General features: G+C 44.5%; 4 protein-coding genes across 9 annotated transcripts; 2 read left to right on the top strand and 2 right to left on the bottom strand.

Annotated features, from left to right (window-relative positions):
• Positions 1 to 1584: 1584 nt before the first annotated feature.
• SNX1 (sorting nexin 1) lies at positions 1585 to 37753 on the top strand. Its single transcript, XM_061595307.1, has 15 exons — positions 1585 to 1797; positions 6185 to 6287; positions 7541 to 7677; positions 12894 to 12960; positions 21222 to 21265; positions 24491 to 24632; positions 25299 to 25377; positions 27167 to 27242; positions 29931 to 30044; positions 30199 to 30292; positions 31476 to 31681; positions 32225 to 32368; positions 35463 to 35543; positions 36729 to 36800; positions 37313 to 37753. The coding sequence occupies exons 1-15, from the start codon at positions 1678 to 1680 to the stop codon at positions 37361 to 37363; spliced, it is 1530 nt and encodes a 509-aa protein (XP_061451291.1). The 5' UTR covers positions 1585 to 1677; the 3' UTR covers positions 37364 to 37753.
• A 1998-nt stretch (positions 37754 to 39751) lies between these two features.
• On the top strand, positions 39752 to 51793 carry LOC133369684 (sorting nexin-24-like). 2 transcript variants are annotated; one of them, XM_061595123.1, is made up of 8 exons: positions 39752 to 39889; positions 45952 to 46035; positions 46818 to 46922; positions 47184 to 47278; positions 48433 to 48465; positions 49343 to 49416; positions 49604 to 49697; positions 50107 to 50188. In XM_061595123.1, exons 1-7 carry the CDS (start codon positions 39812 to 39814, stop codon positions 49693 to 49695), a joined length of 561 nt encoding a protein of 186 aa, XP_061451107.1. In that variant the 5' UTR covers positions 39752 to 39811; the 3' UTR covers positions 49696 to 49697; positions 50107 to 50188. The 2 variants fall into 2 exon arrangements, with proteins under 2 accessions (XP_061451107.1, XP_061451106.1); XM_061595122.1 differs by lacking the exon at positions 49604 to 49697 and having other exon boundaries at positions 50107 to 51793.
• A 1200-nt stretch (positions 51794 to 52993) lies between these two features.
• On the bottom strand, positions 52994 to 62988 carry PPIB (peptidylprolyl isomerase B). The gene is made up of 5 exons (XM_061595329.1): positions 62791 to 62988; positions 58700 to 58813; positions 57052 to 57145; positions 54849 to 55033; positions 52994 to 53441 (listed from the first exon to the last, which is right to left on the bottom strand). Exons 1-5 carry the CDS (start codon positions 62965 to 62967, stop codon positions 53319 to 53321), a joined length of 693 nt encoding a protein of 230 aa, XP_061451313.1. The 5' UTR covers positions 62968 to 62988; the 3' UTR covers positions 52994 to 53318.
• A 2838-nt stretch (positions 62989 to 65826) lies between these two features.
• CERS3 (ceramide synthase 3) lies at positions 65827 to 136091 on the bottom strand. 5 transcript variants are annotated; one of them, XM_061595319.1, is made up of 12 exons: positions 129648 to 129714; positions 119967 to 120129; positions 104525 to 104707; positions 102871 to 102988; positions 98885 to 99003; positions 97911 to 97968; positions 95828 to 95878; positions 93675 to 93767; positions 92301 to 92429; positions 89178 to 89284; positions 86897 to 87053; positions 65827 to 70326 (listed from the first exon to the last, which is right to left on the bottom strand). In XM_061595319.1, exons 3-12 carry the CDS (start codon positions 104704 to 104706, stop codon positions 70198 to 70200), a joined length of 1143 nt encoding a protein of 380 aa, XP_061451303.1. In that variant the 5' UTR covers position 104707; positions 119967 to 120129; positions 129648 to 129714; the 3' UTR covers positions 65827 to 70197. The 5 variants fall into 5 exon arrangements, with proteins under 5 accessions (XP_061451303.1, XP_061451300.1, XP_061451302.1 ...); XM_061595316.1 differs by lacking the exons at positions 119967 to 120129; positions 129648 to 129714 and adding an exon at positions 135711 to 136091; XM_061595318.1 differs by lacking the exon at positions 119967 to 120129 and having other exon boundaries at positions 129648 to 129748.
• Between the last annotated feature and the right edge of the window lie 3422 nt (positions 136092 to 139513).

The following is a 139513-nucleotide window of genomic DNA, read 5'->3' as shown; positions in this document are numbered from 1 at the left end:
CTCCTGTGCAGTTTTAACAAGGATGTGAAATGTGATTTGGTAGCTGTATAGTCAGTCTGCTGTCAAGAGAAGTTCAGCTGCTATTCCTCCATTTCTTTGTCCTTTTGCTGTTTTGTTATGCTCGTTTCCCTGATTCATGTATTGAATCCACTGTTACATGATGGCTATTAGTATAGACAGCTTTGGAAGAATTATATTCATGGAAGCTAGATCTACTAATGCGCTATAGTTAAATAGAGCCTCTCTCTGCAGTATACCTCTAAAAGAGCAGCTGCTGGGGGAATACAGTGAGAGAGAGAGGGAAAAAGCTTGTGCTTTTCAGGGAAATACCAGGTTGAGCACCCACATGGATAGCCTTGAGTCTGACTGAGCAAGGCTCTTTTTATGTCACCTATTATTTCCTACCTCCCCATGATGTCCCATCTCTCTTCCCTAGCCCCACATGGAGCCAGTGTGTTGTATTCAACTAAGTCCTACTATGACAAGACTGACTGAAATTAACAAGTTATGTCAATTTTAATGGGTCTAATCTGAGTAGAACTAGCATTGAATACTACCCATTGTCATATAGTGGTTTAGTGCAAACATAAGAGCCTGCTGGATCAGGTCAATGGCCCATCTAATCCAGTGTCCTGTTCTCACAGTGGCCAACCAGTTGCCTATGGGAAATAGGCATGTGTCTGACTCTGACTAGGAAAATGCCATTTCTAGGGTAGCCACTTAGCAACACACACACACACACACACGAGGAAATACTTGCATATGCTAATTTATGTGTATAATTACAAATGTAGAAATAAATTTAAAATGAAATACAATCCATTGTGCCCTAGTGGGGAAGACTGACCAGTAGGCTTGTTTAGTCTGCTGTGTAGGTGCGAACTGTTAATGACCCCCGTTTCCATTCTTTTTTATCGGACCACACGGCCATTTATACACAGGCTCCTTTAAAAAGAGGTGTGCCCTCAGTAATGTAAGACAGTGACATGACCACCCTACCAGGCTCCCGTTCAGCACTGGAAACCACTGAGCGAGCTTAGAGCCGGCATTATTTATCGGCTCATCTACCCCACAGGCTTGTTGTGAAGCTCAAATCTTCAACGTGTTTAAACGCGAATCAAGAACAGGGAAGCTAAAATTGAGCGAGTGGGGACAATATATGTCTTGAGTTCCTTGGAAGAAAGGCGGGACATAAATGTAACAAACCGCGCAGGAAGTGGCATTACAATCGCCTTTCCAGTGCTGACAGCGCAATCCTATGCGTCCGTCTACTCGAGAGTAAGTCCAGTGTTAGGCTGAAATCCAATTCAATGTTAGACTGAAATCCAATACATACTTACCTGGAAGCAAGTCCCATTGAGCCCAATGGCGCTTACTTCTGAGTAGACGTGTTTGGATTGCACTGTTAAACCCCAAGGAGAAGCACGCCCGCAAGTCCAGCGGGGGCGGAACCTCTCCTTTTCCTCCCAACGCTGATTGGTTGTTCACCTTAGTTCTCCCCACCCACTCCCCATCTTTCTCGGGGCGGCTCCTGGCTCCGCCCCTCAACTCATTACACCCCGCCTCTTCTGCTCTGGCGGCGCTGTGGGCTCTTTCCATAAATCGCCTGTTGCTGCTTCCGGCTGGGCTGTGTGGGAGCCGGAAGTGGCTTCCTCGGTGGCGAGCGGAGTGGGGAAGATGGCATCGGGAGGCTCCCCAGTGGACCGCCTGCCCCCGCCCTTCCCTGTGGCAGAGGCGGCGGACGCTCCCTCAGGGGACAGCGACTCGGATGGGGAGGACATTTTCACCGGCAGCTCCGTGAGTGGCTTCAGGGTGATCTTTAATTCCTTTTCGCTCCTTTTTTAAATTTTGCCGGCTTGTCAGTCGTTCTTCTTTCTCCCCTTCTCAGAAAGGGAAAAGCACCGGAGGGGAAGCGGCCGCGCTTTCTCTGTGTCCGCACCCTGAGGTGGCTGTCCTGATTCTGCCCGCTTCTCTTGAGGGGGAGCGTGGAGGAACGCAGCTTCCATCATCGCCACATCGTTGCATGTCCTCTTTAAAATAGCCAAGGAGTTTTGTAACACTGCTACAAAAGTTTTTTTTTTAACAGACTTACTTAACGGTGCAAGTCTGTGCGTGTCTCCTCGGAAGCAAGCCTCGCTGAGTTCATTGGGGCTTACTTCCCGGAAAGTGTGTGTGTGTAGGATGGCAGCCTTATTGTAGCGTGAGCTTTTGTGGGCTAGTGTCCACTTTTTCTTAGCGACATAGGAAGCTGCCTTGCACCGACCCTAGTGGGGAAGACTGACCAGCAGGCCTGTTTAGTCTGCTGTCTAGGTCCAGTATTGCCTACACTGACTGGCAGCAGCTCTCCAAGGTTTCAGGCAAGGGTCTGGCCCAGCCCTACGTGGGAGATGCCGGGGATTGAACCTGGGACCTTCGGCGAGTAAAGCAAGTGCTCTTCTGCTGAGCTATGGCTATTTCTTTTTTTCAGATTCATGAAGTGTTAACTCCATTTTTTAAGTGGGTTGTGTGTGTCTCCGTGTATGCATGCGTGTGGGGATGGAAGGGGCCAAATGGCAACTTTTACTCCTAGCATTTCACTGTTGTTTGGTATCATTTTCATCTCTCTTTATGTATCTGTGTACACACACCCACACCCCGCCACCTGAGGGCAGTCCTTTAGGCTTCTGAAGTGGTCTCTGTTCCTTGAAAACCTATACTACAATAAACCTGTTAGCCTTCAAGGTACCATAAGGCTTGTTCTTCCTGCAACAGATTGACATGGTTTTGTGTTGTATAAACCGTAACATTTGGTTGTAAGGCTGCAGTGATGGGAAACTGGGTCCTAGAGTTATGTTACGAGTCTGTTGCAGAACTGAAGCTTGAAAACAGCTGGGGTATGAAACTCCAGTTTGAATCTAAAATGTAAAGTAACCTTTATCCTTTCTTATGAGCAAGCTGCAGCCACCAGTGTTACCTGTGAGATAAGAGTTTGGACTTGTATTGTGTCCAGATCTAGGTTTCAAATCCCAGTTTTGTCTGTTGTAGCAAAGCAAGAGGCTATCATGGTACCTCTTCATACCTACTTACCTTTTTCTTTAGCATCTCTTTGCTAGTAGTGCTTCACAGGAGACTCTCAATCTCTTAAGAGTAGGTAATATTTTTTATTCCTTGTGCTTTCTTCCCCAGAACTGCTGCTACTCCATCTTTCAGGGAGTTCTGTTTGGTTGAGGCTTATTTTGTGTTACACCTCTTATGCACTGATTGGTCTTTAACCTCTCCTCTGTCACTTCTTCACGTTTCTGAGCCAGTGAGATATTTTCTACTGAACTGTTATTCTTTCTGTTAGTCTGAAAAGACATATCTTGCACTTTATAGTAAACAGGCAAGTTTTTACTAGCAACTTTGTGTTCTTATGGTTGCTGATATCAGGCTACAGACACTGATATGGCAATGTTGTTGTCCAACAATGTCTTGAAAAGCCTGTCTTACTGCATACAAAATGCTGTGTGCCCATGTTCATTAAACCATCCTGTGACTGGTCTTGGGAGTGTTCACCATGTAATTGAATACAATTTCTGTGGTGGGTAGATCTTGATGCAATTTAAGTTTTCAGCAAAATTGTCCTATTTTGTTCATTCTTGGACAATTACTGCTGCCAAATGTAGTCATGTGCATATCAAGGGGAGGAAAGTAGAGACCTTATCTTGTAAAATGTGCAAATAGGCTATAGAATTTTGCTTCCGGTGTTCTTTTATTTATTTATTTTTGCAGTGGATGCCCTATCTAGTCTAGAGGCAGTTAATCAGCTAAGAGCCATAGTGAGCCCATGTTTTACTAGGCTGTGCTTTTTCTAGAAAGAAATGCTCCTTTTAGTAACAATCTGTGTGATATCTGTGTGATAAACTGTAAAAAATAAAGTGATTAGTTTTCAGATACCTACATAAAAGGAGCTACACGTGAATTTCAGATTCCTGGCAGGGAGGGAAGAAGAATTCTATGGCAACATTACAATTGACATGGGAAAAAATCAGTAACTGTGGTGCAGGAAGTTGCTCAATTTCTGTAGAAATCATGCAGACCTTACAAAACATCTCCAGTTATGACCAGAGCTAGAAAAAAGGCTGCCTTGATTCTGTTCGGTGTTGGTAACTCTTCAAGAGCTCTGCACACTCTAACTCTGATCTGATCATCTTTAAAGTACAATCCTGTATTTCTAGCTCTTACAGCTGCAGAAATACAGATATAGAAGCAGGCATACAAGATCATATTTTGGGACATTGTAACCTCATTTTGCTATAGGGTTGCATGTTGCCATGAGCTGTGTGCATTTTTGTATGTAACAAAAGAGTTTGGTAATTGCAGCTTCAGACTTACAATAAAGTTACCACAGCTTAAAACGTCAAGGAGTATATAAAACCAAAGAACTTCTGAAGCAGTATGGCTCTTGCAGAACTGCAGGGGACTGAAGCCTTCCAAGGTTTTGTCAGCAAGGCTTGCTCCTGCAGTTCATTGCTCTGGCAACAAAGAGTCTGACTTCTCGCACTGGCCCCTCTGTCCATGGTGCCTCTTGGGTCTGTGACCCTGTTCATGCTGCTTTTTTTAAAAAAACTTGCTAACTCAGCCATGCAGACAAAGTCAACACTGTCTCTAGATAGCAGAGCATTGTGTCTTCAGAAAGCTGTTGGAGAAACAGTGGGCCTTTATAAGCCAACACTACAATGGTAGAATAGTGTGAAAAGCACCGCTGCCTGCATTGTTAATTCTGCCTCAAAGAGGTGTGTTTAACTTTTGTTCTCTATATTATTTATTATTTATTTAAAATATTTATACCCCGCCCTTTTTCCAAAGAACCCAGGGCGGCTTACAAAAATAATCATGAAGAGTTAAAACAGTAAATATACAGAATCAAAATAGTTAAAATGAATTAAATCAAATACAAGGTAAGAGTTAATTACCAATTCAATTAAAAGCCCGTCTGAATAGGATCGTCTTCACCTTAGCACGGAAGGAAAGAAGTGAGGAAGCTAATCGTACTTCACTGGGGAGGGAATTCCACAATCTGGGGGCAGCCAGCGAAAAAGCCATATTTTGTGTCTTTACAAGAGAAACTTGTGAAAAAGAAGGAGTAGAAAGTAAGGCCTCACCGGATGATCTCAGAGTCTGGGCAGGATCATAGGGGGAGATACGATCTAGCAGATAACCTGGACCTAAGCCGTATAAGGCTTTATAGGTCAAAACCAGCACTTTGAATTGTGCCCGGAAACATATTGGCAGCCAGTGGAGCTGGTACAACAAAGGGGTTGTGTGTTCCCTGAGCCCAGCTCCAGTTAACATTCTGGCTGCAGCTCTTTGTACCAATTTAAGTTTCCGAGCAGTCTTCAAAGGCAGCCCTACGTAGAGCACGTTACAGTAGTCTAATCGGGATGTAACTAAGGCATGTGTCACCATAGTCAAGTCAGACAGGTCAAGGAACGGGCGCAGTTGGCAAACCAATCTTAATTGAGCAAAGGCATTCCCGGCAACAGCAGAAACCTGGGCCTCCAGGCTCAAAGCTGAGTCCAGGAGTACCCCCAAACTGCGCACCTGTGATTTCAGGGGGAGTGTAACCCCATCCAGCACAAGTTGAATCCCTATCCCCTGATCCGCCTTACGACTGACAAGGAGCACTTCTGTCTTGTCAGGATTTAATTTCAGCTTGTTCATCCCCATCCAGTCCACCACTGATACCAGGCATCGGTTTAGAACCTGGACAGCTTCCTTGGCATCATTAGGTGGAAAAGAGGAGTAGAGTTGGGTGTCATCCGCATATTGGTGGCACCGAACCCCAAAACTCCTGATGACCTCTCCCAGCGGTTTCATGTCGATGTTAAATAACATGGGGGATAGAATTGAACCCTGATAGAATTGAACCCTGATAGAATTGAACCCTGATAGAATTGAACCCTGATAGAATTGAACCCTATAGCTGCTGGGAAGAAGCATACTCAATGGGCTGAAATGGGAATGTCTTTAATAAGACATTTTAAAAGCGTGGGTTCACAAAATAAGTGTACGTTTGTGTAGGACAGGTTTGAAACCAATGGTGTCCCTGTGATTGGAGAATATAGTCAAAGGCATGGAGGATATTTTATTGGGGTCTGGGTGTATACTTCAGTAACGGATTGAATTCTGCAACATGTGTAATGCTTATTGCCTGTATTTTTAGAAAAAACCGATGTCCCCCAAGAAAGAGTCCCCTGTACCAGTAAGAAGCATCTCCACAGAAAATGGTGTTCAGGAAGAACAGGAGGATCAGGACCTATTTGCAGGTATGTCTTGCCAGGTGCATTGGTATAAGAACTGAAGAATACTAAGACCCATGAAGAGCAGTTACTAACCCTTTGTAAAAATGGAGCTTTTGATAGCTGTTGTATAGAAAAGGTCTGGACACAAGCTTGAGGATTGTTATCGTGTAGTGGCTAAGAGTAAGCTACAAATCAAGAAGTCTCCAGTTTGAATTTTGCTTTTGCCACAAGCACACTAGGTGGTCTTAAATTCTCTGTGTCAGTCCCCCCCCCCATCTGCAACATGGGAAATAACAATTTCAAGGCACCTTACAATGTTGTAAGAATTACAACAAGATGATACATGTGAAGCGCTTGGAACATTTGAAAGTGTTATAAGAATGTTAAGTCGACAACAACATTAGATGATGTTGGATATATAAACATAATATTTAATTGAACCAAAGAGGATCCTTGGAGAATTAAAACTGGGTAGAGGACTTAATTGTGTTTAATATGGCTGAAACCTAATTAGAACAAATGTATGATATTCCTGATTCTGGCAAGAGCACTTACACATGTTCATATTAATTGCATGTGGATGATTCATTTTCCAAGAGTGCTTGTGCTCAGACTTCTAGCTGTTCTGTGTTTAGGTTGGTTTTCGAGAAGTGAAATCAATAGGCCCTCAAGTCCTTGTACTAAACCATCTTTGAACATGAAAGTTCCCAAACAGGAAGCCCAGTCACCCGACCTGCAGCACGTGCCTAGATTTGTTTCTAGGTTCAGACATCAACTTTTGTATGCTTTCTTGTTTTTTTTAAAAGCAGATAACTATCCGGTTGTTTTAAGAGAGCTTGGGGAACTAATGGAACCTAGTTGCTAACAAAGTGAAGTTTATGCATAAACTGAATGCCAGGTTTGAGATAGCTGCTCAAAGTGTAATTTGGTGTATGATGCAATGTGGCTTAGGCAATTATTTCACTATGAAATCTTTCATGAAAGACAAGGGATTTGTGTTGTGGTCTAGTACAAGGGGAAGTATAGCAGCATGATAGCTGCATTTTTATATTCCTGGATCTGATTTGATTGTCAGTTGTTAAAGATTTAAAAGAGGGGAATTGTTCACTTGTTCATCTAATTAAAGCCAGTCTCTAACTTGAATGCCCTCCATACTTGCTGGAATGGAGGAAGATAATGTTGAGTAGCTTATCTTGATACAGTTCTTGTGACCTAGAAAAGCCTTTCTTGAGGAAGTTAGGTTGTCTGCCCCAGTTATAAATCTTGTCCTCTTGCAGATGCCACTGTAGAATTGTCTCTGGATAGCACGCAAAACAACCAGAAGAAAGAGAAGGCTTCTGTGTTCAGTCCTGTCCCTTCTTTAGAGAAAACACCAAATTCCTCTTCTAAGCACCAGTCAAAAACTTATGAGGAGGTATGTATCTCTGTATTGGCTAGTCATATATTCAGTTATGGGCTGAACAACAACCTGGGAAGGGTGTATGGTGGTGAATACTGAGAATAGCCTGTCAAATCCCTGAGCTAATTTCAATTTTAGCTATACCCATATTTAGCAGATAATATTGACTCTGGTCTTTGGTATGTCTCTGTCTGGCGTGAAATATGTATATCCTGCCTTACAACTTTAAAGCATACAACTTTTAATATTTTGTTAATTTATATTTAAACAATAATTCAGACAGTCCCTATCAAACCCAGTAAGTAGCAGTGACAATAAGAGAAAGCTTGCAAGAATAAAAAGTTCTTAACCTGGTTTATAAAGGCTAACAGTAGATTCCATACAAAATATCTTTGGGAAGGGTATTCCAGAACCATAATGCTGTCATAGAAAATATGTTTTCTCAAGTGGCCACCTGCATAACCTGTGGAAATGGGTTTTGTATGGGAGCAGGCAATTGTTCAGAGGTTAAAGGAAGAATCATAGAGTTGGAAGGAGCCTATAAGGCCTTCGAGTCCAACCCCCTGCTCAATGCAGGAGTCCGAATTAAAGCATACCCAACAGGTGCCTGTCCACCTACCTCTTGAATGTCTCCAGTGTTGGCGAGTCCACCACCTCCCTAGGTAATTGGGTCCATTGTTGTACCGCTCTAAGAGTTAGGAAGTTTTTCCTGATGTTCAGTTGAAATCTGGCTGCCTCTTACTTGAGCCCATTATTCTATGTCCTGCACTCTGGGATGATTGAGAAAATATCCTGCCCTCCTTTGTGTGGCAACCTTTCAAGTAGTTGAACAATGCTGTCATATCTTCCCTCAGTCTTCCCTTCTCAAGTCTAAATATGCCCAATTCTTTCAGTCTCTCCTCATAGGGCTTTGTTTCTAGGCCCCTGAACCCGTTCCGCTTTGTCTGCATCCTTCTTAAAGTGTGGAGTCTAGAACTGGACACAGCACTCAAGATGAGGCCTAACCAGTGCCAAATAGAGGGGAATCAATACTTCACGTGATTTGGAACTATACTTCTGTTAATGCAGCCTAAGATAGCATTTGCCTTTTTTGCAGCCACATAACACCATTGGCTCATATTCATCTTGTGATCAACAACAATTCCAAGATCCTTCTCGCGTGTAGTATTGCTGAGCCACGTATCCCTCATCTTATGACTGTGTATTTGGTTTATTTTTTTCCTAGCTGTAGAACTTTGCACTTATCCCTGTTAAATTCCATTCTGTTGCTTTCAGCCCAATGCTCTAGCCTATCAATATCTCTTTGAATTTTGTTTGTCTTCCAAGGTATTAGTTATCCCTTTTGTATCATCTGCTATTTTGTATCATCTGCCAATTTTATAAGCATTCCCTGCACCTCATCCAAGTCATTAATAAAAATGTTGAAGAGCACTGGGCCCAGGACCGAACCCTGCAGTACCGCGCTCATTACCTCTCCCAAGTGTGAGAAGGAACCATTGATAAGCACTCTTTGAGTACAATTCTATAGCCAACTGTGGATCCACCTGATAGCACTTTGTCAAAAGCTTTGCTGAAGTCGAGATATATTATCTCCACAGCATTCCCACAGTGTACCATGGAGGTTACCCAATCAAAAAATTAGATTAGTATGGCAGGATTTGCTCTTAATAATCTATGTTGGCTTTTAGTAATCACTGCATTGCTTTCAAGGTGCTTACAGATTGACCGCTTTATAAACTGCTCCAGAAATCTCCCAGGGATTGACGTCAGGCTGACCGGTCTATAGTTTCCAGGTTCTTCTTTTTTGCCCTTTTTGAAGATAGGGACAACATTAGTCCTTTTCCAGTCATCTGGCACTTTACCCATCCTCCACGATTTCACAAAGATAATAGATGGTGGTTCTGAGAGCTCTTCAGCCAGTTCCTTCAATGTTCTAGATTACAGTTCATCGGGTCCTGCAGATTTGAACTCGTTCAAAGTGATTAGGTATTCCTTGACCATTTGTCTCTCAATCTCAAGCTGCAATCCTGCCCCTTCAACTTTGCATTTGCCAGGAGGGTCATAGACCCTCTTTTGGGAGAAGACTGAGCCGAAGTAGGAATTGAGCTACCTTTTCTTTGTCATCTGTTATCATTTTGCCATCCTCATTGAGCAGCTGTACCACCATTTCTTTTCTCTGGCTTTTACTATGGATGTACCCGAAGAAAGCTTTTTTGTTGCGTTTGGCATCTCCTGCTAACTTCAGCTCGTTCTCAGCTTTAGCTTTCCTGACGCCATCCCTGCAATTCTGTGCTTCCTGTCTGTATTCTTCCTTTGTGGTCTTGCCTTCCTTCCACTTTCTCTATGTGTCCTCTTTTGTTTTCAGGTCATCTCTAAGCTTTCTGTGAAGCCACATTGGCTTCTTCTGCTATCTTCCCCCTTTTTTCCTTGACGGAATTGTTTGCCATTGTGCCTTTTGAATTTCTTCTTTTAGAAACTCCCACCCATCTTGGACTCCTTTTCTCATTAGGGTCACTTGCCATGGAACCTTACTTATCGTTGTTCTGAGTTTATTATAAAATTGGCTTTCCTGAAGTCCAGGGTACACATATGGCTACTCGCAGCTTTTGCTTCCTTTACAATCAAGAACTCAAGTGTAGCATGGTCACTTTCCCCTAGAGTTCCTGTGACTACCACTTCATCCACCAAGTCATCTCTATTGGTTAGAATCAAGTCAAGGATAACTGATCCTCTAGTTGCTTCCTCCACTTTCTGTAGAAGCAAGTTATCTCCAACACAAGTCAGGAATTTCCTGGAGGGGCCGTGTTTGGCAGAATTTGTCTCCCAACAGATATCATGTAATTGAAGTCCTCCATTACTACTACATCATGCCTCTTTAAAACATTGGCAATTTGCTTTACAAAAGTTTCATCCTTGTCTTCTCCTTGATCCTTGTCTTCTCCTCCTTGTAGACTCCAACTACTATGTTCCTTTTATTCCTTGCCCCATTTTTTAAATCCAGATACTGTGCATTTCTGTGCACAGATACATGTTTCTAATATATAGCATGACTCTGCTTCCCTTTCTATTCCTTCTTTTTCAACAAGTTATATCTTTCAGTTGCTGTATTCCAGTCATGGGAGTCATTCCACCAAGTTTCAGTTATATCTATTAAGTCGTATTTACTGTCCTGAATTAAGAGTTCAAGTTCGTCCTGTTTGTTTCCCATACTCTGTGCATTAGTATACAGACATCGAAGACCATGTGACTTACTGTCTGACTTCCTACATTTTTATGAAGATTGTTACTGTACCCCATTAGAGCTGTTCCCTCAGTTCCTCTTACTGTGCACAAGCCTTTGTTAGTAATTGCCTCCAAGTTAACGTCTCCCTCCCCCTTAGGATTCAGTTTAAAGCTCTCCTGATGAATTTCTTCATGCTGTGACCAAACACATTCTTCCCAGTTCTTGTGAGGTACAACCCATCACTTGCCAGTAGTCCATCTTCCAGGAAGTGTAGCCTGCGGTCCCAGAATCCGAATCTCTCATGTGGGCACCATCTTTGTAGCCAGTCATTCACCCAGAGTATTTTTCTTTCCCTCTCTACTCCTTTAAGTACACGAAGGATGGAAAACTATCTGGGCCCCAAAGTCCTTGAGTTTTCTTCCCAGAACTTCAAAGTCTGACGTGATTTCTTCGTAGCTTCACTTGGCAGTATCATTTGTTCCCGCATGGATGAGAAGGAAGGGAGATCTGTCAGTGGGCTTCATGAGTGATGGCAACCCTTCCGTCACATCTCAAATCTGTCCTCCAGGGACAAGTCCGTGGATCTTCTTGGCATACTTGGGTTTCAATCCCATGCAGTAAGGAGTCTCCCACTACTGCTAACCTTCTCTTCTTGTTGTGGGGCATGGTTTCATTGTCTCTGCTTGACTGAGCTTCAGCCTCCCACTTGTGGGGTCTCCTGTAATTCTTTCCCTGCAGACTAGTTTCATCCTCAGATGCCTGGAAGCGGTTCCATAGTTCCACCGATGAAGGTCGTCTTCTAGGTCTTTTGCTCCTGTCAGCCTTTTCCGTGGAGCTTCGTCCACTTTGTTGTTGCTCTCCACAACAGTCTCCTCTTCTGCTTTAACATGCTGTTGTTCTTCCACCTCCTGTACTTCTCTTTGCTGCTGCTGTTCCAGCATTCAGTCTAAGAACTCCTCATCTTCTCTTACACCGTTCAGTGTGGCCACCCGCTGTTCTAGGCCCCTCCCTTTTTCTTCCAACAGTGCCACCAGCTTGCACTTGTTGCATGTGTATGCCATGTTGTTCACAGGCAAGAAAACAAACTTTACACACACGTTGCAGGTCACCACCGCTGGAGTGGCCTTCGCATCCATAGTCTCTACTGCCTTTTGTTTCTTTCTTTCTACTTGTGTTGGAATGGCCTGTGCTTTGTCCTTTCCTCCTGCTGAGTAAATAGGAGAGTCTCACTGCTATGTGGTGCACCATACAAGGGAAATATTTTTAGGGACCTCTCCTTTGCCCTCCTCTGCCAAACTCCTGTTAGCTCTCTCTGTTTGCTTGCTCTCTGAGAGCTGGCTCAATTGTATCTCCTCTGGACCAGCTGACACACCTCCCTCTGCTCTGCTCAGTTAGAAGTCAGGAAACAGAATGAAAACTCCCATTTCCCAGAATGAAAACTGCACGATGCATCATTTAGGCAGAAGCAGATACTCCTCAGCACACAGGAGTTGACATCAGCATGTTAATCTCTTTTTTTAAGGGAAACTATCATTGCATATATCACCACCAGTTAATTTACCTCTGTAAAGAACAAACACTATATTTGGAGTCAAATGGTGCAAACCTAACACTTTTTCAGTGGTATCTGCCTAATTTCTAGTGGGATAAGGTCAGCTAAAATCAAATTTAAGCTATTGGTCTTTGAATTTGTTTTTCACACTGTTGATATTTTGAGTGCTATGGTCTAGGAAAGTAGGCAGAGAATCTGCTGAGTTATTTCAGTGGAACTTTGTATAACCAATTCCTAACCTTTTCTCCAGCACTTCTTTCTACAGTCTTCTCATAGTCTTTTAAGTGTCAGCTTTTACATGTTGAACATGAATAGGCAACTCTCCATGCTATATCCTTATGTCTGACACCTCAATCTTGTAAGCACAAATATGAATATTATGTAGTGTCTGATATGAGGCTTGATTGAAGTCTTTGGAATAACTTACTTGAATATATTCCTCTGTTTCTCTTATAGTTGGAAGAAGAGGAACAGGAAGACAGATTTGAACTTTCAGTGGGAGTGAGTGATCCTGAGAAAATCGGTGAGTCACTATGAAATGGAAGTGATTTGACATAATTGAAGGGGAAGGCTGCATGGAGTCCTGGCTTTCAGACTGAAGCAAGCCTGATAATAAAGAGCTGCTTTTGCTTATGGTGCTCAGATCTGCATACGTTACAGAAGGAATGTGGGACTTTGTTCAGATCTGTCAGTCCCAGCTCACTGATGGATCAGCTTTAATACTTCCTGTTTTCTGGGCAGAAAGGCAGCACAAAGATTTTGTAAAGGCTTCCTTTTTCTGCAGTTTTTACTGCCAGGAAAAGAAATGTGATCCTTGAGTACTGTCAAGGCAAGAACTGCATGAATTATTGTAATACCAAGTGGAGTGGTTGTTATACCAAGTGATAGGGCTACGTTAACTTCTAAAGACCCCTTGTGTGTCTTTGTGGATGATAGTCTGCTAATAACAGCAGAAATAATCTGGGTCTTTTAACTTGTATATGATCTGTAGAAAAAGGTGTCTGGCAGCAAAGGAGACAGACATTCAAGCTTCAGAATGAGTAATACATGATGATCTTGACAGGAAGCAAGGCTGTTGTGTCCCTTCTAGATACTATTGTGTTATGTTCCCTCAAATGCTGAAATTGTTGTTTTGAACTTGTCTTCCCAGCAGCAAATGATCCTTTTCTGTTATACTTTGTCTGTTAAGTAATTAAGAACCTGAATATTTCTCTGTTTAGATTTTAATCTGAGGCTTTTGACCGATTCTAACTGCGCTGTCCTATAGAGGGATTAAAGCAGCATTTCAATGATTTGTTCGGTGCCATTCCTCTCTCTCGGGAATCTCTACATTGCTCTTTAAACTGTTCAACATTTCTAAAAGGCTCCATGTTTTAAAATGATGTTTGGGCTTTGAGTATGAGAACCTACCTAAAATAACATCTTCACTGAAGGCTTCCTTCAGCTGCTTTTGTGCTCAATCCCCAAACTGCTTCTTAAGCTAGAGACAGAGGTTTTCTGTTCAGAGAGCTGATGTACAGGTACTCTGAAACTCCAGTGTACTTGTGGAAGGTGTGTTTGCTTGCATCTTTCTTCCAGACATTGGGTGAATATATATAACCATTCTTTTAAGTGGCAACTTACCACTGTTTGTCACAATATAGTGAGCTAGTCCTTTGTAACAACATTTTGCTAAGAGATGAGAACGTCACTTCTGCATCTGATTAGAAGGTTGCGGGGGGTATTGAATGTAGAGTAGAATCACAGAATAATAGAGTTGGAAGGGGCCTATAAGGCCATCAAGTGCAACCCCTGCTCAATGCAGAAATCCAAGTTAAAGCATACCCAACAGGTAGCTGTCCAGCTACCTCTTGAATGCCTCCAGTGTTGGATTGCTCACCATCTCCCTAGGTAATTTGTTCCATTGTCATACAGGAAGTTTTTCCTGTTCAGCCAAAATCTGGCTTCCTGTAACTTGAGCCCGTTATTCTGTGTCCTGCACTCTGGGATGATTGAGAAGAGATCCTGGCCCTCCTCTGTGTGACAACCTTTCAAGTACTTGAAAAGTGCTGTCATATCTCCCTCTGTTTTCTGCTCTCAAGTAGTAGTAATTTTTTTGCCACAGTTTGCAAGATGGTAGAAAAGTCTTACTTTGTTGTTACGCACACACTTTAGTAAGTTAAAACTTGGAGCTGTATCCCGTGTAAGGACTACTCGGAGTAGACCCACTGAAATTAACAGACATGCCTGTTATGTGCCTTCAAGTTGATTTCGATTTATGGCAACCCTATGAATCAGCAACCTCCAATAGCATCTGTCATGAACCACCCTGTTCAGATCTTGTAAGTTCAGGTCTGGGGCTTCCTGTATGGAATCAATCCATCTCTTGTTTGGTCTTCCTCTTTTTCTACTCCCTTCTGTTTTTCCCAGCGTTATTGTCTTTTCTAGTGAATCATGTCTTCTCATTATGTGTCCGAAGTATGATAACCTCAGTTTCATCATTTGGGCTTCTAGTGACAGTTCTGGTTTAATTTGTTCTAACACCCAATTATTGCATAAATTTTCAGTTGACATTAGTTTTTTTGCCGTTGAGCTGTAGTCCTGCTTTTGTGCTTTCCTCTTCAACTTTCATGAGCATTTGTTTTAAATCATTACTGGTTTCTGCTAGTAGTATGGTATCGTCTGCATATCTTAAATTACTGATGTTTCCCTCCAATTTTCACACCTCCTTCATCTTGGTCCAATCCCGCGTTCTGTATGATACGTTCTGCATATAGATTAAATAAATAGGGTGATAAAATACAACCCTGTCTCACACCCTTTCTGATGGGGAACCAATCGGTTTCTCCATATTCTGTCCTTACAGTAGCCTCTTGTGCAGAGTATAGGTTGCGCATCAGGACAATAGGATGCTGTGGCACCCCCATTTCTTTTAAAGCATTCCATAGCTTTTCATGATCTACACAGTCAAAGACTTTGCTGTAATCTATAAAGCACAGGGTGATTTTCTTTAAAATTCCTTAGTCCATTCCATTATCCAAAGTATGTTTGCAATATGATCTCTGGTGCCTCTTCCCTTTCTAAATCCAGCTTGGACGTCTGGCATTTCTCGCTCCATATATGATAAGAGCCTTTGTTGTAGAATCTTGAGCATTACTTTACTTGCATGGGATAGTAAGGCAATCGTTCGATAATCACTGCATTCCCTGGGATCCCCTTTCTTTGGAATTGGGATGTATATTGAATGCTTCCAGTCTGTGGGTCATTGTTTTCTTTTCTATATTTGTTGACAAATTTTTGTCAAAATTTGGACATAGTCTCCGTAGCTTGTAGCAACTCTGTTGGTAAACCCTCTGTTCCTGCTGATTAGTTTCTTCCAAGTATTTTAAGAGCAGCTTTCACCTCATGGTTCCTCCATGAATGAATCTGTCACCCTGGTATCTCTTTTATAGAGTTCTTCAGTGTATTGCTTCCATCTTCTTTTTGTTTTATCTCGGTCAGTCAGTGTGTTCCCCTGTTGATTATTCAACATCCCTGCTCTTGGTTTAAATTTCCCTATAATTTCTCTAATCTTTTGGAATAGGGCCCTTGTTCTACCTTTTTTGTTGTCCTTTTCTGTTTCTTTACAATAACTATTGTAATCGTTCTCTTTGTCCCTACATACTAGTTGCTGTATTATTGCATTTAGGGTTCTGACCATGTTTCTGTCTTTTTTTGCTTTTGCTTTCCTTCTTCCTTTAACCATTTTAAGAGTTTTGTCACTCATCCATCGAGATCTTTCTCTGTTTTTAACTAGAGGTATTGTGGGGGGTTTTGCATTCTTTCCTGATAATGTCTCTGACTTCAGTCCATAGTTCTTCGGGTTCTCTATCAACTAAGTTTAAAGCCTCATATCTGTTCCTTATTTGATCTTTATATTCTTCTGGGATGTTATTTAAATTGTGTTTTGGCCTTATAATTGCCTTGTTCTTTAGCTTTACTGTGATTTTCAATATTACCAGTTCATGATCTGTACCAAAGTCTGCTCCTGGTCTTTTTTTCACAGAGAGTATGGAACTTCTCCATCTTCTGCTACCAGTTATATAATCAATTTGATTCCTATATTGACCATTTGGTGATGTCCACGTGTACAGTCGTCTTTTTGGTTGCTCAACAAATGTGTTTGCAAGGAACAAATTATTGGCTTCACAGAATTCAATAAGTCTTTCTCCTGCTTCATTTCGATCTCCTAAGCCCCATTTTCCCACAATTTCTAGTTCTTCTCTGTTCCATACTTTTGCATTCCAGTCCCTCACGATTATCAGCACATTTTGTTTTGGTGTGTGATCAATTTCTTCCTGTACTTCTGCATGAAATCATAAGAACATAAGAGCCTGCTGGATCAGGCCAGTGGCCCATCTAGTCCAGCATCCTGTTCTCACAGTGGCCAACCAGGTGCCTGGAGGAAGCCCACAAGCAGGACCCAAGTGCAAGAACACTCTCCCCTCCTGAGGCTTCCGGCAACTGGTTTTCAGAAGCATGCTGCCTCTGACTAGGGTGGCACAGCACAGCCATCACGGCTAGTAGCCATTGATAGCCCTGTCCTCCATGAATTTGTCTAAACTTCTTTTACAGCCATCCAAGCTGGTGGCCATTACTGCATCTTGTGGGAGCAAATTCCATAGTTTGACTATGCGCTGAGTAAAGAAGTACTTCCTTTTGTCCGTCCTGAATCTTCCAACATTCAGCTTCTTTGAATGTCCACGAGTTCTAGTATTATGAGAGAGGGAGAAGAACTTTTCTCTATCCACTTTCTCAATCCATGCATAATTTTATACACTTCTATCATGTCTCCTCTGACCCGCCTTTTCTCTAAATTAAAAAGCCCCAAATGCTGCAACCTTTCCTCATAAGGGAGTCGCTCCATCGCCTTGATCATTCAGGTTGCCCTCTTCTGAACCTTTTCCAACTCTATAATATCCTTTTTGAGATGAGGCGACCAGAACTGTACACAGTATTCCAAATGCGGCCGCACCATAGATTTATACAACGGCATGATGATATCGGCTGTTTTATTTTCAATACCTTTCCTAATTATCGCTAGCATGGAATTTGCCTTTTTCACAGCTGCTGCACACTGGGTCGACATTTTCATCGTGCTGTCCACTACAACCCCGAGGTCTCTCCCCTGGTCGGTCACCCCCAGTTCAGACCCCATAAGCGTATATGTGAAATTCAGATTTTTTGCTCCAATATGCATAATTTTACACTTGTTTATATTGAATTGCATTTGCCATTTTTCTGCCCATTCACTCAGTTTGGAGAAGTCTTTTTGGAGCTCTTCGCAATCCCTTTTTGTTTTAACAACCCTGAACAATTTAGTATCGTCAGCAAACTTGGCCGCTTCACTGCTCACTCCTAATTCTAGGTCATTAATGAACAAGTTGAAAAGTACAGGTCCCAATACTGATCCTTGAGGGACTCCACTTTCTACAGCCCTCCATTGGGAGAACTGTCCATTTATTCCTACTCTCTGCTTTCTGCTTCTTAACCAATTCCTTATCCACAAGAGGACCTCTCCTCTTATTCCATGACTGCTAAGCTTCCTCAGAAGCCTTTGGTGAGGTACCTTGTCAAAAGCTTTTTAAAAGTCTAAGTACACTATGTCTACTGGATCACCTCTATCTGTATGCTTGTTGACATTCTCTTCTCTACCATTGGATAATGGTTATGTTAATGTTTCCTGTTAAATCTCATTGATATCACTCACTCAGACCTTGCGTTATAGCCCCTAATTGCTTACACTACATGCCTAACTTAGGTTTCTTATTTTCAGTGTGTCTACTCTGAGTAGGACTAGCATTAGTCCTGGGCTCCTACTGGGAGGAAAGGTGGGATATAAATAAAATAAATAATAAATAAACCCTTGATAAATGGCTGCCTGTATTTACCTGCTGTCCTTAGGTTCATTTTAGGTGAATTTTTTCAGCAGATGGGAGCCCTTGATATCTGTATGCTAGCTATAATGTTTTTATCCTGTCTTCAGATGGCGCACATGGTATTCATTCTTTTATCCTCGCAACAATCCTATGAATTAGGTTAGCCTGAGAGATGGCGATGGACCCAGGTCATCCACTGTGAATGAACAAGGATTTTATTTTCTCCAAATCCCATGCCCTAGGTGCTATGCCATGTTTTGGAATTTGTTATGCCTTTCCACTATGCAGTGCAGAATGTGGTCTTTGGTGCAGAAAACAATAGCTGTGGCATACACCTGAGAATTAGCTTTATTCTAAGAAAACCACATTTTGCAGGCAGATCTTGTTCAACCAGAGGCCTGGTCTACTAGGAAAATGACGTGGAATGTTGAATATATTGAACCATGTGTGTGGCTGATCTTCTATGCATATTGTAGTTTTACAGAAATGTAGTAGAGGTGGGGATTGCCATGTACTAAGTAACAGTTCCCTAAATGCAAGATCTACCTGCTTGTGTAGTCGGTTCAGTCTTAGTAGACTACCATAACCTGGCAACATCAAGAATTGACTTCTTGGAGAAAAATACTTTAAGAACAGCTGAGATGCAGCTATTTTGCACAGTTTGAAGTGCTATCTATTCTCCTTGGAACACTGCAGAGCATTATTTTGCTTCATCAAATAATTTGTCATGCATTTTTAATTGCAGCTGCACAAATGGAGTAGATTTTAACATGGGAAAGGATTCTGCAAAAGGAATTCTGTATCTGATATATTTATGCTACTTGCCTTTTAGGATTTCTGTGCTCCAAAATGTAAGCGATGGGCAGTGAAGTGATGCTTTGACTAACTTCCTGTATGTGTGTGGGTTTTTTTAGCTGCCTTTAGTGCCATAACAGCCACTTAATTGTTCAGCCTGGGGCAGATGTGCAGAGCTCTCCAAGAGCCTAGCAGTATAACAAGTCACTAATTATTATGTTAGGCTCATCTTTGTAGGAAGTACTGACTGGACTTGGCACCACTGAGAAGCTACTATTGTAAACTACAGCTCTTAGTATCCTGTAGGTTGTGTGATAGCTGGAGGAGATCTCCTAGGCCATCTAGACCAGCTCCCTACATAGGGGAAGGTTATCTAAACAGAAAAATAGCCTAACTAGGATTTATCAGCTAATTGGCTTGGTCAGCCTCCCAATTTATTATGTAAAATTGGACATTTTCAGAATAGATTTGCACCACTTACCATCCTAGATCTGTTAAAATTTTTAGTTCTTCTCTATCACCCTGTTGTTGTAAACCTTAGTTACAGCATTACAAAACTGTAATGCTTGCTTTTTAATCTTTATTGTATACTTGTTTCTGGAGTCTTCTAGTTTGGTTCACTTTTTTTCTCTCCAACAAAATCAACTGAAATGCATGCTAATGTTCCAGCAGAAGCGTATTGAATTCCAAATGTTTTTCATACAGGAAACATGAGATAAAGCCCAAAATTCTGCATGCCTTTGTTACAACATCGCACAGCTGAGCTTGTGATTCGCTGTGCTGCTTGGAATCTTTTTAACAGAGTTGCTGTTTAACTACCTCATTTTTAAATCGATTCATTGTTTAGCATAGATAATATTTCAACTTGCTGCCCTTCTGACTTCACACCCCATTTTCTATACTTAAGAACATAAGAACATAAGAAGAGCCTGCTGGATCAGGCCAGTGGCCCATCTAGTCCAGCATCCTGTTCTCACAGTGGCCAACCAGGTGCCTGGGGGAAGCCCGCAAGCAGGACCCGAGTGCAAGAACACTCTCCCCTCCTGAGGCTTCCGGCAACTGGTTTTCAGAAGCATGCTGCCTCTGACTAGGGTGGCACAGCACAGCCATCACAGCTAGTAGCCATTGATAGCCCTGTCCTCCATGAATTTGTCTAATCTTCTTTTAAAGCCATCCAAGCTGGTGGCCATTACTGCATCTTGTGGGAGCAAATTCCATAGTTTAACTATGCGCTGAGTAAAGAAGTACTTCCTTTTGTCTGTCCTGAATCTTCCAACATTCAGCTTCTTTGAATGTCCACGAGTTCTAGTATTATGAGAGAGGGAGAAGAACTTTTCTCTATCCACTTTCTCAGTGCCATGCATAATTTTATACACTTCTATCATGTCTCCTCTGACCCGCCTTTTCTCTAAACTAAAAAGCCCCAAATGCTGCAACCTTGCAAATTCAGTAAATTTGCTTTCAACTTCCGATAAATTATGTCAACTATTTAGGATGAGATGCATTTGCCTGGCCGTTATGCAAGTTTGAGGTTTTGCAACTAACATGGAATTCAGCACCTGAGGATTGTCTTGCTGATAGTTTTTTAAAAGGCAAGATTGAAGCCCTTAGGTTTGTATCTAGATGAAACATGTGGGTTGCACCCTGTGGAACTGCTGAAGCCATTTAGGAGCTAAATGGGACTTCCGGAGAGCAGGAAGCTGGGATGGCAGGGTGGGCTCTCCAACACTGAAGGCATTCAAGAGGCAGCTGGACAGCCACCTCTCAGGTATGCTTTAAGTTGGATTCCTGCATTGAGCAGGAGGTTGGACTCAGTGGCCTTATAGGCCCCTTCCAACTCTATGATTCAGTACCTGTTACAGCTTTCTTCTTGTTTCTGTTCCTCCCTCGAACAGTATGCTAACATCTCAGGGTCACTTCATGCCTTGAAATGATGTGGAACTGTCGGCAGAGGCATGTCTGCAGCTCTTCTAGGCATCTAATCAGTTTACTTATATCAAGAGTCCACTAGGAGGAAGCATTCCCACAGCTTCAGTGGAGCAGTGTGCTAGAGACTACTGAATTTTTCCTTGTGTTCTCCTTCTTTCCACAGGGGATGGTATGAATGCCTATGTAGCCTACAAGGTGTCAACACAGGTATGTCTTACTGACTTCCTTGGCATTACCAAGTTAGCAGGTCCAATTAAAAGTATTTATATGCCACCCTGTCATAAATTCTGGGAAGTTACAGCAACGTAAAAACATTTAAAAGCAACAGAAAACAATAATTAAAATGTCTGGCTACTCAGAAAACGTTTTTAAACTGCTGCATAGGCCTGTTGGCACAAACAAGTCTTCAGGAGACAGCTGAAAGTAGAAAGCGAGGGTGTTTAATGTGAAGTAACTGTCCTTACATTTCCTTTAAATTGGCTTTCTACTTACAGTACCTATGGAAGGGCAATTTATTGCACTGTAAACCTACTATACTGTGTTGCACTGTAAACCTTGGGTACTCATGGCGTGTTTGACTTGGCTGTCTGCTATAAAGCTTACATTTCTATACACCTCTAGGTTTCAGTCTGCCAGTAATTGAGGATTAAACTTGGTCTCTCAGTTTTCTCCAGCTCCAGTGAATGCACTCCTGCTGCAGAGAAATGTATTATTAAGAAATGCTTAAAATGTACGGAACACTGTAGGGTGATTTTAAGAAGACAGTTTGTCTGCATGCTGACAGAGACATGACACAAGGATAGACAACCTGAAAGACACGACACAAGGAAAAAATGATGGGAGGGAAGAAGAAAATGAGCAATCTTGGGCACCGATCCTTAAGTCATGTCGCAGTAGTTATAATGACCAGGCTGAAATTGAAACATCTGAGGGGGGGGGGGCGAAGGTCAGCTGGCTTCTCAGCTGAGCCAATGGAGCAGACCCTGCTGTCCGTTCTCTTCCTCTGCTGCAACCAAGTTCTGTTTTCTAAGCATCTCTCTTTCTCCCACCCTTAAGTCCCTAGCCTGATAGTAGAAGCTTTTTCACCTTTTCTCTCCTTAACCAAACAAGGTAGCTCTTTGCATATGACTGGAAAAATGGTCACACCTGAGCCTGGAATAAATGGAGAAATTCTGTCTCTGGCATTTCTGAACAAGAGCGGGCCGCTCCCTACAGAATCAGACCACTTTGAGGATGAGCAGTGGTGTTTCTAAAAGGTCTATGGCAGGGGTGGGGAACCTTTTTGTTTGTCAAAAGGCCGCATTCTCTTGGGGGGTAATCTTGCATGTTGCTGGGGGGTGGGGCCAGAGCCCAAAAGGGGTGGGGCCACTTTTTTTTCTCTCTCCCTTCCTCCTTGCACTGCAGAGGGAGGGACAGATCACTGTTGCCAGAGATCAGAGCAAATAGCTTGCCTAAGGAGCATCTGATCAGTGGTGCCTGCAAGCCCTGCTTTTGGCAGGGATCTGCATCTTTACCTGCCCCTCCACCTGACACCATATAAGAAGTTGGGTATAGGACAGATGGTGTGGCTTGGGGAAAACTGTCTTGTGGGCTAAATTAGGACCTTGCTGGGACAGGTTAGCCCTGCCGGCCAGAGGTTCTCCACTGCTGCTGTAGAGAGAGCTCTTATCTTTCACTGCTACTGTCTGTCCTCTTTATAACACTTTCACTTCCAAACAGCTTTACATTCCCTGTTTTACTTGCCCTCTGAGGCCACTACTACAAAAGCACTGTTGTAACATCTGCAGGCCACTCCAATGGCCATCTAGGAAACTTCATATGCCAAATAAAGAGCTTGTTGGCTCCGGATTTATGGCTGTTTTGCATCTCGTCTTGGTCTATGCGTGTGGTGTCTGGTGAGGCTTTTCATTAGACGGCATGCTGTTCTGGAAAAAATTGCCTCTCTTTCCTCTTGAAGGGATGCCAGTCATGTTCACAGAACTACAAGCTGTTCCTAATAGTCTCTTAGCAATGCTCCATCATGCATACTCTTGGACAGAATTGATCAACGCATCAGCTTCTTGGGGTAGCACACTCAGTCATTTCCCTTTCTGTATTGATTGGTGCTGACCTAATAGAAAGAAGCAGAGACGTCAGGCTCTTTTAGCTTCCAGAGAGTACATTCTGAAGGAAAATACGGTTCTACAGGCAAGTTACAATGGCAGCGTTATACATCTAGTAAGATGCAAAGACCTGGGGGGGAGCGGGAACAGAAAAAGTCCTCCCCTGCAAAAAAAAACTTGATACAGGAAAACTGAACTTCTCAATAAAATATTTTGTCTTTGAATAATTGGTGGAAACTGTTTTAATAGGGATGTGCAAACTCTTACATGAGTTTCTTCAGCTTGATATTTTGAGTCTAATGGCTCAGGTATAGTATGTAACAAGGTCTTCAAACTAACAGATAGACTGCTCAACTACAGCGTTGGTTTGCTCAGCTGAGGCCAAATTTAACTGCTAGGGATGAGAGATTTTTCTTTTTAGGCTTACTTGGTTCTAGTAAATCTCAGTAATGTGGAACTTTTTAACAGAAAGCTTTTGTTAAACTTTCTCATGAATATCTCAAAGCATCAGTATTAGATTTAGTCACATGCACATCTTATTTACGCAGTTTAATTGGCTGGTTAAAAGGCAAGTGATTGGTAAATCTTTCATTTACAGCCCTGCCACAGTGCTGATAGTTTCTATTGCCAACCTGTGTGTTTCCTGTTTGCAAATCGGTAAATAAATATTGGCCAGGATCCAAAGAATTTCATGAGTGTCTTGGATTCTGTTTCATGGACAATACTCCTCCATGCTACATGACAAACCATGTTTTCAGTTGGGGGGAGGTAGGTCTCAAAAGCAGTTTGATATGGCATGGGGGTCTTTTGTTCAAAGGAAGCCAAGTAGCACATGGTATAAAGCCCATGGCCTTGTGTCAGTAGCCTTCCTGAATCCTGACTATATTTGGTTGCCTTCTAGAGTGCAGCAGCTTTCTCATCCATCATTGGTTGTGTTATCTTGTTTGAATAAAAAAATCAAGAAATATGTAATTCATAAATAATACTATTCAGTGGCTAGTTGGTTACCTTTACCATGTGTAGTGCCTTTCATGTTCTAATAGTACAATCCTAAGTATGTTTTATTCAGAGATGAGTACCCCCCCACATGTTCAAAGTGGTTTTCACCCAGATAAGATTGCAAAGGATTGCAGCCTTAAAATGGTAAACGTCGTGTTTGCCAGTATTGCATACATCTGAATTCTTCCCAACAAGTGTGTTGCAGGAAGAGTTTCTTCTTATGGCTTCAATACTTCTGCAAATATAACATCTTTGTATCTATATGCACATGTCCTTAAGGTATAACTTGATATAGAATACTCCTGACACTTGCTTATTGTGTTCTCCTCAGACTACTTTGCCAATGTTCAGGAATAAACAATTCTCGGTGAAGAGGAGATTTAGTGATTTCTTGGGCTTGTATGAGAAGTTATCGGAGAAACATGCACAAAATGGATTCATTGTCCCCCCACCTCCTGAGAAGAGTTTAATAGGTGAGGTTGATCAGTAACTCTGCTAGCAATATCACTACAAACACACTCCCTTTTCAACATATTGACTCTTTGTACCTCTGTAACAGAAGTGCCCTGGATAGCATTCTTTATAGTAGTTAGTTCTGTTAGAAGCCAAAGGGTTGGCCTCTGCTACTTAGGGTGAATCCTAAAGGTTATTGACACTTAAAACATACCAATGGATTTCTCTTTTAAAAGCATAATGCTGTCCGGAAAAACCATTCCTGTGTGTCACCTTGTGCATTTAATTATTGTCTGTTAATTGTTAGGCAGCAGTAAATGCTTTCTTACCTATGTTGCATCTCATATACTGGTGAAATGTTACTACTAGCTTCTGCCTGGAATTGTCTAGTTCTCTGTTGTAGTACTCCATGTGCCTGTTCCAGCTTTTGTAGCACTTCTTCCTCTGGGCCCTGTGCTGAGTATTGTGGCTTTCTATAGCGAGTGGTGCCCTTCTGGATGTACGGTGTCCACTTGACCTGCACTGTTGACATAATGCCTTTCTGGCTTTTTGGCTTGCTATAGGCAGAGTGGTTTTCTTTGCATGGGTGCTCATGTGCTGCATCAAGAACATGTCCTACTAAAGCCAAAGCAAACTTTAGGCGCAGCACAAATACAGCTAACCGTATTTCTTCACTCTTGCTCCAGGAATGACCAAAGTTAAAGTTGGGAAAGAAGATTCTTCCTCCACAGAATTCCTAGAAAAACGGCGAGCTGCCTTAGAAAGGTAATTACTTCATTCATACCAGTGGACAGCAAAAGAGATTTAAAGATGTTCTCAACGCTAATCTAAAAAAATGTAACATGAGCATCGAGAACTGGGAAGCCTTGGCCCATGAGCGTCTCAATTGGAGGTCAGCCATTATCAAAGGTGCTATAGACTTTGAAGAAGCACCAGTACAGGGCAAAAGGGACAAATGAGCTAAGCGGAAGGCACGTCAAGCAAATCCTCATTGCGACCATCTTCCATCTGGAAACCGATGTCCTCACTTTGGGAGGCTGTGTGGATCCAGAATTGGCCTCCACAGTCACTTATGGACCCACTGTTAGATCTTACCCTGGAAGACAATCTTACTCGCCCACGAGTGATTGGCAGTGATGACTTCCTACCACACATCTGTGTCTGCTGCAGATGATGGTTGCAAGAGACCATGTAAAATGGTTCAGTGAGCCTGCCTTGCTATTTAAATCTATTCACATACAAAGCAATTCTTCTAAATAGAGTCCATTCATTTGCCCAACTTTGACTAGCAGCAGCTCTCCCAAACCTCAAGCAGAGATCTCTCCAAGCCTTCCTAGCCAAGATTCTTCTTAGCCATGGATGCAGGATTAAAACCTGCAAGCTGGTTGGGGGTGATGGGAGTTGAATCCAAAACATCTGGGTGGCACTAGATTGGAGAAAGCTGCCACGGAGCTTTAACCCTTAACCTGTGTGTTGTAAGAAGAGCAAGTATCGAAAGCTTCAGAAGAAGTGCCTGAAATAATTCATAATACAAAACGCAGTCCCTTTTTTTGTTCTTGGCAACTGACCCTTGGTATCTCATTTGCTTTAAAGCTGACTTTAGTGAAGGATGCTTTTTAGGATTAAGGATTTTTTATTTACGGTCATAGACCAAACTGGGATGCTTTTTCTTATAGCTCCTCAGGGTTTGAACATCAGCTTCTTCTTTTTTCCCTATCAGTTATCAAGCATTCTCTGACAGGTATTCTCTGTAATATTACATTAAAAAAAAACTTCAGCATGATCTACTGGCTGGAGTTAAACTGTGGTAAAAACAGGGGATGGTGAAGATAACTAAAACTAGTAGCAGCTTCAGGTATCTCTCTCTGAATGGGGAAGTGAGAGGGGAAGCGGGCACCGTTCCAGTTCTTGTTCTGCATTCTTACGCTTTCACTCTCAGTGACGCAGATTGCAAAAGGATCACCTTCCTTTGATACATCACAGTTAAGCTCCAGTGCCTTCCTTATCTAAGAGCATGCCTCGCAAATTAGTTGGAGAGCAAATATGCTTGCCAGTAGTTCCTTATGGGACTCACCCACAATCTTTCCCTGAATAGTTACCTATAGGGCAGGGGTGGGAGAGGGGTTAATGCTTGGCTTCTAGCATCAACCTCCAAAGTGTCCCCCTTGCACATTTTGGCTGACACAGTTCCTTCACCAACATCTCTGCTGCCCCTAATCTCTACCTCCCTCAGCAGTCATGCAGTTCAACTCCCCATCATTAATTCTAAGCTACTTAGAATTCTACGACTTGCTCTCCAGAAAGCCTTTCTCAAGCTAAAACGGCAGTCTCGCCCATCCTGCCAACCTAAACATCCCTGTCATTCAAGTCTGTTAGCAGCTGCCACCACACATTCCACACCCTCCTCCCTTGGTGGTGAATCCTTGCAAAACCACACATTCTGCCCCCCCCTTTTTTTTACTGTTATGATGTCAATGTGCATTGTTTTCTTTCCTTTTTAAAATCAGGAATCCTAAATGGTGGGAGTCTGACCTCACACTTTCCTCTTCCACAGGTATCTTCAAAGAACTCTCAGTCATCCAACCATGCTGCAGGACCCAGATGTCAGGGAGTTCTTGGAAAAAGATGAGGTTGGTTTGCTGCTGTACCTGAGTGTGCACTCTTGTCCGCAAAGTGTTACTGCACTTGTGGCCCAGTCATCTCTAACATAGTTTATTTGGAGAAAAACTCTGAGGAATTCGTTTTTTGATGTGCTTGATCATAACAATCTTGTACTCTCAGAAGCTTTTGTGAACTGTAGAAGAAATGGAAAAGCACAAAACTCTTGCCACGGCTTCTGTCAAAACAGAAGAGCCACTTGTCTGTTCTTCCTGTAGTCAGTTGTTCTTGGGCCACTCCATGTTGCAGCAATTTGCTGCATGGTGGGCTACATGTACACAGTGAATGTTTGTGCAGATTGACCAGAATTTATTCCATGCCACTTCCACCCATTCCTCTTAGGGTGGGACAGAAATGTTTCCGACAGCATAGAGGATTGGTGGATGTGTGTGAAGCCAAGGGCAGTTAAAAACTGGTCTTGCGCTCAAGTCCTGAGCTCTTGCAGGCCAGCGTGAGGTCCTTCCTTGTGCCTTCTGCCTAGGAGCCCGGGTAGAAGCCTTGTGCTTCTTGCTTTCAAATTGGATTGAGGGAGAGACAATACACTTTCTGTTTTTGCAGTTGTGTGTGTGGCTACCCTAGCCACACACTTGCAGAGCGTGGCCATGGAGTTTCCTTTCCTACCGATCTCTGTAGTTGTAACAAAGGGGTAGCTTCACACGGAGGCGTAATGGCACACTTCTGCTTTCCGGTGACTAGTTCTGGTGTGAAATTAAACTTTCCAATCTATGTGTGGTTTTGTGGTGAATTCTTACTGGGAAGAAAGCTGCCTAGCTGTATCATGTTGATCTCATTTTTTAGTGCAAGCTCCTAGTCTACACACAGTTCAGGAGCCATAAGCCATGGATGCTGAAGGAACACTTGCTCACTGCAATTTGAGGATAAATAATGATGCATACTTGCCAATACATGAAGAGCAGGATAGCCTGCATTCTCATACATATTCCATCATAACTTTCAGATCAGCATTTGGTAAAATCTGGAAAGGGTGAACGATATTCTAGATCAGGGGTAAGCAAAAGGAGTTAAGCAACTCTTAATAGTTTAACAGCAAAGGATAAATAAGTAACAGCAGAAACAACAAGAAGTCCTCTTTCCTTCATTTAGGGGAGAAAACTAGAAGAAGAGGTCAGTTCTGGTACTGAAAACAAATTCCCGTGCTAAGCATGTGCTTGGAGGTGCCTCTCCCGCTCCCTGTTCCTTAATTCTAAGGCTTGCATCCAATGTGCTAAGGCACTTGTTCAATTAGCACAAGGGTTGATCCTTGTGCTTAGGAACTTTCCTCTTCTCCCCCCCCCCACATGCCCCTAAATCTGTTCCAGGGGTTCCCCCCAACCCTGCAGAGATGATTTGAGGTGGATATGGAGCACGATGGGGGAGGAGTGTGGAGAAGTTATGTTAGGCAAGCATAAACCTGTGTGCAAATGAAACTAATGCACTAATCTAACACTAGTGCGTTAGATACCACCCTAAGTATATATCTGTCCCCTTGAGCCACTGTTTTGCATCTGGCCCTGACCAGTGGTTCTAAGTGTTCTTGTAATAAACAAGGCATATTTTACAATCCTGACATCTGCCCACTCCTGTTCTAGAGGTGTACCATTCTCCTACTGCAATATAGAGTTCATGCTAACGGATGCTACTAAAGCTTAGAGCTGAATGGATTCAATTTCTTGTTTGTATGTTTTATGCAGGGACTCGGTGTACTAAAGAAAAATCCAGATCAGAAAATCCTAATTCTCGAAATAGAACTATAACAATATCCCTCCATTGTTGCCAAGTCATGGGCTTGGGCACACTAGTCACGTATTCCTAGCAACACTACAAACATTCTTTATAATTGGGTCCTGTAGTTTTACTAGCTTCCCAAAGATTTTTGGACTACTCAGGGTTTTCTGATGCTTTTCTTTCCTATGTAGTTTGTGGTTTTGCTGGCTTGCTTGAGTAATCCAGAACTGGCTACACTGCAGGCACTTTACTACAATCTTCCTCTCAGGTGATTGGATTGCATAGGTTGTTCACTGACCACCCTCATCAGAAGAGGGCACTGATCGATAGCAGGTGATTGGATCAGCTGGCCTCTTGACACATTCCTATTCCATTGCACCTTGTTTTACCACATGACCAATTCTGGTCTCTGAGGGATCACCCCATAAGTGCTTTCTCAGCTGTTAGACCCAGCCATCGTGAAAATGGAAAAAAAGCAACATTATGGCCAGATTTCATAAGAAGCTATTCCAGTGTTTTAGCACAATATGACTTGGTTGTTGCTGCACAATAAATCTCTTTATCTACTTGGTGGTCCATTCCAGTTGGCTAATGAAACAGCGAGGTCAGTCAGTTTCCCTCCAAAGCAGGAGTTCAGTGACTAGGAGCCAGTTTCTATATAGAAAGCAATGCCGTTCAAAATTCATGGGCATAGGAACCCCTCTGCTAGTTCACAAGAGGCTAAGCTAAACAGCAAAGGGTGACCCCATTTTTAAGCTTTAAATATAAGGGCTGTGTGGAACTCAGGATTATTTTCTGCCAAACATTATTGCCTGCCTCTATTTGGAGTATTTCTAATACATACTTATACTTTTCATCCTTCTTTGTGTGATGTTTGCATTCAAGTAGCTCAGTTTGTTAGCGTTGTAGATGATCGGACTTCGATCTTCCTACAGCTTCCACGAGCGGTTGGCACCCAAACATTAAGTGGAGCTGGGCTTCTGAAGATGTTCAACAGAGCTACTGATGCCGTCAGCAAAATGACTATCAAGATGAATGAGTCGGACATTGTAAGTGTTCAACAGTTTTGAGCAGCTCCTGCGTGTATTAGACAGATACGTATGGCTTTGGGGCAGCGTTTCTGGAAGTGATCTATGATTTTTATGTCAACTTCCCTTTAAAGGAAGTTAAATTCACTGGTGTCTTTACATGTCTCCCTTCCAGTGGTTTGAAGAGAAGCTTCAGGAGGTGGAATGCGAGGAGCAGCGCCTGCGGAAGCTACATGCTGTTGTAGAAATGCTAGTTAATCACAGAAAAGGTAACTTGGTTCAGCTGAAAAACGATTGTCCGCATCCCTTGATCATGCAAGACTTCTGTAGATCTGCTTATAGATCTTGGACATGTTGAAAAGCAGGGCTGGGGGACCTTTTGCAGTCGACGAGTCATATTCCCTTCTGGGGGCCACGTGCCAGTGGTGGGCAGGGCAAGAAGCAAAAGTGGGTGAAGCAACAAATGCGAAGTTTACCTTTTGTACAGTCGGTTAGTTACTACACACACGCACACCCCTCTCTAGCCTCCATTCAGACAAGCAAGAGGCAATGTCAGAGTTCAAGGACACATTCCAGCCAGGCAAAAGCCCCAAAGGAGGGTGGCTGGGGAAGAGGGTGTGGCCTGGAGAGAGTCCAATTGGAACCACTTTCCTAGAGAGGTAGTGGGCTCTCCAACACTGGAGGCATTCAAGAGGCAGCTGGACAGCCATCTGTTGGGAATGCTTTGATTTGGATTCCTGCATTGCGCAGGGGGTTGGACTTGATGGTCTTATAGGCCCCTTCCAACTCTACTATTCTATGATTCTATGAGTCCTGAGGGCCAGATAGAGAGGCCTAGAGGACCACATTTGGCCCCCGGGCCTCACGTTCCCCACCCCTATTATAAAGTGGTGGTGCTGCTTACATCTTAAGGCCAAGAGGAAATAACTGTTGTGGCTCTGAACAGGAGGAAGGGGAAATGCTTCCAGTGGTATAGGAGACCACCACGTGGCAAATATCTAAATGCAATTGTTGGTACAAGTCGGATAAACTATAATCCTGGTCCTGACTTTGTGTAGCATCTTTGGCCTCTAGTTGCAGCATATCCAAAAATACAAGATGTACAAGCCGGTTAGTGGATTGTGTAGGTAGTACAGCTAGCAAGGGGTTGAATTATGTTAAGCAGGCCTGTCTGAACTGCTGCACTTCCAGCAGCGGCTCTTGAGTAGCTTAGTTTGTCAACTATTCCATTCTGGTGCTGTCTGTTGCTGTGCTTTACCTCTTTTCAAATTTCCCAAGCATTCACATGTTCAAGTAAAACTGATCATAAGAGTAGCTACCAGGAAGGTATTGTGTGGTGGGTTCCACTAGTCTCTCCTTATGATCCTTCCCACCACCACTACCTGCAGCCCACAATACTCTCCCTTCACATGGTTTCCTGCTGCACTGAATGCTCTCCATTCCGCCCGCCAGAACTGTCGCTGAATACAGGTCAATTTGCAAAGAGTTTAGCCATGCTGGGGAGTTCAGAGGACAACTCCGCCCTGTCCCGGGCACTCTCCCAGCTGGCTGAGGTGGAAGAGAAGATTGAACAGCTGCATCAGGAACAGGCCAACAATGACTTCTTCCTGCTGGCTGAGCTCCTGAGTGACTACATTCGCCTTCTTTCTGTTGTAAGGGTAAGAATGCCCTGGCAAGAAACTTGGGTAAACAAGAGGCCCATACGGCTGTTAAAGATGTTAACACGTTCAGCCTGTGTTCCTGGTATCCAGTCATGAGCATGAGATCCTGTTGGCCTGCTGCATCCTGAATGCTTTCAGGTCCAGTGTCCTGACATGTGAATAAGTCTTGTGATCTCAGTAAACCCCAGTGTGTGGTTCTCTGCACAAACCAGGATCTGCTCTTGACTGGGCTGTTTGGCTTGCCAATCTTTAAGCAAGGGCACTTTCTATTTTCTCTAACCATTCCTGTGATCCCTTCAGTCATATTCCAGAAAAGCATTAAATTGTGTGTGTGTGTGTGTGTATGTGCGCACATATGCTGTTCTGGCATCACCTACAAGCAGCTGATGGCTGTAGAACACCCAAGTCTGGCCCCACCATCCCACTGTCCTCAACCTCTGCATTTCATGTTGTTGCTGCTCTGATATATCATTAGCTGTGTGTAATATTACCTGGTGGAGAAGAAACTGCTTCTGAAGGTGTGCCCTTCCCTACCAACAGGGTGCCTTTGACCAGCGAATGAAGACCTGGCAGCGTTGGCAGGACGCCCAGATCATGTTGCAAAAGAAACGAGAAGCGGAGGCTAGGCTCCTGTGGGCCAACAAACCAGACAAACTCCAGCAAGCCAAAGAGGAGATCTCGGAGGTGAGAGGAGCACTTACACCTGATAGGTCTTTTCTTCTCCTTCCCCATTGGTGTAAGTGGCTGGGCTAGCCAAGCTGTAGCCTTTTGTAATATGCTTTCTTGCCTGGCCATCCGATAACCAGAGCTCTGCTGCATCAGGCTAGTGGCCCATCTAGTCCCGCATCCCAGTGGCCAACCTAAGCACAAGAGCACTGTCTCCTTCCAGCAGCTGGTATTCAGAGGCATACTACCTCTGACAGTGGAGGTAGAATATATCAGGGTTTGCTGCTATTGATAGATGCAAGCCACTGCTGCCAAGGCATGAACTTCTCCTGACCTATATACCAACTGGTTGGCCACTGTGCCTTTGTTTGTCTAATGGGCAATAGGTGTCACATAGCCTTGGAAAACAGTATGCACTGCCAAAACGACTCCCCACGATGATAACCTAAGAGAGTCAATGGGCTTTAGTAAAAAAATCTAAACTTCGGCCAAAGGAACTGTAGCAGTGAAAAGGACAAATAACGTGAGCAGGAAGGAGGTGGCATGCCTCTGTTTAAAATGGCTGCGTATCAGCAAGGACATGGTAGAGCCTCGGAAGGTAAAAGGGACATGAACAACCAGAGGGTGAAGTTAACTACCAGTGCTGTGGAGTGTCTTGAAACCAGAACTGGGGTCATACAGGGAGAAACTGGTCAGTCCAGGATAAACAAAGTGGTACTCGTAAGCAATGCTCAAGGAATAGAATTATCAGAAAATGTAATGGTGGCCACTAGTTCTGTTGGCATTTCAAAAAGGATTAGACAAAATCATGACGGGATAGTTCTGACAAGGCTAGGAGCTGTGGCAGCTAAATAAAGCAAACCTAAAAAGTGAAGTAGTGTTCCTGGGAAGGCAGATGAGTGATGGCAGTGCCTTCAAGTCTTCTTCTTTGCAGACACCCAATGGCATCCAGACCGCCGTCGTGCAGACTGAATGTTGGGCCTGATGGGCTCCTAATCTTGATCCAGCAATGCAGTTCTTAATTTACATCCATACCTTGTTTGGAGTTGGCTGGATGCTTTTAGAGAATTTTGAAGGTTGAACTAAGTGGTTTTTGGAGGAATGGGGAGACTACATGAGGGTCATTGGAAAAATTCGATAGGAAGGAAGGCACGAGTAAGGGTTTAGAGTTAGTCCAGGGGTGGCTGATGGAGAACTAAGGGTCAGACTAGGTGTAACTGGGCATCTGCTTTAAGCAGTTTCAACCACATGCTGGAAGTGAGCAAAGCTGGGAGAAGACAAGGGATGGTGACCCTGGGGGCTTCCGGATGTTGTGGGACTGCACTTCCCTTTAGTCCTGGCCAGTATGGCCATTGATCAGGGATATTGGGACTTGTAGACCAACAATATCTGCAGAGGCACAGGTGACCCATCTGTGATGTAAAGGATAGGTCCCCACCTCCACACTTTATATGTGGAATAAAAAGGGACTCATGACTTTGTACCTTGATGTTTATGTGTACATGTAAAAACTTTTGTGAGCATGTGTGCAACAAATATATGTATACCATCTCATCTGTCTTGCACGTACAAGTGCCAGGGAGCTGGGATTAGCCACAGTCTCCACTGTGCATGTGTACAAGTTGGAGAAGGGAGCATCAGATAGCTTATACAGACCTTGGAAAAGCCAAACTGATTTATAATCTTAAAGAAAATTTTTATAAAATGATGTACCGTTGGTACATGACTCCAGAAAAGTTGTCAAAAATGTATAGTAATGTTTCTAATGTTTGTTGGAAATGTAAACAACAAGAAGGATCATTTTATCATATGTGGTGGTTGTGTAAAAAGGCAAAATCATTTTGGGCACAGATAGGTAGGAAGATGCAAAAAATTCTAAAGATAAATATTCAGTCAAAACCAGAATTTTTTTTATTGGGTTTTATGGATAAACAAATAGAAAAGAAATATGGAAGAATAATATTGTATATGATTACGGCAGCAAGATTATTATATGCACAAAAGTGGAAAATGGAATCAACACCAACAATGGAAGAATGGCTATTGAAATTAATGGACTTAGTAGAAATGGATAAATTGACATGTTTACTTAGAGAAAAATTGACAGATACATTTCTTAAGGAATGGAAGCCTCTCTTAGACTTTTTGTTGAAAGATCAAAATAAAATGATGATACTGGGATTTGACGATTAATTAAGACAGCTTATGGAGAAAAGGGATTCTGTATGTATACATTAAGGGACAGGTTTGATGTATATTATATACTTATAGCTGATCTGCGACAAATCGGAAGTCAACTATTTTATTTTTATTTTTTGTTGTTGTATTGTTATGTCTTTTCGACTTTGTTTTGTTTGTTTTTGGAAAAATTTGAATAAAAATTATTAAAAAAAAAAAAGAAAAGCCAAACTGATTTAAGCCTCGTGTGAGATCAGGTGGGCTCTGAGCCCCATTCCAAGCTGGAATTCCATCCATATCGGTCTGCCTGATCACTTCCAAGGCTCTCTTCCGGGTGCCCCCAACTTCTCGGAACTAGAGAGAGAGCCATAGTAGTTATGGCACTCTACCCCGGCACACACCCTCCCCTGGCAGACCTAATTTTCTCTGACATGAAGCTCTGGCATTTAGATGCTTCACTGTAATACTTCTGGGCTTCCTGCTTAAAAAGGACATGGATGTCTATGGGGTTCTTCTGCTTCATCGGAAGATGCCATATATAATTCTTTGCAACATGACAATGGTCTCGCAGATTTGCCAGAGTGCCGTGTGCCTACCTGCCTCCTTGTTCCCCACAGAATTAAAGTAGTTCCCCTGTCTGCTGTGTGTTTGTGTAAGCGCTGGTGTGTTGTTGGCTATTGTGATAAGTTCTGAAGAGCCCAGAAGGGTTTGCTGAGCCAAGTCTTCATCTGTTGAGTAGGGAGAGTTGCCATGTTTCTTCCTCTGAAGAGAGGCTCTCCTTCAGTTACTTAAGTGGGAGAACCTGCCAGTTCGTTATAAGCCTCTTCTGGCTTTATAGCTCCCTACATGTCTGTCTGTCCTAGGGCTTTTGTGTATAGAAGACTGTGTGACTAGGTGATGCTGCCCTCTTTACACATTGTTTCTGTTTCTGCAGTGGGAGTCTCGGGTGACACAATACCAGCGGGACTTTGAATGGGTATCTGCTGTTCTCCGCAAAGAGGTGTTACGTTTTGAGGTACAGCAGAACTTGTGCATTAAGCATATCGGCACCCTTTTAGTCTGGCAGTTTAACACAGCCCTGGCAAACCAGACAGACCTGGGTAATGGACACCTGGGAAGGGGAAGAGTCTCTTCAACCAAGCTTCGACTTGGATACCACTTTTTAATGGCCCCTACTTAGGAACACAGGAAGCTGCTGTATACTGAGTGAGACCATTGGTCCAGCTAGCTCAGTATTGTCTACTTGGCTGGCAGCAGCTCTCCAGGATTTTAGGCAGGTGTCTCTCCCAGCCCTACCTGGAGATGCCAGGGATTGAACCTGGGACCTTCTGCAGCCAAAGCAGGTGCTCTCCCACTGAGCTAAGGCTCTTTCCTGCTTGATAAATTGTATACTAAAACAAACAGTACTTGGTAGTCTCTGTGTGTTGCAGATTTCAAAGCAGAGCTGCATCCTTCACAGCGTAAAGATTTGGAGAGGACTGAATACTTTAACGTGGAAATTTCAGCCTCCCCTGCAAACCAACACCATGAAATTTTGGCCTGTTTTCCTGGGGCAGTTTATTAGACTGAGGCACAGATATCTAGCTGGCTTTAGAGTTTAGTCTGAAATGGTCCTGTTGGCTGGACTTAGTGGACGAAAGCTAGATTGGAATCTGTTATTAGATCTCTAGGTGATCTTGTAGTAGATGAGTTAGGATTTCTGGCTACAGTTTAACAAGAGCAAGAGCAAAAGGTTTTTTTAAATTGAGCTGCTAAAAGAACAACACTGCTGGGGAAACAGGAATGGATATTTGGGTGAAAGCCTGAGGCTTCATACTAGCACTGAAAACAAATTCCGGTGTTAAGCATATGTTTTGGGGGCTATTCTAAATGTATGTGCCCCCTTATTTGATTGGACCTCAAGATTCTGATAAAATACAGCAGATCTGCAAAGCTAACACCTGTCCATCCTTGCTGCTCAAAAAACATTACCGCTGTTCTGTTACAGTAGGATACGTGCTCTGGCATCTTGGGGTTGACTGGTTTTCTGGCATCAACAGTCAATCCCCCTTTTTTAATTGAGTAAATGGAACTAATTGTATACAAAGAAGAATGCCTTGGGTGTCGAGCCAAATCCCAGCAGCTGATGTCTTCTAAGAGGCTTGGTGTAGCCTTCTGTTGAGAGGGTTAAGTTTTTCTTTTTTACATCCTCTGTCTACAGAAAGAGAAAACAAAAGATTTCAGAACTCATGTGACCAAATACCTGGAGATGCTGTTACATTCACAACAGCAGGTGAGTGAGCAATCAGCAGGGCCACATTTTCCCTTTCAGCATTAGCTGTTTATCCCAGGAGACACCTTGCAAAACACATCCCAGTGAAATGCTTGTTTGTCTCATAAGAAGAGCCTTGCTGGGTCAGATCAAGGGCCAGTCTTGTCCAGCATTCTGTTTTTGCGCCTTTCCAGTGCATAATGCAAGTGGGATCCTGTATCTTGACAAAATTCAGGGCCCCACAACGTATAGGTGCTGTGCTTAGAGACCATCTCCATTGCATTACACAAGGCCGAGCACAGTGGTACGTTCTTGCCTATGGAAAGATGTCCCCCAGCTTGCAAGGCCATGTTGCTTGCCCACTCTTTTAAAAGAACGAGTAAAGCAGGACTTCCCCTTGGTGGAAGCACGTGTAGTCTTAGCCCTAATCCTCAGCAGGTGGTGGTAAAGAGGAATTTACTAGAGGCTATTTTGTATGAGCAGCTCATGTTCTAGTTGATGACATTTCCTCCTCTTTCTTGTGCCCCGTGCAGCTTGTGAAGTCCTGGGAAGCATTCCTACCGGAGGCAAAGGCTATCTCCTAACCAGGCCAAGCCAACTCATGCCCCTGGACTGACTTTGCCTTTACTACGTTATACCTCTTGGCCTTGCACATGGATCCTGCAGAGCTGAGACTCCACACCCAAAGGAGCAGCTTCTCCAGCTAGTAACTCTTCTTCTAACTGTATATTTTTTCGTTTAGGTTCATATACACACACACAAGCACACACACACACATATATATATATATATATATTTTCCTATTGAAGAGACTAGTTCCCTGCTTAAAAAGTCAAGGCCCGCGGTAGGTAGACGACTGTGGGCGCAGGGGTTAATGTGTATTCTTTTGGACTTTGGTATTGGGCCCAGGAATGTTTCCTGCGACTCCTGTGGTACCATGACAACTATGTAATAAAACTTACAATCAGGGCAAAGTGGCTGATCTGTTCTTATTTCTGTATTGTGGTAACTTCTGGCAAGGAGGTGTGATGGAACAAATGTGGCTGTCGACGGAATAGCTGTGTTCTGGGGAAAGCGAGCATCTGCCAGAGAGTCTGCCTGTTCCTCCGTGCTGTAGCCATGCAGGCAAACCCCTGTCACTCTGCAGCCGGAGCTGGCAGTGTCCTTCATATGGCCCAAACCTTATTGATGAGGTCTTGGGGGGTGTGTGTGTGCAGGTGGGGGTGTTGTGAATATTCAGCCATTGAACAGGAGAGAATCTCTTCCACATCTGCCAGCCTACACTTCCCCATTCTGTATCCATCAGCCTCATTTTATCCCAAGTTGCAAACTCTGAAGACCTGCATACATTTCTAGCACAGGGAGCTGATTCTGCCTAAGAGGCTTGCTGCTTCGTTCAACCCTGTCCCTTTGGCAAACGGCCATAGCTCAGTGGCAGAGTATCTGCTTTGCATGCATTAGGACCCAGGTTCAGTCCCTGCCAACTCCAGGTAGGGCTGGGTATGTCCCCTGTCTGAAGCCCTGGAATGCCACTGCCAGTCAGTGTAGACAACACTGAGCTAGATGGACCCAATGGTCTGACTCGGTATAAAACAGCTTCCTCTGTTCCCTTGGTTTGCGGGCAGGGGAGAGAAGATGTTTGCTGCCCACTCTCTAAATCAGACTCTTCCAGGGATGTTAAAAGACACGCAGCCAGACATTCTCTGACACTTGTTCAGGCTCTGTTGTATGGTTTTTAATATGAAAGATTCCTTGTGTGTTTGGCACCTTTGGCTTGATTTCTTTCTCTCCCCTCCCCTAGCCGCTGATGTGACTTGGAAAAACCAGGGCTAAATTTTCCAAATCAGTTCAACCCTAACCATTCCCTTAAAAGTCCTGTGTACTTTTTTATTGCCTTCTGCTGTCAGTTCTAATGAGCTAGAGCCAGAAGTCTCTATGTACTAAAAGTCTTGTTATAAAAGAAGAACCTGTAAGTTGTGTGCTGCTGTGCTATCCCACTATAACTTGGGCTGCTCAGATCTTCTGCCCTCAATCCCTTGGCAATCAGGTAACCTGGCAAAATCTGTAGCCTGCAGAGCACCACTACTTGGTGTGGGTACCTTTTCCTTCTTGCTGGCCTAGGTTAGGATTGGGGAGGGTGGTTATAAACCCCACAGATGTTCTGTATACTCAGCTCAAGGAAACACGAGGTAATGTCATGTAAGCCAAAAGGATGGGTTGTGGATGGGGGGGGGAGAGGCTGTGTGTTAAGCCCCCAAGGTGTTTGTTGCAGACTGCTGCACCTAAAATAGAAGATGGGGCAAGGATTGGGTTTCCCAAAAGTCCTTCTGTCCATTCAGCCACTGACCCTCTGATCCATTTGTAGACTGTCCATAGCAAGCAGATAAAACTGATGCTGTCCCTGTGCTCGTGGGGGATCTTAAAAACTGGACCAGAGATGCCATTGAGGGCACTTGCCAAGTGTACTGCATCGGGTTGGTTGCTCATTATTATGGTTGGTAGACCAAAGTTGAAGGCATTACAGATTCAGATACAGTTTGGTATATAAAAGAAGAGAAGCCAGCAACAATACTAGGATATAAGAGCATCGGCTCCTCTCCCCTGCAAAGGCTTGAATTTGAAACTTTCTTTTTTTGTAAAAAGCGACCACCAGATGTAATACATAATAACTAACTGCACATGGTCAGAGGTATAGCAGGGCAAGCGTAAGGGGGTTCAAAGCGGGGAGGGGAATACTCTAGCTAAGTGCCAGGGGTATCTGAGCTTTAGCTGGTGAATTTCACGCTGGAAAGCGACTTAAAACTGTTGACGGGTTGTAATTCAAGTCAGCGGAGGAGAGTGGAGTTGCCATCGAGGCGGCGTTTAGCAGCTCCGCGGCGCCCCCTGCTGGTGCGAGTGAAGAGAGCGAGATGCGACGGGGCGGATCTCGACGGAACAGGGCGGAGCAGCTGTGGCCAAGCAATGAATGAGCCCACTCGGGGGGGGGGGCTTGGGCCGGAGCGAGTATCGGCTCTGACTGCGAGGGCGACGGGATGAAGCTGGAGGTGGCGGTGCCCTCGGTGGGGCTGCGGATGTCCGAGCGCGACCGGAGTCCAGAGAAAGCGCGCACGGTGAGTGGTTAGCGGCAGCTAGCCATCCTAAGAGCACAAGGAGGGGGGCGAAAGCTTTGTAGTTCTGGCAGGGTGAGAAGGGATAGTCCCCACCCCACCCCGGTATCTCTGGAGGGGCTTTGAAGCTAGCCTGGGCGCGCCTGCCGTCTGGCGGAAAGGTCGCCGCCTTCTGTGTGAGCTGGAAGAGAGATCTCTGCAAGTCCCGAGGCAGCAACATTTACAAGTCCCTCGAGCAATAGGAAAAGGTGTTGAAGTTGCTGGCGGAACTTCGCAGAGGCGAAGCGAGGACTTCTCAGTCGTGCCCATGAAGAAAATTTTAATTAGTATATGTTGGTACTGTTTTAATCTTAACATTTTTAAATTTTAATGTTTTATATTGTTGTATGTATATTGTATTTCTGATGCTGTTCTTGTTCTTGTAAACCGCCCAGAGAGCTTCGGCTATGGGGCGGTCTATAAGTTTAATGAAATAAGTAAATAATAAATAAATAAAAAGGCGAGTGAAAAGAAGCAGCTCGGTAAGGAATGGACTTGTAGACTTGTGTAGCCTGGGACGCCTTCAGACGTGAAAAGGCGTGCAAAGCGGTCGGCGTTTTGCGAGACGCAAGACGCGATTTTAGATTCGATTGGAATTGTTTCTCTCTCTCTCTTTAAGTGATGCGAAAACGAGTTAGACTGTGTCTCCATCAAAAGAGGTGCTTGGAGAAATGATGGTCGTTCTCCGGACTCTCCTTCAGTGACACCGTGTGTCACACGGTCCCCCAACACGCAGGCCCAAAAATGTCATCTTAGATGATTAACGGATTTAGTATAGCATCAACTCCTGCACCAACGTAGGGACATAGCAAAATGCCTTCTAGTGAGGCCATATAACATAGTATTGTCTACCCTGACTGGCAGCAGCTCTCCAAGGTTTCAGACGGGTCTCTCCCAGCCCTACCAGGAGACACCAGAAATTAAACCTGGGACCTTCTGCATGCAAGGCAGATGCTCTGCCACTGAGCCACAGCCCTTCTCTAGGGCTGTACCAGAGATGTGTGAAATGTTGTCCCAAATTGGCAGGTACGCACTTGGTTGCAGAGCGAGAAAAATGTTGGCTGTGAGGTTGGAGAGAAATTCAATGCGGAGTGTGATATTTGTATTAAAGCTTAAACATATAATTACAGTGACCCTTCATATGTCGGAATTCTCTATAGAGATGCGTAGCAGAGTTGCGTAGCGCTGCGGAATGGAGAGTATTGAGCAAGCTTAGTTTGTGTGTGTTTGATTCTTTGCTTAGATTCTACCTTCCCTGCAAATTAGTCAGGCAGAGACTTTAAGCTTTAAAATAAGAAACAACTACTTTATTCTGGAAGTACATGCTTGATAGGAAAGAGTCCTATATCTAGCTAACTGGCTATGCTGGACCAGCCTGCACTGGTCCTAGTGCTGGCCCTCATCCTGGTTGAGAGGAGAGACAAAGAGAAGATGTCTGCTCCCCTCTGGAGAGAAAGAGAACACTGAGAAAGGAACTGGGATCAACATTCCTTTGCTTATCAGCCTAGCAGGAAGGGGAGAGACAGCAGAGGATCAAAGGGATAGGTATAGCCTCAACCAGCAAGAGGTCTAGCTCTCTAGCTACCCCCTTATTAACCCCATGCAGCCTCAACCGACCAAGTTGGAGTTGAACCTTGTACATTCCAACATCATATGGCAGTGTTGGTGATAGTAACAATCGTAGTGGGATACAAACCCATTATCTCTATTCAGGCCACAGGTGATAGAACTGAACTTCTTGATGTGTTAATTCAGCTTAGTTACTGAAGTTGTCACTATGGAAGGCACCTGGTTTTTTAAAAAATCCTAGTTTCATCGCATATGTTGAGTGTTAGTTGATTAATCCACTGAAGTTACCGATGAACAGAAATAATCCTGAAGCAAAAAATTGTTTTTTGTGTTAAGACAATTCCTGTGTTTCAGAAGAGGCATATTTCCCTGGGTAAAAGGAATGAGGAACAACTCCCATCATCTCTGACCGTAGACCATGCTGGCCGGGGCTGATGGAAGATGGAGTCTTCCAGATTGTTAATCTGGTGGGGCAAAGATTCCATACTACTCTTATAAGGCTTTCAAAGGCAGGGAATGAGGTAGCTGTTAACACAACCATACCATGGTGATATTCACGATCCCCCTTCTGTTAAAAGATTAGAGCTGGGCTGAGAAACCTGTGGCTCTCCAGATAATGGTGGAGTCCCATCATTATCTGGAGGTCTGCAGGTTTCTACCCCAGCTCCAATCTTTCAACTCCCACCATCCCTGACTAGGTGGGGCTGACAGGAGTTGGAGTCAACAAACATCTGGAGGGCCAGAGGTTCTTCACCCCTGGCTTGGAGAGATGTTTATGCTGATTGATAATGTTCAGAGGAAAGCACCAATGCTTGCAACAAGTAACATGAACCAGCGGGGGGTGGGAGAGATAGCAAGGCCATTTTTTCTTTCCTTGCTGATTCCTTCTTTAAAAACAATTTGTCGATAGATTGTTTTTCTCAAGCTTTACTTCCTTCCTCCTCCATCTTGTGAGCTGTGTGTGAGTGTTAACCTCATGACTCCGTAATTGCCACAAGTATGTCTGTACTCAGAATGGCTTTATTTCCCAGTTGTAATGAGCTTTAAGTTTCTTTATTCTTTCAACCACCTGTCCGACCAGACTATTCATTTCTGCCCTCTGCGGCAATACATTCCAAACTTCAATAGATAATAGATATTTTGAGACAACAATATAGAGAGTCCAACAATACATATTAAAAATAATACATATTTTTCCTGTTGCTTGTGCTCTCCAGTGTATGGCCTGCGAGAGGGAAGAGGATGGAACATCTACCCTCCAGTTGCCATAATAAAACACCTACATATGCACCCTGCAGGAACTTATTTTTGTTTTGGGAAGAAACCATGTTGCCCTTGCATGTGGCAGGACTCGCTAACATAGGAACAGAGGGAGCTGCCTTATGCTGAATCAGACCATTGGCCCATCTAGCTCAGTAATGTCTACACTGACTGGCAGTGGCTCTCCAGGGTTTCAGGCAGGAGTCTCTCCCAAGCCTACCTGGAGATGCCGGGGATTGAACCTGCAGCCTTCTACACGCCCAGCGGGTGCTCTACCACTGACCTGCAGCTCTTCCCAGGGGACAAGAGGCTGGCAGAGTGGCATTGACCTGCCCCTGCTCCTTGTAGAACTCTAAACCTGGAAGGTTGTTGAAATCTGTAAGGCAGGATTTATCCGCCACACGCACATACATGATTAAGCTACGTAACCCAGGCTACAAGGAGCCAGGGGGCACAGAGTGGCCACAGTGCTTGGAGATGACAGGTTTTCACGTGGCACCTACTATAGGCCATCTTGGGACACTAGGGTCAGGAAGCCTGTTAACTCTAAAACTAGTAATGTGTAGTGGTTAGAGCATCGGGTAAGGACCTGTGAGACCAGGGTTCAAATCCCCACTCCGCCGTGAAGCTTGTCAGTCACAGTCTCTCATCCTGGCCTACCTCACAGCGTTGTTCTGAGGATAAAATCAGGAAGAACCATGTACACCACCTTGAGCTTCGTGGAGGAAAAGTGGTATATAAATGCAGTAATAAATTTAAAAGTGGTATGGATTGACCTGGACCTTTGGAACCATCTAGGTCAGTACGGTGTACTCTGACTGGCAGCAGCTCTCTGGACTCTTGGGCAGAAGGAATTTCTTGTCCTAAACCCAGGACCCTTTTAAGCTGGGGATATCAAGGGTTGAACCTGGGACCTTCTGCATGCAAAGCATGTGGCCTTCCACGGAGCTACAGGAAATCGGAGATGCCCATTTAGCAGACTGTGGATCAGCTTTCTGCGATGCATCTAGCAGGGCTAATGCAAACATGCACAGGCCAAATGAAGACCAGACACTTAGAAAAGTTTGTGGTGAAATTGAGACGTCATCTGTGAAATGACCGGTCTTGTTTTCAGGGAGGGAAGTGTACATTGAAAAGCTCGTCTGCATCAAACTTTCAGTGAGCTCAGCATAAACAATGATGATTCCTCTCTCCTGGTTTCCTTATAGGTGGCATATAATCTCTGTTTAGTTAAACTGGGCGTGGTGATGGTGGCTCTGTGCTCCAGCTGAAAGGAGCTTTCTTTCTTTTTCCCTTTAAGGAAAAACAGTGCCTAAGTTACTGGACCATATAATGTTGTATGTGGCACATTTGGCATAGGAACCTGTGGAGCTGTCTTATGCCATTGGTTTTTCTAGCTCAGTATTGTTTACATGGGCAGCGACTCTCCAGGCTTCCAGCCAGGGGTCTCTTAGTGATGCCAGAGGCCAGGGCCGGCACCAGGCATGATTGGGCCCTTGGGGACCAGCCTGCCCAAGCCTGCAGAGCTGTACCCCAACAGCCCTTCATACAGGCAGCTTAGGCTAATAAGCCTGCCCGTGTGCCCCACCTAACTCTCTTGTCATGTGAATGATGTGTGCGCATAGCGTTCATGCCTGCTGTCAATCAAGATGGTGTTGGGGGCATCAGCCCCTTAGGGAAGACCCCGCTGCCATCTGCCGCAGATCATGGAACGGGAGCACCATCCTCCCACCCTAAGGAGGAGTCCTTCAGGGGGAGCCCTGGGCTGCAGGGGCCCTCAGCCAGGGCCCAACCTGGCTGCCCTCTGGTGCCAGCCCTGCCAGGGGCTGAACGTGGAAGCTCCTGCATGCAAAGCGCATATTCTACCACAATGCTATGGCTTTTCTATTTTGAATCTGGTGTTTTGTTTTAAAAAGCAAGTTTCATGACCTCATGGGAACAATAATAGGCTTGATCAGGACTTGGGAAAATCTCAGAAAACAGAGTAAGAGTGATACAGGGATTCCACAAGTCAGAGGGTTAGACTTCAGTGCTCTGCATATATTCTTGCCTGTCCAACTCAATGTGGGTTGCTTCACCAGCAGGTGACAGAAGTGGAATAAAAATTAAAATGAGGTTATATATGCACATTTGTTTAACGTGAATCACAGCGTGGTTTTCTTTGTGGCTCTCCGTTGCTGGTCAAATGAAGGTTCTTGTATAGGTAGCCTAGATGAAGAAGAAAGAGCTGTGTGCGTTAAACATAGTGGGATATATTTATTAAATAACCTGTTGCTGCTGCCACACTAGCTTTCTGTGAGCGGGGAGCTTTTGACATGACATTGGAGCACTGGTGCAATGGTTAGAGTGTTGGACTAGGATCTGGGAGACTAGGGTTCAAATCCTCACTCAGCCATGAAGCTCACTGGGTGGCCTCAGGGCAATCGCTACCTCTCAGCCTAACCTACTTTACAGGGTTGTTGTGAGGATAAAATGAAGAGGGGGAGAACATGTATGCCACTTTGAGCTTCTTGGAGAAAAAAATGGGATATAAATGCAATAATAAATAAATGAAAATGGGGGAATGCTCAGACTGATTTTTTTTTCATTTTCTTTTGCCCTTATCTCAAAATTTAATGTATCACATCTTTTTACATTGCTGACCACAACAGTTTACAACCCAAAGAGAGGACTGTACGATATGCTTCCCCCTCCCCCAAACACTTGAATCTGCCGAGTGGAGGTGGGTCTGCTTCCATAATAATTTATGGTGGCCAGCAGTGAGTGCTGGGTGAGTGGATAGCTGCTTCGGCTGTAGATAAACTAAGGCTTGGGGCCAGGGGCTTTCTTTTTGCTAAGGGGCCGAACCTGTTGGTTTTCTTCTTAACTGCGTGGCACCTTAGCTATGTCTGCACAGCTCCTGGGCCCAGAGCCTCTGAGAGGGAGATGAGCCTTGCATAATCACCTGTGCTATGCCCGAGGAGCAGAGCCAAAACCTGGCTTCAGAAAGGCGTTTGCGAAGTGCCATTTGATTAGGAGAGAGACCCAGCCATGGTGCATGGCGGGGGAAGAAAGCAAAAGGACTGCCCTACTGCTGCTGAAAGTGAACACAGATCTCATCTGTCTGGCAGTAGCGGCACTGCTTGGAGGTGTGGGCGAGTGGGGGGCAGTGGGAAGGAGTCTGGGTGAATTTGACATACCCGTATCTAATCTTTCAGGTGTTCAAGGTAGAGGTCTTGTGCAACGGGAGGAAGCATTGCCTAGAGAAGCGCTACAGCGAGTTCCATGCCCTCCATAAAAAGGTGAGGAGTGGGGAATGTGCAGCCCTTTGCAAGTTGTTGGAGTGCAACTCCCATCTGCTCAAACCAGCATGGCTGGTTGTCCGGGATGATGGCTGCTGGACTCCAACAAAATCTGGAGGGGACCATGTTGACTGCCCCTGATTTAGAGCATTGGATATTTGTGTGTGTGTGTGGGGGGGGGATTCTAGATTAAATATTTTCTTGAAAGCCCACGTTGGTGGTCTTCAGCCAAGATCTCCAGCCTCATCGGGGCTGACCCAAACCTTTCTGCCCCCTGAGGCCAAGGACAAGATGGCACCCCCTTCATTCCACAGAAGCAAACCAGCCTAGCAGTTGAATCTTACGTTGAACTTTGCAGCATCCTTCACCATTCCAGAGGGCAGCCAGCTAGTGTAGCAGATGAAGAGCAGAGCACATCGTACACATAGCTCTGTTCTCCCACTACTTCCCCACCCGATGGCTTCCGCTGCTTGAAGCAGCCGCTTCTTTGCCTAATGGTAGGGCCAGGCCAGAATATGAGGTCACGTACATCCCATGCTCTTCTACCGCTTTTAACAGTTGTGGAGAATCCTGGGAGCTGTAGTTTGTTCAGGGTACTGGGAAGTAAAGGTGCTGTGAGGTCAGCACCCTGAACAAACTACAGTTCCCAGGATTCTCCACGACTGTTAAAGTGGTATTAAGAGGGCTTTAAAGGCATGGAGTGGATGTGACCTGATGGCTCCTGGAGCTCCTTTGATGCCAGCGTAGTGACGGGAGGCTTCTGCTCTCTGCTTTCCCCCTAGATCAAGAAGAGATGCAGAGTCCCAGATTTCCCACCCAAGCACGTGCCCAACTGGATGATGAAGGTTCTGGAGCAGCGGCGGCAGGGCCTGGAAACTTACCTTCAGGTAGGTTGCACAGCTGGCAGCCCCCGGGGTTTGTGAAGATGAGTCGGGAACAGCCTCCCTAGTGCATATCCCTGGGAGCAATGGTGGCTCCCCGTCAGTGGAATCCGTGCCGGATTTCAGTCTGAACTTTCAAGAAGCTGTCTAAGGTGCCGAGAGTTTGGACTGAAACCCAGAGCGGATTCCACTGCCCCACTGACATGGAGCCACCAGCCAGCCCTGCCTGGGAGTGCTTACTGGGCCTGGTTGCTTTGTTTGCTGCAGGGTGTCCTATTGTACAACCGGGAGCTTCCCAAGGAACTGTTGGACTTCTTGAAACTCTGGCAGTTTGAGCAGGACCACAAGGCCGGCAGTCTCGGGTGAGTGTTCCACAGAAGCCAGACGGAGAAGGAGGAGCAACACTTGCCCTTTGCAGCAGCAAGCAGTTCAAGACCTAGGGGGAGACCCACAGCTCAGTAGGACAGCATCTGCTTTGCAGGCAGAAGGTCCCCCCAGCGGCATCTCCAGGTAGGGCTGGGAGAGACTCCTGTCTCAAATCCTGGAGAGCCACTGCCAGTCAGTGTAGACAGTACTGAGCTAGCTGGACTAATGATCTGACTCAGTATAGGCAGCTTCCTCTGTTCCTAAGATTGATCGAGGATCTGTCTTGTTGTGGCACTTCCAGGCCCACCCTGCTTTTTCCTTTATATTTTCCCATGTTTCCTTTTTTTGTTATTGTACTTATACTCCTCCTTTCCCCTGCTGAGTTTGGCTCCCAAACGGCTTTGCACAACTCCAGCAAAAATCCGACCCAAGAGGAATGCTCTATTAGGGATGGATGGATAGCCGTCTCCTCTGGACGCCGTCTGTCCAGGCTCTTCCCTGCAGAAGGAGCTGCACTCAAAATGCCCATCCGCAGACGCCTGCCCTTGTGCTGATCTAAAACCATCCCTGGGCATTTGACGACTAAGTGTAATGGGGTATCCATCTAACTAGTTCGTCAGCGTAAGGATTTCTGCTTGTGCAATGGAACTCCCCCTCCTGCAAAAAAAAAAAATGCTCTGGAGGGTAGAGGGAACCCCCAGGACAGATTTAGGGGACACACGTGGGAAGGAGACAAACGGAATTTCCGTTGCGCAAGCATGCAGCCTTCTGCTGGCAGAACTGTCTTAGAGCTTAACCCTAACCCTGAGTCGATCCAGGCATATGGGCAGCCATCTCTTGGTTTTCCATCTCTTCCAGGCTCCCAGAGTAAATTAGGCATTTAGCAAAAGGGGTGGGGAGCCTGACCCTCCAGATCTTGTTGGACTTCAGCTTCTATCAGCTGCAGGCAGCATGCTCAAGGATGATGGGAAATGGGCGTCTGGCAACAACCTGATGGCCACAGGCTTCTCATCCCTGCCTTAGAAGCTTCCACACTCTCTCCTCTCTCCAGCAGCAAGCGTTTTGTATGGCTAGGGTGCTTTTGTTCCTGCTGACATTTGTGAACATCTTGTCAAGGAATTCCGGGCTCACCCGATGTCCTTCTTTGTAGGTCCCTCGGTGAGATTTCCTTGCAGGACACAAGGCAAGTGGTTCTCTGTCCCAGCGTTTTGCTTCCACTGGTGGGAGTCAACCAAAGAAGGGAAGGGCCTTTGTCTCCGTGCAGGGCGGGTTCTAAAGGGCGGCCAGGTTGGGCACTGGCCCGAGGGCCCTGGTGCTACAGGAGCCCCTGAGGGGCCCTCAGCTCCCCTTCTGCAATCCGTGCCCCCCCACGCCCCCCCTAACCTGTCAGCCGGATTTTTAGCATTGCCCTTAATGAAGATGGCAGCCGCAGCTTCCCTAAGGTACTGAAGCTGCCGCCGCCATCTTAGTTGATGGCAGAGATGTGCACGTGTAGCACGCACGTGTGCCATCAACAAAGATGGCGGTGGAGGCTTCATTCCCCTTAGGGAAACTGCGGCCGCCATCTTCATTAAGGGCAATGGTAGGGGGGCCTTCTACAGGAAGGTGGATGTCCGACGACTCTTCCCCAGATTCCTCCTCCTTGCACCCTGCCTTTCTTCCACGGAACTTGCAGGTGGTATCTATGGATGGGGTTAGTCACCTGGTCTCCTAACAGTCCTGTGGGGGAGGAGCTTAGGCTGAGAGTGATCAGGCTAAGGTCACCCAATGAGACTCATTGCCTGAATGGGGACGAACTCAGGGCCTCTCCAAGTCCCCCCTCCCTGAAGTACAACACACATGGGGTGTGTTTGGGTGTGTTTTCAGCATGGCAGCACTGAGAGCGTGCAGGAGCTGCTGCTGGAGCACAAGAGACCAGGCAGTTGTAACTTGGCCAGCAGTGGAGGAGAAATTAACTGTCTCCTCTTGCAGGAGTGGCTGTCTCATGTTTGCGCAGCTTAGAGCAGGGGGGTGGACAGGTCACTGACAAAAGCGGCGGGGGCTCCCTTCTCTCTTTGCAGCCCCAGCTACCTACTCTCCCACCGGCCTGTCATAAGCTTCCATAGTGATCCATATATACTCCCGTCGTCAACAGGTATTATTTACTATTATCATTATCATCCGTTCTGGTCCCAGGTAGCCACTTCCTGGAATCTCTTTGGGGGTGGTTGCAGAGAGGAGCCAAGCTCTCGGTGCCAAGTGCCTGTTGTCTAGCAAGAGCTGGGGGTGCCTGTATTTGGGGTCTACCAAAAGCGCATTAAAAATACTTTTGTCGTGTATAGTTTTCCCTATGGGTGACAAGACAGCCGGGGGCTCCCCGTCCCCTGGGTCAGCAGGACTTGGGCAAGTGGATAAAGCGTTCCCTTCTTGCTGAAGGTACTTGTGCAGATACTGGTTGTAAGCTAAGAGGTTTCCCATTGCTCAGGTACAGGGCAGTTAAACAATGTTACCTGTGACAACAGGATGCAAAGGAAACCACGCATGTGCCAATTACCCTTTTCTATTCGCAATTAAAATATAGGTCCCTCTAGCCCCACATTAAATCTGGCAACATGATCTCACTTTGCGAGCAGACTCTAGAATTCTGTGCTAGATCTGGTGTGAATGCAAGGAGGGAGATATCCTTTCTGTCGTCTGCGGGGGGGGGGCGGTAGCAGCTTCAGTAGCCTGGGTCAGAGGGGCAGCTTTGCTTCCTACGTTCAAAAAGAACAGGAAGAGGCTTCTGCTCTTTTTTAAGGGGCTTCTGCCTCTATCAACTCCCTCCTCTCCTTTTTCCTTCACTCAGCCGTGCTTCCGGACACGATCCTGTGCGGTGTGCTGCAGGGCTTCTACGCACCCAAGACAATCTTCTGCCTGGAGTCAAAGCTCTTAGTGGGTCCCAGCTTGAGACCGCAACGGACTCTGCTACCTGCTGACTTGCCTTCTGCTCCTTTGTGACTGATCCCAGCGGCACTAGGACCAGACACAGCTCTCTTTCTGAAAAGCAATCCTTGGACTCCTCCTGTGCCTTGGAAATAAACAGGTGGGGCGGGGGGCTGAGGGTGCAGCTTATCTGCTGTGGGGGTCATATTTTGGCTGCACCCAGCGCAAGAGAGACAGGTGAAGGTCAGAAAATGCACTAGATTGTTTTGCTATAGGGGGCTCAATTATATGCACCCCAGTTCTGCCTTCAGGTGCCCCAACCTGCCCTTGAGCATCGCATATTACTGTCAGGGCTGGTTGTCACTCAGGGCAGCTGTGGAGGGAAATTGTGGCTTTCCACATGTTGCTAGATTACAGCTCTCATCGTCCCTTAGCATTGACAGTGCTGGCTGGGGCTGATGGGAGTTGAAGTCCAACAGGTCCCCCATCACTGATAACACCGGTTAGGGGCTCCAGCTGGTGCCTGTAATGACAGGTCTGGCTCACGATATGCACATGGCAGCCAGATTGTATGTCGGAAAACACTTCCGGGTGACTGTTGTAGCTGCCGATTTCTGGGTCTTTGAGCTAGTGGGGAACTTTAAAGGCACGGGAGAGTGAGAAGCAGCTGAAGTGGGGGAGAGCTGCTGGCCTTGCTCCAAGTTTGGTGGGCCTGAAGCAGCAGCAGCTGCAAGCAGGTACTGTCTGTGGCTGACTCGAGGCCGACGCTAATAATGCGAGATACGCCCGCAAGGTCTGTATTGCAGGGGAGTGCCATGTGGTTGGTGTCGTTTGAGCATTTTTTCAGCCTGTAATCTAGTCTTCATGGAGGCAGCATTTGCTCCTTCATCACAGATGAGAGATACAGATTTGCCGACATTGCATGGATATGGGCCGAAGCATGGCTGAAACTGTAATACAAGGGTATCCAACATGGTGCCCTCCGGATGCTGTTAAATAAGGTGTGGGGAACCTTTGGTCCTCCGGCTGTTGCTCAATGACAACTCCCATCATTCCTGGCCATGGCCCATGCTTACTGGGGCTGATGGGAGTAGTTGTTTAGCAACAGCTGGAGGGCACCAGCTTAGGGAAGGCTGCATTAATGTGACACGGGCTTGCATAGCACCCAGAGAAGTATGGGACTGTTTTGCCAGCACTGCAGGAGGCCAGGATCTCCTGTAAACCATTCCTGTTGGGGTCATCCTGCTAAAGAAGATAGCTGCTCTCAGTGGAGCGGATGGTCTACATTAACCAGAATGACTACGCAATAAAAACACTACCAGAGTTGTTTTGAAACATCTGTATTTGGGAGGAAGAAAAGTGTTTCTGGAGTGGTCGAGCGGCTGGTCTGTTCCCACTGCTAAACCATGGTTTATTCTTACATAGCTGAGTGAGGCAGTTGGGTTAAATGCTCTCATAATCAGGGCTGCGGAGTCGGTACGCCAGACCTTCGACTCCGACTCCTCTATTTTTCTACTGTTCAACGCCGACTTCTTCATAAATGGCAAATGTATATTAACTAGTAGTAACAAATTTACTGTAGTAAAATGGTAGCACAAGGCATTTTATCACCACCACGTGAATCCAGAGCTTGGAAAAGTTACTTTTTAAAACTACAACTCCCATCAGCCCCAGGGATTGGGCTCGTGGGAGTTGTAGTTTAAAAAAGCAACTTTTCCAAGCTCTGGATTCACATGGTGGTATTTTACTACAGTAAATTTGTTATTACTAGTTAATGTACATTTGCCATTTATGAAGGAGTTGGTACATTTCTACCAACTCTGACTCCACCCAAAATTGCTCCCGACTCCGACTCCACAGCCCTGCTCATAATATGGAGAAATAAACCACAATTCAGTTTCTTTCCCCGATTCCTGGCTTGTTCTTAAGTTTGAACTAGGAATTGCGGTTTCAAAACACTCTAGTTATACAAGGCAGCTTCATAACTAAAATGGTTGGAAGCTGGTTTGCTTTGCAATCGACTATAGATAGCTTGTAGCCCTCCCCATGTTGCTAGAGCTGTTAGGGAGGCTAGGAATCCAGCAACATTGTGAGGCCCACAGATTTTCTACTGCTGTGGTTGTGTACTTCAAGCCACGATTCTTGGTTTGTATAGGGAAAGTGACACAGAAGCCTTAGTTTATTCTTCCTCCTGGTCACAGAGTGGATGGGGGAGCATGCTGGGATTCATACAGGCCTATGAATGTAACACTAAACCATGGTTTAGTTGAATAAGAGACTTTGCTTCTTCCTCCTCAGTTTATGCTTGCAACTGGTGTGGCCTCTCCTACATTGAATACACCTTAAAAGACATCCACATTTCATTAGCTGACAGCACTGGACACCAGCCTCCAAAGAGCTTCTCTGTGGGAAAGAGTAGGGCTGATGTGGGTGCTTCCCCCCCCCTTTGGGGTCGGGGAACAAGGCTCACACCATGCTGTGGCCCTGTCTCTTTCAGATATGGCAGCCATTTTGTATTGTGCCATTCCCCACCCAGCAGCCATTTTGTGACTGGCACCCACCACCCTCTCAAAATTCCAAATGTGCCCAGTGGCCCAAAAAGGTTGCCAACCCTTTAGTATTATCTGTGAACCACACCAACATCTGCTCCTACCCTGGACTTACCCTGTTCAGCTGGCTTCACTCTCCCTACTGCCGTTGATTAAAAGGAGGCAGTTGTTCATTTGTGTCATTCATTTAGAACACCCTGATAAATGCTGGAAGCTCATGAGAAAAGGTGGTTGTGGCTAACAAAAACCAGCCAGACAGTATTACAAAAACACAATGGTCATGTTTATTGGTCCATGTGCTTTCTTACAAAAAGGAATGGAACACCGACTGCCACCCCCACCCCAAAAAAGCCACTGGGGCGCCCTGAGGACCACAGCAGCTGATGGAATGCATTGTCACAGGAACGGAGACCTCCACACACACTCCACGCCCGAAGAGTGTAGCTGGGAGAGGGGGTGGTGGAGAGAGGAGCAGCCGCAGCAGGCATCCACCTGCTGTGGGATGATCATGACGCGAGGCCTCAGCAAGTGTGCGGGCCCCCAGCCCTTTGCAAGCCAGAGTCTGGCCCCTCCAGCAGTCATGGAGTTATTCTTTGGCAATGGCAAATGGCTTCTCCACCTCGATGGTGTTGCAGTCGGCAATGACGACATCTTTCAGGGGTTTATCCCGACTGTCTGTTTTGGTGTTTTCCACTTTTCTTACTACATCCTAAGGGGCAGACAGTAAGGAGGGATAAGAAGAGAGCTTGATATGTTACACCCACCTCTCGTGGAGGCCTCCAGTTCTCCATTCTAGTGGGTTCCTACAACAGGGCAGCCTGCTCTAGTTCATCTTTCTTTCTCTGTTGCCAGTTTGTTTCCAGGCCCAATTCCAGCCCTAAACGACTTAGGCCCAAAATACCTGAAAGACCGCCTCCTTCCCTACAGACCCTCTTGGCTGTTAGGATCAGCAGAAGGGACCATTTTGGTAGTTTCACTGCCCTCATCGGGGATGGTGGCCGAGGAGAGGACATTCTATGGGGCAGCCCCTAACTTGCGGAACATCCTCCTCACCAAGTTATATCTGGCAACTTCACTGTACAGTTTTTGGCGATTGCTAAAGATGCACCTCTTTCCTGGCCTTTTGACACCCGAGACGGATATTTTTAGGACCCATCCTATGTTTTGTGATGTTTGTGATTTTAAGTTGCTTTTAATTGTTTTTAACAACGTATTTTAAACTGTTGTAACCTGCCCTGGGACCTCAGGGTGAAGGGCAGGTAATAAAATAATAAAAATTAATTTTTAGGCATTAATTACTCCACTCTTCAACCCAATGCTCCTGGAGCGGTTTCCAATACAACCAGGGTGGGGAAACCTGTGGCCTTCCAGACGATGATGGACTGCAACTCCCACCAGCACCAGCCAGCATGGCTATTGGTCAAGGATGATGGGAGTTGTAGTTCTGTAGCATCTGGAAGGCCACAGGTTCTCTACCCCATGATACAAATTAGAACAGAACAGCATCCACCTGACCAGATAAAAATTCCAAGTTAAAATCAGAGATCTAAAAGGCCCAGGAAATTGAGAAGATTTGTGCCTGGCACCAACAAGACAACATACTCAGTACCAGGCAAACCTCTTGGTGGTGGAGAGTTCCAAAGATGGGGCACAACCGCAAAGAAGGCCCTGTGCCTCTGGACCCCCGTTGCCATGCTTCTGACAGCAGGCCCATCTTAATGCAGGGTGCAGATGCATGCAGGGAGAGGCAGCCTCCAAGTCTTAAGCTCTTTACCACTTAACAGGTGCGGGGAACCTTTAGCCCTCCAGATGTTGCTGAACGACAGCGCCCATCAGCTCCAGCCAGTTTGGCCAAGGGCCAGGGAAGATAAGAGATGTAATCCAACAATATCTAAAAGACCGAAGGTTCCCCACACCTGATTTAAAAAGTCTTTATCAGTACTTTGAATTGGGCCACACAACTAGGAAGCAGTATAGTTCTAACATGGTCCGTCCGTCTGGTCCTAGACAGGAATCTAGCTGCTATTATTCTGAACCAACAACTGCATTAAAATCCAATATGGGCTCAGCAGCAGCCACACAGAGCACATTTAAAAAAAAAAATAAGCCCACTTACCATCCCTTCCAGGACTTTGCCAAAGACGACATGCTTGCCATCCAGCCATGAGGTCTTGACAGTAGTGATGAAAAACTGAGAGCCGTTGGTGTCCTTGCCAGCGTTGGCCATGCTCACCCAGCCAGGCCCATAGTGCTTCAGCTTGAAGTTCTCATCGGGGAAACGGTCCCCATAGATGCTTTTCCCTGGCAGCCAGAGAAAGGGAAAGATGAACACTGGGTTCCCCCTGCAGCCGCAGGAGAGTACAAGGAAAAAGGCACTAGCATTAGCTCAGGAGCTCTGCATTTAACAATTCACCTGGTAGTCAAAGGTAACTGGGAATTAGATGAAGGCAAGGAAACGGGCTGATGGAGGAGGAGGGTCAGAGTGCTCTATCCTTCTTCCATGAAGCTGATTAGTTTCAGCGCTAGCTAAGGAGAAAGGCCCCCACCCAGACAGAGATTGCTGTGGTCTTCCTCCAATCTCCGCTAAGGAAACCTGTGACTCTAAAGATGCTGTTGCTATTTATTAAATTTATATCCCACCCTTCCTCCCAAAGGAGCCCAATGCAGCATACTGATGGACTCCATCTCCCATCATCCCTAGGCAGCATGGCCAATAGGGATGATGGGAGTTGTAGACCAGCAAAAATAAATTAAAAAAGGAATCAAAATAGATCTGGAGGGCCAGAAGTTCTCCATCCCTCTGTAGAGAGTGAGGATTCCCTTCCTTCCTCTGAAGCCTGCATAGAAACACAGACTAGTTAGGAGAGAAAAAACCTGAGGCAGGCTAGTAACATTTGGGCTTATTTACAAAGCTGCCTTAGGAGTTGTCTTGGCCGTTAAGATCCTTTTCTGAGGTCCTTGATGGCTGCGCCTTCTGAAGAGGCAGGAAGTGCTAACATTTGGGAGGGCCTTCCTCAGTTGTGGGGCTTTGCCTTTGGAACTCAGCGCACTGCCACTCCACCTGCCATCCCCACCACATTTGAAATGACAAAGATTTTTTTACCAATTTTCTCTAGCTTTTAATGGGATTTGAAATTATCCCTGGATGCTACTCAAGTCTCCTTTAGCATTTCATTTTGATTTTTAAAAGTTTTAGTATGTTTGTTTTAAAATGCTGTTAGGTACCTTGAGTTTCAGACTGAGAGGTGGGATAAAAACACAGTAATAAAATAAGTAGCATGCCTACTGCAACTTAGGAGACCATTCCACTTTCCAGGGACTTTTAAGAGAGAGCCATTTAACCATTGGAGAGGATACCTGGAAAATATCTCTATGGGCATTTTGAACCAGCTACAGTGGGGGTGGGGAACCTTAGACCTGGGCCCCAAACATGGCCCTTGAAACTCTCTCCAGAACATGCCCCTCTCACTGGCCCTGCCTCACACCCTACACCCTAAGTGTTTTTGCTTGGATGGAATCTTAAACTCTGAGAATGCCTCTTGCTTGCGGGGACGGAGGATAGAGAGGCATGTATACAGAAACAAGTCTACTGCAAAAAGGTAAAATGTTCATTTGTTGCTCTGCCCACTTTTGCCTCTGGGTCTACCCACCACTGGCACGTGGCCCTTGGAAGGTTGTCCAGAAGGGAATGTGGCCCTTAGGCTGAAAAAAGGTCCCCATCCCGGAGTCATAATAATTTAAGATCAGAGAGAGGGATCTATCCAGAAACCCTTCTGCGCACCTGAATTTTGTATTGGCTGCAACTGGCACATGCTGGAAGTATCCACACTTTAAACCAGGGGTGGAGAACCTGCAGCCCTCCAGATGTTCAACAACAGCCCCAACCAGGATGGCCAGTTGTCAGGTACGATGGGAGTTCCAGTCCAAAACATGCAGAGGACCACAGGTTCCTCATCCTTGCCTAAAAGATTGAGAACCTGCTGCTGACACTAGAACATGGGAAGCTGCTTCACACCGTGTCAGATCATTGGTCCATCTAGCCCAGTATTGCCTACACTGACTGCCACCAGCTTTCAAGGATTTCAGACGCAGAACCTCTCCCAGCCCTATCTGGAGATGCTGGGGATTGAACCCGGGACCTTCTGGAAAGCAGATGCTCTACCACTGAGCTACGGCTCCTCTGCAGAAGGCTACAGAGAAACAACTCAGCTGCAGAAATGTATTCTTCCTGCCCAGAGGATCCTTGTCCAACCTGAAGAATTTGTCCAGATGGAGAAGATGACAAAATAGTATCTGCTTGCGGCCCTGAGATGTCTCACCTCCTGTTCCATCTCCCCGGGTGAAGTCTCCTCCCTGGATCATGAAGTCCTTGATCACACGGTGAAACTTGCTGCCCTTGTACCCAAACCCTTTCTGAAAAATGAAAAGGGGCCATTAGAGTGAGGCTGCTGGGAGTGCACTCCACCATGCAACGTAATGCTTGGCTTAAGTCTTTCCCCGACCAATTCAGGGTCAGAGAGTTTCAAAGCATCAAATATAACCTCTCCCCATTGGTGGGCAGAAGAGAGTCAAGGCTGTTGGGGAAGATCCAAAGATGCGGGGAGAAAATACTTTGCTGCTGCAATACAGGTCAGGCCTCAGCGTCCCCCCCCGCCCCACCAACCCCCATGGGAGTGCAGCCTTTAGCCTCCAGCAGGCTGGCCCATTAGTTGGACAATGAATGTCCTAATGGGGATCAGCTCTTGCCGATTCCTAACAATCCCTTGCAGTTGCAGCTCCTAAAAGGCCCCAATTATGGGCATCGGGGTAATTTTTCCAGGGTTGGGGCAAAGTAAAACATTGAAAAGTGCTTCCCCCTGAAGCACGCTAGTTTCTCTGAAAAAATAAGAATGGTGCCTGTACATGTTGCCTTATATCTCAATTCTACAAATGCTGGAACCATCGTTTCAAAAATAATAAATAAATAAATGGGGGGGGGATGGTGCATCAAGGGACACACACAATTGAATCTCTTGTGTCTCCCCTCCCCCCACGGACGCCCCTGGTCCCAATGAACCATCCTGAGTTACGAAACCTAATCCAGTGGGGAAGCGTATGCGGTTGACTATCATTGTTCAAGAGGTAAAAACAGGGCCAAGAGGGCGGAAGCGTAATAAAGGCGGCATCCCATATTTTCTCTACACACAGCGGGGAGAAGCATTCCCTCGCCTGCAGATCTCTACCCAGATGGCTGAACCCAGTTTCCAAAAATGTGCGCAGTTCAGCTATCTGCGTGCTGCCAAAGCTTCCTGTGGCTATGGGGTGTACGCTGTTGTTGTTTTGTGATGTTTTTGTTTGGTGGTGTAATATATTTATTTGTGTTTTTACCAGTGTTGCAAGTCGCTTGGAGACCTTCAGAGAACAAGCAGCCGACAAACCTAATAAATAACCATAGTGCTGGCAGCAGCAATAAATGGAGGGACACTGGAGACAAATCTTGACATCCACCCAGTCAGGATTTCTCCCAGGGCCAGCAACAGCAAAAGGCTGTACCACCTAGTGGTCTACCTAGGAAACTTGGGGCAGTGAGCTTAGTTTGATATTGGCACAGTACAGAAAGCGATTTGCTGGTCTTATAATCTTATAAGATATTATCCCCTGATGAAGGCCTGCAGGTAACAGGCTGAAACGCGTTGGGTTTTATCTATAATAAAAGTTCCTATTTTCCAGCATCTTGGTCTTTGACCCCTTTTTTGATTTCTCTTTTGGATGCTAGCCACCCTCTGCTTATTAAAATGGGGTAAGCCAGCCCTTCCATGTTTGGAGCCCCCCTGCTCATTCTGCTGAGTGTGGCTCCGGTCCTCTGCCCCAAAGTCCGGCCCTGATGGCATCCCCTTTTCTTGACCAACATCTCCCACTGTTGCAGTTGTCCCAAATACCAACCTCACCTCCTATCCTTGCAAGAAGCCAGAACTGTCAAGGACTCACCTCTCCTGTGGACAAGGCAACAAAGTTCTCGATTGTCTTTGGAACGGTCTTTCCAAATAAGCCAATGACGACTCGTCCCACATCTTCATCTCCGATCCGCAGATCAAAATACACCTGGAGAACAAGAGGGGCCGCATCAAGGATTGGCTAGAGCCCCACCCCCTTTTCTATTCTGCATCCAGCGTTACATCAGCCTGGATGTCTAAGAGTCCAATCGGTTATGCTTGGGCGAGCTACAGCAAGACTGATACGTGAGCAGCCAGCTGTGGAACTGTATTGTTCATTTTACTGAGATCCTCTCCAGGTTACCCTGTGCTTGAATAGGCAGCAGTATCATCAGTACAGAAAAATGGCCACCAGATCACTGGCTTAAACCTGCAGCCCTCCAAATGATGTTGATGTATATATTCTTTTGCTATTATAACCCCCATTGTCCCTGAGAATTGGCCATACTGGTTGGAGCTGATGAGAGCTGGGCTCCAGCAACATCTGGAAGGCCAAATTTCCCATCCCTGGCTTTAAGGATCATAATCTAAATGTAAAAAAGGAGAGGGGGAGAACAGGGAGGGAAAGGGAAGAAAAAGAAACTGGGATGGGCATTTGGAGGGACTTTTTTCTTTCTGCATTGAAAAAAGTAATTTTATCATGAGGTTTGGACGGCATGACTTTGGTTGGGGGCAGGAGGACTCCCTATTTGCGTTTTATCTGAACTTTGACACTGTACCCTTACAGTTAGCTTTTGTATATTTGCCTGATTTTATGTTCATTGCATCTATAATAATAAAATCCTTTAAGAAGAAGAAAAAAAGGGGGGGTAGAAAAAACAATGTTATCAAGTTTCCAAGAATGGACTTTTGAATACAGTTGGACTTGGGAAATAAAAAGAAAGAATCAAAATATGCAATGCAAGAGCCAACATAAGCAGCAGCACTTGTTTGAAGAATTTAAATGCCACCCTTGGTTTAAAATAAATTTTAAAAAATCAGAGTGGTTTTATATTAAAATTCCAGTAAAAACACAAAATGCAGTGAACATAAACAAACAGATCGAAACAGCAGACTGAGAAAAGGAATACCTAGAAGGCCTGGGGGAAAAAAAGGAAGAACAACTCAGGAAGCTGTCTCATACGAGGTTAGATACTTTGTCCATCTAGACAGATACTGTCTGGGCTGGGAGAGACTCCTGCCTGAAACTTTGGAGAGCCGCAGCCAGTCAGTATGGACAATACTGAGCTAGATGGACCAATGGCCTGACCCTGTTTAAGGCAGCTTCCCATGATCCTGTTCTCTCCTTTGACCAGCAGCATCTCTTTCCAAAGGCTAAGCAGAGGGCTTTCCCATCACCAGTTACCCGATTCCCCCCATATCGATCGATTGAACCTGGGCCATTCTACATGCAAAGCATTTGTTCTGTTGCTGAGGCGTGGCCCTTCCCTATAGGTCAGTGGTTCTTAACCTGGGGTGCAACGTGCTCCCGGGGGTGCGAGACACTTTTTCTAGGGGTGCGAGGCCCAACCAAAGATTTTGGAAAACTCATTTATCTTAGCTGAGTTAGGCTAAAGCACACATTAAAATAAATAAAAAATGAACAGTATTTTTTTCAGGGGGTGCGAGAGCATATTTTGGAAATCCAAGGGGTGCTGGCAGTGGAAAAGGTTAAGAACCACTGCTATAGATGAAGCACCAGCAGCCAGAAGAATCATACCACTGTGGCAGAGAAAAGGGGGAGCTCAGTGCCAGTCTGCCTTTAGTAGAGGAGGGAAACCTCTGGCCCGGAGGCCAAATGTGGCCCTCTGGGCCTCTCCATCTGGCCCTTGGGATGCTCCCTAACTCACATCCATCACTGGCCCTGCTCTGTCCCCCTCTGCCTGGCTGGACTGTATCTCTGAATTCTGATCATGCCTCTTGCTTGCCCAGATGAAGGATCGAAAGGTTTGTGGGCCAAAACCTCCACCTTGCATGTGTCACGAGAGCAGCCTAATGTGCAAAGGAAAGAGCCGTATCCATGTGCTTCACCCACATTGGCACGTGGCCACCAGAAGGATGCAGCTCTCAGGCTGAAAAAGGTTTCCTGCCTGCTGTGCAGCAATGGCAAGTGGCCACTGCCTTGCCAGCACAGGTCATGTTTGCTGGCCGCTTTCCTTTCTTACCTCTTTCCTCCAAGCTGCTCAAAGGGGTGTACATGGTTTGCTCGCCTCCTGATTTTATCTGCACAACAACCCTGTGGGGCAGGTTAGGCTGAGAAGCAGTGACTAGCCCAAGGTCACCCAGTGAACTTCATGGGGAGTCGAACCCTGATCTCCCAGGTCATAACCCAACACCCTAACCATTACACTACATTAGTGCTCTCAGAGTGGGATTTTCACGGTTTGTGTAAGGACATCCTGGCTTTAATTTCCACACAAGTCCATATGCTAGAGGAGGAAAGAGAGGGGCCTATCTCAAAAGGGGACAGTCCTGGGTTCAATTCCTCATACGTACAGTTTAAAAAGGATCTGAGGTAGCCAGCCTGACACAGAATAGAGCTGTTGCCAGCGGCATTAGGAAACATCCTCCATCTCTCCCCTGACAGAGGGTATGAGGAAGGGAAGGGGCTGGAACTCACAGACAGAACGCTTTGTATGTCTGTGGCTCCGGAAAGAGTCTCCGGCATCTTGGCTAAAAGGCTCTCCAGTGGTGCTGTCATGACAAGACTCTGGAGCCGACGTCTGGGGCCCAGCTCAGCAGAAGGCGCAGGAGAGCCCCCGAATGAAACAGGGCGGACTTACCACATTTTTTGAAGTAAGTGAGGTAATACACACTGCCATCTAGAGAAGGGGCCTACAGAGCCTAAAATTACCTCAGAGCACCACTTGCCCCATCCCTCTCGAGCACATTGTTGATGGGGGCTATGGATGTTTATGGCAATGGTGTTTTTTTTCTTTTCATCTTATAAGGTGCCTCGGGAGGGCTTTTGCTCTTAAAAACAACAACCAAGAGGCCAGGAGCACCTTAAAAGACTATCAGATTTTACTGTGGCCTAAGAACACATGTTCATCTCTAATGTTGCCGCAAGAGCTTCTGTTACTCTGCTGCAATAGACTAGCCTTTTGGAAGCTGGTACAATAGATCATACTGAGAAGGAGGAACCAACCATCTGGACTCCCCATAAGGCAGCCTGATGAAATGACCAGATCCCTTCTCCAGGCCGAGGGAGTGATAGCCAGGCACACCATTCTGGACAGCCTAACCCTTCCTGTGGACCTCTCCCCGCAATATATGTGTATGTACTCCAACTGCCCCGATGGACCAGGGACAGCCCCTCATTTCTGATCCTTCTTAAATTTCTCCCTAACCTTGCCTTTTGAGAAGGCGCTGTTGCTTTAAAATGCACACTTCTACAGCTGTCAGTCCTCAGGGGCTCCCAAAAGCAAGGCTGCAATTCCTAAACACACATATCAGAGAGTAAGCCACCTTATGCTCAATAGGGTTTACTTTTGAGTAAGAATATGTCAGATGTATAAAAACATACGATGTGATAAATGTGTTGGTCTTTTAAGGAGCCACAAGGCGGTTTTGCATTGGAACCAAACACTGCTGTCCGCTGCAAGCTCGAAGTAATAATAATAGTGCTTGGGAACAGGACGCACACCTTTCGACCGAAGCATTTCTCCAGCGGGCGTGCACATTTATACAAGCGCATAGACACCCAAGAGCCCATTTATGCCATTTCTTTCTGTCAATTCTCAACCACACACCGCACCTGATGTAATGCGGCCCATTAAAGCCTCTACCATAATAAATGCATTAGTCTTTTTAAGGTGCTACAAGACCCTGCAGTTTTTAGACACAACAGCTGCTCAGGTCTGTTTTGAATTGCTGGCAACCTTTTGAAAGTCATACATTTTCCCACCCACGACGTGCATTCACCAAAAATCGCCTTTTAGGCTTTTTAATAATTAATGCTAATGCTAATAATACGCGCGGAGGATGGAGCTGGGATTGTGTGCGTGTGTTGCAAAGTAAAGGAATGCAAGATGCACCAGAAGAAGCGTCTAGCCTTCAGCGGAGTGAAATGGGGGGGTGTTAAATGCCCCCCCCCGCCTTCCTCACCTTGTGTGTGACCTTGGGGCCCTTCTTGCGCTCTTCTGCGTGAGTAGCTGGGAAGAGAAGCAGCAGGAGAGATCCCCCCAGCCCCAGCAGGGCGACAGCTGCCAGCAGCTTCATCTTCTTACGTTCGCAGCCCCAACAACGCCAGCCCGGCCACAGTGCCCGCCGCGCCGCCTGCATCCGCCCCCTTCCTCTTTATCTCCCCACCTCCGCCAGCCCCCCTTTTCCCGTCTCCAATGGTACAGCCCCGAGCCGGGCGGAGCGAATTCCTCAGCGAGAGCCATTGGCAGGTTCCATCTCGAGAGGGGGAGGGCTGCTATTGCTTCGCGGCGGCGTCAGCAGCGAAGCAGCTCCTGCGACAAAGGAATGCCACGTTTCCAGCCTCGTATTGGGCGGCATGATCGGCCAATGAGAAGCGGGCACGGAGAGCGGCGGCGAGACGATTGGGCCAAGTGTCAACAAAGGAGAGGAAGAACGGGGGGCGGGGCTTCCGCCGAGACTACCTTACCCAGCGAGTAGTGCGCGATTGCTGTCGTGCTCTTTGCTTACGGGTTGCTGCTCTTCACCTGCAGGGGGCAGCGCAACCATCCAGGATGGCCGAGATTCTGCGAATGGCAGAAAGGCTAGGACATCTGTTGCAGATACATTGAGCGAATAGCAGTAGATGCTTCTTTGTACTTTAAGCATTAAACGTGCCTATAGTCGCATCTTTTGTCATTCCCACAAATAACCATTGGCATTTCATTGGGTGTATATACATTTTAGCAAGCAATTACACGTAATATAATGCATTTTTGTGTTATTTTAATTAATAGATATGCATTTTTATCCACGTTTCCCTCTAACATACCTTTTTTTTGTACACATCTTTTGGTTGGAGTACTGCATTGCAAATTTTGGAAAAGTGGGAATTTCAAAGGATAGCTGCATTCCAGTTCACATACTGTTTTTGGAAGTGCAAATTAGATCAGTTTACATTTAAATGAACCAAACCCAGTTTCTTTTCTATCACCAGTGTGTGTACACACACACACACACACACTGTGTACACACACACACACACACACACACACACACACACACACAATTTGTCAATTTCAGTTCTCTCCACTTCTCACTTTTCCAGTCTTAAATTCTGTTCTCCCTGTTTCTGCAGCAATTTGTAATTTTAAAAAAAACACAAAAACCCTTCAAATTTTAGTGCAAATTTCCCCTAATAAACACATTTTTGTATGTTTTTAATTTTTGCAAGCAATGTCTCCTAATGTAATGCATTTTTGCATGTTATTTTCACAAATGTATTCATTTTTTTGCACACTCCCCCTAATATATTCATTTTTGTATACATTGTTTGCAGAACTGCATCTTTAAACGGAATTTAAGACTGGGAAAAGGAGAAACTGAGAGAACAGAAACTGGCAGATCCTTCCATACCTACGCATTATTCATTAAGCATATAACATGCTTCACAATTATGCTGGATCTGGTAAATACAGTCCATAAGAACTTGAAAGATGAGTTCCCACCTTCTTATGTGCAGTTACAAATGCTTGAAGGAGGGAGTCACCAATTTGTGCTGTGCAAAAAAACCCCCTTCTCTCTGTGTATGCTTTTAAAACAATTCTCCATCAATTAATAAGACAAGGGACTGCATTTTAAAATTACCAAAAAGGAGAGCAAAAGTCCATGACTCTACTTTCATAGGGGAAGTAAACTTCCATGAGATTGGACGACAGGTTTCAGCATAGCATGAGCATCAACTAAAGAAGGTGTGGGGAACCTTTGGCTCTCCATATGTTGCTGGACTGTGACTGCCATCGGCCCCAGCAAGCATGGCCAATGACCAGGGATGATGGGAGGTGTAGTCTAGCAACATCTGGAGGGCCAAAGGTTCCCCACATTTGAACTAAAGCACTGGAATAAAGAGTCAGAGGTCCCTGATGCTAAAGATGTTTCAGAATGTGCTGCTGTGTTGTTGTTGTTTGACATTGCATTGTTTTATTGCATTGTATTATATTAAATGGTACTTTCTCAGTTTCATTGTTGGTTATACATTGTATTCATATTGTATTTGGGTTTTTTTGTAAATTGTGCAGAGACTATCTTAGGAGCGTAAGAACATAGCTGCCTTATAGTGAGTCAAACCATTGGTCCATTTAGCTCAGTAATGTCTACAATGACTGGCAGTGGCTCTCCAGGGCTTTTAGGCAGGGAATATTTCCCAGCCCTGCCTGGAGATGCCAGGGTTGAACCTGGGATCTTCTGCATGCAAATCAAGTGTTCTGCCATTGAGCTATGGCCCTTCCTATATCCACTGGCAATCAAAAACAAAGAACCCAACTTCATAGGAAGTTGCCTTATACTGAGTCAGACCATTGGTCAATCTAGCTCTGTCTACAATGACAGGCAGTGGCTCTTCAGGATTCATACTGGGAGATCTCAGCTCTCCCTGGAGATGCTGGGGATTTTACTGGAGGCCTTCTGCATGCAAAGCAGAAACTCTGCCACTGAGCTATGGCCATGCCCTTAAGTATTATGCAGTATATAAATATATTGAATGACTGAATGAAGCTCTATACAGCTGTTGGGACCAAGATACCTAAAAGTCCATCTCCCGCATTATACACCCACCCAGTCACTTTGTTTGGTAGGGGAGGGCCTCCTGCAGGTACCATCAGCAGCTCCATTCTGTACAATATAGGAATTGGGCTTTTAGTGTAGTGGCACCAGCCCTTTGGAATGCCTTCTCATTACACATGAGAAAGACGCCAGCTCTGTTGTCTTTCTGGCTCCTGTTGAAGGTCTTCCGTTTTCAGCAAGCCTTTTAAGTGGAGATCTTTATCCCAGCCTGTATTTATAACTGGATTTGAAACTGATTTCACACATGGAATTGTTTTTAATTGTTGATGCATTTCCTGTGAAATCGCTTTGAGATATTTTATGGGGAGCAATTCAGAAATGGAATCAAATATCGAGATAAAGCAGCCATTATCACCATTATAATGAAACCAACACTGAGAAGATTAGACGAAACATACACATTTTTAAATAAGTTTATTGAAAAACTGGTCTCTCTACTGGAACCGTGAGGATAACAACCTGAGTTTGGATTTCACCTTTTTCTTGTGTTCTATAAACTGAAGTCTTAAATGAATAACAACTCTCTCCAACACACACATATCTACTCTGGTTTCTAGCTTCCTTGGCTACCCTGTTCTCCTCACAGATCTCATTTGGACAAATGGTCTTGCCAGGCCCTGACTGGGTCTTCTTTCACGCCCACCCATTTCTACAATAGCACCAGGCACCTTTGGCTCTCTGGTTCACTCCTTCTCTTCATAGGAAGCTGCCTGACACTGCATCAGACCACTGATCCACCTTGCTCAGAATTGTCTACCCTGACTAGCAGCTGCTTTGCAGGGTCTCAGGCAGGAGACTTTCTCCAGCCCTACCCAGGGATCCTGGGGATTGAACCGGGGACCTTCTACATGCAAAACAGATGCTCTAACACTGAGCTACGGCCCCTCCGCAACTGGCAACAGGTCCTAAAAGCTGCTGCTATTCATCTGGTCTCAGACGCAGCCCAGATCCACAAGGCAACCCTTGCCCACCTGAGCTCAAGGCTGTTAACTGACCTTGTTCCTTTCTGCCCTTCCTTCACTTCCGGCTGATAATTGGCAGCAGAATTGCATGCAGCAAGTCAGTGCTGAGAAAGGAAAGTTCCTTCCATCAAGTGCTGTCCTAGGTAGCCACCTAAGACGGTCCAACAGTAAGGCTAGCCCCAGTAATGTGAATCTTTGTCTAAGCAGAGCAAAGTAGCAACATCCTGGGCACACATACATATATAACAAGTCTTTGGTACTGCAAACTATACATACAGTTATGCACACCTACACAAACATCCACCCTGGACCATATTTGATCCTTGTGCGATTGATATATGAGACATATGACGTGGCATATACAAAGAGGGGGCTAGACTAGAATCTGGGATTCCAAAGAGGGCAGTTTTACTAATGTTGTGCAGTTCAAATGGGCAAATAAAGTAATCAGAACAAAGCCAAGAATGTTCATGTACATCAGCCTTCCCAAACCAGAGTGCCCTCTAGATGTTTTGGACTACCACTCCTATCAGCCCCTAGCCAGCACGCCCTCAGAATCATTGGCCACATCTGCACCATACATTTCAAGCACTCTTAGACCACTTTAACAGTCACAGCTTCTGCCCCAAAGAATCCTGGGAACTGTCGTTTGTGAAGGGTCCTGTGAGTTCTTAAAAATCCTTAATGCACAACAGTTCCCAGGATTCTTTGGGAGGAAGCCATGGCTGTTAAAGTGGTATAAGAGACTTTGAAATGTATGGTGTGGGTGTGACCATTATTTCTGGTATGGTTTAGGATTTTTTTTTATGTTGTTTGGTCTCTTATTTTCTCCACTTTGTCCATAATTTTATACGGTCACATCCATACCATGGATTTAAAGCACATGGATTCCCCCCAAGAATCCTTGGAGATGTAGTTTGTTAAGGGTGCTGGAAATTATAGCTCTCTTATGGGTAAACTACAGTTCCTAGGATTCAAGGGGGTGGGTTTAAATATATGGGATGGATGTGACGATACCTCTATTGTGCCCCGCTGTTATTCAATTTTTTTCTAAGCTTAAAAAGTCCCAAACATGGTAACTTTTCCTCTACCAGGAATTCAACAGACAAATCTGAAGCACAGATGCCAACGGGTTCCAGAGTTGTTACCTGGTTTCTTGGAGGATAGATTTCCAGCTAGGGAGGAGGACATTCCACAGGAGACTTACAACAATACAAGGACATAAAAGCATAAAGCAGGTGTAGGGGACCTTTGGCCTGCAGATGCTGCTGGACTGCAATTCCCATCAGTCCCAGCAAGCATGGCCAATGGCTGGGGATGGCAGGAGTTGTAGTTCGGCAACACCTGGCATAAAGAAACTAGAATTCTCTCCACACCTGGCATAAAGAAACTAGAACTCTCCTGTTGGGCTTCAAACCTTCACTGAGTGAGTTGCTTTCCTGAAAATTACATGGAATTCCTGCTTGGCAGAGATGGCCTGAAGGCAGTATATGATCCACCAAGGCTCTCCGTACCCTTTATCTCCAGAATGAGCTGCTCATGGGTTTGTTGCCACCCAGTATTTGCACAAGGCTGTTTGAAGCCCAACAAGAATCTTGCTCATTTCCTCCTACCTCAAAAGAGAGAAGGACAGTGGATTGTTTCAAGGGCTGCACATACCAAGCTGTCAGAAACCACCTGGGCTAAAAGGACCAGGAATTCTCAGCTACGTGTGCCATGTGGTGAGCCACCATATTTACCATTATTTAGAGCATCTTCTAGGGCAGAGAAGGGCCATAGTTCAGTGGCTGAGCATCTGCCTTGGATGCAGAAGTTTGCAGGTTTAATCCTCAGCACCTCCAGGTAGGATTGGGAGAGACTCCCTGCCTGAAACCCTGCAGAGTTGCTGCTAGTCTCTTGCTGCATAGAGGAAGGGCCGTAGTTCAGTGGCTGAGCATCTGCCTTGGATGCAGAAGGTCACAGGTTCAACCAGGGCTGTGGAGTCGGTATGTCAAACCTTCGACTCCGACTCCTCTATTTTTCTACTGTCCGACTCCGACTCCTTCATAAATGGCAAATGTATATTAATTTTTCTACTGTCTGACTCTGACTCTGACTCCTTCATAAATGGCAAATGTATATTAATGTATTAATATTAATAAATTAATATTAATATTAAAATATTAATTTTATTTTGAAGTCGGAGTCAGTACATTTCTACCGACCCCGACTCCACCCAAAATTGCTTCCGACTCCGACTCCACAGCCCTGGGTTCAATCCCTGGCATCTCCAGGTAAGGCTAGCAATCTCTTCTGTCTCCAACTAAGGAGAGCTGCTGCCAGTCAATACTGAGCTAGCTGGACCAATGGACTGATTCCGTATAAGGCAACTTCCTGTGTTCCCAGGGCCATAGCTCAGTGGTAGAGCGCCTCCTTTGCATGCAGGTTCACTTCCTGGCAACTCCAAGTAGGGCTGGGGGAGACCCCTATCTGAAACCTTGGAGTCCCTCTGCCTGTCGCCAGTCCTGAACTGGATGGACCAATGGCCTGAGGGTGCACCCCATGTTTGCAGGCTCCAGACTGGCTGTCCATGCACAGACTGGCCATTGCGCTCTCCTAGAGAGCCCACAGAGTCTTGTGCTACAACCATAAAGTACCAAACACATGAGCAGCTCATTCTGGAGAAAAATATTGTGGATAACCTTGATGGATTCGGGTCTATGTTGCCTCTTCCTAAGGTCATTCTTGCCAATGTTGGAAGTGGGGCAAGAGCAACTCCCGTTTTGTTCTTTTGTTTGTGCTCCAGAAGGAAGATAGAGCTAGGGTCCTCCAGATGGATAGGCTTGTTTACCTTTTACCTGTGATGCTCTGACTGACTTCCTTCTGTCGCTAGACTGTGACACCTTTAGGGAAGCTTACCTGCCCCTCCTCCTTCCGCCCTTTCCACTCCTTTGTCCTCCGGCTGACCAGGAGAGAGGAGACTCCCTTTGTCTCTGCTCTCTCTCGGAGCATGGGGCTGACTCCTACCCCTGGGAGTTATGCCTCCAACTTAGCTAGTTAGTTAGAACTAGGTTTGCCTTTTCTATCTACTATGTATTTCTATAAATAAAGTAGCTTTTCTTATTTTACTAAGTCTCCAGTCTCAGTGATGCTGAAGCAGGGTAAAAGCCTGCTTTCTTAGGCAAACGCATGCACACGCTGGCACACTTGCATTTCAACATCTGCTGTTACTCTCTGCTGCTGTGGTGCTGCTTTTAAACGAAATTAAGCAACACAACTACACACAGCACAACAGCCAAAAGGGGATTAAATTCAGTCCTCAGATAAGTAGCTCACTGATAAAGACTTGAAGTCCAACAAGGATGATTAATGCTTTATTAAAATAATTCTAGTTTCATGAATTTTCTTCACGTAAAACCATTTAGCTCCTCACCAGCTTTTGCACTATCTCCACACTTCTGAAGTCATAATAAATATTGTTAGAGACTCGGCAAAACTGCATAATTCTTATAGAATTTTAAATGGTTGTGCAACTCAGTTTGAAACACTGATGTTCCAAGGCCGTTTGGAAATCCTTGAGCATCCCGAGCTGAAAAGGTCACATTCGCCATGCGCCCATACACAGTGGGTTAGAAAGTGGGCCGTTAAACACATCTGGTCGAGTTAAGTATTTTTGCTCTTTTTAAAAACTGGGCTCTCTTCCAGCTTGAATGACCAATAATAAAATCAATCATGGACTCCAGTTAAGATGTTGATGCTAAGCTCTCTGCTGTAGGATGGGTTATGGGCACAGAAAGCAACACTGCAGGGAGATGGTTCTGGCTACACACTAATTATTGTTGTTTAGGAGAGGATGGCTTGATTCGCCCCCATTCTTGCTTCCGTTTTTGGTACATTTCTCATCATTATCGCTGAAGGAATCTTCCTCTTCTTCATCACTCCTCTCATCTTTCACAGTCTAGTGAGGGAGAGGAGGGAAGAGTATTAGCCAATGTTAAGAAATGCCAACACACACATCTGTTGCTGACAACAGCAAAACAGCAAAAAATAAGATGTAGTGACTTTCCAGAGGAATATAAACAGGCAGTTCTTGATTACAGAAAGAGATGTAGCTGGATGGTGAATCAAAGGCTATAATCTGAACATAATTTCACCCGCTCTGTAACCTACACCTGTATCCTCACATTAGTAACCTTCTTCTGCTGCACTATTTATTTATTTATTCACTTTATATCCTTCTGAAGGAGCCCAGGGCAGCAAATCTATCAATAATAGTAGTTTAAAAAAAAAAAAGTTAAAAGCATTCTAAAACAGTTAAAAAGCATTCTACAAAAAGAACTGAAAACAGATTAAAAGCATTCTAAAGAGTTTAAAAGCATCCCCCCAACCAGTGATTTCAAGGTTGTCAGGAACAATATCTTTCAGCCATCCAATGCCTGGGTAAGCAGGGATGTTTTAACTTCCTCATGAAACTCAGTAATGAGGGAGACAAACGCACCTCACCTGGGAGTGCATTCCACCAAAAAAAAAAAAAAAAAGCCCTGTTGCAACTCAATGCCAACTGGGCAGCCCCCAGCAGTGGCACCACCACCAACAAGCCTCACCTGCCAATTGTATAGTTTGGGATGGTTGATAGCCAGGAAGGCACATCAGCCCACCTTATGTTGCACTAAAATAGAGGCTGGGCACGCTGAAGGCACATTTGGACTAAAGATCCTTGAGAATGAGGAACAATTCGGTCAAATAATCCAGATGGTCAACAGAGTCCCAGCCATGGAATTCAAGGGGAAGTAAAGGCCATTTGGTCACAGAGTAGCAGTAAGAGTGCAAATGGATTCATGCCATTTTTTCTTTCATTCAGCAGAAAATAATTCCCACCCTCACACACAGTTATTCAATTGTAAGAAGTGATTCATGTATATCTGGAGCCCTGTTCAGGCATTATGGTCATAAGTAGAACACGGGGGTGGGCAAAGAGGGCACGAGTTGCTAGCTCTGCCACCCCCATCATTGTCTAAATAGCACTTAGGGATGGGTGACTCTGTTAGTTATGGTTTATCTCAGTGTCTCATGTTTCTGAACTTAAATTCAGTTCTCCACAATTCCACATCAGTTTGTGATTTTTTTAAAACAAATCCTCATGAAGATTCATTAGCGACTTCGTGTGGATTTTTCCGAATGTGCACATTTTTGTATACAATTTTGCCTAATATACACATTTTTGCAAAATGTAGAGCAACACACATTGATGATACTTTGTTGTTGGAACTACTGACCACTCCCCCATGTGGTGAAACACATAACTGCAGCCTCTCAGTGAACCGAGGTTTCAGAACCTTGGACAATTCCTTGAAAGTTTGGACTAAAACTCAGAGTGGATTCCACTGCCCCACTGACATGGAGCCACCAGCCACCACTCCCCAAAGGTGAGCAGTAGCAGACAGCAGGGTGAGAGGGAACCACTCGCCTGACTTATGATTGCCTGCATTGCTCCTGGTCAGAGAAGAGGAGAAGCAAGATGATGGCAAGGCCAGTGTAGTGTAGGAGTGTTGGACTGGCTCCACCAGTGTTTCTGCACCACTGCGACCTTGCTCTTACCTGTCTGGGTATGTGGCAGTGACACAGGCAACCAGAGGTCAGGTGAGAGCCACTGCCCCTCCCTACTGTCCACGGATGAAGGTGTGGCCCTGGTTGGTTGGATTTCCCAGGCACCATTTGCTTACAAAACTGAAAGGGCTGTCCTCTGCACAGAAACTGCAGGCTCTTTTGCTCTGCAGTGGGACAAGGGTCAACCGGGGTGTAGGATAGGGAAGTCCAGGCTGGGCACAAGGCAAGGCTGGGTTCAGGGCTAGGCTCTGGGAAACACACAGCTCTGAAGTTGCTCCAGCAAGAAACAAGCTGAAACGGAGCCCTTTTACAACAGCAGCCCCAGGTGGTGCCTAACGGTTTGCCCCACCTGTGCTGCGAGATGCTCTCCCAGCCTTCTCTAGTAGCCTCCTGCTACAACAGAGCGGGAGAGGCTCAGCTCTTCCAGGGTCTTCTACAGTGCAGCCAGAAGACTGCAGTGCCCCAAAGGTTTTTTTTATAGCACTGTCTTTTGGGCTAGTCCTCCATGCAGTTTCCCTTCTGTTTTGGAGATTTTTTAAAAAACTTGCAACTTGCTGCAGAAATGTCGAGAACTGAATGTAAGGTTAGAAAAATGAGGAACTGAGAGAACTGAAATGGACATATCTTTCCATCCTTTCTTTTAGGGATGTTGCACCCAGGCAAAGGAAGTGCAAGAAAAGATTTATCTCATGCCGTGTTTTGAGGTGTTCCCTTTCACCAGATATCCTGTTCACCTTTCTTGATTGACAGTTTTGTGGGCAAATAAGAAAGCAAGGTGTTTTCTTCTTTTATTTTCTGTAAACTAAAAAGAATTCACTGGATGGGGATCTGCATGGTTTGCTTTTATGAAAGTAAGATCTCTGCCTTGGCCATGACATTTAACACTCCTGACTACATCATCTGATTCCAAACTTGAGCTGCAACTGTGGCCACTTGACTCTCCATGAAACACATTCCAGAGGAGGGACATTGTACAAAAGCCAAGAGGTAGGTTGTTTGTTTTGCCTGAAGAGAAAGTCAAGAAAAAGGAGGAGAGACTGCATAGAAACGTCCAGTTTCTTGGAATCCATGGCTGGCCAAGAGGAAGTTGCACTACCCCCTTCCCACTTTTTTTAAACAAAGCCACTCAGAAGTTGGATGGGTTAAGAGTGGAATAAATGTAAATGTACTGCCTCAAGTCAATTCTGACTTATGGTGACCCTATGAATAGGGTTTTCATGAGGCTGAGAGGCAGTGACTGGCCCAAGGTCACCCAGTGAGCTTCATGGCTATGTGGGGATTCGAACCCTGGTCTCCCAGGTCGTAGTCCAGCACCTTAAACCAGACAAACTCACAGAGACCAATGGCTCCATGTTCTGAGGCAGCAAACCTCTGAATACCAGTTGCTTTGGACAAATGGAAGGGAAGGGCTGCTGTGTTGTGATGCCCTCGGAGTGCTCTTGTTCAGAGCAGGAGTGGCATGCACTGGAAGAAGAGGGTGATGAAGGGGAGGAAGATGTGACAGTGGAGCACAGCCTAGTTGACGGAGCGGCCTCCCTGCCTCCAGTTGCCCCTGGCTCCATGGCTGAAGCAGGAGTCCTGGAGGCTTCTTCTCTAGTGCCCATGAAGGAGCGGGGGCTGTCAGAGGCTGCTGATCCACTGGGAGACAGGGAGGGCTCTGGGGCACAGTCTGGTGTGATAGGATGGGAAGATATAGAGGTGGAGGTGGGCCTGGCTTTGTCTTCCAGGGAGAGGGGGCATGTCAAGGGGAAAGAGGAGACACCTCCCTCTGGATGTATCACCCCTCGCCTTCAGGCTAGAAGGTCCAGCAGAAGCTGGGAGTCTGAAGAGTGGCTCGGCACCTACCCATGCCTCCGCTTAAAAGCATGACAGATCAGCAGGGAAACTTGTTGGAATGTCGCAGCTCCCATGCAGTCTTGGAATTCTTGTTGCTGACCTTGGAGTTGTGAACCCTGACCTCTGTGCTTAGACGGGACTTATTCCTGCTAATCCTTCACCTTGTCAGAGCCCTTGGACTGTATTTGGTTCTTTCATTACTTTGAATTTGCTTTAACAAAGCATCACTTCCTTACTTATAAGAAAGTGCACCTGCTGTCATGTTCTGGTTGGTAGCTAGGACATGCCGCCTTTGAGTGCTGCTTATGAGCTTCCTGGATGCATCTGTGAATTAATTAATCATCGGGGAAAGTGAATAGCAAACATGTAGCCACTCTCAGCACAGTTAAAATGCAACAAGGTAAAATAAGAGGAAAAGGCAGGATTTTGTCTGTGTAACACCTTGCCACAGGGTGTGCTGATCCCTGGCTGTGTTGTCAGATTTTTACCAAGTGCTAACATCCAACAGCATCTGGGTAAAACCACCCACACTCTCCCGGTTAACTTCATGGAAACTTGAACAATAAGAAATGAAAAAGTCTACTAGTTTCTCTGATATTGAGCTAAACAGAACGTGCACTTTTGAAGACAGAATAATCAAAATGTAGAGGTCTTGCCTGGTAAGTTGTCTAGTGGAACACCAACCTACCATTTTTTAAAAACAACAACAAAAACTTAAGCCAAAAGAAGCTGGCTCACCAAACAGGGTCCTGAATGGCAGAAGTGATCTGAGGAATTTCTGCACAGAAGTGATCTAAAGAATTTCTTTGATCCACCATGAAGCAATGACCTTGTCCCAAATCAGTAAAGGGAGAAAGGAGAACAGAAGCCCAATCAATCAGCAGCTGTCCCAGTGTAGAAATTCACTCCCACCTCTGGAGTAATCCAACTCCCAACTGGTAAACTGCAAGTCTGCCAATTGCTCTGGGCACAATGGGCAAACATGGGCCTTTAGAGAGGATGGTGGGTCACACTGGGACAAGAGGCTGAGAGGAAAAGATGACTGTGCAGAAATATGATTTGTATAGATCTTAAGAGAATCAGCAACGCATATGATTTACAGGGCAAACTGTAGTGTACAGAAGATGAATCAAGAGCTTCATTTGAGGTTGTGGCTTCTTTGCAAACGATTCTGATTGGCTTGGAGATTCGGGTAGGTTCCCCAGGGAAGCAGGCAAACCAAGCCTCGAGGACTTGATGCACCACTTCTGGGGGGGAGGGACATGCAGATGTCAGAGCTTGTACTTACCTTGTCATTGCCCATTTTAGCCCAAGCTGGGATAGGAATTCTGAGCACCTGGAAAGGGTAACTGGCTATAGAATGACTGACAACCAACATGAGAAGAGCAGCTCAGAGGAGACTGGGTTTGTTCCATTGATTTGTGTTGTACTAGGAGCAGGGCTTGGAAAAGTTACTTTTTTGAACTACAACTCCCATCAGCCCATTCCAGCAGCCATTAAAAGTAACTTAAACATTAAACATTAAAAAATTAAACATTAAAAAAGTAACTTTTCCAAGCTCTGACTAGGAGACATCCCGGCTGCCGCTTGCGAGTGAGATGATGGCAAATACCAAAATTGTAGCAGCAAGGACTCTTCTATGGCAATGGGGGAGGACTCGTAATACAGCGAGCAATTCAAGAGAGCAATACTTGAATAGGGTACCATGCATTACCATGTCTCAAAGCTCATCAACAAGCACCTCTGCCTTTACCAGCAGAGAAACTGTACAGCAGAAAGAGAGGCTGCTATTGACAACTTGTTGCTTTAAAGCAGGGATGGAGCTAAGGCTCTCATTTCCTTCCCACATTATTGGTGGAAAACCCAAGATAAAATCCTCAGGATAAAATCCTGATTACCCCTCCTCTTCTGCGCCCACCCCCAAAATGGCAGCTCTCATGATCCTAGAGGCAAGCTTGAAATCCTGTTTCCACAAGGAGAACTTGAAAATATTTTATTACATGCTTAAAGAGCTTATTAGGGAAGGCCCATTGTTCATGTGCAGAGCACATGCTTCACATCTATAAAGAGTCAGTTTCAATCCCTGGCACCTACAGGGTTGTTTTTTTTCTTCTTCACCTTGGAGAGCCAGCATCAGCCAGAAGAACAAGACTGGGCTAGATGAGCTGTGTACACACTAAACATTTAAACAGAGTTTGGAAAAGTTACTTTTTTGAACTACAACTCCCATCAGCCCCAGCTAGTGCGGCCACTGGATTGGGCTGATAGGAGTTGTAGTTCAAAAAAGTAACTTTTCCAAGCTCTGCATTTAAAGCACCTCCTCCAAAGAATCCTGAGAATTGAAGTTTACCCCCCACAGAGCTACAATTTCCAGGACCCTTAACAAACTATAGTTCCCAGGCTTGACATTTCAGATGTCAATATCAAATGTAATTTCAGATATTTATATGAAATGTCATGATTGTGATAGTTCATCTAGCGCGGGGGATGTCTTACAATTTTCAACATGTGCAGCTAGCACATAGGGCCAACACATGCATTCATTTCTGGAGGCGCCTGTTCCAATCAAACAGCCTCAGGGATGCAAGGCTGCCACAAGTCCAAACAGATGCTTTCTGTGTCTGTCTATCCAGCACCTCTATCCCCCCCCCAAAAAAAATCTTTGCACATCCCCACAGGGCTTTTTCATCCCTTGATCTGGCCTAAGTGCATTGTAGTTGACACACCACAAAATCCTGGTGGTGGTGGGTAGGTGGGATTATTACGAGGCTCAGCTGCCCACGCTACAAAATTTCAATTGCCCTGAGCTGAAATTGCTTGAACAGCCACAGCCTCCCCACGAGGAACTCAGGGAATCGTAGTATTGGAAAAGCAATCCAAAAGCAATTGCTAGCTATTTTGCAGTTTCCCACATTTCTTTAGTTGGGAGCTGTCACAATAAAATGCATGAAACCAGTCTGAAAATAGTGGCAGGCACATCTCAGATGTGGTGTTGAGAAAAAAGTAGGGGAGAAAAGTATTGAGCCAAAGAGTGGAGGAAATAACCATAAACGAAGGTAAAAGTTGATGCCAAGAAAACAATTAGCATACAATCAGTTTTGTGTTATCACTTCTTTTCAAAGCTTCTCATGATGTGCAACATTGCAGTCATTCATAATAAAATGACAGCAGAGGAGAAGAACACCCCTCGGCTAGAAGCCCACTAAAGATGCTGAAACAGCATCAAATTAAGTCATTCTTAATTGGCTCAGAATATGCTAATGTCTGAGCCCTGAAGGCTTTGCAAGTGAGGCAAAACTCAGAAGCAAAACATTTGGATGTAGAAAAAGATAGAGATGTGCCACTAAACATTTCACAAGCTTCATGTTAAACCTGCTCGGATGCCCCATCCAACAGCTTATTGCAGTGGTAGGAAACACCTGCAGTCTTGCAGCATGTAGTCCTGCGGGTCTGCACCCTGTTTCAAGTGCCTGTGCCAAGTGCTAAAGCAGGGGTCATCAATGTCGTTCAGACATTTATTATTATTATTATTATTACTATTACTATTATTATTATTACTATTACTATTATTATTATTATTATTATTATTATTATTATTATTAGATTTTGACATTGTAGATGACAACTCCCATCATCCCTGACTACTGGCCATGTTGGCTGGGGCTGATGGGAGTTGGAGTCCACAACATCTGGAGGGTACCTTATTGGGAACCTCTGTGTTAGATTCTTAAGGCAGGATTGGGATTCTCTTAGTGTGCCATCTACTCCTCTTCTAACAGTCTCTCTGCCAAAATAAAGTGGAGGTAATTGCAGAGGTAGCACTGAGGACCAAAATGATCAAAGGGATGGAGCTACTTCCCTGTGAGGAAAGGTTGCAGCATTTGGGGCTTTTTAGGTTAGAGAAAATGTAGGTAAGGGATAGAGATGGGTGAGAATTTTGATTCAGTTCACATTTAAAGTCAAATCTATCAAATGTGCACTTTTGAAAATGATAAGAGAAATGAAACACGGCCATCCTTTGAAATTCACACTTATCTGAATTTTGCAATGCAGTTCGCCAACCAAACAACATTCACAAAAATGCATATATTAGGCGAAAGTGTGCATAAATAACAAGTGAAAATAACATATCAAAATGCATTATATGATGAGAAATGGCTTGCAAAAATGTGTACAGTCAAAACTGCCTACAAAAATGTGCTGATTAGCAGAAATTCACACTAAAATGCTGGAGAATTTTCATTAGGACTTTTTTTTTTTAATGCAAATTGCTGCAGAAATGTGGAGAACTAAATTTGAGATTGGAAAAAGAGAAACCGAGAACCGAAACTGACAAAACTTTCCATCCCTAGTAAGAGGTGACATGATAGAAGAGTATACAATTATGCATGGTGTGGAGACAGAGAAAAGTTTTTTTCCTCTCTCTCATAGCACTAGAACTCGTGAACATCCTATGAAGCTGAATGTTGAAAGATTCAGGATAGATGAAAGAAAAGGACTTCTTCACACAGTGCATAGTTAAACTCTGGACATGGCTACTAGCCATGATGACTATGCTCTGCCTCCAGATATATAAGATAAACTTCTGGCTAAAAGTAATATTTTCCCCAGTGGGTTTAGCTCCTTTGGCTCTGGTAGATACTTTTCAATCTAGAGGGAAAAGAGAATTGTTGATGAAATTGTCGTATTTGGGTTTTTCTATTCCCACTATTATGGCATTAGGTTTTACTCAAGCCAAAAAGGCTGTCTCCCAGCGAATAATGGACTTTGATTTACAAACTCATTTGAGCTTGGCCGCACTCTATTCTAACTATGGAGATTATGCAAGAAAGTTTATAACAACAAATTGTATGAGAAATTTGTCAAATCCTAAGCATAAAAAATCTTCCACGCTTGCTAGACTCACTGTTTTACCTTCTGTGCTTTTAGAAGGTAGATTTACTAAGGTGCCAGTACAGGAGCGCTTATGCCCCTGAGATATGGGAAATGTGGAAACTGCTGCTCATGTGTTGCTGTATTGTCCTTCTTAACAAGACTCCCGATTTGATCTCATCAACCCAATTCTTCAAAAAATCCCAGGGAGGTCTGACGCATTTTATTTAGAATATTTACTCTCAGATAGGAACCCGCAGGTCACAGTTAATGTGGCAAGATTCTGTGCTTCAGCTGTTACCTGTAGGAGACTGATGACGGCAAATAACAATAATAGATAATCTTGGGGGGGTATTGCTTATTGATGTATTTATTCATCACTATTAGTGCCATATTATCTCATGCGGCTGCTGTTTGTTTCCTTCTCTGTATAATTTTGATATGTTTTATCATTTTATTGTTTTAATACTTTAGAGTGCTGGTCTTCAACTGTAATAATAATAAATGATGATGATGATGCTCTGCCTCCATAATTGGAGTCAGCATGATGCCGAATTCCAGTTGCTGGAAACTGCAGAAGGGGAGAGTGCTCTTGTGCTCAGGTCCTGAGGGCATCCGGTTGGGCATCTGGTTGGCCACTGTGAGAACAGGGCGCTGGACTAGAGAGGTCACTGGCCCAATCCAGCAGGCTCTTCTAATGTTCTCATGACCCCAAGACTTTTGATCTGTCGGAGGCAGTATGCTTTTAAATTCCAGTTACTGGAAACTGCAGGAGGGGAAAGTGCTCTGGTCCTGCTTTGGAACTTGCTATCAGCATCTCATTAGCTGTCACGAGGGCAGGATGCTGTACTGGATGGGCCACTGGATTGTACTAAGTCTTCCTGATTAGTTTTTAATTGTGTTTTAAATATTGCATATTTTATTTTATTGTTCTCTCGGGAAAGCTCAAACCCTAAAAACATAGGAATCTGCCTGATGCTGAGTCAGACCATTGGTCCACCTAGCTCATTATTGTCTCCACTGACCGGCAATGACTCTCCAGGGTTTCAGACAGGAGTCTCTCTCAGTACTAACTGGAGATGCTGGGGACTGAACCTGGGACCTTCTGCATGCAAAGCAGTGATGTGGAATCTTTATAATAATAAACTAATAAACTATATATTCTTTAGGAATAATGATAATATATTAATAGGTGAATCAAAGCTGAAAATCTCTTCTTCTCTGATGATTCTGTTTCTGTAAGGTCTCTTCCAAGGTCCCTTCTTGGATTGTTCAGTATTCTAGGACAGGAAGGCCCTGGAAATTAGATAAAAGGGGGTAAGACCTTGCTAAAGCAGCCTCAGCGTCTCCAGAGGGTCAGAAAGGGTCAGCTTTGGAATGTATTAGGTCAGAGAAGTGATGGGCTGGTATTAGAGTTTCTGACTATTATCTGGTTGGCTAGATTTTAATATATGCAGCACAATGTCTAGGTAATACCTATGTATAACCTTTGGATTGGAAGATGCTAATTTCTTTCTCTTGGAAGGTATAAAATTGTAGACATCTGTGCCATGTAGCAGAGCTCCATTAAACATAATGGGAAACTAACTTCCTATAAGTTTCCTTACTAAATAAAGGCCTACCTTTTTGCTGCAAGCCTGTGTCCTCAGTTTCTTCAGGACCCCCGGTCCACTGGGCCCCTAAATTCCCCATCAGGAGATGCTCTGTCACTGAGCTATGGCCTTTCTCCTGAAGCCTTATCCTGAGTCAGGACATGGATCCATCTAGCTCAGTATTGTCTATCCTAATTGGCAGTGGCCTCCAGGATTTCAAACAGAGGTCTCTTCCAACCCTACCTGAAGATGTTACAGACAGAACCTGGAACCTTCTGCAAGCAAAGCAGATGCTCTACCTCTGAGCTATGGTCTTACTCCAAATAAAGCTGAGAAATGTAGCTGCAGAATCTACTGATGTTGGGAAATAGTGAAGCTACACTTGTGGGCATCTGGTTGACCACTGTGAGAACAGGATGCAGGACTAGATGGGCCTTTGGCCTGATCCAGCAGTCAGGCTCTTCTTACATCCATTTTTTCTGCTTTCTGGATGACACTGGATGCTGTGAGTAGGTTATATCCAAGGCTAGCCCTACTTAGAGTAGACCCATTGAAATTAATTGGGATAACTAACTTAGGTCCATTAATTTCAATAGGTGTACTGTAGGTAGGACTATCAGTGGTTTCAACCCAATGTATCCAGCTGAGTCCTCCTTACTGCCGAAAGAGATGAGAGGTGAGGAGAGAGGGCTCCTTGAGGGTGGGGTGGAGGTGGGGAGAAAACAAGCCATCTCAAGTTGACCCAGACATCAGGGCTCAGCATAACACAGGGGAAGAGAGGGTTTGGCCCCATGAATGTAGCACCTGAGCCCTGCTCCTTCAAACCATGCCTCATCGCTAGTGATGTCATGTCTTAAAATAAGCTCTACTCGACATTAAAAAGGGAAGAAGGGCTAGAAGCTGGCATTTGCAGCCAGGGTTTTCTTTTCACATAATTAGGGATGGAATCCTCTCCTTTTTACACTTTTGTTTTTAAGTGTGGTTGTTAGCAATCTGTTTCCTTTTTTCCTCCGCTATCTTATCCTTTTTCTTATCTACTCCGATAACATTTTTTTGTTTGTTTGCTTCGAGGAGACCTATTGATATTATGATTGCTATGTATTCATGAGTCTCCTCCACTGGCATAGATCTTTATTCTGAACTCTGTAATTATTGCCTGTTTGCATTCCTTTTCAAGTGCAAATTAGGCAGATAATTAAGTAGTGTCATCAAGTTATCATTAAGTCAGTGTCCTCCCCTTCCTGCTTTCTCTCTGTCACTTTCCTGTGATATTCATGAGGTTTGCTTATTTTAAATTAGCTATGTAATGTAATTAATGCTCATGCTATCGATGATTTCAAAGTGGGTTTTTTAATAATCAGAAAAAAACAACAAATTGCGACTTCTAAATCTGTGCAAAGATAGAGAATATCAGAAATAATAATCCGATGGCAAATCCAATTACTGCGGAAATGGAGCCCATCGCTAGACATAATACATTTATCTTCTACCACTTCTGTAACAGTCATGGCTTCCCCCAAAGAATCCTGGGAGTTGTTGTTTGTTAAGGGTGCTGAAGGTTGTAGGTCTGTGACGCCAGCACCCTGACAACAGCTCCCAGGATTCTTTGGGGGAAGCCATGAGTGTTAAAAAAGTGGTAGAAGAGTGCTTTAAATGTATGGTGTGGATGTGACCACCTAACCCACAGCATGGCTGGCTATTGTTTGCATGGGATTTCAGGACAAAACTCAAACCCGATGGGCATTCTGCACGTTTTTAAAAACAGCGGTATCTTTTAATAGATAGTTTCTAAAAGTGTCCTGCCTCAGTTTGCCTCAGTTGCAGAGATGTATAGCCGTCTTTTGTGCTCATTCCTTCAGGTTTGGAAACAAAACTTTTAATCTCAGTGGATTCCCTTTGGCAAGATACTCTCCATCAGCACATCCTTTCACATCTTCCATATATTTTAAAGCTTTCCCCTAAAATATCCACCCTATAGACATTACTAAGAGGGTACAGTAAGTACAGAACTGAGTAGTATTACAGAAACAAAATGTGTTTCTTAGCAACACAAATCCTACAATATCAAAATAGTAGTAGCCAAAAAAAAAAAGTGTGTGTGTGTGTGGGATCTGGATTACTATTCCTTGACCTCACCTGAAAAGGAAACAATAAAGCCTTCTCAGAAAACATGAATTCAAAACAACCGGTAAGAAGTCCAGCCGGCGAGATTGCCTTCTGCAGAGGCATCGTTTATTTATTTGTAAAACTATTTCTACACTGCCATATCACAAAATTTCAGGTCGCTATTCCATGTTAAATCAGAAAATGCCATTTTAAAAATAAAAATACAGATGTATGTAACGTGGCTGGCTAACTGAAAATAAAAATTAAACAGCTGCCAAGGCCTGTTGGCATAAAAAGGTCCTCAAAAGATGCCTGAAAGTCAAAAGCGAGGGCACCGAATCTCTGCTGGAAGAGTGTTTCACAACAAGGGATATTAAATCCCTGACTTGTACTCGAGGGCAGTCAGGCCTCTGTAAGACGGCGGACAGCTAACAGCACTCCTAGGGATTATCTCAGTGATCAAGCTGGGATATAACGACTCAGGTGGTCCTTTATAGTTATTTTGAAGCCATAAAGTATTGCTTGTAGAACTGATATTTCTACAAGTGAAGAACTAGCGGTTATGGAGGATGTGTGCCTGCCTACCACTGAAAACAGCATCCTAGGTTCTCATCCTCCTCTCTGTGCTGAAACACAGGAAGCTGTCATACTGAATCAGCCTAGTTGTCCATCTAGCTCAGTACTGTCTACACTGACTGACAGCAGCTCTCCAGGGTTTCAGACTTTTCCCAGTCCTTCCAGGAGATGCCAAAGATTGAACTAGTAATGTTCTTCTTGAAAACTATCTGAAGTAACACTAAGGGCTCGTCCAAACTGACCTTGATAATCCATGTTTTCCATATGCGCTTTGTCATCTGACAGTCCCCACTAGCCTGTTTGTTCACTCTTTGCCGATATAAAAACGCTTTTTTTGCACCCGCACACGCAGCGGGGAGGACCCGTACTTCTCGCTTTTTCCCAGCTCCACTCCTGATTGGTTCACTTATCCCGGGCTTCTTCCCCAAAACATTTGCGCACATGCGGAAAAGTGATTGGATGGGAATGACGGAAGGGGTGTGGGGAAATGGCCAAGAAACGCCCATAAACTGCGTACATCGCTAAAGTCCGGGGCATTGCACCCTAGTGCTATGTTGAAGCGGGTGATTCCCGGTTTAAAAAAAGGAAATCACATTTTTTGCGATACTGCAGATGCGGATTTAAATGCTATAACATCCGCGAATTTGAGCGACCTCGTATGGACCATGGAAAATTAATGAAGACACAAAGCGATCATATCGCTGATTAAACAGTCATTTGGACGAGCCCTAAGTGATGGTCTCTCCCCTGGAAGAAAAGAAGTTGCTTTATACCGAGTCAGACCACTGGTCTATCTAGCTCCATATTGTCTGCACAGACTGGCGGCAGCTTTCTAGGAACTGAGGCAGGAGTCTTTCCCAGTCCTACCTGGAAAAGCCAGGGACTGAACCGGGGACTTTTTGCTCTGCTACTGAGCTATACCTCCCTCCCCTAAGGGTTTTGTCCAGTGATACACAATGCATGACGTGATGTAATCATGCTACCAACTTTCTCACACTCACAAGCAGCAGACAACAAAGGAAAACAGTGATCATATCACACGTCTTGCATGACTCAATGTTATCAGCAAAAGGGGGAAACCTTGGGCAAGAGACATGCTTCCTATAGCGACCAATTCTGCTTCCAAGGTTACAATTGGCTTAAATGTCCCTGCTGTTGATAAAAACAACCTCGTTTCCCCCCCCCCCAAAAAGGAATGTCCTGTAGTCTTTGACACAAAGGCGAAATCTTGCTAGTACAAGGTCAATGCCTACTTGGCATTCTACTGAAGCAGCAACAGAGATTTGCAGGAGGGGACGGGGTTGGGAAGGAGAGGGAGCTGCATAGAACTATCTAGCCTCCTTCTATTCACATGTCCTGCCAAAGAGGCTCCTTTCAAAATTGCCTTTACAGCCTTTGGATGTGCAAGCCGTTTTCGCTGCCAAGTTTGCCACCTTTATTGAAAGCAGAGAGAGAGTGAGAGCCAGCTGAGATAATCCCAGGTGGCAAAGGAGTGGCGGTGTTATTGCTGCCACTCTCCTGAAAAGCAGATGCTCTGTTTCCAAAATATGGTTGGATACATACGTGTGTGTGTTTGTACCTGCTCTCCCCAAGCTGCTGCCCTGCAAGTTGCAATGCCCATCAGCCCCAGCCGGCATTGGGCGTACTGACAGGACCTTAGCCACCCGCAACCTGGATTTGCCCAGCAGCATCTGGACTCACAATTAGCACATGCCAACTTTACGCAAATTAGTGTCCTGGGCTGCATCTAGCAATACCCCTGCCTCTGCTCCTAACACTGGCTAGCTTGGCCTCCATCATCAAGAAGTCCCCCCATAGAGTATGTGTGTCCAAGGTGTCCCCAAGCTTGGAATGGATAGTGCTTGTGGTTCGATCCACACCATACCTTTAAAGTATATTTAAAGCAAATGGCTCCCCTCCTCCCAAAATCCTGGGAACTGTAGTTTACCCCTTGCAGAGCTATCCAGCACCCTTAACTACAGTTCCCAGGATTCTTTGGGGGAAGCCATGTGCTTTGAACGTGTGTTAAATGTACGGTGTAAATGTGACCACACTGTGAGCCCACACACTTGTGCTTCCTCTTGATGTGCAGACTGCATTTGACGTAATGGCAGGTATTTTGCTTGTGTGAGTTGACATCAGCTGTTCTGCTCATCCACAGGAAAATGCCCACTGCTTCTCCATCACAACATGCCTTGTTGCAGCAGAGATTGTTTTGCACCAGGCATTGCCTAACCTAATTAAGTTTGTATAATTAAGTTGTCTTAATACTGTTGATGAAAAAGTAGACCCAGGGGTGTAGTCACCCGGGGTCTGGGGGTGTGCATCTTAGACCCCTTATTTTTTGGGAGTAGGATCCCTATGTCTCCAGCTACTAAGAGCCGATCAGCATGAAAGGAGAGTGTGTTAGCCATTGAGAAGAGTCTTCTAACATGTTTCCTTGTCCCCTCCTGATCATTGGAGCCAATCAGAGTGAAAGGAAGTGTCAGCCACTGAGAAGACTCTCTTCAGTAGCTAAAACTCTTCCCTTCGTGCTTATTGGCTCCTAGGGATGTTTGTTGTTGTGAGAGAAGGCCTTATAAAGGATCTCATTCTCAACCCAGCAACAACAACAAAAGCATAGGAGGGTGTGTGGCTGTGACTATTATGAAGGGATCCTGCACTTCTGAATTTGCCACTCCACTACTGAGTAGACCTACATCCTCTTTCTCTTCTTCTCTCTCTCTGCTGTTGCCGTTGTTTGCTTAACATTCAGCCTTAAGAAACGTACTGGTGAACTCAAAAGCTTGCTCATTAAGTTTGGGAAGTTTCAGTTGGCACCAACAACAGTGTAGCAATACTGTTGCCTTTGCTTCTAACAAGCCAACACAGCTCCCTGCAATCTGTGCAAAGCTCATTGCGTTTTATAGCCTTGCCTTTCCCTTTTCTCCCATCCATCCATCCATCCATCCATCCATCCATCCATCCATCCATCCATCCATCCATCCATCCATCCCTTCCCCCTCCCCCACAATTGGCACCTTCTCCCATCAAAGTCAACCTTCTCCAACCTGATGATCTCCAGATGTTTTGGACTGCAGCTCAGGTAGGCTGATTTTACAGTGCAAGCTCCTCAAGGCAAGGACCTCTTTCTTTGGCTTGTTTCTCTATAAAACTACCATGCGACTCAGGGATGGGGAAACCTTGTTTGCTCAAGGTCTGCATTCCCTTATGGGTAACTTTTGATATTGTGATCAGTTGCATAGCATAGGAGAGCAGCCATATACTGGTCCTTCTCTGTGTGGCTCTCTAGGTCAGAAGCAAGGGAACTTTCAGCCCTCCAGATGTTGTTGAATGACAATTTCCATTAGCCTTGACTATTGGCCGTGCTAACTGGGGTTGATGGAAGATGTTGTTCAGCAACATCTGGAGGGCCAAAGGTTCCCCACCTTGGCTCTAGGTGAAAGGAAGCACTGTTCATTCATTCCCTTATGGACAACTATCCGGGGCCCACATCCTAGTGGTGGGTGGGGTCTGAGAGAAAAGAAGGTGGAGCAACGGATGTGACTCTTACCATCATATCACAGACTAAATTCCAGTCATACATAAATCGGAGGGTTCTATACAAGAGACATTATCACAGGTCAAACAAGAGACATTATCACAGGTCAAGGACACATTCTAGCCATGAGAAGAACTCAAAGAGGGTGTGGCACAGGGCCAGTGAGGGGTGTGGCCTAGTGAGAAAGGGTGTGGCCTAGGGAGGGTTCCAAGGGCCATATAGAGAGGCCTGGAGGGCCACATTCTGGCCCTCAGGCCTGAGGTTCCCTGCCCTTGATGTAGCCAATAGTGCTGAATAAGCCAACAAACCTGAGACCTGGGAGGGTCCCCATTAATCATGATGAAATAGACCGACCCAAATCACCCGCAGTGCTTTGGCTGAAGCGTTGGGTTCCTTACCTTTACAAATAGGAATTTCTTCAGGATTCTGAAAACTAAGTAGCCCCAGTAGAGATGCAGACCTTGCAAGATCAACAGCTGCCCATTGAATATAATATATGCTAGAACCACCGTCTGTGTATAATATACCGGATAATATATCGTGGCCCTCATAATCCTGAAATACAAAAAGCATCATGACAAAGTGGAGGGGTGGGCTTCTAATCAGCGTATACCTTTGTCATTGATGTGGTTTGCTTTGACGTTGCCCTTTCCATCTTAGGAAACCAAAGCAGGTTGCAGGAGTGATAAACCGAAGTAGAAAACACAAATGAAAGTCCCTTTTTAAAAAAGGCACATATTAAGAAGCCACAATTAAGAACAGACACACTCAAATGGTGACAGAGCTCAGATGCAAATAAGAAATCCAACCAAATGGAGCCAGGACAGCTCTGTTATCCTGAAGCTCATCATATCCCCAGAAGCCAAAAAGGCAGGCAGTGCACAGTTCATGGCCCACGTGGAGAGCCAAAAGCACGTTTGTGCTCCATGCTTTCCATACTTAAACAGCAGGCTTCTAAGGCTGCGTACCCACCATACACTTAAAGTATATTCTTTCCCCCAAAGAATCCTGGCAAATGTAATTTACCCACCCACCCATTCACACACTTACACACACAATTCCCAGCACCCTTAACACTCTATAGTTTCTGGGATTCTCTGAGGGACGTCATGCGCTTGAAATCTATGGTGAGTACACAGCTGCTGCCTCATTATTTTAGAAATATATCTGAAACTGCATCGGGGGGGGATGGTTGAAAGGATTGGAGAGAAAGGATGGAAGTAGAAAACAAAACAGAAACAGATTCATTCCTGCGCCTGGCAAAGTGGGCTTTCTAGTCCACAAAGGCCACAATAAACTTGTTAGTCTTTGAGGTGCTACAAGAATCTTGGTGGCTTTCTGCTTTTTTGTTTTTTTGCCGCAGACTGGTCACACAGGGGAAGGTACCTCTCTCATTACCGTTCACAACTCAAGGTTTCTCCACTTTGTTCCTTTGCTTTCTTTTCTACGTCTGCATGCCTCAGGGAACCCCCATGCAGACAGAGCCCCCCTCCTCTTTGTGAGTGGCAGCATTTGGGCTGCATTATTTACCTGTTTAGGGCATTTCTAATCTGCCTTTCATCAGTTGGTCTCCACCCCCCTTTGATCTAAGTTCCTGGGCTGGCTGACACAGGAAGAGATGGTCCTTCTTTTGTAACAATTGGCACTGCCAACAATTCTAACAGTAACGGGTTAAATTATATACAGTTTCATTAATTAATTATACACTAGATGCACATAGGATTGTGTTCAACTGTGTCTCTGTGTTATGTGCCTTCAAGTCGATTACGACTTATGGCGACCCTATGAATCAGCGACCTTCAATAGCATCTGTTATAAACCACCCTGTTCAGATCTTGTAAGTTCAGGTCTGTGGCTTCCTTTAGGGAATCAATCCATCTCTTGTTTGGACTTCCTCTTTTTCTACTCCCTTCTGTTTTTCCCAGCATTATTGTCTTTTCTAGTGAATCATGTCTTCTCATGATGTGTCTAAAGCAGGATAACCTCAGTTTCATCATTTTAACTTCTAGTGATAGTTCTGGTTTAATTTGTTCTAACACCCAATTACTAGTTTTTTTCATGGTCCATGGTATCCGCAAAGCTCACCACATTTCAAATGAGTTGATTTTTCTCTTATCCGCTTTTTTCACTGTCCAACTTTCACATCCCTACATAGAGATTGGGAATACCATTGTCTGAATGATCCTGACTTTAGTGTTTAGTGATACATCTTTGCATTTGAGCACCTTTTTTAGTGCTCTCATAGCTGCCCTCCCCAGTCCTAGCCCTCTTCTGATTTCTTTTCAACTAGACCCATCAAAATCATTGAACCTATGTAGTCATGTCCATTAACTTTAATGGGTCTACTCTGAGTAGGACTAGCACTGGATAGAACCCCATTGTATCCCTGCTCACTGCCCCCTCTCACCCAGGAAAGCAGATAAGAGGATAGGGGCAAGGGCTCAGAGTTGACGGGGTGGAGGTGGTGACAGAACAAGTTGGGCCAGACTTCAGAGTAGACAAATTAACTTAGGCCCCTTAATTCCAATGGCTCTACTCCAAATAGAACTTGGTTGGATGCAGTCCAGAATTATGAAACACACACACACACACTTTTATACAAAAAAAATATACAATTATACTATATTGCACTCAAAGCGAACCAAACAGCACAGGTGGCTAACCTGTAATGCAACTCACCAAAAGGGGAGGAGAATCATTCGTGTGATGAAGAATACGATTGAGAAGATGACAAAGAGGACGCTGCATGTGTTCTCCCAGTGAGCATAGTTGAACATCTTCGCAGCCTGAAATATGGCACCAATATCGTTAGGAAGCATCCATGCATTCAGAAGATCCTCTCTTTAAAATTTGCAGGAGTATTCTGCTCAATTGCATAGAATGAAAGAACAGCCATAGGCTGCTCCTTCTCTGTATGGCTCTCTAGGTGAAAGGAAGGCCCATGGCTCCGTGATAGAGCATCTGCCGTGCATGTAGAAGGTCTCTGGCTCAGTTCCCAGGACCTCCAGGTAGGGCTACGAGTGCCCCATGGCTCAAATCAGCTGCCAGTCAGTGCAGACAACACTGAGCCAGACGGAGCTACAAGGCAACTTCCTATGGTCCTATGTAGATGCTTGCCAAGTACATGTGCTATCTGGCTCTCTGATCTATTCCCCAGTCCCTCTGCTTCCCTGTCCTTTTTAGGCCTCCCTGGAAGGTCTATCGCAGCTAGAGATGGAAAGATCTGTCTTTCGCTTCTCTGTTTCTCATTTTTCCAGTGTTAAATTCAGTTCTCTACATTTCTACAGTGAGCTGCAGATTTTTTTAAAAAAATATCCTAAAAAAATTCTTCCACCATTTTAGTGCAAATTTCTCCAAATAAACCAATTTTTATAGGCAGTTTTGACAAAGGTACACATTTTTGCAAGCCATTTCTTATAATTTGATGCCTTTTTGCATGTTATTTTTACTCATGTACTCATTTTTATATTGTGTTTGTTTATTGATAATAACTGTTTATAGCCATTGGCTGTTACAGAAGCGTTACAAGTGTATATACATCATTTTTATAAAAGCCAGTGTGGCATAGTGGTTAGAGTGTTGGACTACGACCTGGGAGACCAGGGTTTGAATCCCCACACAGCCATGAAGCTCACTGGGTGACCCTGGGCCAGTCACTGCCTCTCAGCCTCAGAGGGAGGCAATGGTAACCGCCCTCTGAATACCGCTTACCATGAAAACCCTAGTCATAGGGTAGCCATAAGTCGGGATCGACTTGAAGGCAGTCCATTAAGAAGACTCATTTTTATATACACTTTCCCCTAATATATGCATTTTTGTAAAGGTTATTTAGTTGGCGAACTGCATCCCAAAATTCTAATAAATGCGAATTTCAAAGGATGGCTGTGTTTCAGTTCTCATATTGTTTTGGAAATTGCAAAATTGATAAATTCTACTTGAAATGTGAACTGAATCAAAATCCTCACCCATCCCTAATCACAGCATACCTCACTGAGTGCCATCCCACTTCTACTAATATCTCCAGCACTCTGTTCTTCTGGTAGCCTATGCTGATAGGGAGGGATTGATGATGCGGTGCTTCCTACACTGACATCTTTCCCACGCTGTTGCAATAGCAACTTAACCAAACTCCCTAGTGCCACTTAATACCTGAATAAAGCCATGGGGAGTGGCCATTAGAAGATGTGGGTCACCCATCTGCATGCTGATGACACACACTTCAATTACTCTGTATTATCTAGCGCTGTAAGATGGCACTGTTTCCTGCTCCATCTCTACTAATTGGATGCAGCACTGTTCCACTGCAGTTTGCTTTCCACCCAAAACCACATTAGTCGCTATGGCAAAATTACATAATTTACATTGTCATTAAGTCATTCCACCCCGTTGATTTCAGTGAAAAGGAAACACAATGCAAATAGCTTTGTGTGTGTAATCAGTTGCATTTCATTTGCAGACAGAAAGCAGTACCAACAGCAAAAACTGGTATTATTCGCTGGATTGATTTCTGCTCCGGACATGGGATGAATAAGTGAACATTGGTAATATCTGCTCCCCTTTCCATTTTCATCTCTGAATTCTCTGACATCCCTAGTTGCGTCTGAATCAATGACTTTGACTGTTTAACCCAAATCCTGGATGCACCCGTGGGCTGGATGAGAGCCAATAAACTGAGACTCAATCTTGAAGAGATGGAGGTACTATGAGTGAGTGGTTCCCAGGTCTGGAATTTGGGAAGTCCAGCAGTTCTGGACAGGTTTGCACTCCCTCTCAAGGAACAGGTGCATGTTTGAGGGTGGGGTCCTAGATCCATCTTTGTCACTGGAATATGAGATCACCTCTATGGCATGGCCACAGCACCTTATTATCAGCTTAGGTTGGTATGCCAACTACACACTTTCCTGGACAGGGATAACTTGGCCACTGTGATTCATGCACCGTTAACCTCACAAACGGACTACAGCAATGCATTCTGTGTTGGGCTTCTTTTGAGATTGATCTGGAAGCTGCAACCAGTGCAGAATGATGTGACTTGATTATTGAGTGGAACACCTGGACACACACATATTACACCTGTGCTGAGTGCACTACACTGGCTGCCAATCAGCTACCGGGCCATGTTCAAGGTCTTATTAACTTACAAAGCCCTGAACAACTTGGGGCCAAGATATCAGAAAGACCACCTGCCCCTGTATAGATCTGTATGATCCCTTAGATCATCTTGGGAAATTCTATGCATGACATTGCACGCTACAGAATATCATAAGGTGGTGACCTGAACATGGGCATTTTCTGCTGTTCCCTCTGTAATATGGAATGCCCTTTTCTCTGCCAAAAGTGAAGCACCAATACTCAGTTGTGAACCCTAAGTTTACCCAGCCTTTTTACCCAGCCTTTCCCTGACCCATAAATTCGGACTCTGTTTTATGTGTTTGAATCCCCCGAGTTCCTGTTTCATATTGGTTTTATACTACTGTTTCATTGGCTTAGAGACTTTTAAAATATTAAAACAGTTTATAAATGCTTTCAAATAAATAGATAAACGCATAAATAAGGCAGAGGTGATGAGCAGGAAATCACATACAAAGGCTATAAGACTACGTTTGTTGCCTTGCAAAATTTGTGCTAGATCCATCATTCTTAGCTGGCACTGAATAAAAAATGGCTCCATGTGAGGCCTTAGTGAGGATTCTGTTGAGCAGGTTTTACAATGAAAGTCAATCGGGATACATGAATGATTTTTTTTAAAGAAAAAAACCAACCCAAGATAATGAAAAGCATTATAAACCAAACAGTGTTTACCTCTAGCCAGATATCTGCAGAGTCATGGATAAACATGACCAGTGTTCCAACACGGACGTAATTGGCACTCCAGGAGCAGAACATCAAGCCAAGGGCTGCAAAGTGGTGAATCATGTGGGCTTTAAAGTCCTGGGGTGGTGGTGGAGCAGAATAATAATAACTCAAACTCTCTTCTTAAAATAAGTTTAGTAGAAAAGTGTTTGTTACATCTGACATCAGGCCCGACATCAGGAGTCAGCACCTCCTGAGGCCCGTGCTCCAATAAGGGGTCCACTGACAACCTCTTGCTCTTGGTACCTGTTCCCTGCCTTCCTTGACTAAGCAAGCAGTGAGAAAGAGCAGAAGCCGCTGCATGATTTGTCCGCTCTCTCTGGGAGGTGGTGCAGATTGAGCCTAGAGTGAAAGGCCAATGAATGGGCAGAAATGACAGTGGTGGTGAGGACGAAAAGGAAGAACGCACATTCAGTGAGGGAGCCCACTGACAGCATCTTGCCCAAGGCTCAATCCCCTCCCCCTGATCTAAAGGTGGAACCAGCACTAATCTGAATTTAGGAAAACAGGCTGGGTAGATGTACTGATGCTGGTTTTCCGCAAAAGGCATTTGGCTGTTTAAGCGAAAGGGAGGCGGCCTTCTATGGAGCAATCTGTAGCAAACTCACTTTCAATATAAGGACCATGAGTATCATGCTGAAGAAAGAACAGTACTGCTTTGGAGCACATCACTACCATCCAGTGGAGACTGGTGGCTCCAATGTCAGTGAGGCAGTGAATTTGCTCTGAGTTTTAGTCTGCACTTTCAAGGAGCTGTCCAAAGTGCTGAAAGCAGTTCGCAATGTGCTTCAAAACTTTCTTTCTAGGAGGGCTAGGGGCTGTTTTTTGTTTTTAAATGAAAGCTGACAGTCTGGGCCCCTGCGCATCTGAATGCCCAGTTTCCATCTCTCAGCAGCCCTGGTTTTACCCTATGGTGCTGTGGCTTCTCTGAGTTGCTATTGTGTGCTCTCAGGGCCTAGTTCTCCCCTAGCTCTTGACTAAGAAATCTGTTGTGGAAAGCTGCAATGCAACATTTTTCTTCTCCACTGAAAGGAAGCAAATTATGAAAGAGTTGTGGAAAGTGCCTAGTGTTGCTCTGGAATTCTAAGAAACCAGAACAGTCAGTGCACATTTGAAATCTTAAAATCTATGCAATTGTGAACATTTCAGTTGGCAATCTTGATTCAAAATGGTATCTAACTGTATGAAAACACAGAGAAAACCCTGCACCTTCATCTTGGGAACCATGATGCCAAACTTAGTTATGATGTCCAAATGCATCCAGAACTGACAAACAACTTTCCGAGCTATACAGTAGATTTATGGATTGTCATCAGGACTTGCCTTCCTTTTGGTGTCGAATCCAAGGGTTAACAACAGGGACAAATAGAAGCTCATCTCGAGCATGTAGTACCAGTACTGGGACACCAACAAGGACTGAAAAGAGAAAGAACACCCATTACTTCTCAAGTCAGTCAGACATTATGGGGCAAAGGAAAAGGCTAGCATTGCAGATCGTGAATAACAGAAGCAGTGGAGACTGCTGGCTCAGATCCCAGTGGAGCAGCAAAACCGCTCCAGGTTTTGGTCTGAACGTTTGGACTAAAAGCACCCTGGACAGCTCCTTGGAAGTTCAGACTAAAACCTGGAGCACATTTACTGCCCCACTGACATCAGAGCCAACAATCTTTACTGAACAGAAGGAAGCCAAAAAGGGGGGAGAGGGATTGTCATGACCCTGCGATTAGATTCCCCTTCTTCAGGGGATAACATCAAGGACTCTAAGTCAGAAAGGGAATTACACCTGGGGATAGCCCCAGAAGCACATCCACAAGGTGGTGGAAGACAAGAGGCCGCATGCCCAGTGCATTAAATAGTGAGTTGATTCTGTGGTCTCAGGCAGAGGTCTTTCCAGTGGAGGCTGCTCCACTGGGGCAAACAGGGCACTGCCCCCCCCAATCTCAGCCTGCCTTTTGCTAACCCCCACCTGCCTGCCTTTTTACTTACATCCAGTCCAGGGGGTGGCACTACTTGCCCTTCTTATCCTCAGTGTTGCCATTACAGAACCAGAGCTTGGAAAAGTTACTTTTTTGAACTACAACTCCCATCAGCCCCAGCCAGCATGGCCACTGGATTGGGCTGATGGGAGTTGTAGTTCAAAAAAGTAACTTTTCCAAACTCTGTACAGAACTCAATAGGGAGGAGTATGGCAGCAGAACTAGAATGTGTTGGCTCCGGCTATCATTGGCTCCAGCTCCACTTACTATTTGGTCTCCCTTTCTCCGCCCTACCAGTCTCAATGAGTGCCAGCCACCATGGGGCCTTTCCCATCAATGGCTCCCTGATCCTTTTATCTGGCGATGCAAGGAACTAAACGTGCATGCCAAGGATGCGCTATGCCATGAAGCCTTGCCCCCACTTTATTTCGCTACTGATTTTCTCCAGACTTTACTTCAGTCCTATGGAATTGGATTCTTGCAGCTGATATGCACTTCCTGCACTAAAATGGAAATGAAGTCTGGCAGTTGGGGTTTTGAGGATTTTTAAAAATGATTCTTCCAAAGGAATAACCTTATAGCAGTCTCTGTTCCTGCTTCTGTCAATCAGTGGAGACTGGTGGCTCCAGTGTCAGCAGGGTCAGCATCAGAGGGTGGACAGGTCGGGCCCTGGCTGAGGACCCCTGCGGCCCAGAGGGGCCCCTGAAGAACCCCTCCTTAGAGTGACAGGATAGCTCTCCTGTTTTGCAATCCACAGCACCGTCGACTCCTGACCCTGCCATAGACTGCAGAGAGGGAGCTCCAAGGCCCTACAGAACACACAGGCTTCAATAAGCCCGCATGCATGCCTCACCTACCTCTCCCATTGCTGTGAATGCTATGCGTGCTGCATGCACATGCATGCACACCTCTACAGCCATCTTGGTTGATGGCAGGCATGTGCATGCATAGCACAGATGCGTGCCATTAACCAAGAAGGTGGCGGTGGCAGCATCAGCCTCTTAGGGAAGCTCCCTCCGCCATCTTGGTTGATGGTAGGCATGCATGCACAGCGTGCACAACATTCACATGAGGCAATGGGTGAGGTAGGTGGGGTGTGTGTGCGTGCAGGCACTGCAGGCCCAGGGCAGGCTGGTGCCCAAGGGCCCAGTCATGTCTGGCCCTGGCCCTGAGTGTCAATGGAGCGGTGAATCCGCTCCAGGTTTTAGTCTGAATGTTCAAGGTGTCAGCACCTTGGACAGCTCATTGAAAGTTCAGTCTAAAAACCCAGAGCAGATTCACTGCCCCATTGACACTGGATCCACCAGTCTCCACTGCTTTTAATAATATATGTTGATGTCCCCTGTGGCTACTCTCCCATTTTGTCTAGCAGGCATGGGAAGTGCAACACATGGCAGGCAAATAAATTAATCTGGCTTCATCCAACAGCTTGCTATGGATACTTCTTCAGAAAGAGGGAACCATTAGAACTCCAAGGGAATCAGCAGTAGTAGCACTCACTTGGAATGGATAGTTAACCCATATCTGCCAAATGTCATAAAGCCATGGTTTCTAGAAAAAACACAGAATCAGGCAAAGCATTACCATTATTTTACATGTTACAGGCCAAGTGCAGCATAGTAGCTAAGCAACTGAGCTGGTTCAAATATCGCCTCTGCCACAAACTAGCTGAGTTTCCTTATGGAAGCCACTCTCGCTCACCCTCCAATCACCCTCATTTGCAGTATGAAAATAGCAATTCTGGCCTACCTTACAGGGTTCTTTCACCATTATTGAGATCATTGTATGCACAGCGCTATGAACACTAAACATTATTAAATCAATCAATCAATCATTTATTACAGTCAAAGACCAACACTATAAAATATTAAAACAATAAAACATAAACATTATTAAAAGAGATGCAGTTATCAACTTGGGAGCCTTGACAGAAAGGCATTATGTCAATTCAGGGCCTCCAACCCTTTTAAGACAGTGGGCATATCTGGATCTTTGAGTGAGTGCCATGGGTGCTACCCCTTCTGGTCGCTTCTCTCCCCTGATCAGCATTCCCCTGCTCTGCAAGAGACAGAAATGGAGTACGTGCATGCATATACTTCACTTTTTCAAAGGGATATGGGTAGAAATTAGATCCAGTAGAATTAATCGCAGCCTTGAAAAGCACAGATAGAGCTGAAAGAGGAAAGAGTGTCATTTTTCCAACTTCCTTCTTAGCTCTATGTACTTTTCAAGGGGGAAGAGGGTACCTGCCCTCATCATCAAATGATTAAGGGGTCAGTGCGTGTGTGTGTGTGTCTGTGTGTGTTTAGGAATCAGAGGCTTCATGGCATGGGGGAAGACCTCAAGGGCACCACTGTGCCCCACAGTGGTCATGGGGGTGATTGCTGAATTAATTAATCTCTGAGCAAAACTAGTTGTGCAGCGAGTGATCAAAAAACAGAAGCTCCTGCTTAAAAACAAAGCCAAACAAATTAAGAGCAGGCCCAAGGACCACAGCACCCTTACTCCTCTGTGTCATTTTCCTGGTTAAAACTGCCCCTTGAAATGGCTATTTGCACCATAGTACAAAACATAGAAGGCTGTATCCAACTATGTTTTACTCAGAGTAGACCCATTACATTAATGGACCTAAGTTAGCTATATCCATTAATTTCAATGAGTATGACTAGCATTGGATATAACCAATGGCTCCATTCATTGAAGAAAATCATGGGAGATCCTGTTCGTAGGTCTCCTGTCTAATGCCTAAATAATAATAATAACAACAACAAGAATAGTTATTATTTAGTTGCTTTCCTCTCAAATGTGATCCAAAGCGACTTACAACCATAATACAACTCTAAAACCAATTGTGACAAGCCTTTTTTTTTTAAAAAAAAAACCTAAAAACATATCAGTACAGATAAAAGACAGGTCTTACTTACATCACCTACCACACTAAAAGAGGCTACCTGAAGCCGTTCAAATTAAGGGCGAAAAGCCTGGGTAAAAAGGAAGGTTTTTGCTTGGTGCCTAAAAATAGACAATGACGGTGCCAGGCATGCCTCTCTGGGGACAGCATTCCATAAGCAAGGACCCACCACTGAGAAGGCCCATTCCTGTGTTGCCACCTTCCTCACCTCCTTGGAGGGGCACATGGAGAAGGGCCTCAAATGAGGGGTCAGTTCAAGTGGGGAGAGGCGGTCTGTGAGGTATTGGTGTCCTGAGCCATACAAGACTTTATAGGTAAAAATATAGCCCTGAGTCCCTGGGTTAGTAAAAAACACGCACAAATACACATATGCCAAAACATGGATCTCTTTGTGTTGGATTAAGAGGAAGGTCAGGATACATCTCCAGTTCTGGCTTTCCTCTTCACTCAAAAAACACATAAATCCCCACCCACATGACTAATTTGGCATGGTAATAGCAATAAAGCCACTCAAGTAATTGTTTAGCAATTGGGAGGAGACATCTTATTTTGCAACAAAGGTTCTAAGCAGACAGCAAGTCTTGACAAAACAGCTTTAGCAAATGTAGGACTAAGCCTTCATTTTGCGGAAGATTTTATCAAAGTTTAATTGTCATCCCCCGTTTAACTTACATCATGGAGAAATATAACTCCAGCAACAAACGATGTCATGTAGAATGTAAATCGCCAACTGCAAAAATAAAATGATATAACAACACAGTTCAAACACACTCACATGTACGTGTACCTGGTACAGACATAGAATAGCAGAGTTGGAAGGGGCCTATAAGGCCATCAAGTCCAACCCCCTGCGCAATGCAGGAATCCAAATCAAAGCATTCCCGACAGATGGCTGTCCAGCTGCCTCTTGAATGCCTCCAGTGTTGGACAGCCCACTACCTCTCTAGGAAAGTGGTTCCATTGTCGTATGGCTCTAACTGTTAGGAAGCTTTTCCTGATGTCCAGTCAAAATCTGGCTTCCTGCAACTTGAGCCCATTATTCCGTGTCCTGCACCCAGGCCCTCTTCTATGTGACAACCTTTCATGTATTTGAAGAGTGCTATCGTATCTCCCCTCAGTCTTCTCTTCTCCAGGCTAAACATGCCCACTTCTTTCAGTCTCTCCTCATAGGGCTTTGTTTCCAGTCCCCTGATCATCCTTGTCGATGCTGTCCAATCTCCTAGCCAAAAACATACCATCCTTCCATCTCCTTCCTCCCATCCTAACTCCTCCCTTGTATTTTCAAGCTTAACCATGGTTACTGTTGGCAGTGTTTCTGCTAACTATTGTTAGTTGAAACTGGTTTAAAATTCCACTTCTAATCATGATTATAAACTATAGATTTGATGGTCATTGAAAAAAGCCAGGGCAGCAATAATGTTAACAGAAGACTACAAGAAATCTGTGGCTGGGCTTCAAACTGCAGGCAGGGGCTTCCCATGATAAGATTATTCTTCAATGCAGCAAGCATGGGGGGGAAAACCCAAACACTAGTCAGAGAAGGCTCCTGCTAGCTGCATCTGCTCCCTGGCATGATTGTTCTCAACATGCAGGAGACTTTTAAAGACAAAGAACCCAGAACAGATGGCGGTGCTGCGTATTCTTACCAAGCTTCTTGGAATTTCTTGTATAAAGTCGGGATTTCTAGATTTCGTCGTCGCTTGAACCATTTCTCCACTAGGTGCACAGTCCAATTACATTTTTTGGCTAATCCACGTATCTCTGTCTGGGGGGTGGGGGGGGAGGAGGGAAAAAGTCAGTGAGAGGTTAGAGGCACAATAAGGTCTAAAGAAACTTATCTCGGTTCCAAGGAGGTATCCAACTAAATTGATCCACTAAAGCAAGGATTTCTGCTTGCACAACAGAATGTCCCCTGCCTCTCCTCTCTGAGTGCCCTCACACTCTTCCCAAATCTGTTCCAGGGGACTGGGGGAACCCCCGAACAGATTTAGGGGAGCATAGGGGAATGTGGGGACAGGAGACGGAAGGGCAAGTTGCTTTGTGCAGTCAAAAGCCATTGCACAAGCAGATCTCTTTCATTGGATACCGCCCTAAATTGCAGCTTTTACCACTAGGAAATAGTTGTTGCTTTCCCACAACAACTTTCCACATATTCAAGAAGGGTGGCTGACATAAGACTGTTGTAGCAAAAACACCACCTTAAAGACCTAGGCATTTGTTATGGCATAATAAACTTTCATGGATTACAGAGAGGCTATTCAGGCATTGGATGATGTGGACTGTTTTCCACAAATGCTCATGGCATATTATTATTATTATTATTATTATTATTATCTAAAATCTATTCGACGCCTATCTGGCAGGACACCCTGTCACTCTAGGCGACATACAAAGGAATAAAAATACAGAACAACATATCAAAAAATAAATCAGCAAGTGCAAAATAAAATACAGTTCACAGTAAACCCAAAAATCAAACCACCCCCTTAGCCACCTAATAAATGTGTTAGCCTTTTAAGGGCCCACACAACTCTCTGTTTTGTTTTGCTTTAGTTTCCACATTATAACTGTAAATCATGAGAATTCTTCCTTAAATCAGCCCTAAACTACTGGTGTGGTTAATACTTTAATTAATTAAGTATGGCCAATGACTAGGGATGATGGGAGTTGTAGTTCAGCAACATCTGGAGTGCCACAGGTTCCCCACACCTGAACTGGCAGATTAAACTGTAGCAATGCAATCCTACACACATGCCTACTTGCTCGGAAACAAGGCCTACTAAGTTCAGTGGGGCTTCCAGAAAATTGTGAATAGGATTTCAGCCTAAATTGATCAATTGAAGCATGTTTAGCTGATTCCTTGGTAGAGGAAAATTTGTTGGTTTATCTGAGAGGAAAAGGCACATTTGTTTATAGAAGTGGTTCCAAAACAAAGCACGCAAGCAGCTGTTTCAGATAAAAAGAAAACACACACATACTGCATTTACTTTCCTGCCAGCCAATTTCTTCTGTCCCTCCCCCTTCTTACTACAATGGCCGTGCTGCTGTTTTGGAAATCCTCTTCCTCTCTAATTCTCATGAGGAAAACGTGATTGGAGTTTGAGAAAGGGAGGGACTTTTCAGTAGTGGCCCCTCTGATTGTAGAATCAGGCAGAGACCTTGTTTTTCCCCAATCCTTTAAAAAAAATTATATATATTTTTAAAAGATGTTTTTAAAGATGACAATGGAACCAATTATCTAGGGAGATGGTGGGCTCTCCAACACTGGAGACATTCAAGAGGCAGTTGGACAGGGCTTTCTCAGTGGCTGCCCCTAGGCTTTGGAATTCCCTTCCTAGGGATGTAACAATGACCCCCTCCTTGCAGTCCTTCTGGCATCAAGCAAATACCTTTCTATTCCAACAAGCCTTTGGTATTGATGGCTGCTAAAGATAGGGCTTGATGGGAACTGCATTGCTAATGCTTAATTCCTCCATTTTAAACTGGTTTTTTGATTCTCTTTTAGCTATAAGTATGAATGGTTTTAATATTGGAATTAATTTCATTTTATTTTAATCTAGACTCTGTATGTTTTAATTATATGTGTTTTTATCTGGAAGCTGCCGCGAGTTCCAGTTTTGGAAGGATGGCGGGGTATAAATAAAGACAATTAATTAATTGGACAGCAATTTGTCGGCTATGCTTTCATTTGGATTCCTGCATTGAGCAGGGGGTTGGACTCAATGGCTTTATAGGCCCCTTCCAACTCTATGATTCTATGATTTCTTCCCCTGTGGGAATGGAAAGCCACAAAAATCCCTGACTTAGTGTTGCGTCCAAACTGGGGATTATGGTTTCTTTCACTCAAAGAAACCATGACTGGGAAGGCAAGAACAAACCTTGGCTTCATACTGTGGCTTACTTGGAGCATCATGGCTTGTTGATCCCACTTGGGGAGCAGCAAAGCAACAGCCACCTGCATGCTCATGTAAAAAAAAATAATTATGGTTTACTGCAGGGATTGCCAACGTGTTGCCCTCCAGATTTTATTAGACTACATTTCCCATTAGCCCCAGCCAGCATGGTCAATGATCAGGGATTATGGGAGTTGCAGTCCACAACATGCGGAGGGCACCATGTTGGCTTCCCCTGGTTTACCATGATGTGCAAAAGCAGCCAGAGAGGGAAGGAGAGATTGGACAGGTAGGGGAAGCTGAGCCTTCCTCCCACCTGCCTTACCTCCCTGTACTCTGTTGCTTCAGGATGACAAGGAAGAGTCTCCAAAGGATCAGCCATGGGGAGGAGAAAAGGGAGCAGACATGGATCACACATGGGGAGCAGTTTCCCTCACCCACACATTCCCTTTGATGCAAAAATTGTACACGTTTAGTTTCTAAATGGGAAACCAGCCCTTCCCCTAGGGCTTAGGCTAGGCGACAGTTGAAGACAAAGATCAAAAGTGACGGCAACTTCTCTGAAATCCCCACAGCAAACCAGGAGCTCCTCAGTCAGCTTGCTTTGAGTATTTACAAGCCATTATGAACTTCCTTTTTCTAGAAAGGCTTTTATCTAAACTGGCTTTGCTGGGGATATGTTGCTGGAACTGGCTGTGTGGACATAAATCCTTTTCCATGTTTGTGTTGGATCATTATGATTCCCTGTATTTTTTCCCGTTGTATTGTGTTGGGAATTGTACACTGAATGGCATTTTAATTAAGTGAGGAAATGTTTGGCTGAAGCAAGGGATAAAAATATAACAAAACAAATTTTGGAATGTTTATCGGAGCCCAGTATTGGTCTAGCAAAGTGGAATATAATGCATTTTAGAAAGTTATATATATTCAGACTAGGGATGTCAGAGAATTTCAGCAGAAATGGCCAGTGTTTACTTATTTGTCCCATGTCCAGAACAGAAATAAATCAGAGAATCATAGAATAGTAGAGTTGGAAGGGGCCTATAAAGCCATCAAATCCAAACCCCGCTCAATGCAGGAATCCAACTTAAAGCACACCTGACAGGTAGCTGTCCAGCTGCCTCTTGAATGCCTCTAGTGTTGGAGAGTCCACCATTTCCCTAGACAATTGGGTCCATTGCCATACCATTCTAACAGTTAGGAAGTTTTCCTGATGTTCAGATGAAATCTGGCTTCCTGTAACTTGAGCCTATTATTACCCATCTTGCACTCTGGAATGATCAAGAAGAGATCTTGGCCCTCCTCTGTGTGACAACCTTTCAGGTACCTGAAGAGTGCTATCATATCTTGCGAATCCCATGCATATGAACAGTAATAGGTGCTATTGCTGCTTTCAGTCTGCAAATGGTACGTAACTGATTACTTTTTTCCCAGTTGCATTGAGTTTCCTTCACACTGAAATGAATGCAGTGGAATAATGTAATGACCATGTAACTGATGTAATTTATGTAATTCAATATGTAAATTACATAAATGACATAATTTCACCACAGTGGACAATGAGATGAATAATGCAGCTTTTGGTGGAAGGTGAACTGTGGCGGAACGGAAACAGTATGTGCCAAATAGAAGGTGGAATGGAAAGCAATGCCTAATTCCTAATTCAGACAGACAGACAGACACAGCCAATGGTTTTGGGAACAGGCATCTCCCAAAGATCTTTTAAAATAAGTCTTCACCTGTGATGGTCTTTTTGTACACTCCTTGAAAAAAGTTTCCAACGTGGAATTAGGCTGGGGCTTGATACGCTTCACATTCTTTATGCCCAACATGTGTGCTAGAGGAGCAGCAAAACATCTGGAAAGACACCAAATATTAGACTTTTTTAAGGGGAGTGGGACATGCCAATGATTCTGATAGACTTTGGTGGAAACTGGGCTATCCCCCATCTAGAGGATGGGTGTGTTTTGACACTGTTGCAACACAGTGTCAAACTCTGCTGCAATGAAGGGCTGTTTATGGAAACCCTTTCATGTGAAAAAAAGCAGTCACTCTTGTATATGGAGAGAAAGGGACGTGTTGCACTTAGGAAGACTGTTGGAGGAAGTGCTATATCACAGAAATGGCTTGCCAGGTGGTGCAGAGCCATGGGGCTAGCTTCCCAGCAGGTGGATCACTATAGCTGCCTTCATTTTTCCAACCAGTCCAGGGAGGGGCCCTGGCTGTCGGCTTCCTCCCCTTTAGTCTCCGTGTTGCCCTGGTAGAACTCAGCAGGGAGGAGGATGGGGACAAAGCTAGAATACGTTGACTCTGCCTGTCATTGGCTCTTATTCCACCTACAAGAGGAGGCTGGTGCATTAGGGCAAGTGGGTCAGCATCCACCAACCTCGTCTTGCTCTCAGCCAACCTCCACCTGCCTGCCTTCTTACTTTCAACCAGTCCAGGGAATGGCTCTGCCTGCCAGCTTCCTCCTCCTTAGTCTCAGTCTTGCTCTTACTGAATTCAGCAGCAGGGAGGAGGATAAAACTAGAGTTAGTTGGCTCTGCTGATCATCCGCTCTCGCTTTGCCTGTCATTGGCTCTGTCTTCTCCTAGTATTGGGTTCCTTGCCTTCTGCCCCACCAGTCTCATTGCGCACTAGCCTCCACTGCCACCTACTATTGGTCTCCCCGCCTTCCACTCTACCAGTCCCAGTGGGCACCAATCCCCAATGAGGTGGAGGGGCAGCACAGTGCAAATGCATTGGCAAAAATGCCCAGATTGGCTCCACCAGCGTATATACACTGCCCTAACCTTCCTGCCACCTCATCCCTCAACCTCCCAGTAAGTAGCAGCAACCCACCTACCAGGAAGCTAGCAGAGCCGCTCCCCCAGCAAGCCACTTCTGATATATTGGTATGCTGATATTCATTTTTATGCACACTTTCCCCCAATAAATGTATTTTTGCAAGCGTCTTGTTTACAGACATCTTGTAAATATTTTGTTTACTGCATCACAACATTTGTTTAAGTGAAAATTTGGAAGGATCTGTTTGTCTATTACATTTATATGCCACTTAATCATTTGCATTTCTAAGCGGTGTACAAGTCATACATAAAAATGAAACAATAAAAGAATAAAATCATCCAAAAAACAAACACTACCTTAGTTGTGATTTGGTTTGCTTATCTTTTAGGAAAGTGCAAATTTGAGAACTGAACTGATTTTCTCCCTGTCGCTATTCAAAACCAAATGTGAAACAATTCTAATGCAATTACACTGCTTTGTAACATTACGGCTACGTGCAGGCAGTTCAAAATAATCCTTCCATCTGCTTTGTATTCTTGGAGCTGAAGAAAAGTAATGATTTGACAGAAAGCTAGGTATAGATAAATAGATATTGTAGCGCCTCACCTTTCAACAAAGAATCTGATAGCCAACATCCCAAATGCATAGGGAATTATGATAAACAACTGGTGTGGTTTTGGAAAGACAAGGCCATTGCGATCTTCATAGTTGGCCCATGTACAGTTGGCAGGCATCCACAGGTTCTCCCACCAAAACCAGCTGTTGAACAATTTTATTACGTGTTCCATTCTGAGTGGGTTGAGAAGAGAAAAGAGGGCAAATTAGTCCATGTTCTTCTATTACAAAGTACACAAGAAGCTGGCCCCACTTTGTAACATTTAAATACAACAAGACACGATCCTCTGATGGGGAATTTTGTAGTTTGTTGGACTGGGGATCCCTTAGTAAAACAGAAGAACACAAGGCTGCCAGCAACAATGCTGGTTCAGGCTTTCAAAGGCTGAACCTGGGACCACTCCATTCACTTCCAATCAGTCCACCTGCTCGGGTGTATGTTCACATGAGGGAACCACATCCCGGATCAGCCTCTTACAAGGAGGGCGTACCATATCTTTGCCGGGTCAACAGGTTGCCCCTAGCAGACAAGACGGGCCGTCTTCCCCCTCTCAGTCATTCAGCAACATACACTCACAACACTCAGGTCCGTGTAAGAGCTCAAACAATACCAGCAATTGCAGAAACGAAAAAGCGACAGAGAAGACCCAACAATGCCCCCTGGCTTTTCCCTTTAAAAAAAAAGTTTGCTACAAGCCTGTATTAATATAACATAGGAATGGACTCTTACCACCAGTGAAAATGGGAGCCTTGAGGAACTGGGAGGAATGGACAGCAAGGAATGAGATTTTGGAATGGATCTCTTACCAGTTCTGTGTGAAGCACCTGTGCTATCCTTCTCCCCTGTACCAATCCAGGCTCTGCGTTTCACTTGGTGTCCCAGTCACATCCCACTGCTAACACCAAAATGATGGGGAATTTTGTAGTTCGTTGGACTGGGGGTCCTTGAGTAAAATCAAAGAACACAGGTTTGCAGCAAACAGGTAGGCCCTTATTGGATGACAAGCATATGCTTGGTCAGTCTCCCTCTTAGTGAGTGGAGAACTGCTCTATGGCACTGGTTGCCTGGGGTTTTTATACATTTCAGGTCAAAGACTTTAGCATCTACCAATCAGGAGTTAACAAATCAGTATGACACAGTATGACATAGGAATTACGGTATTGCACAGGCATTTGCATTGCATAGGTACTTGCATAGGTACTGTACCTTCTGCATCATGTTCGAGTGAATTTGGCAATGTTCAATACTTTCTAACAAGCTTCCTTGTCCTTTACTGCTAATTGGAGCCAATCAGGGTGAAAAGACGTGAGTCAGCCCCTGAGAAGACTCTTTTCAGAAGCTAACACTCTCCTCCAGCATCCTACAAGCCAATCAGCATGAAAGAGGAGTGCGTTAGCCACTGAGAAGAGTCTTCTAACATGCTTCCTTGTCCTTTACTGCTGATTGGAGCCAATCAGAGTGAAAAGACGTGAGTCAGCCCCTGAGAAGTCTCTTTTCAGTAGCTAACACTCTCCTCTTTCATGCGTATTGGCTCCTAAGATGTCTGTTGTTGTGGGAGAAGGCATTAACAAGGATCTCATTTTCAACCCCGCAGAAAAAAATGGGGCAGGGGGTGTGGCTATGACTATGATGAAGGGACTGTGAACTTTTGAATTTGCCACTACAATACTGCTCCAACCTCACCTCTGCCTCACCCCTCTCCTTTCTGGTAAGTAGCAGCGACTCACCTGCTAGGAGGTCAGATAAGTACCTCCACCACATTATATTGTCTGCTACTGTTAAGTGTATTTCTAGAAGTCAGTTACAAGGATAATTTATTGGTCCATGTCAGACAAATCAACCGACCTCAGCTTGATATCCCTCTCTCTTGAGGCCACATCACACATCACACATCTGCATGGCAGTAGTTTTAATGTAGAAAATAACATGGGCCCTGCATCTTAATCATCATGGTGGCAGTATTGTACACAGAAATCTGATGCATGTAAGCATGCAGTACTCAGCATATGCTGCTGATTCCCAAATTGGACAGAGGCGTTTGACTGTGCTATTATCAATAACTCAAATAACTTTTGCTAAAATGTGGGAAAGTAGTTGAAGTCCTGATACAAAAGGATTACTGGTAAGTTACTGCAACAATTTTGCCCTTTAAATTAACTGCATTGTTAAGAAATGCTAAGAAATACGGAAGAATATTGAAAAGCAGGGATCCTGTGTTGCAGTGTATAAGATCTAAATTGGGTGTCAATGAGACATCAATGAATTATTTGTTACTGTGGAAGTAAAAAATGAATGGAGTTGTGCAATAATTAGTTATTCATAGAGAATTAATTAGAACAGCTATTTGATAGATAAGGAGGATTCTGCTGTTCTTAGATATCATTCAACAGGGCATCTGTGTGTATTGTTAGACAATTATACATTTATGAATAATTAAATCAAAAATATCAGAGAGAGAGAGAGAGAGAGAGAACCACAATGCTTCTTTTTATCCTCACAACAAATAGATCTCACTGAAAGACTGTGACTTTGCCCAGGCCACCCTAGCCAGGTTTTAGATGCTTTCTAGGAACACTACAACACCAGCTCCTTGTAGAGATGTGCTTGAGAAAACCTCATTAAAACTGCAATCCTATACCCACTCACCTGGAAGTAGGCCCCATTGAACTCTATGTCTAGTAGACGCATATAAGGTTGTGCTGTGAATGGGTGTCAGAACTGTGGGAATAGCAGAAAAGCTCAGGGAAAGGTAAGATCATCTCACCCTTTATATAGCCATCCGATCACCGCACTGTGCAGGAGAGGGCTTCCTGCAGATGCCATCTTATCAGGAGGTATATTCCACATAGTATAGGAATTGGACCTTTAGTATGGTGGCATCTCCCCTTGGAATTCCCTCCCTTTAGACAGGCACCATCACTGTTGTCTTTTTGGCACCTACTGAAGACCTTCCTTTTCCAACAAGCCTTTAAGAAGAGATCTTTCCCAGTCTCCATCTTTATTGGAATTATTATCAGTATTATTAGTGGGTTTTTTTTAAAAAATATGAGGTGTGGTACTCATACCTTGATAAAAGAGCACAAAAGGGTTGCCATGGGCAGCAAAAAAAAAAAAAAAGAGGTGCCAGTACTCAGTACGAGTGAGTTCCATCATAAAAAAGCACTGATGATGATGAAGATAATGATGGTGATGGTTTATTAGTGTTTCCCCTCCCCCCCCCAAAAAATGAACTCAAAGCACATATTTTATTGCTGTGTGTTTACTGCCCTCTCTGAGGAGGTTGACCTTTCGTTTTTCTCTCTGATTTCCTAACCGTATCTATTTCCATTTCTTCTTCACTCTCAATTTTACTCGGACCAGCACCACTAGTACTAGGTATTTCTGTATCATGTGTTGTTATGTCTTCACCTCTCAGTCTTTTAACAGTACGTTTGCCACTATGAATTAAATCTTTTAATGCAGTTTTTAATGGAATTTGCTGCCCGAAAGGAACATCAGCAGCTTCCTGTTTGCTTTCACTTTCTAAGATCACTGTCTGACTGTCTCTCCAAGGTTTATCTATCACTTTTATGTTTCTGCTTAACACCACTTGTTGTTTCTCAGGTAACCAAACTCTATAATATGAATTCTGAAATCCCAAAATGCGTCCTGCTTGTGCTCTTGAGTGTTTTGCAACATGTACCCAGCATTTTGCCCCAAAACGTTCTATGTGTTTCACCCTGGGTTTTCTTCCAGTCAGTTTCTTATAGGGAGACATGCCTATTGTTCTGTGCATTAGGCGGTTCTGAATATAAACAGTGTACAGAATACATTCACCCCAATAAGATTGATTCATATCAGCATCTGCTAGCATTGCTCTCAATGAATCCTGCAATGACCGGTTCCTCCTCTCTGCCGTACCGTTGGAGGATGGGCTGAAGGGAGCAGTTAGACTTTGAATTATCCCCTTCTTTTCCAAATATGTTTGAAATGAATTACTGGTAAATTCACCACCTCTATCTGATCTGATATTTTTGATAACAACCCCATGTTGTGTTTCTGTTCTCTGTATGAATGCCTTTAATTTCTCTTCTGCATCACTTTTCTTTTTCAATAAGAACACATGTGTAAATCTGGAAAAATCATCCACAATCACTAAATAAAACCTTGCTCCACCTTTTGAGCACTGAAAAGGTCCTGCTAAGTCCACATGTATGAGCTGATAGGGTTCTGTAGTCGTGCTTTCACAGCTCTTATTTACTGGATTCACAGTCATTTTTGTTTTATAACATACCTCACACTCATCCACATGCTCACAGTGTTTTAACTTCAAATCTTGACTATATTTTGGGGTGTTTTGTATCTTTTGAAAATGGGTGTGTGCTAGTTTTCTGTGCCATTCATGGACACAATTATCATGTTTCTCTTTATTTACTGCTATCCAAGCACACATGTCTTTATCAAGCTTGCACTCAACCATAAACATATTGTTCTGTAATTTCCCTTGCATGCATATTTCACCATCTTTTCTCACAAAACATCTATCCCCTTCAAATGTAACTTTACAACCTATTTGAGCCAATTTTCTTACTGATAGAATGTTATATTTTAAACCAGAAATCAATTATACATCTGTTAAAATTCCCAAATTACCCATCTTCAGTGTTCCTCTCGCAGCCGCTTCCTGAGTTGATCCGTCAGCCAGATAAAGCTTCTCCTGCGTCGGCTTTGAAGTGTAAAATAAACTAGAGTCTGTGATTAGGCAATTAGACGCTCCACTGTCAAGAAGCCATTTAGAGTTAATCAGTTTATTGCTCTCCTTAGAAACAAAGTTCACGCTTGCTCTCTGACTTTCAAAGTTTCTGTAATTCCTCTTCTTTAAACAATGTCTCTGTATATGCCCACGTGATCCACAAAAATAACATGTTTTAGTCTCTTCCCTGCTTCTTTGATTTCGTTGTTGTACAGACACAGTCTCAGCTTCTTTTAATTCTATTTTCTTATGCTCTTGCCTCCTATTCCACTCTTGTTGAAGTTTCTGTTCCACAAAGTCCAAACTTAGATTACCGTCTGGTTGACTTTCAAGACCAGCGACCAGCACGTCCCATTTTTGATCAAATGAAGATAACAGGAGATACACCATCTGCAAGTCATTATGATGAACGCCTCGATCTTGCAGCTCTGCATTTAATCTACGAAATTCAGCCAAATGCTCTTCCATAGTCACATCATCTGTAAAACGCATCTGATATAGCTTCCGTGCTAAACACAGCCTGCTTCCCGCAGTTTGCTGTACATGCGCGGCTCTTAACTTTTCCCACATCTGATTAGCAGTCGGCTCATTACTCACCAGCAACAGTTGTGAATCTGATAGCCCCAGAGTAATAAAAGCCTTCGCTTTCTCGTCTTTCTTCAGCCACGCTGCTGAAGGAGCTGCCGGAGGGGGTTTTTCCACGACATCATTCAAATCCTCTTTAATCAGAACAGCTCTCATTCTCCACTTCCAGCTGGAGTAGTTTACAGCATTCAGTCTCTCCATCAGCATCCCGGAAGACAGATTTACAGCCATGTTGCCCACTCTTACTTGCCTCTTACTTGCGCTTTGTTTCTCTCTGCAACAACGCCACTTCACCAGCTCTCGAACCCGCTACCACACCTCATAATCTGGGCCCATAACCCCTGTTGCGATTGCGTGTGTAGGTCAAACGTGGTTTGAATTCAAAAGCCGTTTAGAACAGGAATAAGACAGGCCAGGCAAGTTTCATGTAAGAGTCTTTACTAGGCAAAGACATTAGAGACATCTTCCTCCATTGACATTGCTTCCCCCACACTCTGAGTTCCTGCCAGTTCCCAGCTTATCACACTCTCAGTCAGCCACACTGACCTTGATTGTTCTCACAGCTTAACCCTTCTGCTTCAGGTTTCTCTCTCTCTGCTAAAAACCTTGTCTGTGAGTCTCACAACCTGCGTCACTGACCAACAAGATAAACCCTGCCTAATTGCTTTAAAAATTGGATTGGAGAGAGAGGGAAAGATTAACAACACAAACACAATTCTTTACTCAGAAGTCCCATTAATTTACAGCACAATCCTAACCATGTCTACTCAAAAGTAAGTCCTAATGAATTCATTGGGTCTTACTCCAGGTACATGGGATTAGCATTAAAAGCAAGTATTGGATTAAATACTTTCATATTGCCAAGGTTTTCAAAGCACTGCCCTCTCCAACAGCCCAGGGTCAGCCTGGGGCACACAAGAGAAAAAAAACTTTAAGCCATATTCTTACTTATTACTGAAACTCAGAGCTTGGAAAAGTTACTTTTTTGAACTACAACTCCCATCAGCCCCAGCCAGCATGGCCACTGGATTGGGCTGATGGGAGTTGTAGTTCAAAAAAGTAACTTTTCCAAGCTCTGCTGAAACTGAAGATCTGAAAACCACCATTTTCTGACGTTGCAATGAAGCCCAAGCACTGCCTGGGTCAACAACCCATGGGGCTGTCTCAATTTGTTGCTGGCCCGACGCATGTGTCAGGACATACTCTAGACTTGATTTTTGCCACTGGAATGGGGGAAGGTGATCTGGGAGTGAGGAATCTTACATCTATTCCTTTGTCATGGACAGATCATCGCCTCTTGAGATTTAGACTCACATTGTCTTCTCCCCTCTGCAAGGGTGGAGGACCAATTAAGATGGTCCGTCCCCGGAGACTAATGAATCCTGAAGGATTTCAGAGGGCTCTGGGGGATTTTCCGGCTGATAAAACTGACGATCCTGTCGAAACCCTGGTCACTCTGTGGAATACGGAAATGACCCGGGCAGTTGACTCAATCGCCCCGGTGCGCCCTCTCCATTGCAGAGCTCAATTGGCCCCTTGGTTTACCGAGGAGCTAAGAGTGATGAAGCAAGAAAGGAGACAGTTGGAGGGTAAATGGAGACGAACTCCCGACGGCTGTAATTATGCACTTGTGAAGGCCTCCACGAAACGCTATGTGAAGGCGGTGAGGATGGCGAAGAAGCAATACTTCGCTACCTCCATTCAGTCATCTTGTAACCGCCCAGCGGAACTTTATAAGGTTGTCCGGAGACTTTTACACTCTGGTTCTCTGGATGCAATATTACCATCAATAGCCCGCTGTAATGAGTTTGCGAGGCACTTCCAAGACAAGATCATAAACATCCGTCGGGACCTTGACTCCAATATTGTAACAGTTGAATCTAATGAGGTGTCCAGAACACAGTCTTGTCCTGTTTTATTGGATGAGTTTCAGTTGGTACAGCTCGAAGATGTGGACAAGGTGCTTGGACAGATACGGGCGACTACCGCTCTGGACCCTTGCCCCTCGTGGCTAATAAAAGCTAGCAGAAATGGAACGGCCGGCTGGGCCAAGGAGGTAATTAATGCCTCGTTACGAGAGGGAGTGGTCCCACCTTGCCTGAAACAGGCAGTAGTGCGACCGCTCCTAAAAAAGTCCTCCTTGGACCCTGATAACTTTAACAACTATAGGCCGGTAGCAAATATTCCATTTCTGGGCAAGGTTCTAGAGCGCGTGGTCGCTCACCAACTCCAGGCCCTCTTGGATGAAACTGATTATCTGGATCCATTTCAATCCGGCTTTTGCCCGGGGTTTGGTACAGAAACAGCCTTGGTCGCCCTGTATGATGACCTCTGTCGGGAGAAAGACAGAGGGAGTGTAACTCTGTTGGTTCTCCTTGATCTGTCGGCGGCTTTTGATACCATCGACCATGGTATCCTTCTGGGGTGACTCGCGGAGTTAGGAGTTGGAGGCACTGCTTGGCGGTGGCTGTGCTCCTATCTTGAGAATAGTCTCCAGAAGGTGATGCTTGGGGAACACTACTCGAGTCCCTGGGTGCTCCAGTATGGGGTCCCGCAGGGCTCAGTTCTGTCCCCCATGCTTTTTAATATCTATATGAAGCCGCTGGGTGACGTCATCAGGAGTTATGGAGTGCGTTTCCAGCAATATGCTGATGATACGCAGCTCTATTTCTCCTTTTCATCTTCTTCAGGTGAGGCTGTTGCTGTACTGAACCGCTGCCTGGCCGCGATAATGGACTGGATGAGAGCAAACAAACTGAAGCTCAATCCTGACAAGACTGAGATGCTGCTAGTTGGGGGGCCCTCTGCTCAGATGGTTGATGTCAGACCTGTCCTAGATGGGGTTACACTCCCCCTAAAGGAACAGGTCCGTAGTTTGGGGATCTTATTAGATCCGCTTCTGTCACTTGAGGCCCAGGTAGCCTCGGTGGCACGAAATGCGTTCTACCAGCTTCGGCTGGTAGCCCAACTACGACTCCCTATCTGGACAGGGAGAACCTAGCCTCAGTTATTCATGCTCTGGTAACCTCTAGATTGGATTACTGTAATGCACTCTACGTAGGGTTACCTTTGAAAATGATTCGGAAACTTCAGCTAGTGCAGAATGCTGCGGCCAGAGTTCTTACTGGGACGAAGAAATTCGACCACATAACACCTATTCTGGCCCAACTGCACTGGCTTCCAATATGTTTCCGGGCCAGATTCAAAGTGTTGGTCCTTACCTATAAAGCCCTTAACGGCACTGGACCGCAATATCTGATGGAACGCCTCTCCCGCTATGTTCCTAACCGTTCACTCCGCTCGACATCTAAGGTCTTTCTCCGGGTCCCAACCCATACAGAGGCCCGGAGAACAGTAACAAGATCTAGGGCCTTTTCGGTGGTGGCCCCCGAATTATGGAATGCCCTCCCAGATGAGATACGCCTGGTGCCTTCTCTGTCATCTTTTCGGTGCCAGGTAAAAACCCACCTCTTCACCCAGGCATTTAAAAGTATTTAAGCTTTTAATCTTATTTTTAGTTTTCTTTCACTTTGTTTATATAATGTTTATATTGTCTGCGCAATACACACTTGCTGTATTTTAAATATTGTGGTTTTATCATGTTGTACACCGCCCTGGGAGCTGCTAGCTATAGGGCGGTTTAGAAATGCAACTAAATAATAATAACAACAAATCACAACCCTGGCTTCCCTTATTGGCTACAATCCTGAAAGGGCGGGGTTAGAGCCCCAGTTTGAGAAAGTTATTTTTTTGAACTACAACTCCCATCAGCCCAATCCAGTGGCCGTGCTGGCTGGGGCTGATGGGAGTTGTAGTTTAAAAAAGTAAATTTTCCAAGCTCTGCTAAGAGCTGCTATACAGATCCGTTAATAAACAGATTAAACAGTCACGGGGGGAGGCTGACATTTTGGTGCATATCTCGGGAACCAGACCACCTAGAAACTTTATTTTTAAAAAAAATTGAAGCAGAGAGTTCGGAGATTAAGGTACATTAGCCGGAGACCCAGAGGGGACCCCCCCAAAACCAGAAACTCCTGCTGAAAATCAGACACCTGGTAACCCTACTCCATCTTGCACCCCCTTATTGCAACCCCTTATTGACTACACCCGGGGCAGGCCGCCCCCACCTCCCCCCCTTGGGATGCCACTGGGTGGTGGTGCTGCTCCTTGGCGTCACCTGGGCAGGAAGGAAGGAGGAAGGGGAGGCAGCGAGCAGCAAGCAGAGGATGGCTGACTGGGAAAGGGCGGGTGGCCAGAGCCTTTGGCGTATGCATATGTGAATCACACATGTGTGGCTGGGGGGGGGGCACTGGAAAACCGGAGATCCACGTGTTTAAGGAGAATATGGCTGGAGACTGGAGACAGCCCCCTTTTGCCGAAGACTCCGGCTGAAAACCAGAGATCTGGCAACCCTAGGAGAAAGGCTGTCGCTCAGTGGCAGAGCATCTGCCTTGCATGCAGAAAGTCCCAGGTTTGATCTCCAGCACCTCAAGGTAGGACTGGGAATGTTGCCTCCCTGAAATCCTGGAGGGCTGCTGCCAGTCAGTGTAGACAATATTGAGTTAGATGGACCAAATCCTAAAAGTGATACATTTCCTGCCTACTTGTGACATTGTCAGTTTGCAATTAGAATAATCTAGGGGTAGCCAATGTGGTGTGATGGAACATCTGCTTTGCATGCAGAAGCCCCCAAATTCAATCCCCAGCATCTCCAGGTACCACCTGTCTGAAATCCTAGAATACAATACTATAGAGAATACTATGCTAGACATACCAAATGCTTTGACTCAGGATGCTCCCTACATACAGACATCACCATTTCAAGTTAAATAATGAGCCATTCAAAAAAGGGTCTAAGAGGTGAAAATAAAAGCAAACTGAATGACTGTTGTACGAGTGCAATGTACCATTGCCCCTTTTTAAAAAGCCCACAACTGTTTTATGAAAACATGCTTTGTAACAGCCCCCTCCTCGCCACAGTTTACAGCCTAGAGCAAATTTTTATTGTTGAACTATAAACTGGGGTAGGAAGAACTTTATAATGGGGACTTGTGAAAGGTCCTCATTCGCAGTTAGCAGATGCCATGATAATGAAACACATCTTTTAAAGAGGCTGTTTAGACATAGGCTTTAAGATAAAGGGCTTTTGCTGAACTATGACCTGGGAGACCAGAGTTCGAATCCCCACATAGCCATGAAGCTTGCTGGGTGACCTTGGGCCAGTCACTACCAGCCTCAGAAGGAGGCAATGTTAAACCCCCTCTGAATACTGCTTACCATGAAAACCCTATTCATAGGGTCACCATAAGTCGGGATCAACTTGAAGGCAGTCCATTTCCATTTCATTTCAAGCATGTGATTCACAACTGATTGTGTGTGAGTGTGTGTGTGTGTGTGTGAGTGTGTGTGTGTGAGAGAGAGAACATAGCATGAACAGGAGGCCCTTTGGGATGTAATTCTGTTAAATTTGCAAATGCCCTTAAATGTCTAGAAACTAGCACAGTGCCAGTCACTGTTCTGGGAAGATGTGTGTGAAGACTGGGCTACCCAGGGTCTGGGTCAAATGACAGGTTTTCACCTCCCTCCACTCTCCCTTCCCATTCCTCCAAAGCATCTCCATTAGGGATGTGCAAGAATTGTGCCCAATTCAGATTTGGTACTGAATTTTCCATTAATTTGCTTATTCTCTGTCACTTGGGATTGGATTTTTATGTAGTGATTTTCTGTGGCTGTTTTTGAAAATGGATTTTAAAAACAAACAAACATCCACCTCCAAAGAATCGATGTTAAGGATAATAATTTGATCAATATCTCATTTCAAAATATCAATATTTCCTTTCAAAATTATGGACAATATTAGTATTTTAAAGAGGGAATCAGTAAAAGTCATGGCTTGTGGACAAAGAATCAACTCAGATCAATACCAGCCTGTTAGGCCAATGGAATACTTTGGAACCAGCACCAGCCAACAGATCCCAGCCCTAATTCTCTATATTTACTTTACCCCATAGACCTCAATAGGAGCCAATGGGAATCGAGCCACCCCTTTTCTGCATCGCCCCCCCCTTTTCATCTGTTCTGTTTCTTGGTATAACATTTCAGTGTCATGAGAACTGTTTTTTTTTATGAAGATTGAGATATACCTGCCATTCTGATAAACAGAATATGTATATTGCATATTTCATTCATATCTCATCCTTTCTGTAGGGAGCTCAAGACAGCATATATAGTTCTCCCTCCTGTTGTTCCCTCAGAACAACCCTGTGAGTTCAATTAGGCTGAGAGAGAAAGTGACTGACCCAAGGGCACACAATGAGCGTCATGGATAAGCTGGGATTTGAACCCGGGTCCCTTCAATCCTACTCCAACACTCCAATCAATACGCCATGTTGGTTTTCACCATGTGTATAGAAGGCAGAGACCCTAGCATATGTGTGCATGTTTGTGCACACGTGCATATCTAAACATGCATTTTGAACATGAGAAAGAAGAATAACAAGAACCTGCTGGATCAGGCCAGTGGCCCATCTGGTCCAGCAAGCTGTTCTCACAGTGGCCAACTAGATGCCTATGGGCAGGACCTGAGTGCAACAGTGCTGTCCTCACTTGTGGTTCCAATAGCTGGCATTCAGAAGCATACTAACCTCCAACCACGGAGGTAGAGCATAGCCATCAGGGCTGGCCCCAGGTTTTGTTGGGGCCCTTGGACGGACAGACTCCTCTAGGGCCCCCTTCCCTGCACATCTCTCCTTGGTGGGGGCTGCAGTTGCTGCTGCTGCCACACTCACTGAGCTGGAGGGAGGAGTTGCAGGCAGACGGCAGGAAAGGAGGGGCGGACAGGAGGAAGGCCCCAGCCTGCACATCCCAGGAAAAGGAAGAGGCGCCTCTGCCTAATGCAGCACGGGCGAGCGCCTGCCCTCTTTGCCTTGCATCACTCATTCAATCGAATCGCACTATGCCAGGCAGCAGCGGTGGCAGCAGCAGCAACAATGGTGCCTCTTCCCTCTCCCGATGCATGCAAGTGAAAGTCTCCCCTCCCCGCCGTGGCCGCCATCCACCAGCAGCTTCTGCAGCCCAGCAAGTGCAGCCAAGAGCACCGGCAGCTCTCACTAGTCATGCACAGAAGGGGGAGCCACTGAGCCAGCTCTAAGGGGAAAGGAGGAGGAGGCGAACGGAGAAGTGCCAGTGTGGCAGGGTTGGGCTCAGAATATTGGGGGCCCCTGTGAGCTCCTAACCCCTTGGCCAGTGCCTGACCTGGCTGCCTGCTAGCACCGTGTCATGGCCCCATCAGGGGACTCCTCAGATGAGGACGACTCAGGAGTAACAGCAGCAGACCCAGGAGCAGCAGACTCAGAAGGAGACATGGAGGAGCCTCCTGAGAATCCAGCTCCTTCTCCCCCTCAGCTGCAGAGCACCCCAGATACAGCAGAGTCCCTGCAGCCAGACACAGACAGTGAACAGGATACTCCCCCCTCACCTGCAGAACATAGACAGCAGAAGGTCAGGCAGAAGAGAGGCAGGCCTGTCTCCTTAAGGCCCAAACGCTGAGGACTCACACCTGCTGTCAACCTTGCTCTTTATAAGGCACACCTTGGCTGCAGCTTGTTGCTGACTGCAATGTCAGGCTTGGCTTGTGTGTTCCTAGTTTCCTGGCACCCTCTTTCGGACTGACCCCTTGGCACTTGATCCCGGACCTCTACTGACCTCACTTCTGGACTCCTGACTGGGCAAGTACGCTTCGGACAAGCCTGGCCCTTATCAGCTCCCCTCCTCCTAGACCTGGCAGATTTATGACCAGACTGCCGGCTAAGGACTTTGCTTCCCTGCCAACCACCCAGGAATTTCCAGCCCCCCACCGGCACTGCTGACGCAGTGTAGAGCTGACACACCAGCCCTGATAGCCATTGTGTCTAGTAGCCATTGATAGCCTTATCCTCCATGAATTTTCTAATCCTTTTTTAAGGCCTTTCAAGTTGGCCAACTCTTGGGAGATCATCCCTGTATGGAGCACATGGCTTTATCATGCCCACTGGTGTGAACATAAGAAGAGCCCTGTTGGATTAGACCAAAGGCCCATCCAGTTCAACATTCTGTTCCCATAGCAGCCAACCAGAAGCCTCTATCTAGGAAGCCAACCATCAGGACACGAACACAACAGTATTCTCCCATGCATGTTTCCCAGTAACTTGTATTTAGAGCCATAGTGGATCTGATAATATATAGGTAATATATACCTATTTTGACTCATAGCCATTGATTCTTCAAGTGTGGACTGTACACACACAAAACACACTATATATTCCAAAGTGTGGAAAGTCAATTGCAATTCCACATGTAGTTTTCCGTGGATGAGCAATACATAAGACAGTACTAGAGATCCCAACTCTGGAAGCACCCTCACATGTGTAATAATATATATCCAGCTAGAGGTACAAGGTATGCAATAATATCATGCTGATATTGAATTCACTGTAGATTGTGAAAGCATCAGCATTCAACCATCACAGAGTGCTTCCATTTTTCAGCAGAACAAATTATGGCTGCTTTCACACTGCACTTTATTCCATTATTCTAACGATTCCTTATTTGGAAATCTGCACATTTTATTTGATCTTTCACATGACGTACAAGCTAGTTCTAGAAATCTAGTGAAATATAATGGAAGTTTAATGCTCATTTCCGTAACAAATTATTCCAGAAATAATCCATTTGCAAGCTTGGGAACCCTGAAAATCACAAGAGTTTTGAGCTAGCTGCAGCTGCTCATATGACAGGCATCCCAGCATGCAATGCATTCCTACCCTTTAGGTGCACATCACTTTTGAAAAACATTTTTTTTTTTGCCTGACAAAAATTGTACCAGCATTCCGGCATAGGCGTGGGGAGCTGCTTCTCCTTCCCCTTTTCCCATACACCCCCCTGTATTTAGACACTCCACAAAAATAATGTCAGATGCTAAAGGGAGATGGGTCACATGGCAACAGAACAAGCTCTTAAACCTCCTACACAATGGGGAACTACAGTGTGAATGTGTATAACAGGTGAGGGACGAAAACAAGAATGTTTGTTGCAGCGGTGTGAAAGATATTTGCACAAAATGCTGGTATATCAGCCAAAAAAGATGTAGTTCCTTAAAGCAAAAGTACTGTAGCATGAAAGGAACTTTGGAAATCAGGACAGAAGTGCTCTCAATTTAATCTGCAAAATTGACCCAATAAGCCCCTTTACTGCCTACGACAGTAAAGAATTGCAGATTAAATTATGCAAAAGAGAGCAGGGAAATACAAATACACAGCTGATACAAGTCATAATACAAGTCACATAAACCAGCTTTTCTTGCTGAAGTAATGCTACACAGCCATGAGTACAGGACCCAAAGAGCATTAGCTAGCCTTGAGGTTGTTCTGATAATGCAAAAACTAAAGAAGTACAGCAGGCTAAACTTGTCCCGCTTGCTGGGAAATAGGATGCTGTTGCAGTTATGTTAAAACAAGTCATGCTCTGCACCACAGCATAGTCACATGTCTCAGCAGAACTTGAGAAGTGAACAGAACTTTAATCACTTTTAAGGAGAATGTGGCTGGTCCCAATGCAGTCTTATGGCAAAACAGAAGAATGACAAAATATCAGGAGCTGGAACCTTCAGCTTTGTCCATGGCCATCTCATGTGGTGAGCTATCAGAATCGCAACTTAGAAGGATACCTTGCTGGCAGCAAAGTATTCCCAAGCTCTGGACTGACTCAGTCTCCTTCCTGGCTAGCCATTGTGCACACCCAGACAGCAAGGGGTATACAGAGCTTCCTGTTTGGGCATTTGCTCTCCAAGTTTCAACCAAAAATCCCCTCTGCAAACCTTACTGTTGAATACTCTGGATATTACCTGGGCTGGAATACTTGCTGAAAGCTCATCAACTATTTGTTATGTCTGTTTGTGACATCCCACAATATTTGCTTTAAATGTTTGATGTAAGGTTATTGTATATTATTAGCATTTATTACATTTGTATCTCGTCCTTACTCCCAAAAGAGCCCAGAGTGGCAAACAAGCAATAAAAATAAAAACATCTTTAGAACAATTCCAATACAGATGCAGACTGGGAAAGAGCTCTACTTACAAGGCTTGTTGGAAAAGGAAGGTCTTCCATAGATGCTGAAAAGACAATGCCTGTCTAATACTTAAGGGGCGGGAATTCCAAAGGGGCGGTGCCACAACACCCAGGATCCTCTTCCTATGTTGTGTGGACCTCCTGATGAGACGGTATCTGCAGGGGTCCTCACCTGTAAAGCGCAGTGATCAACTGGGTACATAAGGGATAAGATGATCTCTCAGGTATCCTAGTCCTAAGCTGTATAGGGCTTTGGATATCAAAACCAGCACCTTGAACTTAGCCCGGTAGCTAACTGGGAGTATATGTGGAATGCATACAGTCCAATGAGAGATGGGGGAGAAATTCAATTCAGTTTGCATTTAAAGCCCAATCTATCAAATTCAGTTTCCAAAACTACGCAAACTGAAATGCAGCAGTCCTTTGAAATTTGCACTTATTTGAATTTTGCAATTCAGTTCTCCAACCAATGTTGACAAAAATGTATATATTAAGGGAAAGTGTACATAAAAATGAATATATTTGTGAAAAATTGCATACAAAAGTGCATTATATGAGGAGAAACCGCTTGCAAAAAGGTGTACGTAAGTGAAAACTGCATACAAGAATGTGTTTATTAGGAGAAATTTGCACTAAAATGCTGAAGAATTTTCAAGGATTTTTGTTAAAAAATATGCAAATTGCTGCGGCAATGTGGAGAACCAGATTTAAGGCTGGTAAAATGAGAAACCGAGAGAATCAAAATTGACAGATCTTTCCATGCCTGCACACAAGCATTAATGGAGCATGTAATCAAAAGCTTGCTTGTTTCATGTCCTGGCATGGCTCATTTTGGACTGTCGATAAGAGACTATGAAATTAAGTCCCTCTGCCCCCAAGCATTTTTTAAAAACCTACAGAACACCATGTTGCATTTTTATGACAGAGCAGGTCAGAGCAAAGCAAATTAACACAGCTGCCGGAGATGAATCATAAACAGTGTGTTCGTTTATTCATTATAGTTCAAGACTGTTCATTGCCCAAGCTATGGAAGACATGCTTTGGGCAGTAATCCTAAGCATGAGGATTGGCGGGGGGAGGGCAGGTTATGGTATTTCAAATATATTTCATCGTTGAAACGCTGGAAGGTATAGACATGTAATGGCATTTAGCACCGGATTGCATCTGATAGATGGCGTGCAATGGTATTTAGTGCAGCAGCTTCTTTCATATTTGACAGCTGGCACCTTCTGAGATTTCATACTTGATGCCTCCTAGAACAACTAAGCACTTGGATTCTGCAGTTAAAACACCAGTCAAGAATGCAAATGCATCAGAGCCCAAATAGCTTTACTACATGGATTGGAGATGGTATTGCCTTTGAATGGTTTTCCAGGCAAAACCCAAAGGGTGGTGGACTCCGACCAGGGAGACCTAGGTTAAAATCAATTACTAAACATGAAGCTCACTGGGGAAAGTCACCTTCTCCCAGCCTAACCCACCTCACAGGATTGTTGTGAAGAGAAATCATGAGCTCCGGCACTGGGGCCTCCCCCGTGGACAGATCCACCTATGCTGAGCCAGCTTCCACCTCTTTCCTATCAGAGCCCATCCTTTCCATCTCTCCCGCAGGCAGACCCACTCACGCCAAGCAGGCTTCCACCTCTTTCCTCTCCTTTCCCTTCGAGTCCCTTGTTTCCATCTTTGCAACGACCTAGGAGAGCAGCCTATCCAGCCAGGGCAGGGAGATTGTGGGCAGGAACATCGATCGCTTTATTCCTGTGATCAAGTTGAAGTACTGCTTACCGTGGACACTGTCTATGTTGGCAAAAAGCTGGACTTCTCCTGCTCCCTTTCCTGTATCAGGACTGGCAGGTGCGGTACCAGCAGGACACCCCAGTGGTACCATGCTTTGATTTCAACATATTGATGTAAGAACTAGTAGACATCATCTAATTATTAGGAATTTATTAGGGAAGTATTAGGAAAGTGTGTTGTTGTATTGTCACTGAAGGTTGTTATTGCTGCTTGTTAATGTTAATACTTTGTTATCTAATTTTTGTAAATTGTACTATTTTTCTTGATGTGTACAGTAGGGCCCTGGTTTACGGCGCTTCGCTTTAAGGAGCTTCGCTAAAGCAGCTGTCTCAATTAGACACAATTAGACTAAAGCCCCACTCATACGGTGCTTGTTCCGCTTTTATGGCGGTTTTCGGGCATCTTGCGCCATTCTATTCAATGAGTTCCGCTTTTCAGCGGTTTTCGCTTTACAGCGGGTTCAGGAACGTAAGCCGCCATATGAGTGGGGCCCTACTGTATTCTGTATTTGTGTTTATTTTTTGTAAGCCGCTTTGGCCAAAAGGCAGCATAGAAATAACAACAACAACAACAGAACAAATGAGCTAACCCTATGTATATTGTACCTTTAGCCCCTTGGAGGAAGAGTTACAAACTGGATAAAAATAAAAACAAATACCCATCAGTATGTTCCCTGAGCACATGGGAATGAATGGGTTGTCTGAAACAGTGTTCTTCCATTTTAGGTCCCCAGATGTTGTTGGACTATATATAACTCCTTTGATCCCTTGACCTGTGGCTAAGCTGGCTGAAGATGATGGGACTTGTAGTCCAAGAACATCTGGGGAACTAAGGTTGAAGAACAATGGTCTAAAACTCAAAATAAAAGTGAATTGCAAGTAGATTCTTTGGAATCACACTATTAAAATACAGCTTTTCTCTTCCCCCATTAAAAATGGAACTCCTGAGGTGAGTTCTTCCCCTCTTTCCCACCCATTTAAGGACATATACCCCATGCCCCGTGTCATAGTGTGAGTTTTCACACCCCACTAGCTTCACCCAAATATGGCGTGGAGAAAAAGAGCTCACACTGCAATGAAATCATGATGTCATAAGAACATAAGAAGAGTCCTGCTGGATCAGGCCAGTGGCCCGTCTAGTCCAGCATCCTGTTCTCACAGGGGCCAACCAGATGCCTCTATGGGAAGCCCACAAGCAGGATCTGAGTACAACAGCGCTCTCCTCACTTGAGAATCCCAAGAAGTAGTGTTCAGAAGCATGCTGCCTCAAACAGTGGGGGTAGAACATAGCCATAATGGCTAGTCGCCTTTGATAGCCTTACCCTCCATGAATATGGAATGCCATGTCATGGAGTAACTATTCCCAAATGCTGGAGGGATCAGAGAACCTGCCACAGCGATACAGTTTTTACTTGCATCCCTGTGGTGTAAGTAACATCTAGCTCAGGCCTGAGCTTCGAACCTTTTTGAAGGTGTGAAATTTGCATGACAGCCAGTCAAATACATACTCGTGCATGTGTGCGGACCTCCTGCATCAGCAGGAAATTGCTGCTGCAGCCCATCCTGTATCTATAAAACTGGCACTGCTATTGAGTCACCATGAACATAGGTTGCTTACAACACTGATGAAATAAAACTGAATTTATTTAAGGGTTGGGGTGCATGGAGGCTAAGCGAGCACAGTCTCTGAGACTGGGGAAACTGCTTACATGGCATGGAAGTTTGCATCTTAACTTGAAATTGCTATGCTTTTTATTGCAAGAGAGAATTTGTAAGCTGCTTAACTCTTTTGTTAAGCATTTCACTGTCTCTCATAGGTTAATATGTATATGCAAAAATGAACCCATGATAATTCCCTGCTCACTTTGAAGATTTGCAAAATTACAACTTGGGCACGATGAGCTCAGTGGTACAGCATCTGTTTTGCATGCAAAAAGTCCCCGATTCAACCCTCAGCATCTCCAGGTAGGGCTGAGAATGTCGTCTGTCTGAAACCCTGGAGAGTCACTCCCAGTTATTGCAGACAGTACTGAGTTAGATGGCTCATTGTTCTGACTCAGTATAAATCAGTTCCCACGTATGTGAGTTTTTTAATTTTTTGGAAAGGAAATTTTATGAGCTCTTATGAAAGAGGGAGTTAAAACTGAGCTTTGCAGTGTCTGTAAAAAATTTAAGGCAGTATTCAACTAAAGGGTCCCATCAGCACCAGGATTTCTGCTTGCTCAACAGGACTTTTCCCCCTCCTTCCTCTGTATGTTCCCCATGCCTCCCCCAAATCTTCTCCAGAGGGTTGAGGGAACTCCTAGAATAAATTTAGGAGGCATGCAGGGGGAGAAGTGGGTATGTCTTATGGTAACCCTTGTGCTGATGGGACCCATGACTATGTTAGATACAACTCATAGCATTTATAGGTGTTGAGAAACACTACACACACACAATGTATAAACACAATAATGTTTACAATAATTGAGATAATTTTTATTGTCATTCCTAATTAATCTTATCTTCCTAGTTGGCCCAATGGTTCTCAAAGTATACTATTTTATTTATTTTATTTTTATTTATTACATCTATATCCCACTTTTCCTTCAAGGAGCTCAAGGTGGTATACATGGTTCTACTCTCCCCATTTTATCCCCACAACAGTTCTCCCCTTGTCCTCATCAGTTTTTAAAAAATCTATTCCTTATCCCTGCTTGCAACAACCCTGGAATGTACTACTGATTTATCTCAAAGCATTTAGACTACGCAAGAGGTTTACAACAACGAAAATACAAATTCATTGGGAAAACTCACATTAAATAACAACAGTAAAGAATTAGTCACTGAAACAGCAGCATCCACAATGAATGAAAATGTGGGAGGGCATTAGTGGGCTCCAAAAACCTGAATAAAAAGAAGTGCCAAAAATATATTGACAGGATTTGTTTGATTTCAGAGGGAAGGTAATTCCATACATTGGGTGCCACAACAAAGAAGGCCCTCCATCTAGTCACCACAAGATGGGCATCTGCAAGCTGTGGTATAAGGAGGAGAGCCTCACTTGCAGATATTAGCGATCAGGTAGGACTATATGACAGAAGGTGCTGCATATGGTAGCCTGGTCCTAAATTGTTTAGGTCTTTATATGTCATCAACAAAACCTTAAAACTGGTGTGGTACCAAACTGGCAGCCTGTGCAGTTCTTTCCAAAAATAATGTCAGGGACTTTCCTGCCTCCCTGCACTCTCATAAGCAAATATTTCTGGAGAAAGACCTGACAAGCAAATCTCTCTTCTCCATTCCATGGAATGAAACTATGCTGCTTCACTGATTCTAGATTAGCAAATTCCTGTGTTAACCAGGAGATCAGGCTTGTGTTGCCTGCTGGTAAAACAAAAATGTTTTTCCTTCTGCACCTGAGTAATCTTTCTATTCTACCTGGCATCCTTGACAAGCCCTACAATGAATATCTCAGAATAACCCAGAGATGTCTTTGCAGCTCCAGCTGTGTGCTTTTGAAGTCACACTTTGAATGATTGATGCACAGCCTGGTCCATAAACAATCAAGTCTTCTTGGAATTAAGTTTGCTTAAACCCGTTGAAGGCAGAATATGCTTAAGGGTTTAATTTGGGATAATTCATAAGTAAACTCAAGGTAGTTGCAAAAAAACCCAAACAGAAATGAGTATAATTGTTTATTTCTTACATGTAATAAAAATCTCCCAGGCATTTTAGCACGTGTTTTAAATTGTGTTTTAAATTGTTTTTAAAAGATGTGTTTTTAAATTTGTATATTTGTTTTTAATGTTTTTAGTTATTGCAAACAGCCCAGAGAGCTTCGGCTATGGGGTAGTATATAAATACAATAAATAGATAAATAAACCATGGCATTCTGCACTAGCTGCCCTAGCTGCAGTTTCTGGACAAAACCTTCAGGGCAGCCACACACAAAACACAGAGCGGTTGATACTGTACAGTAATATAGTCCACTGTTTTTCACCACAAACTGCAAATCAAGTGAACATAGCACAGATCTCTAAAAAGAAGCCAAATGAGTCACTCAAGGAAGTGAGCCAAGCCAGAGACTGGAAATCAAGTGAAATCATAGCCGTTTGTCTCTTTCACTCACACATAGACTGCGAAGAACACTTCACACACAAAGCAGCATTTCAGAAACAGACATACAAGCAGAAACAGACATACAAGCACAAACACCACCTGGCCTTCCTCCATGAAATGTCTTCTGCTGTTGCAGACCGTTTATTCCGGTAACAGAAATCTTTCTTTTGGGAAGATCCCTGGGTGGAAAGCTTCAATCCATCAATGGACATGTACAGCTTTACTTGCCTTTTGATAAATTACAGATTAAAACAGGAACTCCAAAACCTCATAACTTTAGGAAAGCACAACTGATGGTCATCAAAGCAGGAAAAAGGCACTCAATTTTTTTACATCTAAACTGGAAAAAGAAGATATTTGTGTGTACGTTTGGGTGGGCACAAAAATGGTTACGAACACTACCACAAATTATAGTCGAGGTTCCCACATTTGGGGAAATCACAGGGGTCACCACACACAGAGCCCAATGGATAAGCCTCACTTGCTCTACAGTGCAATATGAGTAAGTGCTATAACTCAGCCATTCTTCATCAGATTTTTCTGAAATTTGGCCAGGTTACACCCCTTACTAGATGGGTTCCCTTTATCAAAATCTGTGTTGTCAAGACAAATGGTCTTTTCTCAGTAACAAATAGACTTCTCAGGCTTTATAATGAAAAAGACAGCAGTAACTAAATGATTGCTTCCGCAGCCGTACAGTCAATGCTTTTGAAAGTACATACTTAGCAAACAAAAACATGTGTTAAATGAGAGATCTCTGCTGTCATTAGGGATGGGGGAGAAATTTATTTTAGTTCACTTTTAAAGCCGAATCTATCAAATTCATGCTATCCAAAACAATATGAGAAACGAAACACAGCCCTCCTTCAAAATGTGCCCTTATGCGAATTTTGCAATGTTAATGTTAATGTTTATTTATACCCCGCCTTTCGCCCAAACGGCCCTCAAGGCACCTTACAGAAAAAATAAACACAAATATAAAAATACATCAAGAAGGCAATACATCAATAAAGCCATACATTATACAAAAAAATTAAATTAAATAGCAAATAACATTAATTAAGAAAAAATAAAAAATGCAGTTCTCAACAAAGCAAAGTTTACAAACATGCATATTGTAGGGGAAAGTGTGCATAAAAATGAATATAGTGAAAACATACGAAAATGCATTCTATTAGGAGAAACTGCTTGCAAAACTATTTAATTAATCAAAACAGCATTATTAAGAGAAATTTGCATTAAAATGCTGAAGAATTTTCATGAGGATTTTTTTTAAAAAAAATGCAAATTGCTGCAGAAATGTGGAGAACTGAATTTCAGATTGGAAAAAAGAGAAACTGAGATGACTAAAATTGACAGATCTTTCCATCCCTATTTGTCATTCACCTTGGTTAACGTATACCACTTGCAGCACGCTCTTGGCCACAGAGCATGTAGCCCATTGAAACATCTGCATCTTTTCTGGTCTGTTACAAATGGGTATGGGGAGAAATTCAGTTCAGTTCACATTTAAAGGCAAACCTACCTAATTCACACTTTCTGAAACAATATGCAAATCGAAAGGCAACCATCCTTCAAAATTCGCACTTTCCCTAATTTTGCAATGCAGTTTTCCAGCCAAGTAATATGCACAAGAATGCATATCCCTGGGGGGGGGGGGTGCAGAAAAAATCCATATATTTGTGAAAATGCATTATATTAGAGGAAATTGCTTGGCAAATACGGGCATATTAGGAGAAATTGCATATAAAAGTGTGTAGATTAGGAGAAATGTGCTATTGCACATGCTCTCTATATGGATCTGTTTGGAGGTAATATGCCACTGAATACCCATTGCTGGAGCGCTACTGCTTTCAAGTATGGCTTGGGAGCTTCCTGGAAGATGTGGCCGGCCACTCTGGGAAGCTGAATGTTGGATTAGATGGACCCGTTCTCTGATACAACAGGAGTTTTCTTGTTGAATAGTCATAACCTTCATGGATGTGCATGAGTGGCAATATTCCTGCTTGAAGGTGGTGCAGGGCATGGTGCACCTGAAAAAGCACAGCGGCACATTCTCCAGCAAAGGGCAGGCAAAAGGTTCTGGAACAATTACTTAGCAGACCACCCCCACCACCCCTAACTATAGCAGATAACTTTGCCTAGTAAGTGATAAAGCCTGTTTTTAAAACAGATATTACAGGCAGGTAAGTGGAACTGGGGAAAAGGCTATGACAGAGCTCCCTTCCTAGGAGTTGCTTTGAGCACAATTATTATGATGCTACTAACATAAGTGATGGGAGGAGCGAAATCCATTCGTGGTACCATATTTAGGCAGAAATGCCTCCTGGTTCTGTTCATCCTTCCTGTTGCTGCCTGTCCATCTGCCCTCCTCAAGGAGGTGAGGAGATGGGAGCAAGGGAAAGGAGTTGCCTTCTCCTCTTCTGGGCAGCAGCACAGCTTGGAATCCAGAGGAAGAGGGCAAGTGAGTGGGTGACAGTGGCAATGGCTGCCCCTCAGGAAGGGAGTCCCACTGAAGGCATCTTAATCCAGGGCCCACCAAAATCTGGAGCCGACACTGCTGTGATCCACGCTCCTGCTAGCAGCAAGGGCTAGGAGGGACTCCACATGATGTCAGCTAATCAATGCAATAATCAATGCAGTTTCAGCTGGGGCGGGGCGGTGGTGGCAATCATGAGGCATGCTCTGACTCTTCTTATGATCCCTAGCTCACTAGGAAGTCAACTCTGTTGAAATTAATGGGACTTTCTTTCATCTTGGAGAGCCAGTGTGGTGTAGTGATCAGAGTGTTTGACTACAACCAGGGAGACCAGGGTTCGAACCCGCACACAGCCATGAAGCTCACTGGATGACCCTGGGCCAGTCACTGCCTCTCAGCCTCAGAGGGAGGCAATGGTAAACCCTCTTTGAATATCGCTTACCATGAAAACCCTATTCATGGGGTTGCCATAAGTCGGGATCGACTTGAAGGCAGTCCATCTCTTTCATCTCAGGCCTAATTCTTACAGTAGGAACCTGTGCCTGAGTTGTTCCAGTTCAGACTACAGATGGCGAGCTCACATGACTGAATGTTCCTCCATGCAAAAATTCCTTGCACACAAAATACTAGATGTTTGGGGGAAGGTTTCTAGCCTAACCTCCTGCCTCCAGTCTTCAATGTGCAGGGAATTTTGTATTTACTTTTATACACACACAATCAATCAATCATCATTTATTACGGTTAATGACCAACACTATACACACACATACATTTAGTGATTTAAGCCCACCTGCAGGCTCAACGGGTTTAACGTGTTCATGGAGCAGAAGATAAGACTAAGGAGGCAACACACATTCAGTCACATTTATGACTTTATCCATCTAAAAAAATCAAGTTTTTCAAGCCCTCTACCCAAACATTAAAAGCATATCATATGGATCTGTTGACTGTTTTGTTTTTAAATCAGCATTAGAAAAAAGTAACTTCCATGGTTGTATTCAAATATTTCAGCAGTTATCCGAGTGGTAACAGGAAAGCAAGGAACTACATCAGTCTGTACTTTTTTTTGTTATTAAAGCATTTCTTTATTGGTGAAAACACCTGTCACACAATCGGGAGGTGGTTCTTGGGGGTGGTGTTTTTTTTTCTTTGCATAACCTCATTATTTTTTTCAGGAAGGGTAACCCACAGCACACAACTGTTAAAAGACTTTTTGCATTCCTTAAAAAAGCTCTAAACCAGCACTCCCAACTGCCGCATATTTAACAAGTCAGTCCACAAAACACCAGAATGAAGTGAGCCAAAAAGTCCTACCTGGCTGTTTCACGCCAAAGAAGATGTCACATCTGCTTGTGAAGAAGTAACAGGCACTCCAGCTACTTTCTCTCTGGAAACGCCCCACCTGTGCATGCTTCCAAATTCTTCAGTGACCCACCCCTGAAAGTTGTAATTCAAGATTTCTGACTAAAGGTAATCCTTGCATTGTGCAAAGCCGTAGGATGTAACTCTAGTGGAGTAATGTCAATTGTTTTCTTTGGTGCTTGTTACAACATTGTAAATGAGAGACAGTCAATGCTTTATGGTACATTTGTAATCAGGGAGGCAAATATAGCAGTGACAGGAGGGGATTCTTCAGCTTAAAGTTGAGTTTCGTACAACCTTTGTCACATCAAGTCAGGCATAAGGTGATAAAGCTTGTCACAAACTCCACTTGAAGAATACCCTGGAGGAGCAACAGTTGATTCCAATTTCATGGGATGTATTTTAAGAAGTTGTTTTTTTTAAGCGTGTGTATATTTCAGACATCACATTTTTAATAGGTACATAACACAGGTGTGTAACATTAAAACTCTAACAGGCGAAGAATCCTGGGTTCTCAGTTCCTTTGGGCTGGCTTTGCAAAGCTCTGTGTCAGCCTTTCCGAAGCTGGTGGCCTACAGATGCTTTGGACTACAAATCTCATCAGCCCCAGCCAGCATAACCAATGATCAGGGATGATGGGAGTTGTAGTCCAAAACACCTGGAGGGCACCAGGTTGGAGAAGGCTGTTCCATGCCATCCTGGTACTTTCTAGTTTTCATCGACCCATTTTCACTATCAAGCATCTGAGATGAAGTCTGCCATCTTTCTTGAGAGAGAAGCTTAGATAAGTGTTGGGGAAAGAGAACAGGTGGCTCCTCCCATCTCTTTGCTTCCACTTCCTGTACAAAAGCAACCTGTGAGGAACAATGTAACATAGCTATAGCTCAAAGTTGGGACCGATGGGGTATCCTTAACGGCTATCCTTCCAATTATGGAATCTTTCCCATTACAGATTTACTAAAGTATAATCCTGAACCCCTTTTGAAAACATTGTAAATGTACCCATTTCCACTGGCTGATGGGTTAAATTGGGAAAGGGTAATTTCAATGAACGAAATTACATTTTATTCTGTTATACTTTTTCTTTTCATTTCATTGTTGCTTTTATCACCCTCTTTGAGTATCAGGGTTTATTCTACACTTTTTTTCCTCCTGCACAAGCAGCCAGTATACTACCTGCCTCCCCCAAGTATTAAGTCCCATAATATACTATTAACAGGGCTTTTTTGTGATAGTACTCACTAGCACCTCTTTTTTTGCCATATATGCCAACCATTTTGCACTGGCACTCTCAGTACATTTATCAAGATGTAAGTACTGGTACCTTATTATTATTTTACCAAAAAAGCACTGACTAGTAATATACAGTTATGAAGATTTGAAAAGAACCAGTATTTAGCTTCATTTTCTATTTCTTTTTATCTTTTCTCATGTATTTCTTTTTAAGAAAGTACCTAGCTCCTTATTAAATATGCTCAACTGCACAAAAACTTATTTCACACTGCATAATTCCCCCCCCCTTAAAATGTGTCTAGCTGCACATTAGAATAAACCTTGCTGAGCCTTCATGGTATATAGGCTACAAATCTAGAATGCATTAGTAACTTCAAGACAGTTTGGAATGTGATGTTCTTACAACAAACCTACAGCTGTAATAAATGAATTATTAGTTGCCTTTCCTAGATAATGGACTCATTTTGCAACTAAAGTCTCATCCTATGGTTCCCAAACTTTCTTTTCCCACAGGCCACTTGAAAACTGCTGAGGGTCTTGGTGGAACACTTAATTTTCCTGCCTTTTGTAGCAATTGTAATGTGCTGTGCTAGTGCGGTAAGATTTTTAACTGTATTTTTATTGGTTCTTTTTTCTTTTATTGTATTTTATGGTATTGCAGTTTGCATTCCATAGAATTCAAATTATAATACAATAAAACACAGTATAAAAAATAAAAGAAGCAACAAAAACACAATTAAAAATCAATATGAATGCAGACATGCCATGGACCACCTGAATGGAGTTTGGCACAGTTCTCTATCATTATTTTTCAGCAGGGATGGACAAATTGGTCAATTTCATTTCCTTTCATTTCCCCATTTTTCCAATGTCCATTTTGTCCTGTTTCCTCAACATCTATTCTCCCACCACCTCCACCAAACTCCACTTGAAAATTCATATGAATTTTCAGGTGCATTGTTCCTAATACACACATTTTAAATTATTATTAGTAGTAGTAGTAGTTGTAGTAGTAGTAGTAGTAGTAGTTGTTGTTGTAGTAGTTGTTGTTGTAGATATAAAGCAATAAACCAACAATACAAACACCCAGTACTACAAAACAAACTAGAAAAGGTTCAGAGGAGGGCAAGAAAGATGATCAGGGGACTGGAAACAAAACCCCATGAGCCCTATGAGGAGAGACTAAAAGAACTGGCCATGTTCAGCCTTGAGAAGGTTGAGGAGATATATAATAGCACGTGTTCAAGCACTTGAAAGTTTGTCACAAGGAGAGACAGGATCTCTTCTCAACCATCCCAGAGTGCAGGACACAGAATAATGGGCTCAAATTACAGGAAGGCAGATTTTGGTTGAACACCAGGTAAAACTTCGTAACGAGGAGAGCAGTATGACAATGGAGCCAATGACCTAGGGCGGTGGTGGACTCTCCAACACTAGAGGCATTGAAGAGCCAGATGGACAGCTACCTATTGGGAATCCTTTGGATTCCTGCATTGGGCAGGGGTTTGGAATCAATGGCCTTACAGGTCCCTTGGTTGCCCGGCCCAGCCTCCAAGAGGTCTTCTGTATCTTTAACAGTTGTGCAGGGGGGAGGGAGAATTCCACCTTGTGGTTTTTCCCATTACAGGTTTGCAAGAACACCTGCACTTGGCTGACTTTCTCTTCTCCTAAAGATACAGGATCAGTCTCAGGGATTTAACCTGGCAACCCTAGAGTGTACATGTTTGCTCATTCACAGTAAGCAACTGTTTGGTTTAGTGTTATGAGCAAACAAGGTCACAGTGGGTACAGATGTATAAGGTGCCAGGCTATTTCTATGGGTTCTTTGGTTAAGGGACCGCAGGCTGAGGAAGAAAAGAAGCACAAGCAACCATTCTGATTGTGAAGGATCACCAGGAACAGCCCCACTGCCCTCTCCTTCTGTGTGGAGACAGGATCAGAGCCCTGGTCAGCAGAGCTTGCTGGTGGAGAATAGCTAGGAGGCAAGGCTTCAGCCAGCCAACATTTCTCCTCCCTTTGGTGGGGCTTGATAAGACACATAAGGAACAGCTGTTGAGAGACACAGCTGTTCTGAGTGATGCTTATCACTCCTTATAACTAAGGAGGAAAGGAACAGAAGGGTTGGGCCAGAGAGGGTCTGGCTGAGTTGCAATTGGGTCAAAGCCCAGCAGGCAGAAGGTGCTGGAAAAGAATTTGATGTGTAGGTTGGCCAGTTGGCCACAGAGTGTGGTCTCAGACTATACCCAACTGGTGCCCTAACAAGGCACTGCTGGAGTGTATTAAATGGGGGAATAGCATGTGGTGTAATATCTTGTCTCTAAGAAACAGCTGTGACCCAAATAAGCCAATGGTTGTGGCTATTTCTTCACAGAAAGAGAGGGATGGAGGTATGAGCACTGTGCCTTTTGATGTATCCCTGCCCATGGAAGGCCAACACTGATCCATGACACACACACATGCAAAAAAATCCCAAATCCTCAATAGGGCAATACCTTCATTAGGATCAACCAAAATATGAGAAAAGAGCAAGCAAGAGTTCTCCAAGCTCTTCAAGGTTGGGTTGGAAGGTCCCCCCAGTTTTATGCAAGGCAGCATCTTGAAGTAAGGACATTTTTATTTTTATTAAAAGGGAGGGAAGAATTTTGAGGTAGGAGACAAGAAGAGGTTGATAGCTGCGCAAATCACCTTCAGCTCTCTCCCACAGGAGCTGTGACTAAGTGTTTTGTTTTTTATGCTTGCTGGTGAGATTTCCCAACTGGGTCAGGGAAGGCTGCAGCAAGTCAATTCACGTTTTAGGCGAGAGGGCACATTATGCGTGTAACAAGATCAACAACATTAACGCCCACTTGGCCTATCTCCTTTCATTTACCCAGGCACTACAACGTTCATCTGCCAAGCAAATATACAGAATTTACATGAATGGAGGAAATGCAAGCTTCCTGTGGATCTTGGAATGAAAGGTAACAGTTTTGGAGGCTACAACACCCGTGTGTCAAATTTTAAACTCGGCCCGGGATGGAACAATCCAACAAGCACTGATTTTGTATAACTACAGCTGGTTTCAATGGGGTGTATGAATCCCATCTTATCGAAGGGGAAATTCAATTTCAGGATAATTAATTATTATTATTATTTATTAAATTTATTAGTCACCCATCGGGCTGGTTGTCCAGCCACTCTGGGTGACGTACAAGATAAAACAATACATTAAAACGTTAAAATTTAAAACCATAACAGTTAAAACCTAACCCACCCCAAAAGCTTGCCTGAAGAGCCAGGTCTTCAAGGCCCGGCGGAAGCTCATCATAGAAGGGGCATGGCAGAGATCATTTGGGAGAGAGTTCCACAGGGTGGGGGCCACTATTGAAAAAGCTCTCTCTCTAGTCCTCACCAGTCTAGCTGTTTTAACCGGTGGGATCAAGAGAAGGTCTTCTGAGGCTGATCTTGTTGAGCGGCATCCCTGACGATGCTGGAGGCGCTCCTTTAGATAGACTGGGCTAAAATCGTATAGGGTTTTAAAGGTTAAAACCAACACCTTGAATTGAGCCCGGTAAACAACCGGTAGCCAGTGCAACTCCTTCAGCACTGGAGTGATGTGATCTTGCCGGCGGCTGCCTTTAATCAGACGAGCCGCCGCATTCTGTACCAGTTGCAGCTTCCGGACCGTTTTCAAGGGTAACCCCACGTAGAGTGCATTACAGTAGTCTAGGCGACAGGTGACCAGGGCATGTACTACCGGTGGGAGCAGATGGTTGGGAAGGTAGGGGCGCAGCCTCCATATCAGATGGAGTTGATACAGCGCTGCCTGGCTCACAGCCGAGACTTGAGCCTCCATGGTCAGCTGGGAGTCAAGAATGACCCCCAGGCTGCGGACCTGGTCTTTCAGGGGCAATCGTACCCCACTGAGCACCAGGTCCACATCCCCCAGCCTTCCCTTGTCTCCCACAAACAGTACCTCGGTTTTGTCAGGGTTCAGCTTCAGCTTATTCCTTCCCATCCAGCTTAATCAATTAAGTGATTAGCAGTAGTGTAGTGGCAAATTCAGAAGTGAAGGGTCCCTTCATGATAGTCACAACCACAGCCCTCTAGTCCTTTTTTTTGCTGCTGGGTTGAGAATGAGGTCTTTGTTAATGCCTTCTCCGACGACAACAACAGACGTCCCTAGGAGCCAATCAGCATGAAAGGAGAGAGTGTTAGCTACTGAAAAGTCGTCTCTGTAGCTGACTCACCTCCTTTCACGCCAATTGGTTCCAATCAGCAAGAAAGGACAAGGAAGCATGTTAGAAGACTCTTCTTAGCAGCTGACACACTCCCCTTTCATGCTGGTTGGCTCATAGGATGCTAGAGACACAGGGACCCTGCTGGAACCCTGCTGCTAAAAAAGTAAGGGGTCTAAGACCCCCTAGGACCCCAGACAACTCCACCCTTTGTTATGAATGGACCTTGGACTTCCTCATTACCATAGCTCACTAGAAATACACATTCTCCTGTTGCGAGTGCAGCAGGACCTTTTGCTGGAGTTACCTGCATGTCACCCCTAAAGTATGTATAAATCTACATTTAGCTCAATGACACATACACAGAAAGAAAAAGAGTGGTTTTATTAAGAGAAGAAACAAGGAAAAATATTGCAGTTTACAATTACAATTAACAATGAGCAGTGTTCTAACTAGTATTCATTCATTCAGCAACACTAGATAAAGCAAAGAGACTAAACTTATGCACCCTTTCACATCAAGCTCACCCATATAGAGAGAAAAGAGACCCAGAAGTTGTGTATACCTTTCCTGGACAGTTGCTGCGAGTCTAAGGCTGAGAGAGACACTCATATCTAGCCTAATGAGCCAGAGCTCCGCCCTCGTGTAACCAGTGCTAGATTTGAAAGATCTCACCCAAATCCTTAGCGCCAAAGCTCAGCTTTGTCCCAATGATGCTGGAGTCTGTTGGTAAGTAAGGCAGCCGTTGGAGCCCTCCAAAAAGAGGACCTGCTGACCCCTTCAAACCTCTCATGTTTTATACCTTTTCTAACTGAACTAACCCCAACGTAATTGTGACCAGGAAGCTGCAGGTGTGACAAATGAGAACAATGAAAGAATTTAGGATCACCGGTCAAGGAATGTTTTTTCCAGAAACCATTCCTCAGTGAATTCCTAGATAATGACTGCAGACTCCCTACTGTGAATTTTTGATTTTTCAATCACAGCTGATCACTATCCTGTCTCCTTCTAAAGGTTCAGATTATCATAAACATTATGCAGACTATTTCTTTGTTTGGCAGGAGTGCCTGCTTCTTACTGGGCGACATTCCCAAAATCTTCATAAGAGTCAGGAAGTCGGTATCCTCAGGCTTTATTTATTTATTTATTTAAGCTCTCTGGGCGGTTCACAACAGATAAACATCAAACATACAGTTAAAACCACAATTAAAACCACAAATCAGGGGTTAAAAATAAATTAAACAGAGATTAAAACATAATTAAACACATATTAAATGCATGTAAATACAAAAATGTAGAAGTACTAAGATGTTAGAATATTAAAATGTTAAAATGGTTAAAATATTAAAATGTTAAGATGTTAAAAATGTTAAAATGCCTGGGAAAAGAGGAAGGTTTTGACCTGGTGCCGAAAGGATAATAATGTTGGTGCCAGGCGTAACTAATCAGGAAGAGTATTCCATAGTTCGGGGGCCACCACTGAAAAGGCCCTTTTTCTTGTTGTTACCTTCCGGGCTTCTCTCTGAGTAGGCACCCAGAGGAGGGCCTTTGATGTTGAGCGCAGTGAATGGGTGGGTTCATATCAGGAGAGGCATTCTGTCAAGTATTGTGGCCCCATGCCGTACAAGGCTTTATAGGTTAAAACCAGCACCTTGAATCGAGCCCGGAAACATATGGGCAACCAGTGCAAGCGGACCAGAATCGGTGTTATATGTTCAGACCGTCTGGTCCCAGTTATCAATCTGGCCGCCGCATTTTGTACAAGCTGCAGTTTCCAAGCCGTTTTCAAGGGCAGCCCCACGTAGAGTGCATTACAGTAATCTAATTTAGAGGTTACTAGAGCATGGACAACTGACGCAAGGTTTTCCCTGTCCAGATAGTGACGTAGCTGGGCCACCAGCCAAAGTTGGTAGAAGGCACTCCGTGCCACTGAGGCTACCTGAGCCTCTAGTGACAGGGATGGTTCTAAAAGAACTCCCAGACTACGAACCTGCTCCTTCAGGGGGAGTGCAACCCCATCCAGAACAGGTGAAACATCCACCATCTGGTCAGGGGAACCACCTACTAACAGCATCTCAGTCTTGTCTGGATTGAGCTTCAATTTGTTTGCTCTCATCCAGTCCATTATCGCAGCCAGGCATCGGTTCAGCACCTTGACAGCCTCACCTGATGAAGATGAAAAGGAGAAGTAGAGCTGCGTGTCATCAGCATATTGGTGACAACGCACTCCAAAACTCCTGATGACGGCATCCAGCAGCTTCATGTAGATATTAAACAGCATGGGGGACAGAACTGACCCCTGCGGAACTCCATATTGTAGAACCCAGGGTGTCGAGCAGTGCTCCCCAAGCACTACCTTCTGGAGACGACCCGCCAAGTAGGAGCGGAACCACTGCCAGGCAGTACCTCCAACTCCCAAATCCGCAAGTCTCTCCAGAAGAATACCATGGTCAATGGTATCGAAAGCCGCTGAGAGATCACGGAGAATCAACAGAGTTACACTCCCCCTGTCTTTCTCCCGACAAAGGTCATCATACAGGGCAACCAAGGCCGTCTCCGTGCCAAAACCGGGCCTGAAACCCGATTGAAATGGATCCAGATAATCGGTCAAGAGTGTCTGGAGTTGGTCCGCAACCACTCTTTCTAGGACCTTTCCCAGGAATGGGAAATGCTTTCAAGATATGTAGCTACTCAGAGGTCACAGAGAGGCTGTTTTCCCAGGAATCTTTGCAGGTTTTTCCAAACTCTGGTTCACTGAGCTGAATCAAAGATTTAAAATCCCTAATATTTTATTCCTCATGCCACCCTAATAATTAGTCAACTATGCAGTTAGTTCACTGGGGAGAAGGCACAATCTTTCTGGCGTAAGTTCAATACCCTGGCCTACATTTACTCTTCAAGGAAAAAGCAGTGCTCCCCCCCCAAGTAGGAGAAATACAAACAGATTTGATGCTAATTTTTTTTGTGTTTATCAAGTTACATAATACAGACGTATTCAGCAGTGAAAAATGTTAATTCAACAGAACTCCTGTTGAAAAGCAAGAATTCCACAGTCCATAGGTGCTGATTAATCACCAGCCTTTTAACTACGCTTGCAACGTGCAAAACCAGAATGTAAGCAGCTTTTTGAATTATTTAATGAACAAAGCATGCCATTTATTCTTGAATGCAAAAACCGTCTTTACTATCTTCTTTTTCATTCCCTCTTACTGAGCCATGCCAGTGGGATAAAAACAGGTTTTACTTATTTATATCAGTTTTTTTTCTTTTGGTAAAAAGTGTGGTGTCTTTTTTAAAAAAAAAAAAATTAAAAGGAAATTTAAATCGAATACAAATACGTTCAAATACAAATACGTTCAAATCTAAACTGACCATCACTTACCACTGAATCATGGCCATTACTAAAGACCTTACAATGCAATGGTATAAATGTCTTACTCAAATATAAGCTGCACTAAGTTCAATAGGATTTACTCCCAGGTCAGTGTGCATAGTATTGTGCCGGTAGTTAACCATGTAAAGGAAGATTGCATGATGTTGAGTTGCATTGATTCCAATAAATAACATTTACAACCTATTTTACATCCATTTTACTTTGTTTTCCCATGGTTTCCATTTTACAAGCACAATCTCTGTTGACATGTTGAATTTAGAGTTGCCAGGTCAGAAGCATCCCAAACACTGAGATTTCAGGGGCAGGCCCTACTGATGTCATTCAGCATGATACATTAAGCATCAACCACAGTTGCTTGGAGCATCCCACTAAAAACAAAACAAAATTCTGATTGGAAATTAAGATAGAAATCTTAGCTAAATGAGGGTGTTCCCAGGTCCAGCTAAAGTGATGGGATCATTTTTTGTCATGTGCTTAGGGAGCCTGGGTAGGAACATTTAATCTAGGGTTTCAGTTTCTGAAAATGCTAGACACTTTCCTTTTTTGTTTTTAAAAAAGCAAGCTAGGAATCTGGGGATCATGGTTCATCCTGGGAGCGATAAAGGCGCCCTGCCACCTACAGGCACTGGGTTGGAGACCCATTCTAAAAGCACAATACAAATGCAAATTACGGATAGCATGTTCTATTGATGCTCTATGCAATCTCTTTAGATAATGCTACTGTATATTCTTTGGTACAGCTATTTCGGTGTAGCCAGAAGTGCCATAGTTCAGCTTTCCTCAAGCTTTGCACAGACATTGGCTCTGGCGGTATCATGACTCAGCCTCCCCCTTTCAGGCAGAATTGCGTGATCCAGAGGCTCTGATATTTTATATCCCACCACCACATGCCTCATCTCCTGTAATTTCTTCTCCCCTTTCCCACTAATCTTGTACCTTTTCCACACACCCTCCCCCAAAACACCCCTGCCAGT

This window comes from Rhineura floridana, chromosome 14 (genome assembly GCF_030035675.1).
Source record: "Rhineura floridana isolate rRhiFlo1 chromosome 14, rRhiFlo1.hap2, whole genome shotgun sequence".
NCBI classification, from domain to species: Eukaryota; Metazoa; Chordata; class Lepidosauria; order Squamata; family Rhineuridae; genus Rhineura; species Rhineura floridana.
This window is presented reverse-complemented; position numbering and strand designations above follow the sequence as displayed.

What these genes read in the sequence shown, in the direction of transcription:
- SNX1 (XM_061595307.1), top strand. Translation starts at nt 1,678, where the DNA reads ATGGCATCGGGAGGCTCCCCAGTGGACCGCCTGCCCCCGCCCTTCCCT. An exon ending in GAGTGATCCTGAGAAAATCG is followed by an intron (nt 12,961 to 21,221) that starts GTGAGTCACTAT and finishes TTCTTTCCACAG; the next exon opens with GGGATGGTATGAATGCCTAT. An exon ending in GCTAGTTAATCACAGAAAAG is followed by an intron (nt 30,293 to 31,475) that starts GTAACTTGGTTC and finishes TCCGCCCGCCAG; the next exon opens with AACTGTCGCTGAATACAGGT.
- LOC133369684 (XM_061595122.1), top strand. Translation starts at nt 39,812, where the DNA reads ATGAAGCTGGAGGTGGCGGTGCCCTCGGTGGGGCTGCGGATGTCCGAG. An exon ending in CACAAGGCCGGCAGTCTCGG is followed by an intron (nt 47,279 to 48,432) that starts GTGAGTGTTCCA and finishes CCTTCTTTGTAG; the next exon opens with GTCCCTCGGTGAGATTTCCT. An exon ending in TATACTCCCGTCGTCAACAG is followed by an intron (nt 49,417 to 50,106) that starts GTATTATTTACT and finishes TCCTTCACTCAG; the next exon opens with CCGTGCTTCCGGACACGATC.
- PPIB (XM_061595329.1), bottom strand. Translation starts at nt 62,967, where the DNA reads ATGCAGGCGGCGCGGCGGGCACTGTGGCCGGGCTGGCGTTGTTGGGGC. An exon ending in TTGCCTTGTCCACAGGAGAG is followed by an intron (nt 57,146 to 58,699) that starts GTGAGTCCTTGA and finishes TTCATTTTTCAG; the next exon opens with AAAGGGTTTGGGTACAAGGG. An exon ending in CCGGGGAGATGGAACAGGAG is followed by an intron (nt 55,034 to 57,051) that starts GTGAGACATCTC and finishes TCTGGCTGCCAG; the next exon opens with GGAAAAGCATCTATGGGGAC.
- CERS3 (XM_061595316.1), bottom strand. Translation starts at nt 135,757, where the DNA reads ATGAGTGTCTCTCTCAGCCTTAGACTCGCAGCAACTGTCCAGGAAAG. An exon ending in GTACAAAAAGACCATCACAG is followed by an intron (nt 99,004 to 102,870) that starts GTGAAGACTTAT and finishes CCCACCCCCCAG; the next exon opens with ACAGAGATACGTGGATTAGC. An exon ending in AAGAAATTCCAAGAAGCTTG is followed by an intron (nt 97,969 to 98,884) that starts GTAAGAATACGC and finishes TTATTTTTGCAG; the next exon opens with TTGGCGATTTACATTCTACA.